Source organism: Condylostylus longicornis, unplaced genomic scaffold, assembly GCF_029603195.1.
Source record: "Condylostylus longicornis isolate FDR11 unplaced genomic scaffold, ASM2960319v2 ptg000022l, whole genome shotgun sequence".
NCBI classification, from domain to species: Eukaryota; Metazoa; Arthropoda; class Insecta; order Diptera; family Dolichopodidae; genus Condylostylus; species Condylostylus longicornis.
Window position 1 is genome coordinate 3,521,688 of NW_026577991.1, and position 139,206 is coordinate 3,660,893.

The following is a 139,206-nucleotide window of genomic DNA, read 5'->3' on the forward strand; positions in this document are numbered from 1 at the left end:
TGGTTTTCATAAGAATTTAATATTTATTTTTAAATGTGTTATTTAACAAGAACCATTATTTCGTTCCATAAAGAATTGATTGAAATTTTTAGAAATTTGTCTTTTGTGACTCTCATTAACCTTAATTACTACTATACATTCATACTCCTATGAAATTTAATTTTAATTTTTGCAAAATGTTATTTTCCCATTTTTCATATTAATTTTTAGTGAATTTTTTGAATTTGTGTTAATGAAATATTTTGCTCCGCCTTTTTACCATATTACAAATATTGTGGTGATTGTTCCTTATTAGAAAATTAATTGTGTTATAATATATGAGTAGTACAAAATTGATTGTAATTTGAACTTATTATTTGTAATTAATTAGAAATCTAATAAGAATAATTGTAATTTTTACTTAAACATAGTTAATTATCAGATAGTTTTGCTTTAATATGAAATTGGATGAAATTGGAGTTACTGTAATAATTTATTTAAAGAGCAATATTATAAGGTTGGCCTAGGTCCGAGAGATAAAGATTACCATAGGTAATTCGTTGGAGCTTTTTAGAAAAGTATTGTATATGGGAAAGAGGGGGGGGGGGCTCGGATATCTAGGACTAGTTTTGGAGTGTTAAAGAAATCGAATTGAAAAAATTCTGTCCTTTATTTTGTGAATATCTATTATAGCTTCGAAGCTGTTAAAACTAAAAGTAAAGTTTTGTTATGAAGAAGTTTTGTTTTACTGTTATGCAGAACAGTATGGCTGATAATTGGCAATAACAACTCTGCTACTTTTTTTCTCGATGCGCTACATTATCCTGTACAACTTTGATATACACAATTATAATGGTACTCGTGCCATCTTGAATATGTTGTACTCTATTAAATATTATTGTACTCCATCCTTATATTCGATTCCTTTTTATTCCATCATTCCATCATTCGATTCATTTGAGCATAGACAAAAAAAATTTATTATCTAATGTGAACAACCTTTAAACTATATAATTTTTGTTTTAAAATAAATTAAAAGTTTTAAAGAATATTTTATAATAATTTTAATTGAATTTTAATTATTTTCTTCTTTATTGTAGACAATATTTCAATTTGGTGAATTAATTTCTCTTACTCTCCTAAAAATTGTAGTTCAAAGTGTTCTTAAATGATACAATTATAAAATTTTATGCATAATATAGCGTGAATGTGTGTGTATCGTTAAAATAATATAAAAATAAATTTATATAATCTATTGTTTGTTGTAATTAATATTTTAATTATATAAAAATTGTAATAATTGAGAATTTTTTATTAAACATAATTTTGTAATGGAAATTTCTTATAAACATACTTAAAAAGAAAATATCGGATCAAAGATGAGAATTTTATTTTAATTTTCTTAATTTAATAATTGTTTAATATTTAATAAAACTTATAATAAAAGAATTTTATAACTTTTAGAATAATGTGAGGATATTTTTTAATTTATTTTATAATTAGTTTTGTCTAAACTTAATTGGCAAAGTAAATATTTTTTAAAATCCATATATGTCCACGCAGATTAGTCCGCCCAGATATGTAAAATGGAAATTTAATTAAAATCTTTTAGCAATTATATAAAAGGGTAGTATAACTTTATCTTACCGTTTGTAATGCTAATAAATAATGGTATGTTTTTCATCAGTATCGAATTCTGAGTTGATTTAATCATCTTTGCTCATTCGTCCCAAAGACAACTGAAAAACTAATGGAGTTTAGATGACTAAATTTTCAGAAATGATTTATAATAGTAAATACCACAACCGGAGCCCTATTTAAATTGAAATACAATGGAGGTAATGGTTCGGGTAGATGCTCTACAACTTCAAAAGTTATTTGGCTATATTTAAGAAATTATTGACGTTATAATATCAAAATATTATAGTTTTGCAAAACCAATTGAAATTTCTTGACTTGCGGTGATAGTTGCCATACAACTTTCTTTGAATTGAGAAAATATTTGCAAATTATAAAAATATTAAAGATTTCAAATAAATTTATTTAAGCAATTTAATCGTTCTTATACAGGCCGTAGAATTTAGACAAAATTCGTTCCATATTTCTTACTATTAAAATAATTTTAAGAGAAAATTTCATTGTTAACTTTCAGTTTCACTATAAATTATATTGTTCTTGACATTAATTTTATAGCTGATATTAAAAAATAAAGGAATAAATATCTAAAAAATTTTTAATAGAGAATGACTTGTTATAAAAAAAAAAAATATATTTATTACAGCTTATATTACCGCAATGGTCTTACTTTTCAGTTTAACAACTTTCATAATGGTTCCCTTTAAAAATTTGCTTTTAAAAAAATTTTTGTTTTATATTTTTACATTTTCTCGTAAAAATTTTTTTTTAATACTCGTATGTAGGACGATAACATATTATATCTTTCCATATTAATGTTATATATACGTATGTATACTATTATATGAGTTTATTACAGTAATATAACAGAAAATTGTACATACTTTTTCATTAGTATTAAACATATATATTCGAATAAAATGGTTTCTCTCAGTAGTCTCAGTACATGTATCACACATTTATGGCATTTAATTGTAAATGTTTCTAAAAATATTTCATATAACTTTTAGATTTATTTTTTTTCAAATTTTTTAATATTTTATATAAAAAATATATAAATATAAAAAACAAATAAAATGTTTTTATTAGTAAATATTTAAGGGTTTTGCATAGAATAAAGAAGGGGTAACGCGAACGCTTCAAATTTCGGACGTAAAAGCACTTCTCCATGGTACGGAAGCATAAATAAACAATTTTTAAAGAGTTGTTACTGACAGGCATTCTACTGACAATCTGACCATTGGTGCAGTGGTTATGGCACCGGTCCTTTAACCGAAGGGTCTCGGGTTCAAACCCCGGTCAGGTCACTATAAAAATTATATTCAATATTATTATAACTTAATATACAATACTAATAAAAAATATTATACAAGTAATTTTCAAATATTCCTAATATTCGATATTAAAAAAAAAAAAAACTAAGAAAAATAAATAGTAAATATTAATAACCTCAAATAATTAATATATAAATAAAAACTACGGCAGGCTAGTCACCTACCTAGTTAAACCCAATGACGCTATGCTCCTTCTAGGAGTGAACAAAGGAAAAAAAAATTCTACTGACAAGCTTATATTTCCTATAATTAATTCTAGAAAAAGGGACAACAGAATAATCAGCAGAATGAGACCTAACACTAGAGTTAACGGATTATTCTATTAAAAATGTCGGCAAAGACTATGTCAGCTTTCATAAGTTAAAAGATGAACATCACATTTGCAACATCAAATCTATTGCTTAACATCATTGAGTTAATTAGTTTTGAGCTTATTTTCATATAGTGCAAGAATAATGGTGGCCCCCAAGGAAGCCCTAAAAGCCAATACCAAAAAAAAACTTAAGAAAATTTTTTGAATTGACTCAATTTTATTAATATGAATATTAAAATGAGGTGATCAAATATTGAACGTCATTCCATATGTGAACGGACAGTGAATGAATACAGGGGCTACAAAATGTAAAAATCATATGCAGTTGTATAGTGATTAATGAATATCGACTTATAATCAAAGCCAAGCCAAGGTTTTTATGTGAATCAACTCTTGTAAAAGATCCTGGTCATTTAGTGTATTATCTGACACAATCGTTTGTCTCAGTCTAAAATAACACTTCATTATACACTTACTAACATTAATTTTTAAGTTGTTCTTATAGTATACAACCCGTAAATGTTATTTATTATTTTTAAGAGAAATTATAGAACGCTCACAGAGCGGATTTTCCAGAAAATTTTCATATCATCATCATAAATTAACACTTTCCTGTAATTCAAAACAAATACAAAATTTTTATAAAAAAAAAAATTGTTATAGCTATGTATACATACAATAATTATTTTCAATAATTAAAATTTTTCCATTAGTTTAATTAAAATAATAGTTTTCGCCTAAATGTATGCAAAATTTTATGATTTGTTCTAATAATTTTCATGATATTTTGTACTTTAAAGGTACATGAAAGGAAAATTAAAATGTTTATTTTTTAATGTTATGATTTTTCCAACTTGAAAATTAGTATACATATTATATACATATATATGTATATGTATTTGTGTATATATTGTAAAGGTCAAAACAAAAACTTAACAATTAATATTTTTCATTCGTAAGGTTATTCATCTGTACCATGTTGTATATTTTTTTTTTAATTTCAAAAGGATTTTACTATGAAAATGAATGCATTTTTTAACCTTTTACAATTATTGTATTTTTTTTTACTATTGTTTTTCATTTATATTTACAAATTTTATCAACTATGCTATGTTGAAGGATATTTTTGTTAAAGAAGTCCATAAAATGACCTTGTAAGTATATGATGTGGAAAAATGCATTTTATTTTTTTAACATAATGAAGAAGGATTTTTGTTTTTGTCGCCCCTTTATAACCTGCTGCCTACTTTTCTTAAATTTAAATTGTACAAATTGTAAATTTGAAAGTGTTTGTTCTTGAAAAATTTTAAGTTTTTTTTTCAGTAATTTTAATTTTTAAATTGTTTCTATGAAAAATCTAGACTTAAAATTTTATAATTTTCGTAAAATATTTGATTCTAGTTTGGTTTAAGAAATTTCTAATCTTAAAAAAATTTCCTGACCTTACAAATTTGTTTGTTAAGAAAATTTTAATTTAAATTAAGTATTTTTTCAGTTCCTTAAATTTTAGAATATTAATTTTTTTTTAAAAAGGATTTAAGTATTTCTTACATTCTAAATTACAATATGAAAAAATTTACTCATAATGATTAATTAAAATGTTGAAAATTATGTGTAGGCGTAGATTTTAACGATCTTAAAATACACATTTTATTTACAGTATTTAAAATTTCCATTATTTACAAGATTGTGATAAAAAAAAAAAATCTTGAACAAAATTCCAATTTATTTTTTTAACGCTCATTTTAATTTAAGAAATATAGATTTTATTGCTCACTGAAATCAAAATTGAAAATTTCTGTACAGCAAAAAAATTTAACTCGGAAAATGAAATTTTACAAATTCTAATACTTTGGATATAGTCAACATAATAGATTATTACATATTATTAATAATTATTTTCTAAGTTAGACATTGGAAACTATATAAGAAATATGTTTTCGTGACATTATAAATTCATGATTCTGTTTGTAGGGCTAAGCATGGAATATCAAAAAAATACGCATTTGAATTGGAAATATTCGTGTTCAGTTCTTTCAATTGGAGTTCATTTGATTTAATATGTCTTTAGTCCGGCTGTAGTATTCATAATTCAAAAGTACTCGTATACTGCAAGCATCTTTCAAATTTTCAAATTATTTCCATGCAATTGAAGGAGTTGTTGAATAAGTGACGTTCTACTTATTAAATATTACAAACTGTGCTATCATTTACATAAATTGGACGGGCCGTTTTCGTATTCAATTTTTTTTTTTTTTTGCGAAGTACTGAACTGAAAGTGCCTTGTAACCAAGTGTGTGTATTTCTCTTTAGTAAAAAGCAACACTTCGGATAGATTTACAGTTTTCGAAAATTCTCTTAGTGGAATACACTTAGCGAAATACATTTCGCGAACTACATTTCATAGTAGTCGATAAGACGTCACAACACATTCCTCTATGAACTTAGTAGCTTAGTCTATCATCGCCTCCTTAGCAATTCTTTAAATCTAACCTATTTTGTATAATAATTTAATTATTAACGGTAAGTTTAATATTTTTCCGTTTTAATTTTCTTGTTTTATGAAACAACGGCAACACTACCAAAATATATTTAAATTTTTCTACCAAAAATTATTTTAATATTTTTGAATTTTAAAAACTATAAGTATATGATCTGATTTTACCTTTATCTATATACTTAACAATAAATAAGAAATTTAAGGATAGCGTTAAATAGTGAATTTTTGGTACAATGAAAGGATGCAAAAAATTTTATTAACTTGAGATAAAATTTGGTTTTTGTTTTTATAGCAATAAAATATTAAACAAGGTATTAAAAATATGGCAGTGTAACGTATATGGTTGTGTTCTTTTTTCTGCTTACTCATATTTTGGTATTACACGCTGTTACGGATGGTTAATCAATAAATTTACTTAAATTTATTTTATCTTTCCGTTTTATTTTAACGGTTTTGGGTTTTTTTTTCGCTGAAATTTTTTTTTTATCCCGAAATTTTTTTATTAATTTTTGCTTGGATTTTTTTTTTAATAAAGTAATTACTCAAAGGCTTTAATTGAATTTTTTGTAAATTTTTTTTTGTTGTTTTTTTAAAGGAAAGTTTTTATTATATTTTTTTTTGCTCTCTCAATAATTAATGAATGAATATTTATAACAAAGATTATAAGGTAGGTTAAAAAAAATTGTTTTTGAATTTAATTAAAATTATGAAATTTATTTTTGAATTAAGGTAATTTTTGTACGAAACGAAAATTGTAGTGTTCGCTTTTATATCAAGTGTGTCATAATATAAGAGAGTTAAACAGTCCGAGTCTTGTATTGATCAAATTTTTGCTTCAGAATATTTCTCTTCCTTAAGAGTAAGTTTCCAAAAGCTCAAATAATGGTTGAAATTCTTACGGGGAATTCGAATTTTCAACATAGTGTCAATTCTAAAAAAAATCTAGAAGAAAATTAAATTTTTTCCAAAATTAGAGTAGAGTCTCTCAAGCGTAAGCTCTAGTAGCGTATAGGCTTTAATTTATATTTAAATTTAAAATTATTTAAAAATTTTTAGTATATTTTAAAATAATCTTCGAATACGTTCGTTAATTTTCTTATCATTTGAATTCCATTCAAAATACAATTAAAATAGTCATTAATTCCTGTGAGAACTGTAATTGAATCTCGCCTGTTAATAACTTTTGGAGTGAATTACAAAATTTGAAGTTTGGCAAGGTGTTGAATGTATAAGTACGAATTTGAGTTTTGATAAATGGGAAATAAAATGATGGATGTGAACAAATTTTATACATACAAGAAATTTTGTATGTAAATTAAAAATTAAAAAAAAAAATTAATTAATGTTAAACATATGGGGACTCTAAACCTTTTTTTCTTAACAATATCGATTACATACGATACAATTACATTATATTACTTAAAATTGCATATAGCACGGGGTCCGGGGTGATTCTGGAAGGTATTCAAAAATATATTTATACTATAGGTTAGAGAATCGAAAGTGAGTAAAATCTTTATTACCGAGTGAGTATTAAATCTCAACAACTTCTGAGATACAGCTAGATTTAAAGAATATTTTAAAATCGAAAATATTTACTTAGTTAATATTTGCTTAAGAGTTCCATTTGAAAAACGGATAAAATATTCTAAAAATTCTAATAGTTTTTAAAGAGCTACTATACGCGGCATGAAAACAAGATATTAATTTTTTTTATTATTCTCATACTTTTGGAACTACAAGCATTCGTTCTTTAAAAAAATTTTAATTTTTCCATTTAAAATACCTGGGCAGAATAGTGGCAGACGATGTAGGAACGAAATAAGATATATACCAAAGATTGTCGAAAGCAAGGATGGCCTTCGGCCGCCTTTGATATATATGGCGCATGACTGGATATATCATTAAGGTGGAATATTCTAGCCCCGAACAATAACAAACAATGATCTATGGTCAATTACAGACCAGAAGTCTATAAACGTGGTATAACGTCGCGGCGGAATAATATACGATAGCCAGGCAGGTATTAGATTCGAACCCACTGGAAAAAGAAAAGTATGTAAAACCCGTAACCCGTAAGAGGCCGAATCAAATGGAAAATGCTGGTCCAAAGAATTATTTTTAAAAACAAATTAAGTTTTACATTACAAATTAAATTCTCATTATTCAAATATCTTAATAGTTTTTGAAATTTGTTAAAAGTGTGTACGGCATTTTATATTCTTATATTTCACATTCTAAGCTTTTTGAATTTCAAATTCAAAATAACATAAGGTCTAAATAAAATAACATTATAATAAATAATCAATAATTAAATACCATAAAAAGAGCACACAAATAAAGAGACCCAAAGGTATAGAAAAGAAAACATAATTGCAATATGAATCCTTCCTTTCTTTTAAGTAGTTAGTAAGGGGATATAGTTAACAAACAAAAAAGGAATGATGAATGGAAAGTGAATAAAAATTTTTATCTTTCTTTCCTTTAATTTTTTCAAAAGGGAAATGACAGAGTACCTGCTCTTCACCATTTTACTTTTTTCTCTCTTACATGTATCCTTCTGTTACGATCTTTTTAGAAATCTTAAATGACGGTAAAATGCTGAATTTAATTTTATCTTTTCACATCTAAAGAATAAACTATGAGTACATGACTGTGAAGAGACCATTCAGTGTGTTTGAAATTTTAAGGAATAAAAATTTTTCTTTTTCATTTTAAGAAACTTTTATAATAAAAACTGAGACCTAAGACCTTATTGCATGTATTCATATAGTATGTGTGTAAGCTAGTGAAGGTGTGTGTAATATAAGTTATTTATATACTAATGAATACAACTATGTAATGTAATTAAAATGTAAAAGTGAACTTTTTGATATTTTCTTACCTTTCGGTGTACAGTCTGATTTAAATATAGGTTATTTTTTGAAAATTTATTCAAAACGTGTTTAGAGTAGGTCCTTTTTTTCATTCAAAATTTCCTTTAATATACTGCAGAGTATAACAGGGGGTATCTATGTGATATATACATTCTAGGTGGTTTGAATCCCAAGTCCTTTAAGTTATCAATCCGTTTATTATTTGTCACCTTATACATACTTGCAATTTTTTCGTCATGTTCTCATTATTTCCTATATGTACATTGTAATTTATTTAAAATAAGGACTATTTCCAAGGAAAGAAAAAGCGATGATAGCATTCTTCAATTTTCTTCTTAGGTCTTGGAAAGGAATTCGCAAACGCAAATTAGTGAGTACGTGGCAGCCGACAATCAAAACACGTCTACCCTACTCTAAGTTTCAACGATATCTCCATGAATATTGATGGAAACTTAGTGGCTAAAATGGTTTTTTGGATTTTTCTAAGACTTTCAATTACGGTTCTCTGGATAGGCAATCGTGCTGTTCTATGATTACTTGTGGAAAAGACAATGGGCATTTTTTGCTGGTGGTAGGTATTTTTAGCCGATGGTAGGCATTTTTTGCTGGTGGTATGCATTTTTTGCTGGTGTGCAACAGGCATTTTTCCATGAACCCGAGGAGTTGCGGAAAGTTCAATTTTGGGGTCTTAATTATTTACCAATAAAGTATTTGTCAAGGTCACTAAGGTTTACAACTATACACTAATGAGGTTCAACTGCAGGTATCCAGACAGTTTGGACTTCTTGAGGATAGTATTTTCTGCTTGAACACAGATGTGCATTGCATAAATCACTGGCCGATTACTGTTAATAATCTAATTTATTAATAAGCTGCTTAAATAATCTAATTTATTAATATTTATTATTAATTCAGTAAGACTATGGAATTCCTTTCCGGCTCCAATCCGGTTCATTGAATATTCCACCTCTGTTAGCGAATTGTCTCCAGTCCAAGTATCGCCAGGCAGCACATAACGTATTCGGTGTGTTTAGTTTTTTTTCTAATCACAAGATTAATGTTTATTAATTGTGATTAATGTTAGTGTGGTAGGTTTGAATGGCTTTAGGCCGATAACAAGTGCTACGTACTGTAAATGAAATTGAGTTGTTACAAATGAATTCAAAATTATTTTAAATATTTTTATTACTGAAAAAATTTTAAATTAAAATTAAATTAGATCTAATTTCAAAAAATCATAAAACTGAATTTAATAAATTTAATAATAAATTTGCCAAAATAACAAAACATAAGTATAAAAGGGGAAAATTTATACAAGTAATTAACAACTCTTTGTCACATATAAGAGGATATTTTTTGAAAATAAGTTTTATGGGATTAATTTTAAAGGTTGGAACCGATTTCAAATTAAAAACATTTTTACTCTTTTCTTGTTTTGTTTTTTTTATTAAACTTTCAATTCGAGAGGGTTAACGTTAAAATGAAAATACAATTATCAGTCATATATAAAAATTTTAAGAAAACTTTTCAAGGATATAGAAAATTTTTTTGGAAATTTTCTAAATTAAATTGTTTCCATTTTATTATGTGGGGGGTTGTTTTGTATTGTTATATTAATAAACAATAGCTGTGTATATACAACGTGTTTCCGGTCTAAGTTGTGCTACTACATACATAAGTATAAAGTTTTACTTATTAAAGAGTTGGGAGTTGATCGATTTTCACGATGGAGTCAGTGTTTAAAGCTCAACGCATTTTCACGTACTTGGTCTTTGAGTCGATTTCGAATGCTTTAATTTTTTAAAATATTTGACCAAGAATTTTTGACTGCGTAAGCTAGACGCATAATTGAATAGGATCTTGAAAAATTATTATGTGAGCTTTCTTATGAACATGTGAGTTCGTTTTTTCCTATCTTTCAAAATTACAAAAAAGAAATTAATTTTTTTACAATTTATTGTTAAACAATTTTAGTTTTTCAAGGGATGCAACCAAAACATCGTATCTTTCCTCAATTTTGTAAGAAATAAGATTTTCTAAACGTGAAGTTTCGTTTTATATTAATGATTACATGACAGATACCTTACATAACGGGGTATCCTTGCATATATTTTGTAAATTTATGCTCAAAATGATTTTTACTTCAAGTTAATATTACAATATTCGAAATTTCTTTATGTTCTTAATGAATTTGTATATATGTATGTATTTGTAATATAAATATAATTTGAGCTTTTCTATATGTACTGAATTACAAAAGAAAATTAAAGTAGATTGAAAATATTTTAGATGTGAAACATTATTTAATTTACTTCTTCTTTATATACTTACATAAGTTAATTGTTAAATCGAAAATGTTTTTGAATTTCAATTTAATTGTTTTATCTATATATATAGAGAACGTAACATTAAAAGCAGTTTAGATATTTTAGAGAATATAAAGCTCTTTACAATTTGCCCTAAAATATTTATCTTATTTTCTGAAATGAAAACAATATCGAATTATATAAACATACTTTATATATTATACTATAAGTAATCTGTAAAGCAATTCCAGGTAAACATATTCCATTGTCAAAAATTCAAATTATTAAGGCTCGAAAGAAAGCTAGCCTTTAACCGGCGAGGCGGTAGTAAATTTCACATGCGCTGCCTTATTTTTTTGTAATTACTGCCTTATATTACTCTCTTATAAATTAATATTCTCTGTATGAGAATACTGTTATATGCTCTCATTCTCAATTTCAATTTTGTATCGTGCATAAAACACTTATGAAAAAATTGGGAGAGGGGCTTAAAAATTACGATTACTTCGACGTTAAGACGTCTTAAGACTACGACATTATTTGTTAAAAATTTTATCTCGTACGTTAAAGACTAGGACGGAGTTGGCTGCCCAGTACTGTTCGACGTCGCAATTGTCTTAGACAGGGTTTTCTAATCGTTCGGTAACTACTGTCCAATCACCTTCGGAATATCTTCAGTTTTATACTGGGAACAAGAATATTATAGGTGGAAGAGTAAGAAGGCACTTATTGTACCCAGAGGGGTCCTCCTGTTCTGCTCGGTTCTCCTTAAATCTACAAATCTGCAATCTATCTTCTCTAAGCGTTATTAAATCGTTTAGTTTCATATTATTCTGCTGTATAATATTCTTTTATATATATATACAATTTTTTGTTATATTAAAATTAAAAATAAAAACGATAAATTTATTCGGTAATTAAAATTACTTTGGAAAATTTTACTTATAGGTATAGAGAGAGGCCTTATTATCCTCAAGTACTCTACATTAAATACAAAATATGTATACCTATATAGAGAACGTCCTTGTGTTTTTTTTTTGTTTTATCTCATACATTTTGATCTTTTGTTATGTTTTTAATATAATTTTGCATAGAAGTATGTATGTACATTATAAATATTATATAATATTTTATATTAAATGTACATACGTGTGTATATATGAATTCAATTAGGAGAACAGAAAATTTTTTAATAAGGATACCATGTCACTCTCAACTAAAAATTTTGTAATGTTTGCCTTTGAAGTATTTTTGTTTTTTATTTACTTTGAAAATACTTTTTTTTTATTTCTTAATTTATTGCGAATATTTAAATATTATTATAGGATAATATGAAGTATATTATGCTTGTATAACGGTAATTTTTTGGTAAGTCTTATCAAATATCAAATATTTAAAGTTAAAAATTTTAAGAATTTAAAATTGCTTAAAAACTGTCGAAATTTATCAAAATGTCGAAATTCTAAAAACACAGGTTTCTCTGTAAGATGAGTTAAATTGTGTATAGCTAAAGATCAATATTGTATTACTTGTTTTATATCAAAAAAAATGAATTAATTTTTGCGTACGAGTATAATAAAATTACCGAAAATATAATAAAAAAATTACAAAATTTCACGTTTCTTTTGAATAGCGTTAGATTACTTAAAAAGAAATTAGTCTCGGTAATTTATTCATGAAGAAAATTATTGTAGTTTGAAAACACAATTAAGATAAATCAATAGTTCGAGCCCAATTTCAATGAATACTTGAAAAGATGTCGGATAGGAAACAAAAGGGGATATTAGCCCAGACATCGGAGTGGTGAAGAATGTGTAATACGTGCTCTTTGAGTGCTACGCTCTGATGCAATTTTTTTGATATAAAGGGGGAGGAAGCTCTTTGTAAAGATATCATTTTGATGGATTGTAAGAGTTCTCGGAGGCTCCGTGAGTGATCTACTGAACTTTATAAAAGGATTTGGATGGATTTAGTAGGGTGAATATCTGCCTTCTATTGGGTAATTATTATTTAATATTTCTTTAGCAACTTTATAAATAAAAATGGGTCTTTTAACAACCTCTTATAGCGTCATAATTAAATTTAAATGAAAAATAAACATTAATTTCAATAAAATTTAAATTAATCTAATAAAATGAACATAAAAACATTCCCAAAATTTTAAAACTTAAAAATAAACTTTAATTTGTTCAATCCTTTTTCTTATACATTTGTAATTAAATTTAAACAAAGAGTTTTTCATAATTTGAAAAATTTTCTCTTTTAAAACAACAAAAAGAGCAAAAAATTATTTTTAATATATTGAGGGATGCTTATAAAAAAAAAATAACACCATATTTTAAAAAAAAAACTTTTTTATTGCATTTCCTCAAAGTTTATTTTTTTAAAATTAATTTTTTTTTCTTTTTATTTTTCGTGTATTTTTCGCGGTTTCTCCTTCAGTTGCTTCTTAAAATTTATTGAAGTAAAAATTTTCTTTCCTTGTTATCTTAAAACTTTCGCCTCATTTAAGATTTAAAATGCAAACATTTTTATTTCACCTAATTAATTACAAAAAAAAAAAAAAAACAATTTCTTTTAAGAAAATGAAAAGTTTGGCACTTTTTTCTTTGTTTTTTCCCCTTTTCAAAAATCATTTTGTTGTTATAAAACTGTTATAAAAGGAATATTAAAATATTTTGGTCTTACCAGACAATTTTAATTTTATAATTGTTATTGTTGATGCTAGTAATGAAGCTACACTGTGTTACTGCCATAATTAATATTATCAACAGGTCGGACAGATTGTCATTACTGTATTCAACATGGATTTTAAGCTTTCATATATAATTTTTAATAAAAAAATTTATAAATGGAATTTTAAAAGTTCTTGGAGATTTAAATAGAATATTAAAATGAAAATCATGCCAATTGTGAATAAATATATTTGTGAACTTTAATTTTAAGGTACAAATGAGTCCTTGTATATATTTAGTAAAAAAATTTAGTATTAACTGTTTTAGAGCTAAGATGACGTCAGTAAAGATTATTAGTTGATAAACGAAAAAAGAAATATGAGAAATGAATTATATTTGATAAATGAGAAAAGAAAAGAGCATATAGAGTGAATAGTCACGAAGTGTAATAATAAAAATATAAGCGAACTGATTTCATATAAAAAAAAATGAGTGGAAGAGATCACTGTTGGGACTTTTGGTTTTTGAAGGAAAAAATGCTTCTTTAGGAAAAATATTTCTTCCGTTTCTCTTCTTTCCCAAAAACCGTAACATTTTGCTCTTTCGAACTGAGTTTTCTGAAATTTCTATTTGTATTTCAAATGTTTTTAATTGTAGTTTTGATTCGGTGCTCTTTCGGTCATAATTTTGCCCCTAACTAAATGGATTTCCGTTAGCTTACTCTCTTAAATAATAAGTTGCAAAACTAATCGATATTAGATAATTTTTCTCTCATTTAAAATAAATTTATTTTCCCCAAAATGTTTGAAAGTATGAGTAATTTATTAGTTATTGTGCATTATAACATTTTAATTTTTAAAATAAATAAAAAAAAAACATTGAGAATACTCCAGCAATAGAGGCGATAAAAAACAACGTTCCAAATACCGAACTCCTGAATAACATAAATCACGCTTATGTAAGCTACATAAATTTATAGCACATAACGTATAAGCATATATTTAATTAATTATATAAATGCCCCCGTTATAATTTTATTAATATTGTTAAGTAAAAAAGAAATATTGTTTTCCTTTGTAATTTTTAATAACCATTATGGCATAATTATAAATTGTTTATTTATGTTTTGTTTTATTCGCTATTATGGTAAATAATACGATAATTAATGATTGTTTTTTTTTAATAATACCGTAATAAATAATAATTATAAATTATATAATTAAATATTAATTTATAATAAGTAACATTTTTTTCAAAAATATAAATAACAAAATTAAAATTTAAACAATTGCTAATAATTGGCAACTTTTTTTTTTTTTTGAGTACTTTTGTATTCAAAAACATATTATATTTTACGTTATCATAAACAATATTGTTATATAAAATAGTCAGCCAAAACTAATGGTCTTATAAAGAAGCAAATTTCATCTTTGATAATTTGAGTTAAAAATTGAGGATTTTATAGAAAAATTGAGGATTAAATTTTTGGGTGTAGAGATGAGATACGATATAGAAATAAACTCTATATCGTATTTGAATTTTTGAGGGGAGAGATGAGGTAATAATCGAAAATTTTGTTTCAGGAAATTAATACTCGCAAGCATACCGAATGGACGCATACCGCACAAACAAACGACGTACGCATATTGACGAAGGACGAACGTAGACCTCCAGGAGGAACAGACGGTCAGAATAAAACTGATAAATAGTTTTTTTTTTTTAATTTTTTTTTGGAAAAGATCCTAAAAATGAAAGGGAACACAAAATTAATTTTTTTATTTACAAATTTTTTTTTTTTTTTTTTTTTTTTGAATTTTTTATATGCCTTTTGTGGTGGGTCGTATGGGATCACAAAATATCGTAATTTTAAATTAATTCAATTGAATTGTGTGTTTTTGTTTTTTTTTTTGTTATTTTACATTATAAGTATTTTTGTTTCCTTTGTGTTCTTTTGGTAATAAATTGAAAAATAACAAAATATTTTTTTTTATTTTTTAAGAACAAAAAAAAAAAAAGAGAAATGAAACAAAAATATTGCATAAAACTTTGTAGGTAGTTATGTAAAATTAAAAAAAAAGAGAAAAAAAAAATACTTTTATTTTTTATTTTTCATGTTTCGGCAAAAGTTTTTTTTTTTTTATAAAAACCAAATCTTTTAGGAATACTACAAAAATCAATTATAGGGAAAATTTTTATGCATATTGAGATTTTTCTCTTTTTTTTGTGTTGGCCTTATACGGTTATTGTTTTGTTATTGTGAATGGAAATTGTTATATAAATCATGTAGGTTTGAATGTTGTATTAATTGTGATGTAAATATGTATGTTAAAGTATACATAGATTGTTTAATGAATTTTATCCTTAATGTTAATTTGCTGTTAATTAAAAATTAAAAGAAAAAAAATGACAAAATTGGTATGCATGCATGTGATTGTGTGGTTGAATAGCAATTAAAAATTATTTACTTTATTTTAAAAAAAATGTGGTAATGAACACAAAAACCCTAAGAATAAAAATTTTCTAAAATAAAAGAAATTTTATTTTAGCTTAGAATGTGAAATTAGAACTTATTTAAAAAATATACATACAGGGTTAAGAATCACCTTAAGAGGCGGTGGCTGGATCTAGAAAGTTGGAGCACTTGCAAATTTTGTAGGGAGGATGAGGTTCACCTTCTGGGAGGTCGACTCCGGTTGGAAATTCACACGCAAGTGAACGAAAATATTGGGAAACTACGTACTAGGGCTTATCCAGTTTATGACTTGCTGGAGGTATAAAGAATGAATTTTTACTTTCTGTAATTTAATCAACTTTAATTATAGAAGTTACATAGAGACTGTTCAATTATTTTATTATATAATTTGAATTTTATATATAAAATACGGTACTGAGTTAGTTGTTTACCAAAGCCTGTGTTAATTTTCAGTTGTTGTTTACTTTCAATCTGATTTCAATTGCAAAAATCAGTAAATTCTTCTACTGCGTAATCAGTAAACTTACTGCGTATTTTAATGAAATGATAAAAATAAAAATTTCTTAAAAACAGATTACTTCTCATTTAAAGATTTTTATTAAAAATGGTTTTTTACTCTAACTAAGCAAAGAATAGAATGAAAGCTTGACCCTTCCTTCCCTAGGCTTTTTAAAATATTAAAAAACCTACTGGGGAAGAAAATTTTGTTTGAGTTTTTTTTCAAGAATTTTAAATTCTTTAAATAAAATTTGTTGACTTCGAGTAGAAGAGCATTTATAATTATGTTTACATGTACTTATATAAAGCCTTTATATTATTTACCTCTTATTTAAATATTTAATTAGAATTTCAATTCAACCATTTATAAATTATGAACAAATAACTTAGAAAAACCGCAGAACAAAACGGAATTGAGTAAAAAAAATGAAGGAAAATTAAAAAATTAAAAAAAATATTCTCAAAAGGTTTTCCTAGGTGAGTCTGGGAATGTCGTCTTGTATAACATAAAATATTAAAATTTTTAAGAAAAATTTCAAACAAAAAAAAAATAAATAAAATAAATAAAAAAGCCAAAAGCAATCATTATCATATTTGTGAATTATACGCTAACAAAGAAGTTCTGGTTTTGTGTTTGTAATTTCATCTCAGGCTTGTTATAAGAAAAAGATATTCAGGATAGGTTTCTGTGTTTATCACATGATTTATTTACCTGTAAATGGTTTATTTATAAATTTGGTGCTACATACTTTCTTCTTATTTAATTAAAAATGGTGTCAAAGTATAGGTATTTCTAGAACAAAGAGCTTTTTAATTTATCATTGACGGGTAATTGAAATAGGGATTTATCAATGCTTTCCAATAAACATTTGTAGTGGCAATACAAGTCGGCTTATTGTTTCAATTAAGATGTATTTGATAGAAAAAGCTCGAAAAACTGATAATGAACACAGGAAATTCACCTTTCCCGGTACAATTGAGTTGACTACTGTAATAGGTATAGGGATTGTTAGGGGGTATTGTCGAATTGGAGAACATTGTACAATAGGGATAAAGAGGAACAGAAGGAAGGGAAAAAAAAAGAGAAAGGGAGAGAGGTGGAAGAGGAAGAAGAGGCAGAGAAGAAACATGAAGAAGAGGAAGAGGAGACGGAAGAAGAAAAGGTGGAGGAAGAGGAGAAGGAGGAAGAGGAGAAAGAGGATGAGGAAGAAGAGAAGAGAACGAGCGGGAAGAGGATGAGGAAGGGGAAGAAGAGCAAGAAAAGGGGGAAAAAGAAGAGGAGGAGAAACGGAGAAGGATAAGAGGAAGAAGAGAAAGAGGAAGAGAAAGAAGAGACAAAGAAAGAGAGAAAGCAGAAAAAGAAAGAGAAGAGGAAGGTGAGGGTGAGGAAGAGGGGAGAGACGAAGAAGAGAAAGAAGAGGGGGAAGAGGAAAAGGAGGGAAAAAGGGAGCACTTTTCATGATATTGCCATTTTCGGTGAGGAACGAACTTAATGAATGTAAATTTTAGGCATTATTGTTAGAATAACTAATGAAAATTTCTTCATACAATTGCCGACAGACGGATGACAGTGAGGCGCTTTCTAAACGAACTTTATTTGATTCTAATAATGACTGTATAGATTAAAATAATTATTTCTAATTCACACTATTCAATTGTTTGTTAAACTTTGATACACTTCAATCCTTGACTTTTATACGAGTAATAAAATTAGTTCAAGAAAATTCAAGGTTCAAATGTTCAATAAATATCTCTTTAAAAATAAAATAAAAATAAATTTTTTAAATGCAACAATTTACAAAATTTTTATAAAGGATCGACATACACGCATATGTATATATATGTTTATTTATATTTTGTTCATATACCTACACACAAGCTTCATGATCATGTGCGTATATTCGATATTCTCATTTAATACAAATTTTCTTGTTAAGTAAACAAAATCTGGAAAAAAATAAAGAAAATTGAAAAAGAGAAAATAAGAAAATTTCCCTTAAGGATTACAATTTCTATTAAATATACAAGCATACGTACAAATAATACGTACAAATAAATTTTCATTCCCGTATATTTCTAATAATGTGCATGTTTTGTCATAATATTATTTAGTTGTATAGGAAATAACGTAGCCATAAATATTAAAAAAAAAAATATATCCTTGAGATAAGACGAATACAAAATAATCTTAAAAATCATCAAATAAAAATGAAAAATAATACACACAGCACAAAGTTAAAGACATTGATTAGGATTACAAATTATATTTTCGAAATGGTATATAATGGTATAATAAGATATATGAAATAATTTTATAATGCGGCTCTCCCCTTAAAACATTCATTATTATCAATGTTGAATGTAATTTGAAAAATTTATTAAGGCATTAAAATAATATCAAAGAAAATAAAATCATAATATAGAATTTATTTTCTATTTAAAATAAATATGAATAAATTCTTATGGCATATTTTAGATCTTCTGATATTTCGTTTAAATCTACATAATTGAGTTGGATTTCCTAGTGAAATGATAAAAATTTCCACAATTGATGAAAGTTAATTTAAAGTAGCTGCTATATTGCAAATTTTGTTAATGGTTGGTACCTGATTTTCAATGCCTACACGGTTAGTCTGATACATTGGCAATATAGGAACATGAGCTGCACTGAAAAATACAACAGAGAATACAATAGAAAAAATGCAACTAGTACAGTACTATAAGATTAACTGGCAAACAGCAATCTCAGTTAAAAAGTCCCTAATCTAGAAAATCGAACAAAGAACTCTGTAAATCATCGAGTATGGTCAGATTCGAAAAATTCCTAATCAGGCAAGCAGAAAAGTTTATCATAACATTTCCATTATATTCAAGTTATATGTTTGCCATCCTTGTTGTCTCTGTAAATCGACATACGTGGCAATGTTTTCTAAAGGGTATGATTGACGATATGTGAAATGTTTCGTATAAACTTCGGCCTTATTCATGAGCAAAAATATACTTTTTCTTTCCGTTGCCAAATTATATCAAAATTTTAAATTTAATTTTCTTAAAAGGTGATTTTACAACTTAGTAGGTATTTTTCTAAAACAATATTTTACGCATTTATGTATGTTTATAACTACTATTATACAGACATTCTCTAACACCAACTGTCTTTGCTGCTACCCTCGAAGATCTATAATGATGAATCAATTTAATTTCTTTCGTTTATCTTTTTAAATTTTTCTGTTTTTATAATAATCTTTGAAATTTTAGCAAGTCCTTAAGTGTACAATAAAACTTATTTGTACGCATATGGAAGCGATTTCCGGGGTGTTATATACAATATAAATATAGTAAATAATAGACGTGTATAATGAAAAACAGCTTTTAAGGACATTAATCCGGAAATAATTGGTTTTATAATTGACAAATTTAAGTTTTAAATTAACAAAAGACAAGAAAAATAGCCGTCCGCAAATTCTTAAAGATTTTATCAAATCTGTGATAATATTAATTTCTTTAATCATAAAATAAATTAAAAAAATTTCATTAAGTTGAAAAATAGATTTTTATTTAAGTTCAGTAAAGCGTTTATAAATTTTAAAATTAATTTTTTAAAATAGGTTTGAAAATTTCTTTTGTATTTCTAATCAAATGCTTTCTGATCTTTTCCTTATTTGAAATTTTCTTATAATTTTGATGATTTTAAGCTGAATTATTTAAGAAAAGAAAAAAATAAGGTTCGCCTGGGGGGGGGGGGGGGCGGGGAGACTTGATAATAAATTGCGCACATCAGTAGAATTTGCACTTATTTTAGGGTTGAGATTCCATGTAACACAGGTACTTTGCCTTTCAACTCCCGAAACAATCCGAAAGAATTGCCAAATATGAAAAACCAATATTAAAAATTTTCTTGTTTATCTGAAAACAAATAAATAAGAACATTTTTAACCAAAAAAGTTTTTTTGGTGAAAATTTGGTATTTCAATTAAGAAACCAATTTAAATTAAAACCTACATAACAATTAAATTTCTGTATTTACCAGAGAAATAAAGATTTTAATTAATTTTTATCTATAAAATCTTCAATTATTATTAAAATAAAATTTATTTTGTTTTTATTTTAGTTGTTAAAACGTTGTTACACGTATATCTGTATCAATACTGTATACAGGGTTTTCCGAAACTATTAAATGATAAAGCTTCAACACCTTCGAGGCAACAAGCTATTATGGATATTTGTTCAGACAAAATTTTTTCAATCTGAATTTATTTAGCTCTCTGAAACTACCTCTAGAAGTTCGATCTCAACCTCCCACACGGACAATTTTCTACCTAAAAAAACTCTAAGGAAACAAGCCGGGGAGTTTAAACACTGGTTTCAGACTATTATGTGTAAAGTACAAACAGAATATCAGGGACTCAATGATACACGTTAGACGTTTTTCTACCCTCCTTTTTAAGTTATAAAACCAAAAATTTGGTCTTTCAACAAACAGCTGTTATTGCCAGCGCCATCACCTTGATTCTCCACCGTAGTTCCTTAAGAAAAGTAATTATGAGTCTTCCTTTTATTCAAGTATATTTCTTAAGGTACTTGTAAATTGCACATTTTCCAGACTTTTAAGGTCCTATAATTTGAAAAAGAGGAAAATATTGCCAAATATTTCTCTTTCGTCTCGGTAAAGTCTATTATACAATTTCGGCAGTACCAAGATGTCTCAAACACCCGGTTCTTTAAAGATATTTATTTAGATTTTCAATTAATGAACAAAATATAAGTAGCTGTTTGTATGTATAAGAAAATTAATTTTTAGTTTTGTTTATTTTAAAATGTCGTTCTACAAATTGAAAATATTAATAAGAGTAAGAAATAACAGTTTGAGAAATTGATAAGAAAATTTATTGCTGTGCGTATACTTTACAATATCCTCATAAATATCCTGTTTATGGAAGTACATATAATGAGTAATACAAGCTTTCAAAAGTTTTTTTTATTGCTTATCTTAAAGTTATATGTATATTCTATAAAATCACAAGAGACTTGTATATTTAAAGAAATTGTACAAAGATGTAATTTTTGATAATTTATAAATCCTGAACCCGATTAACAATTTAAATGTTTTTTAATCTTCTTGTATATAATTAGTTACTGTTTTGTTATTTATTATACGAGTGTATAATAACCGTAATTAATCTAAACTGTCATAAAAAGTTCTAGAATAAAATTCTAAATTTTGTTTTATGAAATGTACTGTGTCGATGCTTTGGAATGTTTTTATTGAATTTATCGCGAGAGTAAGAAACCACTAATAATAATTATTAATTAATTATATGTAATTATAATTAAATTTTTATTTACCTTAGGCCCAAATGGTCTGGTTGCCCTGCGTATCGTTGCATTTTCCCACCTGTGTTGGTTTGCTCTTGCATTGCGTAGCAAAATCTTGCACGTACTCAGAAGAATCTTCAAGTCCTTTTTTCAGTTAGGACACGCAAAAGTCATTCAATGCCTCGCGAGCTCATCCGCCCTGCGGTTTCTATGAATTCCACAATGAAACGGAACTCAAATAAGGTCAGTTTCGAACGATTGTGCCATATCGTTGGAAATGCTCTACAATCACGGGCCGTTAAAATGCTGATATATCTACAAAATACAATCAATATTGCCGGCCAGCCATTTTAAAACCTCGGTTATTGCGGCGGCCTCCGTCTAAAAGACATTGCAGTGACCCGAAAAAAAAATAACTCCACATCAAGTTTTTTGGAGTAGATTCCTCTTCCTCTAGCCCAATAATTCAGTTTGGATCCATATGTGTAGAAGTGAATAGAACCGTCCCATATATTGGCTTCATTCTCCCAAGTTTGCTTTGATGGGAGCGAATTGCCAAAGTCTTTTGCGAATGAAAGCACAGAAAAGATATAGAAAACCCTATACGCCATATATTCATTAGTTTGAAGTATGGCCGCGTACCTCAAAGAGTCGCCGAATCGCCAATCCTATCGCAATCGGTCTCCCCATAATATCAATTGGAAGAAGGTGAAAAAGCATTTCAAGTTCCTGTGTAGGAATTGAACACAACGCACCCCCCATGCATATCAATGTCATCCTTTGGTCTTTGCTCGCTAGGTTCAGATAGATGGACTTTATTAGCGCGGGTGTAAAGCCAAGAACCGTGTGTGGCTCCAGACCTCATACCTTCACGATGGCAAATACAGCGCAATGGTTGCTTTCCTCACTCGCTCCATGGTGTAGAACCCGCAGTTTAGCTGAGATTACAAGATTAATTCCAAAAATCTAGTTTCAAAGGAGAAAGAAAGCCTTGTTACCTTTAGTTTAAATTTAAAAGCATTTGTTCGATGAACATTTTTAAAAATTTATTTTAATTTTCTGTCAATTATTTTATTGTCAAAGTTGTTTATAAAAAAGGGTGAACATATCATTCTGTCAATGTTTAAAATGTTTATATTATAAAACAAGAAAAAATAAAATTGTTTGCTAGGAAATTTCAAAAGAAAAAATTGCAAATTGTGTATTTTACCTTAGCAACAGACTGTAGGACATGGGGAAGTTTATAGTCTTAATTTTTTGATTTTTATAAAGAAAGTAGGGGAAGGCAAACCAGAAACAGAAATTTCTTTAATAAAATGTTTTTATTTTCCAGTTTTCTTTTTGTTTCTTGTTTTTTTTTCTTGTTTACAAACATAAACAAAAGAGGCAAAAGTAAAAAAATCAACTTTAAGTTTTCATTAGAAATTTTTTTTTATTTTTGAAAAAAAAAAATGTTCAACTTTTACAATAAAGTTTTTTCTGTTTACACGGGAGAAATAACTATAAAGAAAAGAAATAATAATTGTTAAGTAAAAAGAGATAAAAATATTTTATTAAAATTGTTATTTTAATTTCGGAGTTTATTTTAAAAGAAAAACTATAAACACTTTTTTAAAAACATTTGAAATATTTTAACTTATAAAAAAATATTAATAAAGAGGGGATGTGTAAACTACTTTCTACTTAATTTTAAATTGTTTTTGAATAACTGTGAGTCGTAGAAGTATTCGTAGTAATTTTGTAATTAAAGCATTAAAATTTATATGGCGTGAGTGTATCTGTTAAATAATTAATTGAAACTAATATTCGGGCTTGTTAAAATCAACAATTTTAAGTAATCCGAACGGTTTCAATAATTAACCGGCTCGTCAGTAAATAAATTATAGGAAAACTAAGATTTAACATAGTGATCCAACGAAATGCTTAATGTTTTTTGGGAATTTTACTAAATTTCAAATAAAATATAATTTTACTGTGCATATGATTCTGTTGCTATTGTAATGTGTTGCTTTTTTGTCATTAACACTAATAACAATGATATAAAAATTATTTACAATAGAACCTAGTTTATATCACATCAAAAATGCACAGAATTTAGTGACGTTAACCAAGTTGTGAAAATAAACAAGATCAATAATATTCTTTGTGAAAATACACGAGGTTTTTCTGAATTGCAAATATTTTTTCTACATTTTTTGAGTGACGTTGTTTTAAATAAAAAAAAAAACCAAACGCTCACTAGCGCTACTCAAAATTTGTAGTTCTATTGTGTTATTATAAAAATTATTTACTGTATAGCACTATAAACTGTGCATATAATGGTATATAACCAACATGAATTTAGTTAATATACGTAGATGACATTAAATTTGACATTTTACATGAAAAAAGTACGCATCGATTTTTAGTGTTTCGATTACATGCATTATTCATTATTATTTTATAAAATTTCTAATAAATGTGATTTTAAATAACCTTCTTTATATTGAAGTTGATTTTAAGTGAATTGTGATATTAAAAGAGTTGCCCTTATCCGATTACAAATACTTGTAACATTACAACCTTTATTTCAAAATAGGCGGCGGTTTGTGATCCTATCCTATGCGATTTTAAACGAATTCCACAGTAGAATAATATCAGAATCATATTCGCATTGTAATAAACATAAAAATATGTCTACTATTGTTATATCATAAATTTTACTAAGTTAATTAACAAAATTTTTAATATTATTGAAAAATTAAAAAAAATAAATTAAATCTTTGTAGATGTACAATACACATAACATATTATAGAAGATCTACATATTTGTACATATGTATGTATATTGATTGTGTTATACAGTATTAAACAATTAAAATTGTGAAAATCTTTAATGAAAAATTATATTTCATTACAAAATTAAAAAGTGTGTTTAGGTAGAATATTAAAAATTAATATGAAATTTCATTAATATTTTCATAGAAGTTTGCCAAAATGTCGAATTTTATTGCATGTTCAATATTAATATATAAAATTTAATGTAAGTTTTTATTAACATATTGTTTGTATTTTAAAATTACAAATATTTATAAGAATTGTTTTATTATATTATGTATTATGTGAATGTAATTGATCTAAATTTACGATAAACATAGTTAATAAATGTGTAATTCTGTAGAGGATCGCTGGCCCATAGGCTTTTGTCACGTCGACCAATAGGATATTTTGTGATTGCCATCCTCATCTATATTAAAGCAATATCTAAATACTTGACAAATTGCAGTACACAAGCCATATCAAGCCGCGAAACTTCTATCGGGGTCAAAAAAAAATTTAAATGAATTATTAGTTTCAGAGTTAAATTATAAAATAACTTGCTTGCTACACTTGCTATACTATCGTACATTTATTTTATAAATGTCTTGGTTTTTGCTCGGACGCCAGTCAATAAATTTTGATCAGTGCGTTTTTACTCATTTCTCTAGACTTACACTCGGCACTAATTTGTAAAACATTTCCGACAAAGTAGACATAGAGAAAGTGTTAACATAAAATATTGCGTAAATTTTATATTACTTAATTTTATAGTAAACAAAGTATTTTCATTTTATTTTTGTAAATTGGATTTTAGCCAAAATAATGTTGGTCAATATTGTGTAATCGAAAAATATTAAAAAGTATTAAAATATCTTAAAAAATGTCAAATGTGAATTACAATAATATTGTGCAGTTTTTATTATAACATGAAAAATGCTTATATAAGCATAAATTGTGTTCAATAGTAGGTGTTTTATGTAAAAGTATAATGTAAAGTTAAATTTCATATTTTTATATACATCTATATAAGAAGAGTAAATTTATTTTTTTGTTAATTACTACAAATGTGTTGCTCTGCTAATTCTTGTGTGCAAAAATATTTTAAAATATGGTTGTATTTTTAATTAAATAAGAAAAACTCTAGGGCAATAAAGTAATTAGTAAATATCATATTAATATACTCGTATATATATAGGTATACACAACATGTGTGAATGTATGTGTGTATATGTGATTAATAATATAATTAAAACAAAAATCAAAGTTTTTATAATTACAAAATTTGAAAGCAATCTTTAATCATGAACAAATTACTTTTGGAATATGAAATAATAAAAGGAAAAATATTTTATTTTAATTTTATTGGAATTTTCCATTTAAATAAGATTTGCAAATCTTATGTGGTATACATTGAAATATCTGCCCCAGTTTTGATATAGTAATTGCATGGTATTGCAGTCGGAGATAAATGATGAGGTGTGGCTGAGAGAAATCATACGAAGGAACTGTAGGAACTGTAAGATATAAATTCTTTCGAATATAGTACAGTGGTTTTATACCCTTTTCGGGTATTAACCACAAAGTAAATTTTTTAGGGGTAAGCGCAGAGCTCGTAAAATCAAGACTTACTTCTTTTTCTTAGACAGCTTATTCTTTTCCTCTTATACTTGGTTTCTGTTTTCATATAATACTTTTTATTCGATTATTACTTATATGAGTGTATGATTATATTTCAGTCTTCATCATATTTTCTTTATTTATTAATTTTTAAATTGAATAAATTTTAAAAATTTAATATGAAAATAGAAAATTTTTTTATTAATGAAATAAGAAATTTGTAGAAAAATTTTAGAACACGTAGAGTATACAAACAACTGACACATATAAATAAATTTATTCTTGAAATTTTATCTCTTGAGAAAGAAATTAAATAAAAATTTAATAAAAAAAGGAGACTCTGATTCTTTAATGATATTTTTATTTCATTTGCACACATACACAGTCTCAAAGATAAGAAAAGGACAATTTTCTTTAGAAATTTATGATATAAATATAAAATTCTCTTTTATACTCCAGGACCTATCTATCACATATTTTTCTAATAAATTAATTTGATTTTAACTCGAAAAAATTCAATTTTAATAGGATAATTGAATAGGTAAAGGTTACTTTTAAATTGAAAATAATTTTTTTTTTCTTGAAAAGGCAAATCTTATTATGTAAATGTGAATGTAGATCTTTATATTAGGTGCTTAATAAAATTATTGTTATTTTTATAAGATTTTTATTTAAATTTTGTCCTTAATAATTTTTTTAATTCCTTTAATATACAAATATCACTTAAAAACTATAATGTTTAGCTATACGAGTACGTTATACAGGGTGGTTCAATTCTAGTGTATTTTAGAAAAAAAATCGTAGGTGGATGGTGGAGACACTCGGACGTTTATTTAAATAATTTTATTTTTATATAAAATTTATTTTATAATATATAAAATTCTACATAGGCAAAAGCAGTTGAGTCTGAAATTCAGAATTTTTCTTCTCGAAAAGGAAATTTGTTATATTTTTGATTTAACGGCAACACTTATATTGGATATTTAAAAATTTTTTATTTTAAACAAATTTAAAATAAAGAAAATATGTTTTTGGTATGTGTGTTGTGTAGGTGTGTGCAGGTGTACTGTGGATCGTTCTGTTATTTGAGTTTTTTGTTTTTTAAAAAGATTCGAACAAGCAGCCTACTGCTTTTTCAAGTTATTTAATTCCATTAACTTAGTTCAGCTTATTGTTGTGACGAGGAGGAGAAGAATACGGGGCAATCTAATTTGCTCATGTCCGGTCCTGGAAATCTACAGATAGTGATGCCTTGGGTAATTTTTTCATTTGGAACCGGCCGAATATAAATGCCAAGGATCTTGCTCTATTTTTAAAAATCTCGGGCTGGTTCTTATGAGGGCGGGGAATTTTTTGAATCCAGCGATATCACAACGAGAGCATCTGGCCTACATGTATATTACGGTAGCCGCGTCAATCAATCCTAAACAAGTTCAGTTTGATTTTTTTCCGAATTATGGATTATTTATAATTGATTGATTGCCTATATACTCGTATATGCATTTTCTTAAACATTATAAGGTAACTGTCACAAATAAGTGTGTACGAGTTGACAACCTCTAAAAACCGTCTACCGGAATCCATGAATCGTAAGGGAAGGATTACAGGTTATCGTAAGGGAAGGCTCTCAGGAAGCGATTCTTCTTCCACATCAGAAACGGACAGGCTTACAAGATGTTTGCCGTTATGTATAAGTATATTATACATGTGTTTTATATTATACATAACTAACATATTATGAGAGTGTGTACAATGCATATATGTATGTAGTATGCAGTATATATCCAAAAATTTTTGTAATATTTGTATTTTTAGTTAAAAATATTGTAATGAAGAATTTAATATGATTTAACTGAAATGTTTGTTATACTTACGGCATCAGAAGAAAAAAAGGGACCATAATCTTAATTTATTATTAAATGGAAAAAGGAAATTTTTCTCTTGAAAATGAAAAAGAACAAAAACAAAAAAAGGATACCTAATGGATTGTTGCATTTATTAATTTATTATTTAACGTATAATATTTTACATACATACATACATACATACATTTGTTATATATGTTCTATATTTGCTTAAAAGTCTTGTATAGTTTTGTATTTGTAGTCTTGTATATTCACATTATCTATATTCAAATACGGATATAATATACGAATTCTAAGTGAATGTGTGTGTGTGTGTATTAAGGATACAAAATTTTGTAATTTTTTACTCTACAATATTATTTTATCCTTATCTTTTATATGATTAATCCTGATTTACTGTCATCATCATATATTTTTGATTTTGATTCATTCTAATGTAAAAAAACATTTATTTTCAGGTTAAAGTAAAAAATATTTTTTAAAAATTCTTTAACACATAAATGTACATTCAAATGTTGTATGTTGTCATGTGGTACATCAACATGTGTGCATACCTATATTCTAATCTTATAATACTACATTAATTTCTGAATGCTGTTCTTCATTTACTTCCTTGTATGTTTTTTAGTTTTCATATACACAAAATGTTGGTAATTAACTTGATTTCTAAGTGAAAGAATAATTTATTCTATGTGTGTTGTGTATGTGTGATAGAATCTTACAGAAAATATTATGTTATTATATTTTTGTAAATAAAGAAAGCAAGAGTGAGTTTAGCTTTGAAAACTTAATTATCTATAGAAATTGGGTAAAAGTAAAGTTAATTTGAATTAATTGATTTATAGAAAATCGTGTATATGAGAGCTTTTTATTTAAACGTTGTTCAAGTGTGCGCTTTAGTTTGAGATGTTTTTCATAATTTATAAAAAAATTTTTGATGACTTAAGTTGAAAATTGGAAAAAGTGAGTACAAATATCAGAAGTTTGGATAGAAACATAAAATTTCCGTGTCGGAATATTTTAGAATAGAAGAACATGATACTTGCAGTATGAAGCGAAGACTTCTGTCGACTTTCTGGGAGATTATGATGCTCTAGCTTATAGAAGAAGGGAAATACTGAGGGGCTTTGGTTTCATGACGGCGGAGTTGCGGTCATTCGGGTCTTACAAAGTGCTCGATTTTAACAGTTGGAGGGGGAGATGGAGGGGGGGGGGGAGTCTCGAGCGACTGTTTTTGAGCTTGCTCTGAAATCACAATGCAGCACAGTAGATTTTTATGTGCGGTTCTAAATTCACAAATCTAAAGAACAACATAATTTCTAAAAAAGTTTCTATTTTTAAGTTGACTAATTATAAGAGATTTTTACTTCGAATTTTGTTAAAAGCTCATATCGATAAAAAATTAATAAAGCTCTTATTGTATTTTGAATTCACGAGAACTTCTGTTTCAGGGATAATATTGTAAAATTTTGCATACACGAAGATTAAAAATTTCTCTAAAAATAAATTTTTAGTCTTACTTCATATAGTCGGTTTTAGTTTTAAGTATTCGAATTTCTGTTTTAAGTAAAATCTCTGTCAAAAATGATAGTCTTTAAGTCAAAAATTTTGTATAATCGACGAAAAGTTTAAATTTGTACTTATCTTAGGTTATGTACACACATACATTTATTTATTTATTTATATACTTACATATATACAAAAATAATTTATGAAAACGAAAACTTTTACTTTTAGCATTTGAAATCGGATCTTTGACCTTTTTTTTTAAAAAAAAGAAGCATCCCAAATTCATTCAATCCAAGTACATATTTTTAAAAGAACAAAATCTAAAAACGAAGAAGAAATGATAAAGTTAACAAGTTGAAGATAATTTTGTAAAAAAAAAAATCCTAAAACTGAAAAATATAAGAAAAGTTTTTCTTTCAAATATTGCAAAATGATGTGAGGTGAGTTTTGAATTACACAATATTCATACACACAAACAAAATTTTGAATTTATGAACACAAAGGTGTTAATTTTAGAAGAAATTGTTCTTGCTTATTTGCTTTTTCTTTGGATTTAACTTAAAATATTTAAAAATCTTTTTTAATATTTTATATATACACTAATAAATTATGAATAGAAAAATGAAAATTATAAAAACGTAAAAGAAGACTCAAGGTCATTGAATGATTTTTACTACACAGTGAAGTTTTACAAGCGTCATTAGATTATAACCAAAAATAAAGATATTTAAAATCAGCAGGTAACCTTTATATATTGAATTATTGAGCAAGACGAAAATATTGTTAACATCAAAATTAGTTCTAATGAAATCTAAAAATTTTCCCTTAGTTATTTTTAAGAAAAATTCCACTAGCATTAGTTTATTTTGCTTGGTTTGTACAATTTTGGTATGCGTACTTTTTACTATCTGCCACTCACGAGCGGTTATTATAAATAAAAACACTTCATATACACCTAGAGAAAATAAGTTACAAGTGTCAAATCGTATTTTCTTGGCAAACAATTAACAGATTGTTGAAAACGCGAAATTACTTGTAATTGCTCACTGAACTCTAATATTTGTTGAATTAAATTAATTTGTATTAACCAATATTTTTATTTCTGCACACGTTTTTCCAGCTGTTGCTAATTTTTTGGCGATTGTTTGCCTCTATATAAGTCGTGGTCCATGTAAGTGGACTTTACTGATTCCTGATCCGTAATCTGCGTTAGTTGTGTGTTTGTTATTCGTCTGGGCCAGTGTATGTTGCAAATAACTCGCAGGCACTTGTTTAGCATTGTTTGCAGTTTCTCCTTCTTATAATTGCCATAAAATTTCTCTGAGTCTCGTTTATTTTAATCTTCTTTCAAAGAGTTTAACTTAATTGTTCTGCTATTGCATATACTTGAACAAAGTAAGAAGAGAGAATTTTAAGTTCATTCTCACAAAGTAAGAAGAGAGAATTTTTAAGCTCATTTTAAAAAACAAGGCAGCAAAATTATTTTTTTATTTAAAAATGCTAATGTAAATAAAGAACTGAAGAAACAAAAAAATAAGAACAAAAAATTTTTTTAAAATATTGAGGAATTGGAAAAAATAATTCCAACTGACAGGAGAGTACCACTTTTTTTTTTTGGTTTTCCTCCTGTCTATTTTAAAATTTTACGAACATATTCCAATAATGCACGAAAAAAAAATGAAAATTTTCAAATCATTTGAGAATTTTTTTTTAAATTTCTGTAAAGGTTTTTTTATTTTATTTTTTTTTTTTATATTTAAAATTTAATAAAGAGAACTATAGAATGATTATGACTTTTGTTTCTCCCGCACCTAAGGCGCTGCTGTTTGAAACTCGTATTCAATTTTAAATGATGATGCGATTTACAAATTCGTAACTTTAAGGTCGGTGCGGTATTTTTCAAAAAAAAAATTTTGTAAAAAAAAGGAAATTTCATAAAACTTCATATCAAGTTTCCTTTTTTACAGGAATTTATAATGAAAACAACAATAATATTTATGTATGTATGTGTTGAATTTTTTTAAAAAAATTCAAATTTTGTTGATTTCTTTTGATGAAAATTTTTTAAAATTTTTTTGTATTTTTCATTTTGGTTTAGATTAATAGACTTCAAGTACAGTGATTTGATGTTCTGGAAGATTTCACCTTTTATTTTACCGTTTTACAAAAGAGAAGAACGGATCCTTGTTATTATCCTGAATAAACAACCAAGAAAATTATTTTATAATGCAAAACCGTATACATGAATATGTTCTGAATGTATGATATTTTATGTAGTCTATATGAATTTAAGACGTAGAATGTTTGTACATATTTTAAATCTAATTATATATGAATGATGTTATACATGTTTAAAGTGATTTAAACCACCATGAACGTGCCATTTGGATAGAGAGATTTTTTCTTTGTTTTTTTCTCATGTTTTTTAAAAGTTTTTTTTTTCAGTGTTCTTATGTGTGTATTGGTAAATATTATTGTAAGGATTAACGTTATTTTACTAACAAAAAAAAAAGTAGAAAACCTCAGGAACAGAGAAAATCGTATACGTTAATAAAATATATTACTTTCACCTGCTCTTGTTACCTTAAATATACATGCAATATGTGTTACATGAAAATGTTAAATAAAAAGGAAAAACATGAAATGAGAACTTGACTTATTTTGTATGCCACTGTACAAGATAAAATAAATTTTCAAAGCACTATCATATTCTTTTCATGTATTAATGTTAATATATTTGATTTGGTACTAGGTTTGTAATCGCTTATTGAAAAAACTTGTGGTCGATTAGGTTAAAAGTGTTATTATATTTTGCTCAGTGTTTAGTAACAATTTATTTAAGCTCAGTGTTTGGTAATAGTTTAAATTAAAGTTGGTTTGGATCCCCGGATACAGTCGAACTGTAAGGTGGACGAGTTTGCGAGACATGTAAAAACACTTGAAATTTTCCCTAATAAAAAGGAGTTGGATATGCCTTTAGGCGTCCATAGGCTACCGCTACGTAACACAGGAGTATAGCAGACTAACCTCATCTGAAAAAGTGCAACGCTACGAGATGTAGTCTTGTTCGGAGCTAGCGAACTCCGGACGGTGGTTTCATGGGTCTCACTTCTTTCATTTTGAAGGTGCCATAGGTAACTAAAGACATGGCACGTTAGTGTGGTGAACGGTTAATTTACTGAATAATTTTAAACTTATATAGAATAGTTCTAACCTATTCCCTTCTCTTAAGAAATTGTTGAACAAGTAAAATACTGAAGGTTAAATAAGGCTGCGTATAGAATAATGAAAATGTTTCAAACTTAAGCAAAATAGCGGAATTCTTGTTTTCGGCTTGTATAGAACAAAATGTTCGTGGTGCTAAATATAATGTTGATTATTTTCTCCGCGAACACCATATAATGATAACTCTGACTTAAACAGAAGACTATTCTTACTTCAATCACGAGTTAGGAGTGGGGGCGGGGGCAAAAAAAATTTAATTTAATTTTGTATTATTCCAAATTAATAATCTAAATAAATAATTTCAATTAAAATTATTAAAATTAATTGAAAGCCTTATATTTCAAGTGTAAATAATGGTAAATGTTTCATTGTAACCATTAAACAGAAGTACTTTCCATTAATATTTAATTATAATAAATCGCTGTTCTATAAGGCGATTATTTACAAAAAAAAAATTAAGTTGAATTGTTATAAAAATAATTTATTTTTTTTTTTAAATTCTATTTAAATTATTAAATTTTTCCATCCGGCATTGAAATATTTATTATATAAATGGGTGTTTATTGTAATTATTATAGCAATTGTTAATTCTACTTATTTGTTTAATATATTTTAATACATAAAATATCCTTGCGGTGTGGTATATTGGGTTTGAAATAGAAAATGACAATAAATACTGTTAATAATATTAAATACTACATAACATGTACATGTGTATGTATACTAAAATAATTATACAGGGTAATTCACCAATAAGTTAGAAGCCGTATACCACCGGGTTAAGGGTGGAAAATGAGTAAAATTTTTATTTGGAACATAGTTTTTTGCTATATCTCCTGTACTGCAAAAGATTTTTTAATGCTTAGCGACTAAAATTAAAGCTTAAGCAGCTGGGAAGTTTCAAAAAATTTATAAGAAATTATCAGCACAAAAAAAGTAGAAAAATAAAAAATGAGGAAAATTGGAATTTTCCTAAGGTTTTAATGCTTGTATTTCCGAAAAGCATTTAAAATCAAGTGACTTGCTGTTCTTCATTTAAAGCTCTCTTAAAGCTCTTTTAAAAACTATTTGTTTGAAACTTCTATCTTTTTGGGAACGGAAGTTATGTGCAAATACACTTAAGTATGTTAAAATATCGCCAAATTTTTGTGAAATTTCTGTAGCTCGAAAACGGTTCCGATTTACACTATGTTCCGAAAAAAAATTTTATATATTTTCGACCCTCTACCCGATGGTATATGGTTCCTATACTTGTTGATGAACCACTCTGTATATGGGAAAAAATGAAAAAACTTTGCATTATTAAAAATAATTAGCACTGATCAAGTACAAAAAAAAAAAACAAAACAAATCTAGAATAATAAAGTTCGATTTCCGGATTCGAATAATAATAATCAATTTTACATTTCAACTTAATCATATTCACTTATTATATAACAACACAATTATAACATTGGTGTACTATTTACATATTATCAGGATATTGAATTACAAATATCATCACATACTCACACATATTTACTTTATATTGTAAAATTATGCAGAACTAAAATAAATTAATATGAATTAATAATATTTTGAAAATAAAGTTCAGAATTAAAATTATTTTGCTTATTCTCAATGTATTATTCTCTATTTATATAGGTTCTTTTATTCAATGATTGATAATTAGGTTCTGTTTCTATAATTAAATTCTGTTTCTATACTGAATACGATTCCAGTTGAATTCCAATAAATATTATTTAAATATTTCATAATTTTCAATTAGAAATCTAGAAATTTACCAAATAAAGATTTAATTCAGGCAAGTATAGAAGATTAAAAAAAATTTAAAGAGGAACAAGCTGGTTTCTTTGAAAAACATTAAGAATCATTGCAAAGCTTATCCCACTTAAGTAAATTTTATCATCTCGCAAATTTCGTACGGTTGTTTATTGCAATGAAGCGCGAAAGCATATGGGAAGCATTAATGAAGAAAAGAATTTTTAGAAAAATTCATTGGCATGACAAAAACACTGAAACAAGAGTTACTAATCTTGCTATAGTGGAAAATTGAAAGAAACGAGTCAGTTGTCATAATCAAAGTAGACAAGCATGGCCACTCTCTTTCAAGTACTTTCCAAATATTGTTCGATTTAAATAGGTAAATAATTAGGAATATTATACAACACTTTTATAAAACTGATATTGTTAGGAAAAAGTAAATCTAGTTCACGAAATCACGCCAGTATAAAAAATGTACTGATGTTACAAAAATAAATGTCTTAGGCAGTAAGCAGATTTCATATATAGAAGTAGGAGAAACTAATATAGAAATTTGAAAGAGATAATAAATGAAGTGTCGCTATAAATAATAAGAAGATAATGATGTCGATTGATTAGAATGGAATTCTTGATTTTGGGTACTTATAAAACAATTACAAAGTAATTGAGTGAAATAAAGAGCCTATTTGGAGGTCCAACAAAAAAGAAATAGCTTGAGTTTGTGCTACCACTTCATAAAGTAATTAGAAAATTTTAATACATGCGATTTTACAAGACGTCGTCCTATTCCGTCTCATAAAAAATTTTTCATTATTCGCACAAAATATGTATAGTAAATTCGTACCACAGTTGAATAACGATACCGGACCTAATTACTGGACTAAGTTTTAGTTTATTTTATGCTGACAAATAATTGAGTTTTATGTGTATTTTATAATTATAATTATAATGTTATAATTTTAACACATATTATTTCAATATAGGGTTTGAACCCCTTCCTCTTTTTTTTTATATATGTGCTACTTATATTGAATTTATACAAATCTCATATTATTATGTACGGATTAATGTACTTACATTACAAATTATACACATAAAAAAAAAATCATTAATATTTTATTTCATGAAAAATAAATTCTCAAATTCTAATGAAATTCTAATGAAAAAAAAAATCCAATATATTTTTTTTTCTCAGCAAGTATTCCATGTACGAGTACGTTAAGGATTTTTATATCATTATTATTGAAATATAATTACAAAAAAAAAATTATTATAATAAAATAGGAAATTTTAGCAGGAAACAGGATTTTACGTAAATACAGTAAAATTAATGATAACGAAGAATGTGTAAAATTAGATTAGGAAGTAATTTTCAAAGTAATTTACAAAATATAAATTATTATACATATCAACTTATATAACACATACACATATGTGTGTAAGCAGTATATAATGCTACATATACGTTCAACAAACGTAAGAGTAAACTTATACGTACTTATGTATAAGATATTTAATTTTTATTTCAAATTAAATTATAAAGTATTTTTTCATTAAATTCCAACTTCTTGGAAGAAAAAAAAAGAAATTAACTCAAGTTTGTAGGATTAATCACTAATCGCATATATGTACGTGATAAGTAAAAATGAATGAGTTCTTTTCATCAAAAAAATATCATATGAAGTATTTCTGTGCAAAAAAAGGATTAACTGCAACCATTGTCGACTAAATACAAAATTAAGTTGATATTATTCCATACCCAGCAAGACTGGTTTCATTAAAAATTGATTATTCTAGTTCTGATTTTACAGATCTTCGCCAAGTGCGTCCGGTTCTTCTTGAACCTTGTGGGTTCTACTCTAGCCTCATTCTAGTGATATTAGTGGGCTTTCTAAAAATGTGTCCAATCCGCCTCCAGATTCTTCTTAATATTTGTCTATCGATAGGTTCCTCGCCTACATTATCCTATCGAATATGTTAATCGGAATGTTCGGATTTTAATATTAAGCCAAGTTTCGCTACCGTACAAGAGAATCGATTTTACACCAAATTTTATTCTAAACTTGGTCGTTCTGAATATCTAGGTACTTCTCCATAAGGATTAACGATTCTCGTCTGCCAAACGCTGCTCTCACTTTTTTCAGTTTGTTGCCTATATTTAGCCGAAATTTAGCCGAAACCAGGAGCTGCTGATGAACTCTGTTTGTTGGTTGTTGAGATCCAGATTTTTTGTATTAGTGAAGTTTATTTTCATCGCCTTAATTTTGGGTATGTTTATTTTTACACCAATATGCCAGGTAAGTTATTCAAGTTGTTTTAGTTTGCTCTGTATATCACTGATCTTGTGGGAAAGAAGGCAGATGTCATTTACGTAATCTAAATGTTTCAGGTGTTGGGCGAGATTCAAAATTATGCAGCTTCTCTGTGAGCAGGCGACTTTTAGTATGTTACCTAGCACGATTGCTATGCGATGTCAAAAAGAAATGAAAATGTCACAGAGAATGGTAACCCTGTTTGACACCTGATTGGATAGCGAATAGCACGTTTTTCCTTTATGTATTACCGCGGGCTCGAGTTCTTCATACAACGCTCGAATCATGCGGATTGTTTTTGTCTTCTTGAAGTCGATGAAGAGCGTACGTGTGTGGTGTTTAGTACTCTATTGACTGTAGGTTAAGTTTGCCTGTCTTCTGATTAGGTACTACCATGTATTTCCTCGTTGGACGTATACGTTATGATTCTGATTGCTTCAAGGTATTGCTTTCATATTTCCAGCTGGGTCTTCTCATTTTTCAGTTGGTTGCCATTTCAATTTCTGGCCCGGTTAGATGGCCCGGTTAGATATATTATTTGCGGTACTTTACGCCAACAATTATAATATTAAATGTTAAAATAAAATAGTTTGCTATGTTCTTTATAGGTTGAAGTCAGTTTTTTTCATTTCTCTAAAATTATATTAAATTTAATTTTAACGTCTATAAACTTTTATCTTTTAACTCTTGAAATTGAATTTGATTTTTATTTTGATTGATCGCAACGAATAAATTATTTTACCATTTTTTTTTGCTCTCTCTTCGTGGAGAAATGAATATTATAATAATTTAATTTATTAGTAACATTCTATTTGATAAGTTTATTATAATTAAATTAAATTTATAATAAAAAAATTTTTTTTAATAAATTTAAAAAAAAAGTTCGTATATTTGTTCCAGCATGGGTTTTTTTCTGATTTCCCGGAAAAAAATGTGGGGAAAAATCAAATAAAAATTATTATGAATGTGAGTATGAGATTTTGCTTTTTAGTACCTATACATAATATGATTTTTATAACATTTTCCCTATGTTCCTGTACATTTATTCCATCTGTTTTATAAACAAATTCATCTACACGCCATATAAAATATCCTTAGTTTGCATTTTGATTTATGATTTGGGTTAGTTGAGGGTTAAGCTATTATACTTCATTAATTTATAAATAAAAGTTTTTCGTTTTATTTTTGTATGTATATTGAAGAAAAATATAATCCTCGATAATATTATATATTTAACATATGTGTACGTTTATGCACACACAGATGTTTAAGTATATTATGAATGTTATAGATATTATCGAATATACAAGAAGGAATAAGTAATTTCACATGAGAATATTAAAAATATTCTAAAATAAAAAGCTTAATTCTCCTTATTATATGCAATGTGTGTGTATGGTTAATAAAATATGAATTCTAATAAATGATTCTAAATATAAGTGATGAAAACCGCTATCATCATAAAATTTATTATTTTCTAAAAAAATTTGCAGTTATATAGAGGAATTTCGAAATAGAAAGTGTTTTCCTATAACTTTGATTACTTTTAATTGAATATTAAAATTTTTTCAATTCATAATAAAATTTATGTAGTTTAATTGAATTTAAAAATTTTAATGTAAAAGTGTTAATTTTTTTCATTAAAGATGATAATATTAAAGTGAATTTTTTTTTAGCAGAAATCGTTGATTTTATACAAGAAATACAAATTATGTAGTGAAAAATTAAATTTAAAATATTTTTGCATATTTTTAGGGGTACGATTGCACGATAATTTTAAGTGCAATTTAATTGTTTTAACATTGACTAACATTGAGCAAATTCATGAAGCCATGCATAGGATGTTCTCGAATATTTGAGCGTACATTGGCAGTTCTTGGGTTTAAACCAAATATCTTCAACAGTGGCCATTCAAAGAAAGCTCAATTGTTATAACACTTTGCGTCTGTTAACATTGTGAGGTAGCTTGAAAAATAAAACTGTCATTTCGACTGGATTTCAAATATGTAGTTCTAAGATTGAGGTCTTGAGGAAGTGGCTTTTCCAAAACGCAGCCATTCTTGTGATTTATTGTAGCCATCCCACGCTCTTGCCTATATTATCCCAGTCCCAAGTATAAAACTGCAGTTATTTCAAAAGGAATTTAATAACATTTCCTAAGTGCTTAGGAAACTCATTTCAAAACAGTTGTGGCATTTGAGAGCCAACTGAGCCGTCGTATCGAAATGGATGTTTGCGGTGGTTTCATCACTGTCTCCACAAAATCTAGACAAGGCGGAATCCGATTTTCCCAGCTTATACAGGTGATATTTTGTAATGGCACTAACTCGGTTTCTATCCCTTCCCAACGACTTCGCAGTTAAGTTTCTTGAGCGTGATTGAAAAAACACCTTTGCATGTCTGAATTACACTCACTTCTTTTTGATATCGCATAGCAATTTCTTTTTTGTTTCCTTGAAAACAATGAACGTCATTTTTAAAAATTCGGAAACAAATATGAGCCTCTCATAAGTTGTCTGAATTTTTTTGCATTTCGATTTATTTTCCAAATTTTTATGAAGTCATTTTGAGTAAATCAACTTTAATAAATATTATACTTAGAAAACAGGACTTGAACTAAAGTACTGTCTTAATTAGTTAAAGGAAGTGATAAAAATCAATTAGTTTAAATTTTGTTTTTCTTGCGTTTTCCTTTAAATCAAGTCTATTAGTAAGATTTTTATGTCATTTTGTTTTATCTTCTTTCCTTAAAAAACTTTTATTTTAAAAGGACACAATCTATAAAATGTTTTCAATTATCTTACATTATCATTCTAGTCATATAATTTTTAACTTTTTATAAGTTTTGATAACATGCGGTTTTTATTACTTTTGAAATTTTCTTAAGTTTTTATTTAAAATTTTTGTTTTTTCTTATAAGAGGACCCAATAAAATAATATTAGAGAACTGAAAGATAAAAGAAATTTTTTTAATTTTAGTTAGACATGTGTGTGTGCACTTGCATACTCGTATTTTGAGTGTGTAGTCCGGAAACTTTTTGTAATAAACTTTTGAAAAAGTTGCACATTTCTATGAGAATGTGCACTATATTCGTAGTTTTATGTTTAGAGTTTAACATTTGGAATACGAGTATCGATGAGAATATTTTTATGACCCAGATAGACAAAAAATCAATTTTTAATTAAAGTTTATCTTATTTTAATTTAATCATATTTGTTTGCAATACTTTATTTACTTTTTAACTTTTAATACTTTCCTTAATTTTGTTTGTTTAGTAGCAACTAAATAAAGATTTAAGTCGCAACTAGAGTGTGGTTGATTTTAAATAACTTTCAAAATTTTCAAGTAGACTGCGTCACATAAGGAATCCGATTTCTCTCTAACGGGAGAATATCAGTGCTGTAATAGGGGGTCTGACGGGACATTGTCTGATTGACGAACATTCAAGAAGGATGGGCTGAAGCGAAAAGAAAGAGGAAATGGTGACCCGCTTCCCATGTTAATGTTCGGCGCTGGCGAACTCCAAGTAGAGATTTTTTGGGTCTTAGTCGGTCAGAAATGTTAGGGATTTCAGCCGATTTTTGAGGAGTTTGGACTAATTCGAATTATGGGAGGAAAAGGAGAGATCCGGCGGTGCTACAACGAGCTAAAGTGGCCTTGATGAATCGTTCGGTGGCCGCTATAATAGTTCAAAGCAATCATAATTCACACTGTTTTGGAAGGCACAAATATTTGCTTTTCCCCAAAAAATTTACAAAATAATCAAATCATCTTAGCTTCCTCAACTTTTTATCTCACTTCTCTGATTATAATAAATTTAATCCGCTTGAATAAGTAATATCATCTCATATTAATTAAAAAGTTTAAAGTTTAAATAACTTGAGCGTTAAAATAAATTTTATTTTGTCAAATATTCTATAAAAAAGAAAAACAAATTATAAACGCATTATGTATGTGAATAACTTATTTATAACGAAATCATAAAGTGAAGCTCACATTCATAAAGTAGTAGTCATAAAGTGACTAGTATCGTAAATAGTTTTCTTAAAATTTTTTGATCTTTTTGAAAATTCTTTACATTTAACAAGTTTAAACAAAACTTTTTTACATTTGCCTTGTGTTAAATAAAATAAAGCTAAAAAATAATTACACTTTTAGAACACACTTGTGGAAATAAGTAAGAGTGACAAGACTAACAAGGGCACAAAGATCATAAATATAATATGGTGTTGTTGTTGTGTTCCTTTTTATTTTTTTTGTGCTTTACCTCAAAGGATATTAACCATATATGTAAAGTTTTTGTTATATTGTGTATATGTGTGTGTTAATTAGTAAAAAGATAATGTATATAACAGTTTATAAAGAGAGAAAAAAAAATTTCGTTTTTTATATACTCGTATTTTTAATGAGATAAAAGAGTACTTCTCTTATTTTTTTTTTTATTCAACAAAAAAAAAATGTTATGTTTATATAGAAATAAAGAGAGCAACTTAATTGTATAATTTTCTCGATCCGTTGTTGGCAGGACTTTAATTTTTCTACTGTAGTTTAAGGTGGTTACAATTTAATTAAGTAAAAATAAATAAATTATTAATAATCTTAATTATAAAAGTTAAGTTATACGAATTCATTTATGTGATGGATTTCGTCGGGAGTAGTACTGAAGATGCCTATATCATTTAGGCTGGATACCCGTATTTGTTACCCCAAATCGTGCAGTCTGCAATTAACAATTCGGTTTCAAACCTACAAAATTGACAAAAAAAAATTACAGTCGAATTTAGTACGCCTTCTGGAAGAGTGTGATGCTCTCACTAGTATATGAGAAGAAAAATACTATAGGGTGCTTCACTTTCACGTCGGCGGACTTGCGGTTTTTCGGGTTTCATGCTCGAGCTCATCCCCGCACACATAGCTGTGGGCACTCCGATTGTACTTATTCCGATAATTTATTCGGATTTAATTTTCACTGAACAATATGTTGGTTTCATATTTTTGAAATTCTTTCCACAAGGACACTAAAAAAAAATAATAAAAAATTGTGTAACTTTTCTGCCCCATATACTTAAATAATTTTACCTCAATTTTCTATATGGAACGGGACTGGACGGTTACAAGTAAAGAAAGATAAGTGCTTCCTCATTTTTTTATTCTTTTTTTCTTTACTGTTCTCTCTAAATAATTAACGTCAACGTTATAACATTAATTACACTTTATAGTAAGTAGAGTGTAAATGCAACCTGTTAATACTCGTACTTACCTGTAAAATAACTTAATTGACGTGAGAATTTTTTTTTTACTTTCCCGTTTCTGTTTTACTTAATATTAATGCATGTACGTCATATTCATATATAAATTTATTATTGTTTTGGTTATTTATCAGGTTGTTAGATATTCGTGTAGGTTATATAGGTATATATAAAATGGTTACAAAAATATGATAAGCATAGTTTGCAATGCATTAAAAAATTAAAAATTATTTAAATTTTTAAATGGCTTTTTTATATAACTAATTTATAGTGAAATATCCTTGGGGTTTTGCATACGTCATTTATATAATGAAGTTATTTGAAATATAAAGTTAACATATGAACTTGAAATGTTGTGCCAAAAAAATTATTTAATTTATAACTACTAATTAAAAAAATATACTTGAATTTCACTGTAAAACTTTGTCTCAAGGCTTTATTAATAGGTTTTCGCCTCTCAAGGAAGTTGATTTGTTCCGGTAGATAGTTTTCGGGATTTATATTGCATGCGGGGTGTTGTCGAATGTTAATCTAGTGGTTAACGATGGGCCTTCTTGATGGCCGAGTGCATGGGCTTCGCGTTAATAAACGGGCGGGGACTAAGAACTAAGATCCACATCATAGTTGATGTGATTTCAATATAATTCCCTCCGGTGCTCAATAACATTTTTTTTAATGAATTCAATTTTAAATTCAATTATTACATTGGTTGCTCATAAATTATAATAAAATTGAATACATAATCGGTTTTACATGTTAACAATAAAATTATAACGAAATATATTTAATTTTCTTTATTAATTATGTAACATGCTCTCGTATAAATGCTATAATAACATCAAAGCGATGATTTATATTGGTCTAAATTATGTTCAATATTAGTATTGAATATTATAATTATCCTTTAAATAATAAACCTATATAAAATATTTTATGCGTTTACCTTTGCTATGATCTCATTTATTTCGCGGGCAAATTTTATTTATGTTAATAGCTAAAACCATTTACATAGTTAAAATTGCACTAATTATTATGCAAATAAAAATCAGAATATTCAATGCTTGTGTAAAATTGGCACTACTGTATGGCTTTGAAATAAATAACAAACAATGAATTATGCTCTATTAAGCACCAAAAACATATAAACGAAAACTATAAAAGAAATGATTGGAACACACGTCCGAATAATACAATGGTCAGGCAGGTATTAAATCGGAACCCATAGGGAAAAACGAGATTTGGTAGACCCCGTAACACTTAACTACAAAACACACTTAAGTAGACTGAATCAAATTGAAAATGTTTTCCAAAAATAAAGTACTTAGCCTAAAACAGAGTGCAATTCAAAGAATTTGTTAAAGCCCTACGGTACCACTGGCAATGAACAATGGAGATAAAATGTAATATACAAAAAAATTCGAGATAAAGCCAGAAAAAATAAGAAATTGAGTCAGAAAACACATTCAGAAATTATTCAAAAATTTTTCATATTATGCAATGCATTTTCACATTCGGAGTACCATGGCTATACTTTTCAAAAATTTTGACAAAAATCCCATATTTTTCATATATGTAACGTATGTATTCCTATTGAGTCACCACATACATGTTTGTTAAAAAACCTTCAGTATGCCTAAAAGCGGATACAAAGTCAAAATATTATAAATAATTTTATTTTATCTTCTATTTAAAACATCACGTAATTTTTAATCGAATGTTACCTTCATCTTAACAAGTAATCGAATGGCAATGAATGAAAAATTTTCAATGACTCAATGACAAAACAAGCATATAACCATTCTAACACTGTCTAGAATCTATACAATCTAGAATCTAGATAGTGTTTTCATTAAGAGCTTGCTAACGAATCCTATGTTTGTTATTACTTTAAATTTTTATTCAGTAAATTTAACATCATTCTTTTTATATTTTTTGATGTGTTTATAATGAAAAGAGAAAGGATATTTCAAAAAAAAAAAGTTAACAAAAATATTATCATATAGGAATGACATATGTATCCTGTATGTTGTATCCTGTGTGAATATTATAATCTTTTCCAATGATATTGATGAATGGGTTGTTTGCAAAAATAAAAATACGCTTATGTTACTATTTTATTTTTTTCTCTCTTCAAATATATATGGGTCACAACCACAACTATTATAATTTTTTTCTCTATATGCAAGTTCATTATGAATAGTAGGGTACAATGGTAGTAGTATTTGGTATATTTACTCTGTATATAATAAAGATATTAAAAGAGAAAACTAAAATAATAAGAAAAAAAAAAAAAACAAATAATTTTCTTGATATATGATTATTGATTTTCTTATTTCCTTGCAATTTGTATATCTTTAGACTTTAAGGTCTAAAACTATGTATGGTAAACAGAAAATTTTTGATCTGAAAATAGAATAATTAAGTCAAAAGAAAAAGAAATGCTCTATCTAAAATCTAATATACTTTTTTTTCTTATTTTAAATTTTCGAATGAAAAACTAATATTTTTCTAGACTTTGTAATAAAAGTGGAAAAAAAAAGAAAAAAATCACTCGTACTCACATAAAATTCTTTGAAATCATTTACATTTGCTTATAGTTAAAGGCTCTTTCTTCAATTAATAGAATGTAGCAGTATTGAAGAACTTATAAGGAAAATTGTACTGGAAAAAGAGTTACTTCAAAAAAAAAATCCTTGATACTGTGCTAGTGTGCGCCAATGTATCTGATCTGAATCCTTTGCATAGTGGAATGTATATGAAAACATCAAAAGAATTAATTTGTGCATTTGCATATTGTAAGGATGATTATAATTAGATTATTTTTCGTTTTCTTCGAATAATAGTGAAGTTGAAATTAAAATGAAGTTAAAATAGGAATTTCTTTTGTATACGTGTACATAAATAGTTTGAATAATAAGTTTAGAACTCTTTTGAGCTGTGTAATTTACATTTGCTCGTTTTAGAATGTTCTTTGAGTTGAAATTTCCGGTACAGCTTATATAACAGCTTGTTATATAAATCTCAGATTATTATTTAAATAATATTGGAATTAATCATTTAATATTACAGAATATGTGCTCATGGCGTATACCTATAGAAAAATATTTAACGAAGAACTAAACCGCTGACAATCTGAATATAAAAATTTGATCCTGATAAAATCGAACCTGCGGAGCCATTCCGGAGTAAATTGTTATTGGATACATGTTTAAAAAATCTCTTGTAAATTATCTTTATTAGTTTTTAAAATATTTATTTAAAATAATCTCTTTAAATGGTATATGGCAGTAATCCGAACCCGTTACCCGAGATGATCTAATTATAATAATATTCGCTTTCTAATTACAATAACCTTCAGCAGAAAAGAAATAATTTGTGGAAATTTGGTATGGTGTTTACTTTATTAGTTTTATTGAGTTACCGCATGGGATCCAGGTGGTCAGGCAGGTGGATGAACATGTCTAAATCAACACAGATTTGTACACTGAGCAAGAATATATATGTCAAAACCGCAGAAGACTCTTTGCAGTTATTACGAATTCCTTTTAAAAGTTAATATACCCTTAACGTAGGGTACAGGGTATAAAAATTATTCACTATTTTAGCAACACAATAAATTTATTTTGTAAAGTAATAAAATAAAAACAATAGTTTCCAATTAAATTGATAAAATCAAGTCATATTTTTTGATTCTGATGGTTTTTTCCAATCACTATTAAAAATCATAAATTTTTTTAAAAATGGTGAATGAATCAAATTTTATGTTGCTGGTTACATGCTGATTGTTTCAAAAAATAGCTGAGAAAAGCTAAACAAAAACGATATAATTCACACATATACATGCACATATAAATTATACACTTTTTATTAAACACATGTATAGAAAAGAGAAAGAGTATATAAAAATATAAAAAATAAATGGTATATAAAATTAAAAATAATGTTGATTCAGTAAAATTTTCTTTTTTATCTTTCATCAAAAACAATAGGGTTCATTCTATATAATTTGTTATACAATATAATTAAAATAATCGAATAAAATATTTTTTATTATCGATTTATTATTTTTCATTTCTCATTCATAAATTGTGTTATAATATAGAGAATGACGGTAAAGATTTTTAATATGAAGTATAAAAGTTTAGAGTAATAATGTAAAGGCTTAAGAGAAATATTTAATTGTGTTTGTAAAAATGTAAGAAATTTACATAGTAAAGGAGACCTTACTACTTGAATTTATTTAAAATAATAAGATTTTCTTATTACCACTGAGTAGAATACATAATATACATTCAATTACCAGGAGTTAACTAAATAAATTTTGTACGGAAAATGCTTTAAAATGGAAAATGCTTCTTACTTAGTTTTGTAAAAATTTTGACGAAATTGCTCCTATTTATTATAAAACCGGGGGCCCAAAACCGCACTGTCACCTCCTAGTGGCGGGCCCCGGTAATGGCGGAGGATAAAGGGGTGATTGAAACGATCAAAGTTACGTTCGTGTCGTGGTCATGTCTCACGGCGAGCCTCTTACTTTGTGAGTTTCAGCCCTATATCTATAGATCAGCTGACGACAGGCGTCCCAAGTCAAGGTGAAACAGCATATGCCGATGACTGCGTGGCTAAGGGGGAGCTAAGTCGTTAGTATGCGGACTCTGGATACCAGGCGCACTCCAGTTTAATCGAGCCTTGCCATGGTATGCCGGGCTCTGCCATGGGTGACTTTACTTTCCCCCGCTATTCGTGGGACCAAAAATGGAAAACATAAACAATAACAGCAAAAACAGCAACAACAAGAACGAAAACTGTGACAAACACAACAACTGCAACAACAACAATAACAACAGTGACAATTACAACAACAACAACAATACTAAGGACAACATAAACCCAGTTAGTTCTCAAGGGTCTTCGGAACCAGAGCTTCTCTCGACTGACGCAGAGGAGGAACTCCTTCTCACGCCAGTAGAGGAAAAGGCGGCGCTTCCGATGGAGACGGATAATCAGGATCCTCTTGGACCTATTATCCAACAAACTGAGGAGGACCTGAAAAGGTTGGACATCAGGGGAAAAAAACAATATTTCTCTGGTGCATCCAAGCGGCGTATCGCGGCTTCTATCAGGGATGGCATGTCCCCAGAGAAAGCTCGCAGATATGGGAAGGAAAGGCTGGAAAAGCTGAAGGCCTGCGGATCGGGTCTTGTGGCCGACCGTCCCCAGAAGAGGGAAAGGTCGGAAAGCAACACCCCTGATGCAGGGCCCTCAAAAAAGAGGTCGATGAAGGGCAATGTTGAGGAAAAGTTCCCTGGGAACATTCCTCAACAAAACCCGAAAATGACTTCTTATCGGGATGCAGTAGCACAGGCCAAGGTGGCCATCACTCATAGATTGCATTCAGAGGAAAGGCTATCCGAAGTTCAGATGGGGAAAATCAAGGTAGCCATCATGGATGAAATGGATAAAGTTGTGGACTCTCATCCACAATTCACTGCAGCGTTGCAAAGGGACGGATGGATATCCGTAACATGCAACAATCAAAACACCAGGGAGTGGATAACCAGTGTCTGCAGGAAGATAAAGCCTTGGGACGGTTGCGACGTCGTGGTACTGGATGGCGACGACATGCCCAAACAGCATGTCTGCGTCACCTACGTACCGAAGGACGAAACAACCGTCAGTCTCTCCATTGACAAATTTCTAAGCAGGATAGGGAAGCAAAATCCCGCCTCAAGATAGGTTCCTGGAGGGTGCTGAGGATGGATAAGGAAAAGGACGGGGGCTGCTCCATCACCTTTTCCGTGCATGATTCCGGATTGGAAGATCTACGGAAAGCGGAGTTCCGACTTTTCCTGGATTTCTTCCGTGTTACCGTTCGGGTTAAAGGAAGAAAATCCTCTCAAGGTACTGGCGGCAGGACAGGACAAAATAAAAAACCAATGCCCACCGTGACAACGACGAGCACTTCAGGCCAACCAAAAAAGCCAAAACTCATTGGAAAGTCTGAAGTCGCTCCGAAAATAGCGGCAAGGGAAACGGAAGGACCATCGACCAGCACGCCAAATACAAGCGTCCCGGGTAACCAAAAGGGCTCAAGCCCATTGGGAAGCCCGGAACTGCTTCGGTATTTGCTGTTGGAGGGGCTAGCGTGGCACCTACCACGGGAGCTGCCGCGCTAAGCCGAGGCGGAGCAATAGGAAGTGCCCGTGGTGGAATCAAGAGCTTTCAAGGCTTAGACTAAAGACCAGAAAGCTATTCAATAAGGCCAAGGCGTCGGGTTCGTGGGAAGAGTATAAAGACTCACTCACAAAATACAATAAAGAAATTAGGAAAGCGAAGAGAATCTCGTGGAGGACGTTCTGCAAGGGCATTGATGAACTCTCCAGCAGTGCGCGCGCGTCTTCACAGGGTGCTTTCCAAACGTCCTGATGGCTCCATGACTGAGAACGGAAAGCAGACTTTGGAGCTTATGGTGTCAACGCACTTTCCTGACTCGGAGATTCTTCGGAATCACTTAAATGCGGTCATTGAACCGAGGGCATCCTGCCCAGGAGGAATGACTGGAGGATTAGATGGGCTGTTTTCTCTTTCAGGCCCTTCAAATCTCCAGGTGATGACGGGATATATCCTGCATTTTTGCAGAGGGGTTTCCAACATATCGCCAGAGCACTGTTGGAAATTTTTCGTGCCAGCTATGCGTGGGGTTACATCCCTCAGGCATGGAGGGTGGCTAAAATGACGTATATTCCGAAGGTGGATAAGCGACCAAGCAACCACCCAAGGTCTTTCCGTCCAATCAGCCTTACTTCTTTTCTATTGAAAGCAATAGAAAAAGTGATTGATAGATTTATACGGGACGATGCACTGGGAAGCAATCCCTTGCATGAATCTCAGTACGCCTATTAGTCGGGAAGGTCTACTGTACTCGCTCTGCAGAGTCTGGTGGGGGTCCTCGAAAACTCACTGGAGGTGCGGGAGGTAGCAGTTGGCTGTTTCCTTGATATAGAGGGAGCTTTTGACAGCACCCCATATCATGTCATCTGTGAGTCGTTGCACAAACGAGGGATTGATGCTACGACTAGCAGATGGGTTAATCGGATGCTACAGGATAGGATTATTAAGTCCACCATAGCTGACGATATACTCTTCATCTCCGCTGCAAAAGGATGTCCGTAGGGCGGGGTTCTTTCGCCCCTCCTGTGGTGCATTGTATTGGATGATCTAATCGCATCTCTCAGGGGCTCCGGGGCGCGTGTCTGGGGATACGCCGACGATGTGGCCTTCGTTGTGCGGGGAAAATTTGAGAGCACTATTTCTGATCTTCTACAGCAAAATTTACGTGTTGTGGAAAGGTGGCGTTGAGTTAAATTTAAATCCAAGCAAGAGCACTTTAGTCGCCTTCACCAGACGCAGAAGCAGGAATAGATTAACGAGCCCAATTCTGTTTGGTGAACGTATTAGTTACTCTAGGGAGGTGAAGTATCTGGGGGTAACCCTGGATGATCGTCTCTCTTGGAATACCCATATAGATAGAGTTATCGGGAGAGCTACGGCGGCCTTGTGGACGTGTAGGAGCTTCATCGGAGGGACCTGGGGAATTAGTTCCAGAATAGCACTGTGGCTATATACTCGTACGGCCCTTGCTAGGCCCATCGTCACCTATGCGTCGATTTTACGGTGCCGTAAGGCTCAGTAGGCGGGTGTGCCTGCCTGGGAATGACCGGGGCAATGCGGACGGCTCCCACCGCTGCATTGGAGGTGATGATCGGATTGCCGCCACTACACCTCCATATATTGAAGGAAGCTCGGCTAGTGACTTACCGACTTCTCTCTGGCGAGGACGGGGCAGGGCTAAAGTTGGCCCACAGAACTTACAGAGACTTCATTGAGAGCGATCCGATTCTAAAAATAACCATGTCGGATACCTGTCTGCCGCGGTACAACTTCGACCACAGGTACAGGGTTCTGTTTCCTGATCGATGGACGTGGGATCGGGGTGGTCCGGTACTTAGATCGGGTTCGAGCGTGTAGTATGCGGACGGGTCCAAAACGGAGTCGATTGTGGGTTCGGGCGTATACGGTGTCCGCCCGGACACGCGTTATATGCAACCCTTGACCCGTATTGCACAGTGTTCCAGGCCGAAATACATGCAATAGAGATCTGTCTGAGAATCAATTTGGAAAGGGGGTATAGAAACCGCACCATCTATGTGCCCAGTGAAGTACCACCTGCCTAGGCTGGGGAAGTCGGGCTGCCCTCTGTGCAGATTTTGTGGGGGTGGCGATGAGACCGCTGTGCACATTCTCTGCGACTGTCCGGCACTGGCTGTTCGGCACCGCAATTGTCTTGGACATGGGTCCCTAAGTGTTCGAGAACTGTTGTCCAACTCCCTTAGGGATATCTTCGGCTCTGTGATTGGGACCGGGATATTATAGACGGGAGAGTGGGGGGGCTACAATAAGTCAAAAATGGCTGCGGTAGCTTGGGAGGCTACTCCTGTCCCACTCGGTGCCCTTAGAATCTACAATCTACAATCCTGTTTATTATTCCCAATTTTGGGACTTTTTTAAAAATTATCGATTCTATTCATATTTGAATATTTTCAATCATATTGTTCCAATCATTTTTTATTTTGTGTTCAAATTCTACGAAATCTTCCATATTTCTTTCATAAACTGGTTGTTATTAAGTTCATTTACTTTAAATTCCTCACATAATCCAAATAATTTTCATCCATTTTGTTATTTATTTTCTAATTTTAATTTAATTCTAATTCTTTCAATTTTTTTTCTATTCAAAATTTTGCTCTGATTGAATTTAAAAAATTTTTGACACATAATATTTTGATTTTGAATTGACAGCAATTTATACGTAGTTTACATTTTTAATAAGAAAAAAAAATTTATCCTCCTAAACACGAGTACATATTAAAATTTATAATTTAATCCTCGTATACTAAAATTTTGTGGTTTATATTCGAAGTTTGTTCATACTATATTTGGAGTGTATGTAGTAAAAAGGTTTGTATGAAGTTTACTTTAGTTATTAGGTTAAGGTTTTAAAAACGTTTTTCCGATTTTGACTTTTTGAACAAGCCAATTGCTTATTTCCTATATATGTAGTTAAATTCTATACATGTGAAATTTTATTATTGATAAAATTCTAAGAAACAAAATTTCCAAAAATTTAATAAAGCGAAATTATACCTACAAAATTTTACCGAAAATGAACTTTAACTGTACGCCTGTTTTCCATATATAATAACCATAACCACTACGTTTCATTAAAACAGTTTTGATGATCCTTAAACTATTAACCTTCTTTTTTATTTATTTTATCCGAAAAACAAACAGAAAACGAGGAAAAAACTCATAACCACATTAACTTAAACATACTTGTAATAAAAATGATCTGAAATGACCAAAAATCGTACATCTCTTGATATTTGGAAGTTATTCATGAAAAGTATGATTGTGAATGAAATGGAAAGTAATGTGAAAATTTCTTTTTTAAGGTCTTCTATCAATTAAGTTTTGTACACAAAAAAATAGGTTTAATATTTTCGTAGCCAATTATTAGTTTAACAAAAAGTCTACATTACAAGCATAACATTAAATGGTTCATCTTTTGAATTTTTTATAACCGTAGCAAAAGGAAAATATACCATGTAAAGAAAATCTTTTATTGTGCACCATCTGTGAATTGTGGATTAAGTAGACGAAAAATATTAAAAGAATTGAAGAAAAACAGAATTTTATTTACAAAACACAAGAAACCAAAATAACACAATTTGTATGGATGTAAGTATGCTTTGTGTCAAAATGTTAAATGTAAAGTTATTAAGGTAAAGTCGTTGGATTTGAATTCGTAAAAGATCTTAGTTTTGGTCGGTAAAATTTTCACAAGATCTTAATGGTATAAATAAGAAATAATTGGGTGCTTACGAAGAAAGTGAATAAGAGTGCTGAAGAGATCACTTAAAATTGATAGCATCTTCGTTAGAGTTACCTCTTACGTACAAATCAAAATTTACTGAGGCTCATTCGCTTCCCTAAATTCATATACCATTGTTTTTATTTGATTTTGCCGAAAAATAGGTAGAATAATACGCTTGTGGTCGCTTTCGCCACTATCTCTACAACGAGTTGCAGTAAGGTTAGTCCCAAAATCAACTCCATTTTCGTTTTCAGTTGAACACATCTTCATAACTTCAGTAATGTAAACGCATACAAGTCTTTGTAAACGTTCCAGGTCTATACTTGTTTGTATGTCAAGAGGGGCAGCACCATGATACATGAAGAGCATCCGCACACCTTACCTGAGATTGCCCTGAACATCACGATAGTCCGAATGCCTTTTGCAAATATTATCCTTTCTGGTATGCGAAATTGAAATATACAATACCTTCACAAATACATCCATCTGTCTAAGCTTAACAGTATCCTGAAAATAATCCAGTTAGTTGTGTTTTTCATGATTTCATTTTAGTATAGCTTGGTAATATAATAAGGTTTATGTACGGGCATTGACTTTTTTGATCCTTTTTATCTTCATCGTGTTGGAAAGTTGATAATAATAACGTTTAGGGATTTTATGGTTGCTTTTTTCTTCATCTTTGAATTTGTTTATTAGTTTTGGTTTTGTTTTCTTTTATTTTTTCATTGGGTATACACCCAAATAATTTTTAATTCTGAGAATTCCCTTAAAAAATTATCATTTTAGTTGTCATAATATTAAAATAAAATTTAAAATAAAATTGTGAAACACAATAAATTTATCGTCATATACACATAATATTACTGTTATAACAACTATACATACATACAAATTTTAAATATGCTTGCATGATGGTATAAGTATGTGCTAATATAAATTAATTCAGTTGGATATTAAATGTCATTTTATATACGATCCAAATTAAGAATAAATTCCGAGAAAACAAAAACAAAAAAAAAATAAGGGGAAAAAGGTAAAATGAGTGTTTTCCATTTTATTATTATACACTTTCTTTTCAAGAGAGAATGGAAATTGTTTTTAGATTAAAAATCAAAAACATACACAGCAGCCAGTAGCAGTGAATTGAATCGAAATGGGAGACATAAATGGGAAAAATGAGGGAAAAAAAGGATTTTAATAATTTTAGGAAATTATTAAACCCAAAAAAAAAGAGAAAAAAAATACAAAATGTTTCGGGAAAAATAAACAGAATTCTATTGTAATTACGGACTATGAATGTGCAGCCTTGTACGCTACAGGCTGAGTTCTGTAGAATTAAAATTAAGATCAATTATAATTCGATTGCCATTGTTTTCAAAATTAAGACTACTCTTTTTTTTAGGCATAATTTGAATTTCATCTGTCTGGCTCAAATTGCAGTTCTCGATCAAATTGCAGATTTCAATTCTCTATAATTAAATTTCGATTTAGCCAAATCGATTTTAAAGTAATGGCTATAAGCACTTTGTCTTAAAATTTTGGATTTAAACTTCAAACTTAATTACAAATCAGAGCTTAAACAATGTCAAATTTTGGAATATTAATTTATAAATTTAGATTTTTCGAGTTTTAATAAGGTCCTCGAACATTTTGCTCTAAAATCTCAAATTTTGAACTTAATTTGTTCAAAATACAATATTATTCGTGACAAATCAAAATAATTTTAGTAAATTTCAGCTTCATTAGTAAGAAACACCTTGTATCTTCATTCTATGCATATTCACATGTAGGATACAAGAGTATTTAAAGATTGTGTCATATGATATTTAATATATTGTTGCGATCCCACACAAAAAAAAATAAAAGGTCCCCAATCAGTTTTTCTCATTTCATTTCTAAAAATTATTCAAATTAATGATAACTGTATCATTCAGGAATAATTTATACATAAATTGTTTGTATAATTAAATAAAATTTTATTAACTTGAAAATAAAATTAATTTTTGTTTTTTTTTTTAAATTTAAGGGTGTCAAATTATTCAAAATGTTGCTTAATTCCATAAATTTTTATTTCATCTACATTTACACAAATAATATTTTTGAATTATTGTATTAGGGTAGATTTGTTTTTAGGGTAATTTTGAAACTCATAAAGAGACGGTAGACCGGGATGAAATTGGTATGAGTATGAATTCTATATTCATAGAATTCTAGCACTGATATGTGTTTTATTTAAAAACTTTTATATTAATTATGATTAATCATGCATTTTGTTGGAATTATGGAGTTAGAGTTGGTACAGGTGTTTTGTATTTGTTAATTTTGTAGTGGGAGAATTGTTATTCTAGTTTGATGAATAGCTATGAGAATTGAATTGAAAATTAGAGCTTAAAACGTGTCTATTATGATTTAGTTTGCATTAAATGAGGTTGTCAGATTTAAAACTTCAAAATTCTAAGTATTTTTAAAATTTCTTATAGAAGTTTGAGAATAGGGTGTGCCGAATTTTCACAAAAATTGCCATGGAGTTCAGAAGCACATTTATTTACAAAACAAAAACTTGTTTGACATAGTAAAGTTTGGGACCCGAATGTTAATATACACACTAATTTTTAGTTTCAATTACGTATAATTTGCGATTCCCAATGGATATCCAAAATTTAGAATTCCCTAAGCAATAATTACACTGTTTTTTGTTTATTTATAATTTAAAACAATTAATAATTGCTATAAAAATTATTATTATATCAAATTAAATTTAATTAAATTTAATGATTTCAATTAAAAAATTAAAAATTACAGTTTAAATATTCCACATTTTTTAATCTGTTATATGCTTTTCCTATTTGCCTGATTACAGAATGTTGTTGTAGATCTCAAAAATTTTCATTTTAATAATTAGTATTCTAAATAAACTACTTTAAATATACGATAAGAATAACCCACAATAGGCCACAATAACCGCATATAGTGGTTTTTCAACTCATTCCATTTAAATCGTATTAAATTGATTTTTTTTTAATTAAAATGTTTTGAATTTGATAAAAAAATTTTTTTTTAATGGTCAAATAAACATTAACTAATTATAAAGCAAACAAATAATTAAAAAAAAGTTTAATCGATATTTTTCACTATTAATTAAGTAATTGGTGCGTGATGTGTGATTACAGAAAAAAAATCGATTTTCAAATTGAAAATTTACAAAATACAATCAAAGTTATTTTGGTATTTAAAATTATTTTATAATTTTTTTTGGAAATTTCTGAATTATTGTTTAAAAACTAGTAGTTTTGAGGTTCTATTTGGGAGGTTACTAATGTAGAGTCTAATGTTTTTTTTGGCACAATCCCGTAGAATCGAATTCAAACAGAAACAATCGATTTTAGTTTTCTTTCACACCCTTAGCGTCCCTTTTCTTAGCCTGATTTCTTAAAGAAAGCTGCTAGTATAACGGTTTACATCCCTGTGTTTAACATTATCTTCTATATTTCCATGAGATCTTTACATATTTCATTTATTTATAATTTACGTATAGTAAATCCATAAATATATCAGCTGTTTGCATATAATTTCCGATCGAATTGATCCCATTTTATAATCAATATTATTGTTATACATTTCTCTAATATGTTCAAATATATTCATAAACATTTAATGCTTTATTCATAATATTGACCTTCATCTTTATCACTGTCAAATTTCTAAAATAATATTTATGTAAAATATAAAACATTTATACCGTATAACGGAATTATTTTCGTTAAGAAATTTTATTTATTATATTTTTATTCTGAAATTTATTAAGATATTCTGGCGAAAATTAGTTTTTCTTTGAAAGCAAAATTGACAACAAAACAAGATAATATGGGAGAATGTTACTTTTATACCAGTGTATAACAAGAATTGTCAAATTATAGTTTTCGAAATGTAAATGAAACTTGTAAGTGGTATGAGTTTTTATTGGTGAAAATTAATGTTGACTTATAAATAACAGAAAATATGTTGCAAAAAAAAAGGTGTAAAAATTTCACTTGCTATTATTATAACAGAAATACTAACAAATGACATTTAAATTAACAAACAAAGGAAAATTTATAAAAAAATATGAAGCATTAGCTGTCAAATTAGTTGTCAATTTTTGCATCTGTAAAATTAGTGTTTTTATTCAATCTGTTGCCACTATAGTTGCCATTACAAAGCAAAATTCTAATTCAAAATTGTATAAAAACTGTTTATTGTGCCATATGAACAATGGCATGTAACTACTCTTTCACGTCACCTTCTTTTGAAATTTTCGAATATTTCATTAATTGACATTAATAATTTTTAATATTCCTTGTCTCTTTTCAGTTTTTAATAAATACTTTTCTTACATATTTGCCATATTATTAATATAACCACATTTTACAAAAATGACTATTCTGTTATAATCATATAACACTATTATAACAGTATATTACACAGTCAATCATATAGACGTTGATATTTTGAAGTACAAAAGTGTGCTTAACAGAAATATGTCAGAATTTTATGTTGTTTATATTAACTTAATTAACAGAAGGTCCTTGTAAAATGTACCCTGTTTATGTAGGGCTTTTAAATAATGGTAATGATATAACAATATTTATTATAATATTATAAGGCACACATATACTTATAAAAATCTGTACATAAGCATAATGTAAACCAAAGAAAACTTAAGAAAACTGAAAAAAAAACTTCCTTGTAAATTATTCACTCGGAAATTTGAAAATCTCAGAAGAATTTTATCAAATTAAGATGGCTGTTCTCTTGTTATTTCTCTTCTTTTTTCTTATTTTGAATGAAAGCAAATGTGTTGCTGCGAGTTCTACTCTCAATGTAATTTAAATTTGTAACAATGGATTCATCAATCTTCATTAAAATGAAAAATTTTATGATTTTTTTATTATAATTTTTTACTTCTTTTCCAAGTGTAAAAGGACAATATTTTTTTATACGTATTTGAGAAAAGACAAAGAGAAATTTTTTAAATTAAAATGGGAATTTTTCATTTTTTGATCCAATAATCATAATCAATGACTTCTCCCATGTTTGACGTGTATATTTATTAAATTTCTTACTGATTCAATTGAAATTTATAAAAAAGTGATCGTGGGGAATTTTGTATGAATTTATTAATTAGAACTGAAAAGCCGTTCTTATTTTATTATTAAATATTTAAGTACATATTAAATTTCATTGAAAAACAGCTACGTGTACTCATGAAAATGCAAGTATAACATTCATTCCAATTCCTAAAACACAGGAAGAATTTCAAAAATTTTTCAATTTTACATAAGAAATTTTAAAAATGAAATTTACTTTAGAATGCACCCTATTATTATTGCTTTCAAACGGCAATATGAAATTTAGTTTTGCGATTGAAAGTAACAAGTCTATAATAGTATTGACTCTATGGTACTCGTACTCTAATTGAATATGCAGCAAAATTGTATGTGAAAAGTTGCTTAGTTATTAAGGTATGCACATTTTTTTACCATTATTGAATTAAATAAAAAATTCTGTTTTCTTTATAAAATCTCCTTGAATATTGAGAGAAATTCAAAATGTAAAAGGATAATTAAATTTTCGGCTATAATATAAGCAAAATGAATGTTAGGATTTTTGTTGATTTAAAATGAGTTCATTCGTTCGTTTTATTTGTGTGTCTATGTATAGCTATATTTCATATTTTAAAGGTATGTAATTTAAAATTTTAATTTTTAAAAATGTTGATTTAAATTTACTTCGTTTTTATATTCATGGGTACTGTGTTTTGTTTTCTCTATAAAATGGTTGAATAATTTTTTTCCTATATTTTATGAGTTAGTTGAGGTTCGATTTGCATATTATTAAAAAATGTCCTTGAGAATATTGAAATTTTTTACTCATGTAACTACAATGATTCCGAAGAAGGGAAATACTTTAAAAATTTTTAAAAATTTCGCCTCATATTTTGAAAAATTTGTTAATTTACATAACTTTAGTTGTAAGTTCCTTCGCCGAGGATAGCGAAATATGTATTTGAATTTTTCTTTTGAATTGAATATTCTAAATTCTGCTGTATGATACCATGCTGTATGACACCACAGAATTCAGAAGCAGTTATGTTCCTATTTCAGCCCGACTAATCCTTTTTTACATTAAGTGTTGCGTTTTGGCGGAGCTTTATTAATATAAATTCTCCAGGATGCGTAGTAAAAAGCGCTCAAAACTCAATAATTTTTAAGAATTTCCATTCCTAAAATTAAAATATTATTGAAATTTTTTTAATATGCTTTCATGGATCACAAGATTTTCGGGTTATTTAGCAAAGTAACGATAGTATAAATGCTTTTTTTTAAATTTAATAAATAAAGGATAATGGTTAAATTCAGGACTCTTGCTTTAAAATATTTTCTTTTCACCCATGATCTGCAAAAAATAAATTTCTATTGTTTCATAAAAATCAACAAGTTTTCATTTCATAATTATGGAAAAGTTAAATTTAATGATTTTCTTTTAATATATTTTTTTTTATTATTATTTTAAATTAAATACAAATTCATTGACCGCCATAAATAGTCATTTATCATATAAAACAGTCCCTTTTTTTTTTGTTAAGTCTATACTTTGTCCATAATTAACAAAGAAAAGAAAAATATTTTTTCAACCCCATATTAATTTTTTTTTTATATAATTTAAGAGCATCTTTTTGTTAGCTTTGTTTGACCTTCATTCTATCATTTTCCTTTTATGTATTTAGAAAAAAAGAAAAGGTGAAAATGTTGAATTAAGTTGAATATTAAGGTCCGATCCCGATCATGTTTTTAGAAATTATTTTTAAAATTTAACACGAAAATAATTTTTCATTCTAATTTTCATTTCACCTTTTTCTTTTTTTACACTTATCACTTGGTAAAATTTAGAGTGAAAAACCAATGCAATGAGAAAATATTTTAAAAATTTTACTATGTGTTTTAGGGAAATTATTCTAGGGTGTTATAATTTGAGTTTGCTCTAACAGCTTTCAAATTTATGTAAGGTGTGTATTAGTTTTGGAGTTTTTATTCTATTGAAATATGTTCAACCTGCGTATCATGATAAATATTGTAGTTGTAGAGTAGGTCAGCTTTGATTATTATAATATTTTTCTATTTTATAGACCGTATTCCTTGGAAGTTGTTGCGTCGTAAGATCGTGTGGTTTAACTGAATTTTTGTGTAATAACTGCATGATTTTAACTTAGATTAAACATATGGTGACAATGCACTGCGATCTAGAAGTATCAGAAGACTCAGATATATTGCGCACTCTTATCACAAGTACTTTCGCTCTCCAGACTCAACTTCCTCATATCACTCTTGAATCGTCAATGTCCCGTCAGGGGACCCATGAGCATTCTCGCCTATGGTTCCTAACCATTTGTCTATTGCCAAGAAGCTCCTTCACTGCCTAATCCCAGAGCGAACTCTTACTGATAGAATAGAACTTACTGATAATGTAAAACTTTGTGAGGTTTTATTTAATTAGACATATTTTCTCGAAAAATTTTGTAATTCGGATAAGAATTTTTAGTTGCCTTTCGTCAGTTTTTTCTTAAGATTTTACATAGCTTTGGGCAAAATAAGCTTTTGAAACAAAAATTTTAAAAGTGTAATCAATTTTAATTTGAATCAGGTTTGTGCTCTTAAATCATTTAATATATATGGGTTGGTAGATATCCTAATATTTGTTTGGTCAACTATAAGCACACCTCTGAAATATGAAAAGAAATACCCTTTTTCCTTTCTGACTATTATTATTGTATTTTATTTATTTTTTATGAAAGACACTGAAAATTATTCCAGAAAATTGGTCATATAATCAAATTAATTATTAATTGTGTTTCGACTTAAGACCATTTTATCCTTTTTAGAGCCCATATTTATTTATTATTCTAGTCATTTCTTTTTTTTACATTATTTTTGTTTCTTTATAATTTTTTGCTCTCTGTTTTGTAAAATTTTCACATTTTTGATTTTTCGTTTTGCTTTTAAAAATAATTTTCTAATTTTATTTTTTTTCGTAAAAAATTTCTTTTATATACCAAAAATTATGCTTTATTCCCCCTGTTTTTCTTATATTACAAAGCGTTTTATATTGAAATTTAATATAAATGTATATAAGATGGTCCAAAGCAATGGTTTGTAAAATAGCATTTTTCACTTCCTTCAGCAACTGCTGTTAAAAAATCTATTAGATTATTTAAATTACTTTCATTCATATAATTAAATATTAAAAAAAGATTGCATATATTTAGGATGAAACAAAAACAAATTGAACAAGACTCTTCACGTTATGGTTAAATTCAGGGGTTAATTGTGTGTGTTAAGGAAAATATTTTTCAATGGCTTGGCATTTACCATAAGCTTCCTGCATTTATAGAATTTTGGAGAAGCTTGCAGTTTCGGTAATATATGATGCAGAAAATTCAAATTTTAGAAATATCCGGAGGTGATTACTTGAGAACGAATCGAGGTGCAAAAACAAATTTCGTTCAAACGGAACGTATTATTTATTAATATTAAAAAACTGCCAAATTTCAGATTCTACATATTGCCATCTAAAAGAAAAACGATATAAAAAATTTGAAAAAAAATAACGGTTAATTAACAAGATAGCAGTTAATTATAACGGCTATTTTCTAATTACTATGATAGACTATGCTGTGACATGAACGAAAAACCCCGCAGTTACTTTTCTACGTTTGCAGAATTTCCAAAATGTTTGTAAATAGTCGAAAAATGGCATTTTTAGAACTTCGAAGACTATAACTGTTAGAGAGGTATAGATAGATAAAAATCTTCTTCTACGGAAAGAAGTTTCTAGCAAAGACCAATGTATACGAGTATGTAAAATTTGAGCCATCTGTCATAAAGGGTGTGTAGAAGTTTTATAAACGAGTCCACTGGCGGACGGATAAAGCAAAACTAATAAGTACTTTTTATCAAAATTTTTTTGGGAAACTGTTACAAAGAGTGGAAAAAAAAGGAATGATATTAAAGGATAAGATTACAAAAATTGAATGAAGTAGAAAATATTTTTTTCTTACGTTTTTTTTTTTTATATTAAAAGCGTAAGATTACAAGTAAAAATACTTTCTTGTCTTGTTTTCTTTTCTTAAATAGAAGACAAACCATAGAGCATTATAAATTAAATTTTATGTAAAACTGTCATGTATATATGTATAACAGAATTCATTGCTTACCTTAAGAATCAGAGAGAGAAAAAAAAATTTTTGTCTTGATATTGTTGGTGTTTTCTAAATTTACTTGTTTTATGCAAAAAAAATGCTGTTGTGTTATACAAAAAAGAAAATCGTCCTGTTCGCGTGTCTATGTATTTATGTAACGTACTCGTATATATATGCAAATCTCTTTAAATGGAGAAGATTGGGTCACAAAATTTTGTATTATAGTAAAAATTTAGAAGGATATTGGAACAAAGAAAGTGTAATAATGGCGAACAAAGACATTTTTTTTTAAAGAATATTTTTAAAAATCTACTTACTATAAACAATTATTTTAAAGAACTTTTTTTAAATACCGCCAAGATTATATGCGGATACAAAGGATAAAGAAGAATATAGAAATTAGTATAAATTTAAAGTTGTCTTTGTAAAACACTGGAATAATTGTAAAATTAAAATATCCTTATTTCTTTTAGTAAATATTTAAATGAGAAACTAAAGCAGAAAAAATTGAAAAACTTAATTACTTAATTTTTAACTTTCGTTTACTTTTACTTATCTTTGTCGCATCGTTGTTTTAACAATGAATTTAAATTGTAATTAAGTTATACTTGACTTTATAATTATTTAGATATTTAAAATTGTATAAATAGAAAGTTTTCTTGTAGTTTGTTTTATGTAAAAATATTTTAAAAGAAGATTTAGTGAATCGAATTTTAATGAACTTTATCTCAATTAATTTTATTTAAGATACGAACAGTTTGAAAACAGTTCTTACTACTAGGAATAAATTACGTAGATGCTATAACTAATATGAAAGCAGAAATATTTAAACAATTTTTCACCTCGAACTGGTGGCCAACTATATGTAGTACTAGAATTTTCTCTCAAAGATTTTCGAATCGAAATTTTTGACACTACGTAAATCGAATATCGCAAATTGGCATATGCCAAAGGCGCAAAAGTGGTACTACAGAATGCTACTTTGGTACTATTGGTTGATAATTTTCATTATAATTCTAGGTCAAAACAAAATCATTCAAATGTTTACTTTAAAAAAACTGTCAGAAATGTGAAAAACAAAAAATTGCAGAAAATGTTGCCAGTTTAAAATTTTTTGCGAACAGAAGAATAAAGGCTTATATTACGAACAGAAGAATAAAGAAATTATCGGTTGTGTTATTAATGTTGTATAATTAATTTTTCGATATTTGTTCGTAATATTCACCATTCTTCTCTCATGATTGAATTATGTACGTCTCTCATTCCAATGTAAACTTTATTAGTAGAGTAATTCAAGCTCTAGAATTTCTCTTGTATTAATTGCTCATTAGAGAATTTAATAAATTCCCGTATATCTTATCATATTTAATTCTATGTGAATTTTATTATGCATGTGCAACTAATTTTACTTTTGAGAATTTTTTACTTGCGGTATCCGTTCTCTTGTATAATATATTTTCTTTTTGTGGAAATAAAAAAAAAAATAAATTTCAAGAGTAATTTTCAACAAGTTTCTCTTTTTGTTCATAATACTTTGATGTTATTTTTCTCCAATTTCTCGCAATAGTAAAGCAAAGGTAATTAAATTTAAATTAAGTCAATTTTTTTTTTTTCAACTTTTAGTTTTAGTTTTAAAAGTAGTTTATCAATTTTTTATATCCGTACGATCGTATTTTCGAAGGGTATAATAAATTTAACACTCTATTTGTAATTTTAAAAAATAATGGTCAGTGATATATGAGCATAAGAATATATTTTTGATCGGCGTCGAATTTTGAATTGAAATTGTTAGTCATGTCTCCTCGCCTGTGCGTCCGTCTCAATGATAACCCAAAAACTAATTGAGGTAAGCTCACCAAAGTTTAACAAATGGTTTATAATAATAAACGCTGGAATCCTATATTTAATTGGATGTTATCGAGACAGTGATTCATGTAACTGACCTATAACTTCTAAATTATTTGAAGATTCGTTGCGATAGCTGCCGTACAACTTCAATAGTTGTTTAGACAATTGAAACTATTGAAATTTACAGTTCTAAAAAAATTTATATGGTAATACAACAACTTCAAATCATAGTCTAGTCACATTGTCAGCTATGGCATATTTATTTGGCGATAGCATAACAATCTCGTACGACTATCATAGAGTTGACATGATTAACTCTATATTTTCCCGTTTTTTTACAAAAATTAAAAAACAATTAGATGAATTTTTTATTCTATTTAAAATATAGAATGAAAACTTATCTCTTTTAAACAATTTTTTTTTTTTTGCAACTCTTTAATAATGCAACCATTTATTTTATCTGTTCACCATCACCGTAGCATCCTTTTATATTTAAATTTTAATAGTTTTTAATGTAATTTTTAAAGTGTTGCTTTAAAATGTGTTGTATATGTGTATATACATTGTGCTATGTTCATTTTATTTCTCTATTCAACTTCATTATTCTCTGCTGAACTATGAAATTGTAATTATTGCTATGAGGATATAGAGAGATTATGAAGTATTCAAAATCAAGTACACCAATATTTAGAGTGAGAAAAAAAATGCTGTTTTTTTGTTATAAAAAAAAGGATTATGAAAATTAAAGTAGAAGCTAGAATAGAAGAGAATGGAAAAAAGGATGTTAAAAAACAGAACAATTTTTTGATTACAATAGGAAAATTTAAAATTTTTCATATTATTGTTTTTTTAATAATTTTTCATGTTGTTTATAAAATTTTAAAATTTTTCTCTAAATTTGTGAGTGCAATCTGTTAACAAATATTTGCAGTTATGAAGCGCGAAAGCATTTGACAAATTTTTCATCCTGCTTTAATAGAAATACTAACTTAATTTTTATTTATTTTAATATTTTCAATTAAAAGTTCATTTTTTGCCCTTGTGTTAACAAAATTTTTTAATGTTTTAATGAGTTTTTGAATAAAATGCGTTCCAGACAGACGTTTTTCCATTTTCTAGTGATTTTTTGAATAAAACGCGTTCCAGACAGACGTCTTTATATATTTTAATGACTTATTGAATAAAATGCGTTCCAGACAGACGTCTTTATATATTTTAATGACTTATTGAATAAAATGCGTTCCAGACAGACGTTTTTCCATTTTCTAGTGATTTTTTGAATAAAACGCGTTCCAGACAGACGTCTTTATATATTTTAATGACTTATAAAATAAAATGCGTTCCAGACAGACGTCTTTATATATTTTAATGACTTATTGAATAAAACGCGTTCCAGGCAGACGTCTTTATATATTTTAATGACTTATAAAATAAAATGCGTTCCAGACAGACGTTTTCGTATATTTTAATGGGTTTTTGAATAAATTGCGTTCCTTATATATATATGTAATTGCTTTCATATTAAAATGTGCTTCTTTAGAACCCTCATAGTTCGTTGCCTTAATTTGAACACCAAATATTTATGCCCATACACTTTATACAGAAATATTATAGTACTCGTACATATTTCATATATTGCCAAAAATTTTTCTGAAAAAAACAATTGGAAAAAAAAAATTTCTGCAAAATATTGAAAATTTTTTGTTTTTGATGCTTTTTTGAAGTTGTTTTAAAAGTTTTTTTTTTATTTTTTGTTGACGTTAGAAGATTGAGTGGTTTTCTTGTCTTGTCGATTGAAATCTGTTTGGGATATTGAAAATATTTTTAAAAATTTTGTTTCAAAAAAGAAAACAACTGAGAATATGAACAAAAAAATGTTTACTTATAAAATAATTACAAAATTTCGTTTTAAACAAAAATTTAAAATGAAAATGAAATTTAAACGCGAAATTTATCAAAAATCTTAAAAAATATTACGAAATTTTGGAACCAATAGTTAAAATACTAGATTTGAAGATAAAAATTGAGTTATGTAAGGCACGTAATTTATACACGAATACTTAGTTGCTAAAATCAAGTTTGCTAGAAAAATATTCACTTATTTTACCATTTCAGCCCCTGTTGCGATACTCGCATTGCAAATGCTTTCCAAAAAAATTTCTATTCTTTAAGAATTTCTCAGATTTCAAGATTTATTCTAAGAATGCAAAATGAAACTTAAAATTATGAATAAAATTTATTAAAAGTTTCACGAGTTTTTATGTGAGACGAAAATTAAATTTATTTTCGTGGTTCTTTTCAACATTGTAAAGGTATAAAATGTGAATTATTAAGATTATTATGTAAATTAAAAAAAAAAAACAAAAAATTAACTTATTCCCATGAGATTTTCCACCTAAAAAAATTTTATGTAATTGAATTGTGTAAGAAAGTTTTTTGAGTATCGTTATAATATAGGAATGAATAATATGAATAAAGTTTTAAATTTTATTTAATTTTCTGAATTGGTGTAAGAGTTCTCGTATTATGCAGAATATACCAGAGCACCTATCGTACGGTGAATCATGATATAGATAATTCGTTGGAATTGTAATGTATATGAGAAATTTTAATTCTTATTCCATTTGATGGTAAAAGGATCAAGAATTAAATAAATTTATTTCGATATTTTGACCTTAAGAGCCCCAAATTACTCCTCCGAGTATTTGAGAAACAAATTAATCTGATGTTTTTGAATAATATTAACTTTTGTCTTATACCTGCAAAACACGATATCTTCTTTGAAATTTTCTTAGCAATTTAATCATAATGATTATTAAAATTTAGCTTATTGTCTATTCGTTCAATTTCTTCATTTTAAATTCTAATTAATTAAGTTTGTTCAGCGCTTCAACTTCAGATTGCATAATTTCAGGCAGATCTTGTAAAACCATAAAGCTTAACACCTTTTTAAGATGAGAAGCTCCTCTGCATAACACGTTCGTGAAAATATTACCCACTAACTGACTAAAGTAACATAACCAAACACTATGGAATACGAAAAATCAAATAGGTAAAATAATAGACAAATTATGAGTTTATAGTGAGTAGATAAAAATTTCGGTGTTTAACATTTATTAAACAAAATTATCAAATAATTCAAGAACTATAATTAATTCTTTTTAAACCAAAATTCAAAGAATTCTTTTTCCTTTGAGATCACATTGTCAAAGTTCATAATAATTGCATTATCTGGAATAGATAAGCAGAATTAACATAAATTTTAAATTCCTTTTTAATTGACTTCATATCCTTTTTTATGTATAACTATATCCTTACACAAAACCATTATTATTCCCTCTTTTATATATGAAATTAGTATTACGTTTATCCGATCTAGCCTGCCAGGATATTTAATTGTAATCAATAATAAAAGGCGCATTAATAATAAAAATGCCACTAAAATATTTTTTTTTTCTTCTTTATGATGTCACATCCTATTATTCCCCGCCTTAAGGATATTTTTAATTCTTATAATATTGTTAAAGGTGTCAAAAAAAATCAAGAGAATATGGAAAACTTCATTTTAATTTATAAATATTATGAAATAAATTTAATGATTACTGATTGCCTTTAGAGTTGATTACATTATAAAATTAAAAAAAAAGCAATTTAAAGAGGAGATCGCAATAAAAGAGAAATTGCTTTCTTCAGAAAGTAGTGAGTAGGAAGAAATATGCAGAATAATTTGGGTAAACAAAGTCTTGGTTTAGTGTTCTTGATTCTTGAAAATTTTTAGAGTACAATTGGGTTTTAGTGAATTTTTGTGTATTTATAGAAAAATTTTCTGTTTGTATTTACTTCCTCATATTTCTCTCTCACATTTTCATATTCTCTGTATCTTTATCATACTCTTATATGTTTTATTGTCTCTTAATCATTGTGAAGTTTGTAATCGTGCGTAAAACACTCAAGGAGAAGCTGCGAGAGAGGTGTAATATTTAATATGAACTCAACGATTTTTGTTAAAAATTTCACTCATTCTTGCATGTGATAAACTGGTTCACAGTATTAGTCGAATTTAAATTTCGAATTCATTCAATATTGAGATTTCACTGTAAAATATTTTAAAATTCAAAATTATTTTTACCTTTTTGTCTTACCCTTACCAATATCTCAATATTGGCAAAATTAATTTAATTTAAATTTTTAACAAAGTAACATTGTCATCCTGTTGTCATAAGACCCTCTTTAAATCTATATTTTCAAAGAATTTGCTCCAAATTTACTCTCATACTTAAGAAAAATTTGGGATCAGATATATGTACCTGCATTTACCTGTATTATTTTTAAATTGCAAAACAATTTTTATTGTATCTGAAATAGGAAAAGTAATTTTCTTTTTCCATTAAAATACAATTGAAATAAAGAAAATTTCGCAAATTCGTCCGATATATAAAAAGTACTTGAAATTCTAAAGAAGTTTTTAAGAGAAAAATACAATATTAAAGATTCATAGAAATCACCTTTCAAGTGAATATTGGTAAAAAATAGGTGAAAAAATGTCTTCAGGTTCAAATGTCTAGGTACAGGCCTAGAAAATCAATAAATTTCATTTAAAATAATGAAACTACAATTGATTTATGTGTACCTCAAGTTTTCACGAAGTTGACAATACGATAAAACTTTAATGGGATAACGGATACGCCCAAGAAAGTCTTACAATGTTCAATAATTATTGTAATATATAAAAAAATTTCAATAATTAGAAATTTTTATATTTTTTGAAATTTTTCTTAAAGAATTTTTTAATTTGTCATTCAATTTCAAAAATTTTAGAGAAAATTTGTGAAAAATTTTTGTTCTTTTATTGAAATCTATAAAAATCTACAAGGATATTAAAGAATTTGCCGAAAAATATCTAAAATAATAAAATTAAACAATAAATTAATAATAAATTGCTTGAAATATCAAGAAAGATTGATGCCACGAATAGAATAGAAGTTCTAGCAGATATTGATTTTTGCTAGTTTGGTAGGAGTTCGGAAAAATTTGTTAATACTTCCAAAATTATTTGATTTTAAATTTTGGAAACAGGAAAAATTAAAATTCATAAGAAATTCTCTAAGTACAAGGCGACAAAATCGATCACACAAATAAAGGTCAGGAAATTTACATTATTGCTATATAAAAAATTAAATTTATTTTGATGGAAAGAAATTAAAATAATCCTTTGTTGGAAATACTCTGCTGAATGATTATCTGAACACAACAACATTCAGAAAGAAGATGAAATTTAAATATTCTCTTTGTTGAATTCCAAAAATTCAATTTAATTCGCTATTCTCTTGTTGTTTGAAAAATTTCAAGTGTAATTTTTAATACTCTTTAGGATCGATAATATAATCTAAGGTGATCAGAATTGTTTTAAAATTAAAAGAATTCTTAATTGGAATTTTCTGTTCAATTCGATATTATGCTACATTAAACTTGCTGAAATTAAAAGTTCTTGTTATTTCAAATCGCATTCAAAGAAAATTAAACACATTTATTCAAATAAGTCTCTTACTATAACATTGTAATTCAAGCAATTCAGTAAGACTTATTATATAGAGTGAATTGCAATTGTACCATAAAATTTCCTTTAAAATTTTTGTATTACGTTTAAAAATTTTTTTTCATTTTTCCAAAAGTGTTGTAATATTTGGGGTAGAATTTTTTTGTTATAAAAATGATCCTTCTCTCTTAACGTTTCCCATTAAAGAATTTAATGAGTATTGCTTTCAATTTTGTAGCATTATACTTTATATTTGCTGTTATATTACTGTCGTAATAATATTTGTGTAATAGTAAAATTGCTTTAAGTGATAATGGATAAATTTTACTTTTATAGTCTTATTTACAATATTATTGGAAAAAAGAGCTGTTTCTCGCTATAGGGTAGAAAATGTTTGTTTTTTGTTTTCAATTATTACATTTTGATTTTATATATGCAATTTATGTATGGAGTGGTAATATAAATAATTTTTCACTAATAATAAATTAAATATTGCTATTACTATACTATTATATGATTGTTATTATTATTAAAGTGCTTAAGGATATTAAAAAGAAAATTCAAAAAGTAGTTTCCTTTCGGAAATCAAAAAAAAAATTATGCAAAAGGAGTGAAATAGCATAGTGGTAAATAGTGTTAACAAAATCTTGGTAAGATCAGCATAGGCTATCGAAATGCTGGTATTTGGTTGTGTTCAATGAAATTCAATGTAAAAATAATGCTGCTTTATTCTTCATATTTTCAATTACGGAGCAGTATGTCTTGTAGAACAGAGGTATAGTAGTTTTACGTTAATCGAATGGAGAGCATTTTGAACTTCAAATTTTCATTTCAATTCCAAGAATTCTATTTTAATTTTGAATTTCATTTGCTATTTATTTATAAAAGCAAAATATATTTTTAAATTTAATTTTTTATATTTAATTACTCAATTGCAGCAGAAAATTTTAGCATTCTTAAATATTGAAATTAAATTCAGGTGCTGTTGGAAAATCTTCTTAAAATAAAATAAGAAATTAATTTATTATAATTTCTAAAAATATCAACACTGCTGTATAATAAGTTGGTTCTATTCTTATATTAGTATCATTAATTAATTATCCACTCACTCATTCATTCATTTTCGGTAACCTTATTCAATATATTTGGCGTTAAATAAGTGTTGAATGAGAATAAAGAACATTTGTGTTCAAGGCCAGATGAGATGGTATTGAAAAATTTTCGTTTTAATGATTTTATTGCAAATTTAATAAAATTTACACATAAAACAGAATAGAAAGACTAAATTGAATCTTTACTCAATTGTAATTATATTTCGCAGAATATAAATCTAGAAAACTATTTTATAAACTACTGTACAGAAATCTAATCTACAGGATTAGCTATAATTTAAAATTTCTTAATATTCATTAAAAAATACTAGAACAAGAATTCAGATAAATTTATAAAATTTTCAAATCAATAAAAATATAAATTTTATTGCATACTTTTAGGATTACATGAATTTTTATTAAACGTTCAAATCTATAACACTAACATTTTGTTTGATTTATTATTAGGTGGTGAGCATTAATTTTCATAAAATATTCTCTCATAAATTTCAATTGAGAAGAAATATATTTTTAATATTTATAGCACTGTCGCACTGTCATGGTAAGTACATAACGTAATAAGTAACTATACAGGTACTAACAAGGGCAGTGTTTATAGTAGTAGTAGTTCAATTATGTAGTACATATAATTTTTTGGAAAATGATGACTCTTATTTTTGGTTTATTTAAATTTTAATTTTTGTGTTATGACAGTTTGTATGTTCACAATACATTTATAAATTTAGTTGATTTTAATTTTAAGATAATAGAAATTGTCACAATTTAATACTGTCGCAACATTGTTGTGATTTATTTTCTGTGATAATGCAATGTACAATAAATTATACCTGGTTATTTGATAAAATTTTAATTAGTATGATTGATAATTCTCTATATAAAGCCACTCCTTTAATTAACAGCCCATAAATTATAGAGGATTAAGCAATAATGATTAAAATTTTTTATTTTCCCATTTCGAATTAAAATGTATTAATAATCATGGGTTGATTATATTAAATTATATATTATTAAAAAATAATATTTTTGAATGTCAACCATTTTGAGAATTTAAATTTAATTTAATATTAAATATTTGATTTAATTAATTTTTTAGTTTGACAAGAGAGAAAATCATAGGGCAGCAATATCATAGAATTCTATTAATATATAAAGTCAACTCATCTTATTCAACAATAAAATTTTAATTGATAAATGAACTAGATTAGAAATTAGTTTGCATTTGAGTGGAAACTCAGGAATTATAAGGAATAGTGAAATAGGAGAATAATTTTGCATATTTTTGTATTCCACTATTTAATTCTTATACTTATTGTCTTGAAATCTATAATTCGATTTGATATTAAATTAATAAAAATATTCCCTTGTATTATTATAGAACTTATGAGTTCCAACGATATTGATTAAATAAAATTATAGGAAAAATAAAACAAACAATAAAATTACAAAATTTAATTATGTTTTCTTTTGTGTAAAATTCAAAATTATAAAGAAAATTAAAAATATCCTTTTTATTTTTAAAATTTCAAGAATATTTTGGAAAAGGATTTTGTAAAAGAAATTTTGTTAAGAAATTTTTAAAATTTTTTTTAATAAGATTTTCTAAGAAAATATTATTTATTTTGCAAAATTTATAATTTAAATTTATTTTTCTGTGTTTTATAATTAAATTTTATGAAAATTGTATTTGTAGGCTTATAGGATATTGAGTGAATCATAACGTTATAGAATTGGTTACAATTTAATTTAAAAGAATCTTATATTGTTGCTCAAAATAGTAGTTCTAACAATTAACAAAATTTAACCTGTAGTTGTTATGTTTATATAGGCGCTTTTTTAAAATGTCCGTCCTTTGTTATTGTAAAATCTACATTTGCTTTATTTTTATTCCCGAGATGTAAAATTCTGTTTACGGGCTCCTGTATACCATAATTATTCCTATATGAATAAGTACTTCAAAATGATTCGGCGAGCGAGACCTCATATTAGTGTTAATGATATAAATTTTTTTCCAGAATGTAATTCGATATGAGCTTCGATTTCAAGGTGGTCATGTCAATGAACTTTAGTCTATATTTAAAAGGCGGAAAATTATAGGATCTTATCAGAGAAATAACGTACTACGAACAGAGAAAAAAAAATTTTTTAAATATCCTCAATTCTGTTCCCGTGAGCGTCGTACATTGCGAACCAAACCTGGGATGTGTATTCAAAATGTAGGCGAACAAGACAAGAGTAAAGAAATTCCAATGTATAAAAATCATTGAACTTGTTTGATCATTGTTTAATGAAATCCAACAAGGACCTTGTTTACAATATAGTTGAAATAGCCTGAAAACGATAATTTAAAGTCGAAATAAATTCCCAGGTCGCTATTTGTGCAGACCTTTTTCAGACTAATACCATAAAAAGAATAATCGGTCATAAACGATTGCGTCCGGTACCAGTACACTTAATAAGCTTCAAGTTTGTATACCTGCAAAATTGGTGTTTTCTAAGTAGTTAGCCTCTAAAATAATAAGAATTTTTATTTCTAATAATTTTTTGCTAAAATATCAGGTTTTATTTATTCAGATTTAATTTTTTCACTTGAAATCCTCAAAAGCAATCTGCTCTATTTTAAAATTGTGTAGAGCAACCGGTTGTAAATAAAATCTTGTATAGCTATAGATATGGAAAATTAAATTTAAAATCAAAATTAATTAAATTCTCATAATACCCTTGAGTGGTTTCAATTTTTTTTTATTTTAAATTTTCAATTTCTTTCTCGTTTAAATTTTTTCTCTTATTACCATTTCTTTTCTGTAAATTTTTTGCATTTTATTTTAATTTTAGAGAAAATATATACAATATGTTGCTATTTATATATAAAACGTACAGGTATTTATGTATATACCCACAATTTAACCGATATGTTTTGCACAAGTTTTAAATTCACATTTTTGTTTTTATTTTTTTATGGGAAACCAAACGACGTGTTAATAGAAAACTGAAATTGAAAACTCCCTGCCAATGATTAGAATATATATTGTGAATATATATATATATATATACATATCTACAGTATATAACTACACCAGACCCGGTTCTGACTTATTTGGTGCCCTAGGCGGTTTCCAAAAATTTCTCCCCAATCAAGAAAAAACCCTTTCAAAGTAATGAGCAAAATGTAATAAATTAATGATTATAATAATAATTATTTTCTTCTTACTTTATCGTGCTAAAAGTAAGATTAGGCGCGTTTTCGTTTTGCAATGTTTGTAAAATTTTTTGGAAAAGACATAATGGAAAAAATTGGACAAATTTTTTAAAATTTGGTATTTTTTCAAGTGTTCAATGGCGGCCCTGCTTTCTGGCACTAATTACAAATATTTATTTTGCATGTATAATAGATCCGACTCTGACTATAATTAATTATATATGTATAGATAAATGTATGTGTAGAATTCTATGTCCATAATAACATTCGAAATGAAAAATCCTGTATTTTATGAGAAAAACAATTGTTTACTATTTTCAGTTGTTCTACAACAGTATATGATGTTTGTAAACTGCAATATTATAAAAAATGCTGGGGAAAAATAATGGAACATACTCGAAATAAGCGTTATGCGAGTTTTTCCAAATACAATTTTTCTTAATATTTGTCCATTTCAGGTCCCATTTGAGTAATATGGAAAATTGAACTGAAATTCATGTAAAAAATACTTAAATATTGGAAGAAATAGAAAATTTCAAAGATAGAGTTGCAATTTCTTTGAATTTATTTATCTATATTCTACTTAGAATTTTGTATAATTCATACACAAATTGGCAAAATTAGAACTGGTAGCCTAATCGATTTCAAATTTCAGTTTAATTTATTCCTTGTTTCTATTTTGTTTTCTATAAATTTTCTTTTCAAAATTCATGAAAAATTGTACACTACAGAATCTTACATTGAGTTAAAAAAAGAATCAAAATGAATATAAAAGCAAACATCATGATCAGAATTTTAAGCATTGTAGGCTTTTCCTCTAATGATTTTCTTTTTTTTTTTTGTTGAAAATTCTAAATTCTCTATTCTTATATTGTAATTGTAATCACAAACAAGAAATTTTTCAATTCAGCATTCAGTACCTATAAATTTCTTATACACATCCGTTCATAAGGATATAAATACGTATGTTGTGTGATGTAAGGAAAATTCGGGAGGGGGGGGGGGGGGTCCAAACTAAAGTATTATCATTATCTAGGTGCCAGTGTATCATTAGATTTTATTTGAGAGAACGTGGGAATTTTAGGCGAAATACAAAATATTATGAATGAATTATAAATTAAAATAAAGTCGAATCAAATTTATGGTTTAAGATAATAGCACATTTCCCTTCAGTATTTTATTAACAGTAAATAGTAATTTCTTTTTTAATATTATAAGATCACTCATTGCATACTTTTAGGAGGAGGAGCCTAAACTAAACCAAAACGATAACTTGTGGTCGAATTAGAAGCCGATAAGGCAGTCATAACGAGACATTCTAAATTTTTGAGGTCAGAAAGTAACAAGTAGTTTTATGCTATAAAAAAGTAAATTTCTCATTAATTTATTTTTTTGCATTCAATATTGCTTGAATTTTTGCAAAATAGATGCAGATACGAACGGACAGAAACTAATTTAATTATTTTTTAAATTCTGTTAATATTATGTTGGTTTTACAATTATGTTCTGTTAGTATTACGAAAATTATCCCAGAAAATATTTGTACAAAACAGACTAACCACAGTTTTAAAATGTTTTTGAGGTTTCATCAGAATGAGAATTTTAAAGGTGGTTTACATATAATTACAGAGCAATATGAGTTTTTTCTTGATTGTCTAAAAAACATATTTTATTGGATTTTCTATTTTTTTTTTCTAAACTTGCATTTTAAAGTTGAGAATTGCTTGTCTGATTCGGAATATGAAATATCCTTATTAAATAAGTTTAAAATTTTAATTATTTTTATTTGTTATACAAGTTCATTTTCAGTTGTCACTTCCAAAAATTAGAATTGTTCTAAGAAATTTCAATAGCTTACAAAAAAAAAAGAAATATTTTTACGAGTATTTTAGAAACATAGCTCCAATTACTTTATCGCTTTAAAGTATAACAGTTTCAAAATTCAAAATATGCATATAAATTTAAAGGGAATTTAGTTACGAAATTTTTTTTATGAAAACCAATTTTATTCATTTTCTCGTGGGAAGTTTTAAATAAATATTCTCCTTAAGGCAATGGCATGGCATTTCTAAATCTCGTAAATATCGTTTGTATATATCATGGCAAAATATGTGAAAGTGTCTATCCTAAATATTTTATACACTCATTTATAAATTTAATATCCAAATGATCATAAAATTGGAATGTTATTACGCCCTTCTTAAAATATTCTAAACCTGATATAAATACCAAATTAATATTATATAAAAAAGGATTTTGTGGTTTAAATTTTCAAAAATTACAGGAGAGAGAATGAGAAAGAAAATAATCCGGAAAACAAGAAAAATAAGAAAAAAATGAAAGAAAATATAGGCTATAAATTTTATGAAGTGCAAATTGTAAAAAAAAAAAGATTTAACAAATCTATTAAAAAGGTTGAAGACTAAGGTAAATCAGGACGAATACTAAAAATCTCTCAGCGTGAAAATGATTTTATAAAAAATTGTCAAATAATTTGCAACGTCCTTTTTGAGATTTTCAAATTTTTTTTTCCAAGTTTATTTCAATAAATTCCTTAAAATTTCGAGAGTAGCCTTTTTAAATTAAAAAATGCTTATTGAGTCATTCTGTCCTTAATTTTAATGAAAAATAGAAATTGTTTGTATTTTGGGTGGGATTACAACCAAAAAATTGACATAATTTAGACTGATTTCTTGAACGGGTCCCATACAATTTTATAGGAGAACCCTATACAATTTTCCAATAGTTTTTCCGGAGATATTTGTGTTTTTCTTATAAATACGTCGCATATTTTTAAATGGCAGCAGCAAAATTGAAAAAATTTTTCTTAAGATATGCCGGAACTCTAATTCCCATTATAAAATATTTAAATCATGGCTAAAGAATTAATGGAATCTGGCATAATGAACTACTTTATCGTGTAGTATTAAATTTCTCGCCTGGTTAAGTTTAAGTCAGAAAACTTACCAAAAAATCGATCAGGAAAATTTTAAAATGACTGAACGTTCACTTCATTTATGATAAATTTTATTTTATCTATTATGTTTGTTCAACGAATTTAAATATTACTTTTCTTTTGTTCTCAAATTTTGATCTTACTTTTCAAATTTTGTAAACAATTGACATTTTATTGCATAATATTTTCGTATCATATAGAAGTCACATACATTCGAATCAGACTACAATAAGTTAAATGAAAAACTACTACAATGCTTTTTTTTATATTGAATTGAAATTTATGAAAATCATACTTTATATAACATTATTTTATCAATAAATGTATGTATACAGGGGTGGCTTTGAAGTGTTTGATGCCTTATGTGATTTCCTAAAGGGCGGTCCTTTGCTGTAAATAGAAAGAAAAAATTTTTTTTTAAAAACACGGAATGGAAAAAGTTGGAAAAAATTTTCATTTTTTAAAATTTAATTTTTTTTTTAAGTTTTGTAAATGGCGCCACTATTTTCCGGTGCCCATTAGAAATGCTTACATTGCATATATATAATAGATCCGGCACTGTATATATATAAAATATAAAATTTTGCTTAATATCCGACACTAAAAGATTTCATGGGATTTGTTTGAGTGCACCTAGAGGATGATACTCCTCTTTCCTGACGCAGTATTTTGTATGTGGCGGATACATGAACTATCACTCTAAACTGAGCGACTTGGTTAAACAAGTAAGCAAAAAGATGAATGCATGGAACTGGCCGCAAAATGTATGGTCGCGGTTAGAAATAATTCGGCATTTTTTAATGAAATGGCCAACAATTACGAAGCCCTCAACTGTACTTTAAGCAGGCTATCCAGAAACGAGCAGTTATCATCTCATTATTTTCTAAACATAAGTTTAAGCTTTCATAGGAATTTATTCTTTCTGAATAGAAAACACCATGTACATTGTTTGGTGCATATAGAAAATATTTCATATAGAATTTTTAAAAAATGGAATATTATTATGGAGATAACAATATTCGCAATTGTTACCACACATATACAACAAAACAGAAAGAATATTACAATACAAAATATTATTATTCTGCATTTGATATTGTGAAGTAAAAATAAAAAGTTAAGATAAATTTTAAATAATTCTCATGCCATACAATGCACATACATTGCTATTATACTGCAAATTGTGGATATAATATAAGAAAGTTAGTATAATTTAATATAAATGATTTTGAAACGTATTGTTTAATGTTTATTATAAGGGTGCTCTGCTCCTATGATCTAATATGATATTCTTATACTGTACACATTTAATATGGTATACGAATGTTTTCAATATGGATTTTTTTTTTTTACATTCCTGTTAACGTATACGTAATATATTATATAGAAAAGTGTATAACGCTTTAATATTGTGTGAAAAAAATAGGGTTCCAACATTATAATTTTATGTGTGTGTATATGTACATTGTCTGTTTTTGAATTTTAAAATATTGAAACGTTGCAAACATTTTATAGTACAAAAGAGTAAGGAGAATTCAAGCATACTAAATGTATAACAGTATAATATAATATAGTATAACATATACATATATTATGTATAATAGCAGTATTATAATAGTTTAGTTTAATAAAAGAGAGAAAAGAGAGAGAACTAAGGATTGCTAAGTGAAAGAGATTATTCTCTCCCAACTTTTAATGTAAGTGGTTTTTTCTGCTCTCTAAGCAATTTTTTCTTCTAACTCCGAATTTTTTGTTCTAATTTTCTTCTCTAGTTCCGTTCATTTTTACCTACATATGAGGAGTATTTTTCAAAATTCTCTCTTTAAATGAAAGAAATCTTTTTGCTAACTAAATATATCTTCTCTTACGGTCCTGTAAAACCAAAGTATTTTTGGCACTGAAGCTGAGTTAGAAAGATGTTTAATTGGAATGAAAACCTATGCCCCTTGGCAGTCATTCCCAACATCAACTTAAGTTCTATTATAAGAAATTTTCAAAATTATTCATAAAGCAATAAAACATGGTGTTGAACCTAGATTGACTTGGAGATCTATATACGAGTATCGTGGACACCCACCCTTGAACAGTTTTAAATGTACTTTCGATAATAATGAGAAGCATATGCGAATTATGGTAATGTATTTAACATTTTGAGAGTAGATATGATCCAATATGATTATAATGGCATTCATTGTTTATTTTATCTACGACTGTACAATTACACACATTTTTACATACACATTATCCCAATTTTTTTTTTATTTAATGAAAATTTTAACAATAAACACGTAACGAAACACGTAAATAAAATGAAAAATTTTTTGTTTTTTATTTTTTTATTTATTGACTATGCATCACACCATATAACATGGTTAGTAATAAGAATAATCCTTTCATAAAAATAACTTCCATATTCTTTGTTTTATTTTACAAAAACATATTTTAATTTTTATTTTTTCAAAGGTATTAAAGAGTAAAAACTGTTGAATTAAATTATAAATTTATTTTTAAAGTTATTGGGGAAATTTTTTTGTTGTTATTCAATTATTTTTCCCGCTATTAAATGAGAAATTTTAATATATAAAATTTTAAAAGAGAAAAGGGAATTTTCAATGAATTGAGCGCAAAAGAAAAGGAGAATTAATAATTATTAAAACAAAATTATTAATCGATTTTATGCTCATATAGGTTCAGATGAATTTATGAGAACTGTGTGTATTTTTGTATACGATAAATAATTAATAATGAAATATGAAATTTCAAATAATAAAAATTCAATATTTATTACAAAAAATAATGTGAAAATTTTAAAAATTTTAATAATATTATTAAATAATAATGACATAATACTTAAGTATCATTGAGAGAGAAGAAGCATTATGAAAGTTCTTATCGTAATAATTATTAAATAATTTTCAATATAAAAAAAAATGTTGCATAGTTTCAGGCGATTCAGTTTTGTATTATTTATTATGCAATAAATAAAAATTATTTTCATATTTAATTATTTGAAGTTTAACAGAGTTAATGTACATCGCAGCCTTGAATTTTCGAACTTAAACATTTCTTTGCGAAAAATAATAGCAACTAAAGCTGCGTATTGAGAAAATGGCAATATTTATGATAACATTTATATAAGTAGAAGAATAAAAAATTTATAATAAGAAAAATATTTTTTGACCGTTTTGTATTCTATATTGGAATGGGCGCTCAAGTCTTAGTTTGATTATGCTAAAACCAGTACTATAGATGCTAAAATGAAACATACTAATTTACTTTGGGATCTATTTGCTTTTATATTTTCATTGAGTTAACCGCATAATTGATATAACATTGGTACAATCGCAATTTTGAAAATTTTACCTTCCTATATCAGGATTATTGTATTACAAATCTAAATTTTCGATAACAATACTCCGGTATTCTGCAGCTGTACGGCTTTAAATAAAAATCTGTTATGAGTTGAAAACAAATTCGGGTTGGATTTCTAAGAGAATACCATTTACGTTATCTCTAAAGAATCGTAAGCAACCCCCTTTCACAGTATTCGAACATAATATTATGTTCTTCTTGCTCCAATAATCCTTCAATAACCAAGAATACACTCTTATTATAAAAATTTCCCATATTAAAATGTTGCTTTTCTTAGAGAATGAATTGGATGAAACCCCCATATTATTTAAAGAGAAAACAATTAAATAATATAAAAAAATATGATAATTTTTATGGAAAATAACGAAATAACCCTGTTAATGTTTTAAGATAAACGTAAAAAAAATTGATTTTATGGGTTTGTTTTTCTCTTCAAACGACTTTTATTTTCTGTTTTTTTGTCATTATATGGAAATTTTAATTTTGTTTTGCGAATAATGGAAAACACATAAAAAAATTTCATTTTAACTTTCAAATTATTTGGATTTTTTTTTTTATTTTATATGCGATATTAAAAACATTTTCCTAGTTATAAAGAAAATAATTTTTTTGTTTATACTTTTAAGACTTAATTATTATAATAATTGTCACAATAGATTATTATTAAATTTCCTGCAATATGAAAGGGGAAAAAAATTGAAATATTTTTGGAATGGAAAATTTCAAAAGAAATTAAAGATAAATGGAATTGAATATGGTTGGCAAATAAAAATGATGGTATAATTATTGGTTGGTTGAAGTTTATTGTAGAACAGCTGCAAATTCTACTTTTAAAAAATAAATATTTTGAAAAAATGTAATAAGTATCCGAAATTTAGAATAATTATTTGGATAATTGGAGCTCAATTATGACGTAATTTAATTGGATATTATGAGAATTTTCCTTCTCATCTCTTATGTTTTTAATAATAATAATTTCGAAAATTCATTTTCACTGATACGTGCTTTAAATTCAGATAGTAGTGAGTGAAATGATTATTGTCAAATCCAGTTTATTTTGAAGAATAAAAAAAATCCAAATTATTCTGAAGAATAAAAAAATTACTAGTGTATCAAGGAAAAAGTATGCCAAAAGCATTAGTTGAATAGAAGCCCAAGTAGGCTTCGAACCCTTCGGGAGGTCTCTGAGTTAAAGATTGCAAAAGCAATACAACAGCAAACAGACAATCTATCAATTAAGTCTGTTCTTGTCATCAAGTCAAGGAACATATAGGAAAATTACATGGTACACATAAGAAAATTGCTTGGTACATATTTCGTGGTATTGGAAAATTAATTCATATACTTTATTCTAATACGAAAAATTCTAATTCCAATTTCTTTCTTTTTTCATTTTTCCATATCTTCGCGTTTTTCATAAATGATAATTAATTCCAGCACACATTTTTCATATTATTTTAGCACCAACCCATTTCTATTTTACAGAATGAAAAATTTTGCAATTTGCAACCACATAATTTCACAAATATAAAAAAAAAGCATAAGCTTTACACCTTCACATTTTTTTTTTTTTACTTCCAGTGTGTTAATCCCAGCAATATTGCATTAAATTCATTTTGAAGACATGAGGAAGACGTGATGGTATTCTGAGATTTTTTTCTTATGAAATTAAAGCTGTGAATTCCGGTTGTAGTCGTACATAAAATTTTAATCTTGAAATTATCATTTTTCGCTTTTGATTGTTGAAATTCTCTTCTGTTTTCTAAATTTTTCATTTCTGTTCTGCTCTTAACAATTTTCCACTGAATTTTAATTTTAAAATTTTAGAATAATTTTTCCCTTTTTCTTTTTATTTTCCTGAATCTTATGGTATAAAATTCTGTTTATTTGAATTTGGGAATTTATTTTTTTAGAAATGGAATTAATACAAATGAAACCATTAGCAAATTTAATTAGCAAAGAAAATTGTTAACGAGGCGCACATATTTCTTTGCAAATTTTTCTTTAACTCGTAAGGATGTTAAGAAAATTTTTCTCATATAAGGTTTGAATTTTCATATGATTTTCTTGATATTTGTGACATTAGTATAACAGCAATTAACATTCTGAAATTTATATGGGTAAAATTTTTATAATTAAGGGTAGAAACGTCTCAATCTGATAGTGTACATGTTATAATCTAATTAAAATGTCCTGAAATATTTCGTTATTTATATTTTAGTAGGAATTTTTCCGGCTTATTATTCAAGATATTTGAAATACGTTTTTAAAACTTAAATTACTTTGCGTAACTTCAGGTGAGTAATTACCCACATATATTCATTCGGTATATAAGGACAGAAATCGCAAAAAATTCGTCTTGCGTCGACGCAAAAAGAGTTATCCGAGCCTGGCTTATTCTTCCTTTAAATAAAATTTTGAAAGACCAAAGTATAAAGAATGTAAGGGTAAGAGTTAACTATATAAGATATAAGAGTAGAGTTGACTTAAAAACTGAATTAACTTCAATATTACTTACAATTTTCTCTTAAAGACCAATTTAAATTTAAGATTTCTTTAATAGAAACCCTAATGTTAACTCTTTTCTCTTATCATATATCTAATTTGTGAGCATTTGTGTACATTTCAATTAAATAAATTGTTGAAGTTACTACAAAAAAATTTTATTAAATTCTAAATTTTATTTATATAATGCTCATGTTCAGAAGAAAGGTGTTCATATGGATAATTTCCATTCTTTTGTATGTACGTGAAATAATTTGTAATCGTTATACATGTACACACAATTTATACGTGAACAAATAGAAATGTTATTTTGCTTATGGCACACGATTTAGAAATTTTTTAATCAAATTCATTTTCTATTTTTAATTTTGATTGACTTTGTGATTATCAAGAACAATATGAGCTTATTATATATGAAAGATGAGTTTAGAAGTGATTGTAAGACACAAGAATATATTTGAGATGAAATGAAAGAACAATCATGGTTAAATCTACTCCGATTCTGACACCCAGTGTTGTGACACCATACATTTGATTTTGTTATTTTAAATTACCTTATTCCTTAGTAGTAAATTTAGTATGCCTACTCCGAATATAGTTTGTATGCGGATACAGTAGCTTCGATTTCAATAACTTTATCAAGTTAAAAAAAATTTTGCGAGAATTTCATGGTAATTGGGAAATTTTCAATTTCATTTCGACTTTATTATCAACTAGATCTTATAATTAATTGAAGACCTAATTTCCAAAAATTCTTTCTTCACCATGTGAAGATATAAGAAATTTCCATTCGAATGACCACTTCAAAATTTGTTACAAATGCCCCCATTATTTTTTTGTACAAAAATTAAATTTAAAAGAAATATTTTAAAAAATTTAAAATAAGCAAAAAATTTTCATTTCACTTTTTCTATTATTTTCTATTTAAATTTAAGAATTTATAGAAAATGTGTGTATACCTTGTGTGACTACCTTTTGTTTTATACATGTACGAACGCATGTTTGAATTGTATTATGAATTTGCGTTACCGTTTGTAACGCTAAGAAATAATAGTCTGAGATATAGACATAAGTGTATGTTTTTGATCAGATTCGAATTCTGAACCGATTTATCCGGACGGGCTGACATGTCCGTCCCTTTCAACGATAACTCAAAACTAATTGAGCTAAGCTCACCAAATTTCTAGAAATGATTTATAACAGTAATAGCCGAAACCCTATTTAATTCTGATGTGATCGAAGCAGTGTTTGGGTAACTCACATACAACTTCAATAATTATTTGATCAAGAAGCTATTAAAATTACAGTACTCAAATTTTGCATAAATTAAAATTATAATACGGCAACGATTATTTTAGTGACAACGTATGTTCGAAAGATATTGTAAATTCGCCAACAGGATAACAACTTCGTGCGGGTATCATAGAGTTGACATGATTAACTCTATTTTTTTCTCGTTTTTTTGGTATATTTTATTTAAATATTTTAATATGATTTGATCTTTATACATAATATAGTCAACAATATTATCCTTGATGTCAAAGTAGATAAAGAAAAAGATAAATTATATTGAAATTCAGTGATTTTCTCTTAACACTCAATATACGACGGTATGGTATACGTTCGTATATGATAATGTCCTGAAATTTTCCTCTTGCTTCTTCTTCTTATATAAGAATTTTTTGATTACGTTGAGATTTCTTATCTCTATAAATACATGCATGTCAGTTAAACATATGTACAGGGTTTTGCCGGTCCAAGTAATAAAGCTCTCGGATGGTGATTCGTTAGAGTTTTTAATGAAAAAAATCGTACAAGTTTGTATTAAAAAATTTCGTCCGCTCAATATTCATTATGCTTTTTAATGAATATTGAGCAAACAGAAACAAGAACAATTTTGTGTCCACGGAAACTTTTCTGTCAATTGATAAATCTGTATAACAGTATGCTGATGACTGTTGTCAGACTTACTGTTTTCAAGTAATAGCTACTCCAAAATACAAAATTTTGAATTGAAAAGCTGACAATTTTTCCAAAATCGCTAATTATCCCCAAAATGTCCTCCATTTTTCTTTCTTGATGTGCTACGTCATTTCAGTACAAATAACTTCAATGATACGATAAACTTTTTTCGATAACAAATCACTTCTCGAAATCTGTAATATTTCGGCCAGAACACCCTATAGATGGCAACAAAACAAGGTTATATGAAAAAATAAGAAAGTGAAAGAAATAAAATAATAAAAAAAATTTTTAATGACATGCAAAATTTTCCATAATTTTCATAATGATTTGGAAGGATCAGAGCCATATTATATAGCCAATCTATATTATGAGATGCGAATGAAATATTTTATTAAAGTGATGAAAATAAAGAAAAAACAAGAAATTTATTCATTAGTTGCATAATTCTGTTATACACGTACATATTTACTTAATTTTTAACTATATACATAAATATTTTTTGTTTTCCTCATATATAGCCTTGCCCCAGCATTTTTTTTTTTTTAAGAAAAATTATTTATATTATTACTATAATTATTTGTTTCCTTCTATATACAACTTTTGAATAGCTTAAATTCTTGATTGTAACTGTGATGATTTATTGTCATGATATTAATATAATTTTGTAATAAGAGAAATAAGTGTAATAGAGATAGAAATAGTGAAAAAGGACGGAGAACAAGGAGATGAATGTATTGTAATAACAAAGTATAGAGAAAAGGTCAAAAAGAAAAATGAATTCAAATAATTTTTTTTATCAAAATTTTATTCCGAGTTTTTGGTTATTTTATAGGCTCTTACTTAGTCTTAGGTTATGCCTGAATATAAAAAATAATATTAATTAAATCAAATTATTGCCTTTTTATATCAAATTTATTTTTTCTTTCTTTCTAGATTTAGATGATGAGTACAGGCTTTATAAGTAACACCATAAATTTGTAGGGGTACCCTCTATTTTTCTATATAGTCCTTGAATATTTTGTTTAAAATAAATTTTTCTTTGGTTATTTAAAAATTTTATAAAGATTTTTTTTATTGTAGATTGACTCAGTTTTCTAAGAAAATTCAACCAAATTAAATTACAATAAAATTTAAAATATTTAATAAATTTTTTGGTACTTAACAACACCAATAAATTAAAACAGTGTTAATTAAAATTGATTTAGTAAATTTTCAGTTCAAACACAAGTTTAAAATTATTCCCTTATATTTCACAAATTTCATCTCTCTGGCTTCTCGTTGTTTAGCTACTGGTGAGTGCTGTAACACTAGTTGAGCTACTGCTGAGTGAATAATAACACTCTTTGAATCATTTTTTTCCCACTCTCATTTCCAATTTCTTTTTTTTCTCTTCTCTTTTTTAAGTTTTTGAATAATAATTGAATATTTAATTTGTCTCATTAGTTTTTGTAATTATTGAGTACGAATTACTGTTATAACATAAAAATATTTTTTGGCTGCCTTCCGGATTAACGCAGAGAATTTAAATATGAAATTCAAGGTAACCTTATACATTCTATTTATAATCATTATTAATTTTATTAGTTAGATTGCCTTCAGAAAATGATCAAGACTGTCGTCACTGTATTCATTATGAGAAAGAGCCATATTAACAACAAATTAAGAGTATGCGTGCCACTTAATCTAATGAATTAAATTTTAATATCAGTAATTTTTAATACCCTGTAAGAAACTTTATTGTCTCTAACTATTTACTATCTAAGAAACATGAGGAATTTTTTTGTTTGTTCACTATATCCGTTCACTATATCCGTTTTTTTTGTTTGTTCTATATCGTTTTTCTTTTAAATATTAAAGTATAAGTTAAGAAGAACCCACAATGGATTTATATTGCTTTAAGAATAACAATAATTATTGAAACTCCCACCTGAGTATTTATTGAGGAAATCTTCCCAAAAATCTTATCAGAATAAAGAAACTATTCTTGTTTTTTACTTATCTACATGTACGAGTTTTTAAATACAGAGCAAGCATTCAAATGTGTTTTGTATTTTGGGGTTTCAAATTTTTTACAATTCTCAAGAAAAATTAAACAAAAAATTTAAATTCATGTGAAATGTAAAAAAATGTGCTTTGAACAAAATAAAGAATAAAAAATTCTAAAATTTATTTTCTTTATTTCTAAGAATTTAATGAAAAAAGAATTGAATTGATCGTTTCAACTCTGTCATATTCGTACGAAAGTTTTCTACAGGCCCGACTGAAATTTTTGGGATTTTCGGCTGTGTTATTAGACTTAAGCATCGTACAAAAATTTGAGCACCGTATATTTGAATTGAAATATTATTTTTGCTCAGAATAAAATATTTTTGAATACGGTTTTACTGAGCTCGAATTAAATGGTACCACTGCCTTAAGAAATTGACGGAGATATAGAAATTTGGTCTATCTAACATCCTAGCTTATATCTAATCCAAAATGTAATTAATTATGAATCACTCAGAACTCGAGAATTGTAGAATCAGACCATTATTTTTCAGCGTTACAAACGGATAAGAAAATTCTTATACTTCAGACTAAAGTGTTGTTTAAATACAAATGAGAATTTTAATTTAGTGAATCCTTTTTTGAAACTGCTCCTTCTCTAATGAGAAGTTCCAATTTCACAGTTTCTTAGTTCGCAGTTAAAATGCTTATAGTTTACAACATGTTTTATTAAAATTAAAGAAGTTCGAACTTAAATATTATTCATTTCCCCCAAAATATTTCAGTTGCTTTGTCAAAATCAAATTTATAGGCTCAAAACTTTTATTGTAGAAGCAACAATTGAACAATTTAAAAACAAAAATGTATTCTTCAATATTTTTTACTCTTGACGAAGGTTATCAAATCAAAATGAATGAGTCAGTAAATCAATATGATTTTTCTAGACCTATGTACAGTTTAACACTTAAAAATTTGCTTTAATCAAAATCTAAACTAATATTGAATTTAAAATATCCTTTTGTATGATTTCCTTGTATAATGCAGAAAATTTAAAGTTGAAATCAACTGGAATTTTGAATTTTCTTCATATTTTAAACCTTAACCATTCTGTTATTATTATTCTTTTTACTATCCTTTAATACGAAAGGCAAAAAAGGATATTTTCATTTTCGTTTTCATTCTTCTTTTATTCTTAATCAGTTTTCTATCTTAACTTACAGAACCTATTTTATTTTGCTAAATCAACTCTCAATACATTAACATTTTTGTACAATAATGCAAAGAAACTTTAGTCCTGTTTAATTTAGAATTGCTATAAGAGTTCTATGTCCTAGTATACAAATTTAATGTAGAGAACAATGGGGCAGGAGGAGAGCGGGTATAATTCAACTGATTATATAAATAAAGTAAGTTAATTTTATACACTAACACATACAAGAATTTATAGTGATTGTGTTCTCTTTCCTTTCCTGTACACATTATTAATATAGATAGAAAAGGATAACAATTTGATTTAAAGGAGAGTTGTCTTATTTTGAGGGTATTTTACAATTTTTCATTATTTTATTTTTATATAAAAAAAAATTTTTTGTTGTTTTTGATTTAACAAAAAATTCTGTTGCAAAAAAATTTTTTTTTTATTATTAAACTTTAATCTTAAAGGCTTAATATTTTATCCATATATTTCGTCCATACATAATATTAAGGATTATTGTTGGGTTTTATGATAAGGTTAATTTTGACCTTGAATAATTTTGTAAATGTCGATCATATTTTATGGTTATATAAAAATTATTAGAATGGTTATATCTTTGTGTGTATAGAATTTTTTGAACTTCATTATAGTCAAACAATATTGAAAATGGCTTTAAATTTTTGGATAAAATATTTATTTTAATGATAGAAATATGGTAAAGTAGGGAAAAGGAACTGAATAGGTGAGATTCTCCTTGTTATTTAATCGAATATTGAATGAACCATTTATGTTTCAAATTAATTTCAGATCAAAATCTCAATTAGTATATTTGATCTGACAAGAATTTTGAAATTCTGAATTAAACCTAAAAAAAAAGTCTAATTATCTGGAAAAAAACACTTTAATACCCGAGAAATTTTTCACCCATTTCACAAATCTAATAGAATTTTCCGTATGTAATTGAGAATTTCTGTGAGCATCACAATAAAAGTTCGTATTTTCCCAATTTAGTTGTAGATTTTCTTACAATTTGTATTAATTTTCTAAATTTATTTGTGAAATTTATAACAGATTTGAGAAATTAAGAGAAATTACTTAATTTTCTACTATAGTTTACTTGTCCGTATATGTTTATGTATTTTTTTGTTATATTTTGTAATTTGTTATACACACAAATGTTATTTATTTTAATTAAAAATTATTTGTGTACTTTCTTTTCCATATTAAATGTAATGAAACAATAGAATGCAATCCCAAGATAATTTTATAAAATTTTTGCTTCATTTTACAAATAAAGTGAGTTTGTAATGATCTTAAAATTAAAAATTATTGTATATAAGAATGTACAAATGTACACATAATGTGTTAGAAAAATATCTGTTATAACTAATTTTTAGTATTACAATATTCTTATTTTATTTGAATAATAATTTATAATTATATGTTGGACACTCTTGTACAATTTAAAATAAAATTTTATTTTAATAATACTCGTATAGATAAATTTTATTAGTTTTTAATTTAAATGTTATATTTAAATGGATTTATTTTTAGATTAAAACGAATTTAGATTACAACGATTAAACCTCCCTTTTCCACAAATCTTTGGCTGAGTATCAACATATTAATAGGGCCAGAATTTGTAGTCAATTCCGAATAATTAATATTTTCTTACATTTTCCACTTGAAGATTCTTTAATTTTGAACTAATTTGATAATGATCAGAAAGCAAAGTTAATTAACAAAAATGTTAAACTTAGATTTGTACTATGAGTGTATAACAGAAATGAAAATGAATTTTAATCCTTTATAGGCTTCATATTTCCAAGATTCTTATACCTATTTCCGAATCCTTTATTAGTTTCTGCATAATTAAATTGAAATGCATTCATTTTTATTGTTATTTTTCTAAAAGAGAATAAGTATAAGAGAGTTCTTTTTTATATAGATAGTATAAGAGTATAAAATCCTTGATTGGAAATTGAAGATTTTCATTTAGCTCATTAGGAATTCAAGTAAATGATAATCAATACAATGAAAATTTTTTTAGCTACTGTTAACATTATGTAAAAATGTGTGTTTAACTTGATATTTTGTTAGTAAATTTATGTACAAAAGAAAGTTTTTGCAAAATTTTCAATTAATTATTTTTGTTTAGGTTATAGGTATTGAATGGAATTTGAAAACTTCATAATCGCAATTATTTCCAAAATCATAATTTATTGATTTAAAATCAAACATTGTGTGTTTTTAAACTCACAAAATAAAAACCCAAAATTAATTAAATATTCTCTTTCATTAAAATTGAAAAATTTCATTATGATTTTCATTCAAATCATACAATTCTTGTATGACACATAAATAGAGTCAACTCGAGTTTATTGTGTCATAAGTCATGGTTTAAATGAGTAAAAATTTCTGGTATCTGTCAGAGTGTTTAACAAGTATAGTATTAAACTGGTATAATGCCAAATATTCACACAACTCTTAAGATGCGCACTGAATTAAGGTCACTTATTGTCTAAGAATATACAAAAACTAATAGCCAATATACTGACCACCAAATAGAAAGTACTAATGAAATATTTTATGAGATTTTAAAAATTTCATTGATAGAAATTTTTTACTTCTTTTCGTTTTCATTTCAAAATTTTCCAAATGATTTTGCACAAATGAATATTGAATAATTAAGAATTAAATCAAGGGAATGAAGCAAAATAATGCAAATTTAAATTTCATAATCTCACATAATCTCTCCATATTTATTTATAAATCAAGAAATTTTTAATTTTAATTTATGAGAATTTAATAATTTCTTTTGAATTTTTTCTGAATATTTCAAATGAAATTTTTAATATTATCTACTCATTATTTCAAGTATTTGCATAGTATTTTAAGAGAAATTGGTGAACAGAGCTTAATTGCCATTTTAATAATTGCGAAAAATTCAAATAAATTAAATTTGAAAATTTAATTATAATTACGATTAAATTTTTTAATAAAATATTGCTTGATATAAAGCACAAATACCCGGAAAAATTGTCACTCTAGGTCTAGAGTAATTCAAGCGTCATGCTAGAAGTATGCAATATTTTTTTAATACAAGAGAAAGTTGATCTGTGCACTGAATTCAAATTACTATTGTAGTTGCAGCAATTTTCTCTTAATCATAATTACAATACGAACTTCTCTATTAGACAACAGTACATTTTAGTTTATTATTGTTCTAATATTCTCTTATTTTAATTGTTTACAAATAAATTTTACAAACTCTATTTCTTGCATAAAAGAGCACAATACTTATTGTTCCAGCTTTTAAATTCAAATACTCTATTCCTAGTTAAAAGAAGTAGTAAATAAATTTGAAATATTTTTTAATAAAAATATGAACTAAATATGAATTAAAAAGAATGTAGAACAATCTTACGTATAAGAATTTCCTCCACTTTTCATTTAGTATTTACTTTCATGCAATTCCCAAAAAACAAAAAAAAAAACTGAGAGAATAAACAAAGAAAAAAAAAACAAACAATTTATATGATAAAATTTTCAAATTTACATTTCTCATTTTTCACGTACACAATACACAACATAACCTTATAAAATAGGTTAAGTGAAGGAATGAAAAAGATAGCTATACATTTTGTATAATATTTTCTTATCAAAAAGAAGAAATAAATTCTATTTTGTTATTATTATTATTATTTTCTCTATTTTAAATAAGAGTAGGTAAGAGTATATCATTTCTGTAGTATGGTCCATTAGAGACGAGCACAATAGTAGCATATAAGTACTATGAAAATAATAAAAGACAATTTATAGCTTAAGACTATTTTGTATATAAAATTTAAGGAGGACTTATTTTGTGTATAATAGATAACAATTTTACTTTTGAGTTAAAAGAATAATATTTCAATATATATAACAAAAAGGAACTAAAAAAGATTATTTTATATTATGCTTGAATAATCGCAGTTTATACAATTCGTATATTGAATTTAAATACACATTCATAACACTGTCATAGCAAGTTAAAGAGCGCATGGTGAAAATTTATAGGAGTTTAATTGTTGAATTGGAATTGATATAACTGAAAATTGGAGAAATTTAATTGAAATAGAGCTTATAAGTATTTAAGAATTTTGAATATAACAGTTATTGGTATAACATTTATTGTTATATAACAGTTATTGTTATTGTTGTGAATTCGATTATGAGTTTGGAAATTTGAATTATTTTGTGTTCAATACGATTTTCGTCCCCTTGACATATGGTTTTTAGGAAACCATATGTCAGATTTATTCACAACTATAATTAACCGTTAACATCACGTTTAATAATATAAACTTACATTAATTCTGACACAACATTAAAAATTTAAGAAAATTTCAAACAAAATGCTATTAGTAAAATTCAATGAAGCAAATCTCATTAATTTTGCAAAAGTCAAATTATTAAAGCAATATACTCGTATATATAGCATCATTTACCGGTCTGGTTATTTTTAGAAAATGTTATACACAATTCATTCACTTGGCTTATAAAAATCAATGATTTATTAGACAAATATTTTAACCAGATTTTTGAATATCCTAAAATTGCTTAGTCTCAATATTGCTTACTGAATGGTATGGTGTATTTTTAAATAAATGAAATGAGATGAAAATAGAAATTTGGAGACACATAAAATATTTATATCGTCTGTATAAGGATAATATAAATTTTATTTTTAAGAATTTAAAAAATTGTCATGTCCTTATTTTAATAATATAGATTATAAATAAAATTGAACATATTTTGTAGTCAAATTTTAAAAAAAATTAAGAAATTTTAAGTGATTTATTGAAATTTCATTTTGTTAACAGTTTTAAAGGCAATATTTAAGTTATAAATAATGAAAATTGGAGGCTGCTATATGACCAATTAATTTTGAAAATAGAAATGATCTATTCAATAAACATCGATTACTGAGTAATTACTAAAGGTGATTATTTACTGAGTAACAACTAAGGGGATCTAGTTCTGTTAAGATTACCTTTGTTTGTAGTTATGTAACATGTGCTTTATTCCTCTAGAAATAATTATGAAATTTTCAGTTTCCTTTTTAAGGAATTTTATAAAATTTTTTCTAAATTTTAATGAAACAAGGGCTTAAATTTTTCCACAAAACTTTTTGAATTTGAAATATGCATTATTCTATTAAGAATCACAAAATTTATCTGAAAGGCCATTATAATTTTTAAGGATTTTACACCAAAAAAAAATTTGTTTTAGTTTAGAAAACAAAATGAAAGTTTTTTATTTTAATTCTCTTAAGAATTTTCTATTCTAAATTTTTAAAAACTTTAAAAATTTTCATTACGTCTAGAAAAATATTTTCCGCAACAAAACAAGATTGCACAAGGGTTAAAGCTTTTAGTATATAAATACAATTTTATTTTTGGAACTATAATGGGATTGGACAATTTTTTAACCGTTATTTATCTACTTTAAGTTAACATTTCACATTTATACTTATAAGCATAAATTTTAGTTAAAATTTTGAGAAAACAATATAAAATTTTAGTTTTCATACACACACACACATAAAATTGAAAAATTTATCTAGGAAGACATTTTGTTAGAAAAATCGTGACAATAAAGAAATTCTTTTAAAATTTTAGAAGATTAAAAAGTTTACTTGCTTATAATAAAATTATATTTTTATTATAATATTATACTAGTTTAGAATTTAAAATACTTTAAGCAGAATTTTCTAGTATTTCGCTGGAAATTGCAAAAAATAGCAGATATTTAATAAGATCACACTATTTAGACCCAAAAAATGCGAGAAATACTACAAATTGCGGAAAAATTATCATTTTAATATGCTAGAAATTTAGAATTCTTATTCTTATACTGAAATTATTGCTACTTATCCTAGACTTTAAACATCTCCGACACTTGAAATTTAATATTGAACAGAAATTTGATTTTAAATTTGAAATTACTCTAGAAGTTTTCAAAAATTTGTGTTCATATTTTACAAGTATTTTGTGAATATCAAATATATTCTAGATTCAAATTTTAAAAGTAACTTGAATAAATAATAAAATTTTACATTAGTATAATTGAAAATACAATTTGTTAATTTAAAAATTGAAAATATTCAGCCAAATAAGAGTAGAAATGTAGACGGTAAGATATTTTTGAAAAACCAAAAAAATTATAATTTAAAGAGAGGAAATATTGTTGGCCATAAATTCATTCTTAAAATGTAAAATATAAAAGGGTTTTGAATCGAAATACATAAGTTATTTTAAAAAAATTTATTTGTTAAAATAAATTACAAGTGTTTTTGGGAACAGCACAAAAAAAAAATCATTTTAACATATATAAAGTAAAAATATCTCATTCAATATTGGAAAAATTGAGGACTTCTACAATAAATTTCATAAATATTTTGCCTTGAAATGCAAGTAGACTCAAATTTTTGCTATTAAAATGTAAGTGAAAGCAATTGTATATAAGAAATTTATGTGACAGTAGATGAAATTTATTGCATTTGTTATTATTTATGTTGTTTGCAAATATTTGGGTAAGCCGGTAAGAAATAGGAGATTTTTAAGCAAAATTGTGAAGAGTTAATTAAAGTAGCTAAATAAGTAAGCTATTTTACTCAGTCAAATTCATTTCGATGAAAATTTTCATTGTAATTCAACAAGAAATTAATATTCTGAATTTAGTTTTCAATTCAATTGAAGAGATCGTGAATAAAATATGGGGAATAAATTGAAATTAAATTCTTATATTAATATTTAAAATTCACTTTAACAAAATTTTATTCAAATTTAATTCAACATTGAAATATTCAAAGATCAATTGAAAATGTGCAATAAAATGAAGCAAAAAGTAAACAACTTCCTACAATATAGTAAAATTGATAGTAAAGCTATAAAATTTACATAAAAATTAAATTTATTTCAAACCTTCTCTATATCTTCTATACCTTTTTCTAAAGTAGAGAAGATTAAAATTTGAATAAAATCAGAAAAGAATCACTTAAGAATTAATTATTCTAAATTTATTCAAGATTCTTTTTACGCTCCGGTTTTTTTGTTGTTTTCGGCAAATGAGCACTTCAGTTATAAAAGAAATCTTACTGTAAATGGGATCCTTAAATTAGTTCCTTCTATTTTCCACTTGATTTTGAATTAATTAACAGAAAATAAAATTTATTATTCTTCATATATTTTCTTTTTTATACCCTGCACTTCGTGAAGGGTATATTAACTTTGGTATGGAGTTTGTAACTACTTGAAGGAGTCATCTGCGGTATGGACATATATATATATTCTTGCTCAGCGTAAAATTCTGCGTCGATTTAGACATGTCCGTCCGTCCGTCCGTCCGTCCATCCGTTTGTCCGATCGCACGATAACTCAAAAACGAATAATGCAATCGACACCAAACTTTCACAAGTTTTTTCTTTTGTGCCAAGGACGAACCCTATTGTTATTGGACTAAGTCGGACAACGAGTTCGGGTAGCTGCCATACAACTCCAAGAGTTTATTTTAAATATTTCAAAAACTAATAAAGCTATAAATATCAAATTTTGTATGCGTGTGTCCAATTATATTCTACACATGCTTTAAAAATTATAATGGGATAGCTGCACCGGTTCGGGTGGCTGCCATACAACTCCAACGGCAAATTTTTTATATTCGGCAAAATAATAAAGTCAGATTCATGAAACTTGGCAGTCATGTGTCCAATTACGGGTCAAATATATTTCTGAAGTTTTCGTGGAATTGCTTGACAGGTTCGAGTAGCTCCCATACAAGTCTAAAAGCTTATTCTTAATATTTGGAAAAATAATAAAGTCAGATTCATGAAACTTGGCAGTTGTGTGTCCGATTATAAATCAGATATATTTGTGAAGTTTTGATGGAATTGCTTGACAGGTTCGAGTAGCCCCCATACAAGTCTAAAAGCTTACTTTAAATATTTGGAAAAATAATAAAGTCAGATTCATGAAACTTGGCAGTCGGATGTCCAATTATAGGTCGTACATGTCCGTGTAGTTTCTATAGAATGATTTCACAGGTTCGAGTAATTGCTATACAATAACGAAAGGTGCAGGGTATAATTCAATCGGTTTATACCGATTGAAACGTTTTTACTTGTTTAATTTTAATTTTGTTTTCTTTTCTTTGCCCCCTATATTTTTGATATACAAATGGAAAATATTAAAGAAAATTATTTTTAATAATTGTAATGATTATTTAGTCAAATTAATAATTTTTTTTTCCTATTTTTACTTATTTGTATTTATGTATACAATGTGTTGTTATTAGAAATTATTTTCACGTTTACTAAAATTACAGAAATCATTAATATTAAGAGACAATCACAGTATATTATTGTGAGAGGTGAGAGGATTAAATTTACTGTCCAAGATTAACAAAAATATTTACCATATAACATGTTATTATAAACAGTAAGCTGTCGTTCATACTATTAGCAACATTAATAATATTTGGAGAAATACAATCAGGAATTTATGGTAATAAATTCTTATACTCCCATATGCATGTTACTCAAATATTAGAACTTAATTTTCTCATATTACGGCTTGGCACTCTGTGTTACTTTACTTTGTTACAAAGTTTTACTTCTACTCTACTTTCTGCTCAAAATTATAAAGTTATTTCTCATTTATCATATTAATTACAATTTTTCATTTCGTATTGTTCTCAGAGAACAAACAAGATTTTTTATACTTTTTCGTGTGTAATTTTTTGGGGAAGGGAGGAGAAAAATAAATATTATGAAAAATTGTTTATAATTTTCTATTCTTCGGTAAAACTCTTATATTTTCCAAAATTGTTACATACATATACATATACAAATCTATTGCAAATACATAATTCTCGAAATAGAAATAGAAATGGACAAAAAAAGTAATTTATTTCCCAAAAAAAAAAAATAAGAAAATAAGAGAATAAAAAATAAAATTAAAAATATTAATTTCTTTTTTTTGACATTTTATTCAAAATAGTTTTATATTTCATTACAAGATAACCTCCTCTATATTATGTGTTTCCATTTTCAATTATAAATTTTTCTATTTATTTGTTTTTAATAAACTCTAGACTACTCTAGATATAAAAAAATTGGAGCCAAAAAGAACGAAAGCAGTTTTTGTTATCCCAATTGCCTTTAATAATTTTTCAGAAATGTTCGGTAGTAATATAAAATTTACTACAGCAGAAAATTATGCTGTTCACATTTTGAAATTGCTATTAAACTATTTACTTAACTCGGGGTGATATTATGCAATATTTGATTTAAATTATGAGCAGTAACTCACGATTACATGTTTTCGCAATTAAAAATTAGTGTATATGATATGTATATCTTTAAGCATATATGTATAACACAATCATTCAAAAATTTAATTTAGTAATACGTAACAGGAGAATGCCTTATCCCTCACTTAGTACATATTTTGGTTGGCAAGCTATTGAATAAGGAATGGTAAAATAAGAATTAAGCGACATTTCTGTGGCTCGGTTTATACATGAACATGTTCTATGTTATCCCCAAAATATTGGATAATAACTGAAATAAATCGACTAGAATTCAAATTTCATTCAAAGAGTCTTGCAATTCCATTTCAATTACTAATTCCAAGAATGGGAATATAAAAATCCTTTAAAATTTATAAGATTATATAAAAGTAATGTATGAGACAAATTTTTGTATAAAAATACTGAATCAATTTAATTTAATTTATTACCTTATGTTTTTATTGCAACCATTTTGAATAATATAATTAATTTTATATACAAAAATATTGCTTTATAAATTTAAATTTCATTTTACTCTTCTGACAAATTTTTAACAAATTTCTTTAATATTCCAATATATGTATTTTTTTCCATTTTCAGATAGAAAGCTTTGCAAAGGAATACTTGAAGTAATTTTTATGGCAACATCAGTTGATTATATGACAAAAACAAAAAATATAATTTTGCATAAATATAAAAAATTTTTTAATTTTGCATTTTTATCTACAATAAAAATTTTTTAAAAACTGCTGTAATTAAAACAGGAAAAAAAATATACGGAGATAGAAAGCAACCTGTACACAAATATTAAAGAGAAATGTAAACAAAAGAACAAAAAATATTAGAGATAAAAGTCAAAAACAAGTGACAGAAAAAAATACAAACAGAAAGAGAGAGAGCAAGAGGGGTGAGCGAAGAAAATAAAACATGAGCAAATGGAAATTACCTCTTTAAATTTCATATCAGTTCTACTTTAATCTCCAAAAAAAAAAAGCAAACTTTATAAAGTGAAAAATAACATAATTAATCAGAATAAAAAATAAACAATAACAAAAATACAGAGAATGACAAAAATATTAAAGTTGGAATAAAAGAGAATGAGATAGAAAAAGATTAATTTGTTACCACTATTATTTACATTCTATTTTTGTTTTAAAATAAAACAAAAATCTACTGTTACGATAGTAAAATTCTTACTAAATCCCATTAAATGAGTTGAGCATATTATAAATACACGTGTATTTTTGGTATTTATATACATACACCGCACACAAACATCTATGCATAATAACAAATAATAACAAGTTATATAAAAAAATATTTCTATACCATTATGCGTATATAAGAGTAAAAGAGACATAATATTTTCTATATCATAAATATTATATTATATTAATATAAAAGGAAAATTAAAGAAAAAAAAAAAGAAAAGAGAAGACGAAATATATTTATACACCGAGTAAATGCCAGCACGAAAATCAAAAAAATGGCAATCAAGAAGAAAACCATCATTAGGGCAATTACGTCGAGCTCATCCAGCATCAGGTGCTACATGGAATGTACAAGTTGTACGTGGCAAAATGACATCAAAATGTTTATGGCATGCTTGTCGTGCTCTAATTTTAGGTATACTATTATTGCTTATGGGTGCCAGTATGGCGACAATTGGTAAGTTTTTTTTTTTATGGTTTTTCGTTTTTTTTTTATTGTGTTCTTTTGTCTAGTTTTTGTTTTTTTTTTTTTAATATATTTTATTTGGTTTTTTTGTTTTTTTTTTTGAATTTTATTATATTTAATATATATTATATGAGTTTTAATGAAATTAGGGTAGTCAAATTAAGAGTAAATAATTTTTTTTTGAAAATTTTCATTGTCATTGATTAATTAGTGTCGTAATATTAAATTTATAACAATTTTAATGTAATTATTGAAATTTGACAAAGTTTTGAAATGACTAGTTCAGGCCAATTACAATACCCAATTTTAAGTGAATAACAAAATATTGCATACTTTTTGGGGCAATAATTTTTAGTTAATTCTTATAATGGAACAATTCTTTCCAAGAAATTATTCAAATATTTTAAAATTATATTGTATACCAAACTATTTAATCTTAAATACAGACTAAGAGAATAATTTAAATTAAAATACACACAAATTTTCCAGACAGTCTGGTAATCTTAATTATTTAATATTATATATTATTAAAATATACTTAAAGTTTTTCTACCCATAGCTTTCTTGTTTATGATCATGCTTATATCCTTGTTAGAGAGAACATATTTTCTTGCTTATTTTGGGTTTATTTCCTAGGAAATTTTGTTATTGCTTGTTGTTATTAAACAACTTAACAAAATATATAAAATAGCTTCATGAAATATTACCATACTACTTCAAGTTAATAATAATTTTAATGGATGACGAAAAATTGCTTCCTTTTTTTTGGGAGTTTTTATATGATTTCATGGTGAGCAAGAAAAAAAAAACAAGTGAAAAATTTTATTCTTAATACACTTTAAGATACCTCTGGTCAAAAAGAAAAAAAAAATAAGCTTTAAGATTAAGATTTATTACAAATTTACGTGTAAAATATTAAATTTTCTATTGAAATTTAGAAAAAAAATGAAAAATATTTACAAGTGAATAATTTTGAGAGATGAGAATGAATTTTAAAATACAATTTTTTTCTTTTTGTGGGTCATAACAATAATAATGATGTATAATGGGATTTCTGTTCTGACTACATAGAGGAATTGGTTATTTGTACACCAACTTCTTGATTGTTAACTTAAAAGCGATAATTTTTGAAATATTCAAATAAAGGTTGGATAAAATGAAAAATTAGAAAATTTATTGTCAAGTTGTGTTTTAACTTTAATTTTGAAATAAACTCATTAATTATTAATGTTAATGGAAGAACTGAGATTAGTGAAAGTTTATGAAACTTTATTTAGTGTTACTTTATTTATTGGTATGTATATGAATCTAATTGTGACTCGTTGTTAGAAAATTTATTATATTTGTTAAGGACTTGAAATATTGAGCGGGTCCTTAAAATTAATTATTTGATTAATCACAATTATCTAATTTATAATAAAAATAATAAATCATTTTTTTTTAATTAAATTTTCATTATCGGTGTGAAATTTCTGTCTTTTTCCATAAAATCCTATACTATGGTCTTAGAATATATTGTTGCTGATTGATATTCTATTAATCAACTTTGAAATTTACCATACAAATTTTAGAAGTTCCCAACTATTTTTCTCTGAAATATTTGATAAACTTCTAGGTAAATGTAGTGTGTACTATTCTAAGAGCACACCGAAAAATTAAAAATAATTTCATTTTGGACAATTAAATAAATTTTTAATATGAAATAAAAATAAACTAATTTAGTATGTTGAAAACTGTAACATTTTTTTTTGAAACATGAAAAAACAAGGAACCTGGAAGCGATTTTTTCGCGGAATTCAATTTAAAACCCTATTAATTTGGTTAATTTAAAACACTTTTTAAATTTCTTAAACAAGATTTAATTTTCTTATTCCGTTTAAGATTCCAAATTTGACAAATATTTCCAACTAATTAAAATTTGTGTGATTCCGTCATTTTGAAAATGCTTGTATAAAAAGACACGTGTTTTTGTCATTTATGAAAACTTTTTTATTATGAAATCTGTACCTTAAAGTCATCTCCTCCTCATCCGGATTATTAAAGTTTTCAAATAATATTAAAAATTTTCAGAATTTGCCATACAGACAATCTGAAAACAAAATATTTATTGTAATTCTTTTAAGTATAATAAGCAGAAAACAAAGAAAAATTTTTGTAAAATGAGGACATAAGTAAAAAACTGAAAGAAAATTTTTAAAGTTTCTTGAACTTGTGTAGCAAAATAACATTTCATTTGAAAATTAGGTTCCAGGGTAATTTTGAACGTAATTTAGTTAATAAGAATCAAAAAATCATTTTGAAATAAAAAAAGACTACATGACAATTCACAAACAAGAGTACGGAATACAATGAAAGCCCCGATACTCAACTATTAAATACTCAACGACTAAAGAACATAAAACTGGAAATATTGAAATTTTAAATGGCGACTCGCATTAACTTTTTTTTACACCTAAAAAATCATACCAAAAAACTATAAAGTTGCTCTTTTCTAATAAAAATTTTAAATAGAAAGAATTTAATTCTCACCGATTGCAATAAATTGCTGTTTATAACACTTATACCTATTTTACATTTTAACCTTCTCTTCTTCTATTTTTTGTTTTTACGAATATTTTGAATCCTTTATTATGTACATATTTTTATATATCATAAAATTCTCTTTTATATACACGCATTCCTGTATTTTTATACACAGGCATTCAATGTTTTATTAGGGTATTTTTGCAATTCTAAAATAAAAAAAAAATCTATTCATAAATTTTTATCACAATTTATACTTCATGGACAATTTGATTTTCATGGTCTATTGCTTTTCCAAAGTAATATTTTTAAAATTCTATACTTTTTTTATTCTCATAGTTGAGATTCTATATCCTATTTTGTAATAAAAACTTGTTTATAGCTTTTAATAAAATTGTTTAGTACAAAAAAAAAAAAAATCTTTCAAAAAGGATTTGTAAGAAAAATATCAGTGTTTATTTTATATTGCATAAAACTAGGATGAATATTTTTTTTATTCAGATAATAATTTGTTTACCATATTCCAAAATAAAAGGTATTTTTCAAAATATGATTTAGGATACAAGGAAAAAGTAGTTGTATATCATAAATTATGTTATCCCAAGCATAATTTATGGGATGATTTTGAGTGGATTTTGATGATGATCAGGTAATGCAATAAAATAGCAAACAGTAAAGGTTTGATACAAGGTTTGACACATAAAGATGACACAAAATAAGACACTTAATATTGAAATTAAGTTAAGTGTAAAGAAAAAAGTATAGAGTTTTGGGAAATTTAAGCTAAAATCTGTAATTTGTGCTACAATCTTGTAGCCTGTAGAATTGTAATTGATTCCATTTAAAAAATAAATTACATTTTTTACTTTTTTGTACTTTGATATGAGAGTTTTCCATGACTACATGAAAATCTTTGTTAGAAACCGATTTCTTTAGAACACATATTTTCCACCTTCCATATCCTGCCACTTTATAGCTGTTAGCGATTATAATATCATAACCTATAAAAACTTTGGCAACCTAGAAAGACAAGCACTTACTTCTACTAACAAACTCAGATTAACCATTACCATTAACATGTTTTTTTGTACCTTCAGTGTGTACCGCTGATTGATTTCGCCCACGTTTATAAAAAACCACCAAATTGTCTAAACAATTACTACTCCTTTTTCCGTAAGTTATACAAGTTTTTACGACACATTATGTTAAATGAAATCAAATCTTACAATCAATTAAAGTACAAAATTTTCCAAAATATTTGCATCCGAATCTTGAATTTTAACAATAAATCTTTTAAACCACAATAACATAACCTCATTTTGACTTGAACATTCAATCAACATGTAAAATATGTGTAACAAATAATTTGTTTTAACATAATTCGACTCGTTCTTATATATTACAAGTATATGTGTGTTTGTACTACAGAATATTTTAATAAGAAAATTGTTATCGCTAGTAAAAATCAAATATAAACCAGAAAATCCTTAAAGATTTACCACACTTATATCCTTAAAAATTTATCAAATACACAACATTTTAATGCATAGAATTTGTTATACAGAATTTGTTATACATATATATTATATAGAAACAATAGATAACTAAAATAAAAAATAAAAAATTTTTTTATTCGACATTTTGAAATTTGTTGTCTTTATTATATAAAATTGTATGTATTTTGTTACATACACCACGTGTGCCTATATATTATTACAATCATATTACATACATTCATACATGTACAATTTTTGTCTCAATTGAATGAACGGAAGGCGTCATGAAATGTGATTGATGTTGAAGTCAATATTTTTTTTTTTGTTATTTCAATATCAAATTGTTCGAATTTTACTTTGAATACTAAAAGTAATTCTACAATGTTGATTTGAGTTGAGTTATAAGACCATATTATTAAAGTTGAAATGGCAGTATGGGAAAATTTAAATTTGACACATTTTTTGTGTATACAAACGTCTGTTAAAGAATGTATAAATGAAGAAATCTTCGTAGAATTTAAATACTGGGAAAATTGAATTTTTCTTTTTCAGAATACAATTGATTTGAGAAAATAATGCAAAAAAAAATCAGTCTCAAAGTAAAGATAAGATTGTTGCCATTCAAAACATGAATTATTCAATCAACTTGCTATTGACAGAAAGCCTAAAGCCATTTTCAGTAAATTTAAAAAATTGTAAGTTTTCATTAGACTGGGTTATTTTCAAAATGAGAAGGAATTTCTGTATTTTAAGACAATTCATAATTTTGTGGCTGGTTGTGGTAGCAAGTGCTTTCAAGACTGAGTGATACTTTCAATCAATGATACTTTCCCTTATGCAGCCTGGAAAGGTCTTTTTTCAACGCCTGACAAATTTGCCATTTCTATGTCTTAAATGTAGTACAATATTTGCTTTGCTTAAGATAATTTAAACCCTTGATTTAACTTTAATTTTGCCTTTGGAACTGAAGATCAATTTCAAATTTTCTATTCGTTGTAATTAATACCATCATTATAGCTCGAACCTCCATTTAATTTAAATTTCCACCAAAAGTGTTGAATTTAGTAGTCCCCATATTTAAAATAAAATATTTCCTCATTGTTATTTTGAATATATTTCCATATGACGAACTTAATTTTTTTCATATGTATGGTCTTATGGGAAAAGACATCATAGAAAATCCTAAAAAAAAAAAAAGTAGATTTATTATGCAAAACATGTAGGTGATTTACTGTTATCAAGGCTTATTATTAAAATATAAAAGCTTTAAAAAAGATTTTATTAAAACTATTAAGTTAATGCCAAAAAGCATTAAAACTGATTGCTTTAATTTTACATCTCCTAGATTTAAATCGCATATTTATAAAATAAAATGGTGTTTTCGGGAGAAAAAACCTTATACAAACGTTATTGTCTTATTTCAATTGAATTTCTTGTGATTTGTAAGAAAATTATTGAAGAAACTTCTAGATAAAATTAAAACACTTACCATGAAAACTCCTATTACTAACTGGGCCCAAGAGAAGTCTGATAAACAGTTTTTACTTTTTCGAAATAGTTCACTATTAAAAAATTATTTTTTTTTTAACTTATTTCTAAATTTTAACTGGAGAATGAAAATTTCAATAAAAACCAACTACAAATTGAAATTCTAGATGAGAACAGCCAAAATGTTAAATTTTAAAAGCATTCACAATGAACTTTTTAAAATTTAAAAGCATTTTTAGCAACATTGTATACAAACATATTAATATGTATATAAGTAAAATATGCGTTTATTTAAAACTATTTTCAATTCAAATGAATAGAACGAGAAACAAATAAATCTGCGTTACTTTAAATAAATCAAGGATATTTTCTATAATAAAAAGAAAAAAATATGTATAAAAAATATGAATATCCTTCAAAATATTTACTTACAAACCTACATTGTGTGAAGTGAAAAAAATGTATTTTTATATAAGAGGGGAAGAAATTAGAAAATCGGAAGTGCTGTGTTCGATAAGTGTTTTTCATATGCTGTATACAATTCGTATTAAGCGCACTGAACATCGAATTGTAATTGTGACATTGGTTTCCCCATTTTAATGGTGTTGCACTAAAGGTTTCACTATGTTGTAAACAATAGTTTTAATCATTGCTTGTTCAAACGTAATTGATATTGAAAATACAACACAGAATTGTATGATAAGTATAAGTACAAAGGTTAGTTATGAGTTGCTACGAAAAATTTAATGAAATCTGAAAAAATTTTTAATGTATTTTTTATTAAATTGCAACAAATATTTATTTACTAAGAAAGAGTTAAAAATTTATTAATTATGTAGCAAAATATTTAAAAAAAGAAATTGAAAGACGATCTGTCATTTGTTCTGTTCAAGAAATTTGTTCAGATAGGATTGATAGTATCATACTTATAATATTCAATAAAACCTATTCTGAAATTTACACTATCAATTTACAATTTTTACAACATAAATTTAGTGCTAACATGCCTAAACTTATCGAAGACGGTCATTAAATCGAGCCCGATATCAAACATGCCTTATGAAACTTATTCATTCAAACATGCTGCAATACTTGTAATGATGTTCTATCGAACTTTTATGGTTTTTTGGAGAGAAAATTGCTCAATTTTTTTTTGTAATTTTAATCTCGAAAAAAAAGTTGACATTCTTTAATGTCAAAAAAACATACGATAGAAAATCTAGTACAATTTTGCGTTATAATAAAACGAGCAAAGAATTTGATTTTTAAAAAAATTACCGAATTACAATAAAAAATTCAAATATTTTTTTTTACTTTGTATACAAGATTAAAAAAAATTGTCCCGCATTTTACTGGCATTACTTTTGTTTTATTTGAAACACAAAAATTTATACCAACTTTACATACATACATAAGCAAGTACTCATTTTTAATTTAATAAATTTTTTAATTTTTTTTTCGAATGGTGGTGAATTTTTTTTCATGTTTCTAAAATTTATTTCTTCTATTTTGAAAACGCCATATAGGATATTATGCAGATCATCTATCAATGGGACATGAAATACGTGGTAATGCAACGGTTCGTGTTAAAAATGAATCAAGAGGTTTCCATTTAAATAATTTATCATATGTTGGTCCAATTGTTATGGGTTTTGGTGGTTTTATTATTGTTGCTGCATGTGTTATGACATTTGAGGCACGTGATTCAGCTGCAAAAGTAGTACCAGCACGTTTTAAAATTTCAACAAGCAGTCGATCAAATATACGTAGTAATTCAAGTAGTGGTGCATCAAATCGACGTGCCAATGGTAAGTTTTTCATATTTTATAAATAGAACGAACACAAATGTTTCATGTTACAAGTATGAAATTATGAGTTTTTGGCGTAAATTTCTTTAATTCATATAAGTATGTATGTTTGTTTATTAGATTAATAATACACTTGCATAAATGTCTAAAATACATAGAAAATTAATTATTTTATTGCAAAGATGTGACTTTAAAATGAAATTTTGTACCTTAAACACAAGGTTTATATTAAAAAATTGCAGAGCTTATTACTTAAATACAAAAATTCTTTACAATATTAAATTATTATTTCGTTGTGCAAGGAATATGTAAAATTTTTCTAAATTTAAAATGTAGAAAATTCTTTTGGTATTTTGATTTTATTTTTTTTTTTCAACATTTCAGTAAAAAATTTGTACATGCACATAGAAAGAATTTTCAAAATCAAGATTTTCTTGCATACACATATACACTATGGTTTGATACAATGAACTTGATCGATAGAATTGCATGGTTTTACAAAATGGGTCCATAAATCTGGTGAATCAGCTCTAAATTTAAACTAGTAATTTTGTTATGTGATCTCACTGAATCCCAAAAAGATTCATTTCAATTTTTTTTACACTATTTTATTAACGTTATTACACTATTTTTGTTGGAGCAAGCCACTTCTCAGAAAAGCTCGAGTAACTTGAGTTAAATTAAAGTTGAATATATTTAATATTGTCAACAAGTAGAATGTTTCCAGCTGTTTATTTAAATTGTAACTGTTTTGAACTTAATGTAAACGGCCTGCTTTCTTCTCCTAAGATTAGGTTTCTTAATACTAACACTATCTGTTTGACAATTGCAGCATAGTATTCAATAATACTTATCAATTCTTTTCAATAATATTAAATATTTTTCGATCTCTATTCTACAAAAGAAAAAAAAAGAGAACATAAATTGGACAATTTTTCTATTTGCATTTTTCTATTTTTTTCCTTCTACTGTCACAAAAGACATAAAACGTAAAACAGAAAAAAGAATGAAGTGTTATGGATGGATGACTGTCAATTTTTTCAATATTCTTTCTGTCATGCTTTTGTTGTTCCCTATTTTACTTCTTATGTCCTGTTTCACATAATTTAAAATCTAAACGATGAACAAAGCTTTCATTCCTTTGTTATTAAGTTTTGGAACATTTTTTTTCCAATAATTTTCTACAAAAAAAAAAGGGTAAAAATAGAAAACTTTTTTTTTTTAGTTTTCTGGAGAAAATTGGATTATAAACATGAAAATTGATGCTATCAATAGCGTTAAGAGAATGTAAAAATTTTTTGTAAAAGTGTGTGTATGTGTTTTTATAAAACTTTGAAATCTGTGCAATATTGAAAATAAAAATATGGAATAAAGCATTTTTTATTGGCTTTAAAAAATCAGAAAATTATTTGAATGTTAGTGGTCATTACAAAACTTACCTGATAAAATAAGGTCCAGATAAGTTTCTTCTGGTTAGCAGAATTCATTTCATAGCTTTAAAATTTAAAGTTTAAATTAATAAGTTTCGAATTGGTTTCCATATGATTACATTACTAAAAAAAAATTTTTAAGAATGTTGCTCCATTAGAAAAAATTTTGGTTTTTTGTGGTAGAAAAATGTTCTAAAAAAGAAATTGTCATATATTTTGAAATGTCAGTTGAAACTTTTCTCTTTATAATTTTAATCTTTGTGGCTTTGTAAACTTAATTTTTGTGTATTATATCCGCATTTTTACACAAATTTAATGACATTCTTAAAGTAAAAATAAAGCAACAGCTATTTGCCGCGCCGAGAGGTCAAAATTCATATAGAATATACATATGTATGTATATAAATGGGACTGACGGCGGTAAAATAGCCTAAAATTTTATTTTACCGGCCATAATTTTTTTAAACGTCATATTAAATATGTAGTTAATTTTGCTGTTCCGCTGTTTTATGTTAACACGGAAACCGTTCGCCGGTTCATTCTCTGCTTTTGTTGTGTTTTTTCCGCTTTACCTGTCATCATTATTGTTTGTTTTGGACACACAAAATTGTAATGAAAATTTTACAAGATTTTATTGGAAAAAAAAAATACAATCAATCAATTCAAATTCTTTGACAAAACTTCAATTCCAAATGTTTTATAAAATAAATTTTCAATTTTATTAAATTTTTAAAGCTAAAATTCTATTTATAATTTTTTTTCATACTGCACGCAATTTTCGTTTGCAAATGGCTTAAAATTTAATTTTACCATATACACAAAACAAATGTGCACATACATATACATATATGTGCATATTATGTGTAGGTATTATGCACCAAGCAACTAGATGGGATCATCATTTAGGTGTATTTAGAACATCACCAGCTGAACCACCAGCACCAGCACAACCATTAGATAGACAAGCTTTAACGGCTGCTTTAATACATTTTTCAAAAACACTAGGGTAAGTAAAAAAAATTGTTTTGTTTTCAGTATTTTAAATTTTAAATTTCAAATTTCAATGAATAATAAAACACAAAAAAAATGATTTTCCTTTGTAAAATATTTTCATTGAAAATATTCCAACTTTAAATTTAATTTAAAATCACGTCTAAGAAATGAATTTCAATTTTCAATTGTAGGAAAAATGGAAGAGTGGAGAATTCCAAATACCTGATTTTGAGAAATTTACATTTGATTTTTTTTTATTTTTTTTTAAATTTATGAGATTTATAAGAATACATAAGAGATGAGTTGCAAAAGTACGAATGAGATTCAATATATTTTGAAATTTGTTGAAAAACGCCTAAGAATTTTATAAAATTTAAGAGTAAATTTTGAACAGAATCCAACTTAGATTACAAAATTGGATTATAGTACTTTCTTGAACAGAAATTTGAAGAACTAACAATTCTTGATTTAGAGAAGTGCCGATGCTGACAGTTGAGTATGTACAAACATTTTTTTAAAATTTTCGCAATCCCTCCGTATTTTTACATAATTTATGTATAAATACAATAACAACAATCCATATGTGTTAAATATTAACAAGAGGGTTCCTTATTAAAATTTCATTGATTTCTTGTAGGTCAAAATATTTTTTGCCATTATTTATTTAGTGTTTTATTACATTATATAAATATACAAATAAATGAATAGAAGACGACCTTATAAATTATTATAAGGCATTCAGCAAATAATTCTAAATATATAAATCTGGAAATACACGTACATACTCGTAATATATTTACGTATATATAAATATTCGCATCCTGTTCCTCTCATATTTCTTTTATTAACGTTTGTTGCCTTGTTGTCTAACAATTGTTCAACATTTTATTTATTGATCCCATAAGGATATTAAAGGGAAAATTATTTTCATTTTCCTTTTTTTTTTTTCATGGAAAAATATAAAAAATATTGTGTAGGTACATATGTAGGTATAAAAAAAATTCGAAAAGGTATTGAGAGAAAATTTCAAATTTCATTTTATTATAAGGGAAAAAAAAACAAAATAGCAGGAAAGGTGAAAATAATAATAGCGATTTGAAAAAGAGAGGAAAAACTCAACAAGTTGCAAATTTATAACGTTGAACATATGTTAAAATTTCAAGTTTATCTTTGTATATACCTGTGTGTATTTATAAGTTATTTTCATATAGATATAGAACATATGATTTAGTAGTTTCAATTACATAATGATAAGAGGAAATCGATTAACCAATTTGAAATGAAATAGTGATGATATTGAAAGTGTTGCTGTGAGGGAGTGAAGAGAATACCTCATGAGCCCACTCACATTTTTATAAAATTTTAATTAAAATCCTTTGTGTAGGTGTAAATCTTTGAATACACTTTCTCGTTAAACGAGAAGAGATAGAGGTTTTTTAAATTTCGAAAATTTAACTAAGAGGGACATAACTTTTTGTAATATGAAAAATTCATGACAATTGTTTGCGAAGTTTTATTAAATTACATCTAGCGATTTCAAATTGAAATCAGAGCTTTTATATTTTAGGATATCTTAAGGCAATATTTTAGATTTTCGATTCAAATATGCTTAGATGCTTTTATTTTTTAAAATGTTCGCTGCCACACAGAATTGATTATTCAATTTTTCCTCATATACTGATAACAAAAATAATTTAAATTTTCATGAAAACCCAAAATAAAGTTTTACTATTCTGAAAAATTAAATTTTATTTATTATACATCAACATCCTTCCTCAAGTTTACCTTTTTTTTATGATTTTAATTTAAAATTTTTATGTTTTAAAATGAATAACATGCTCAAAATTAAAACTTTTTTTTAAAATATTTTATGACCAAGTTGCGAATTTTGGAAATTAAGTAATTTTCTTTTTTACGATCAATTTTTCTAAATTAATTTAAAGCGGATTACATTTATGGCCTGAAACAGTTCATCAAAATTTTGTTATAGCTATGAATTTGTTTTACAATTCCGTTTTGTTTTAATAAAATAATCGAAGAAAATTTTTAGTGCAAATGAGATCACCATAAATAAATATAGAAAAAGAATAATATTTTTGTTAAAAATCAGATTTTTGCGTCACCATTTACCACTCTTAATATTAAAACTTTTACCAGCTTTTCGATATTCATCTTATAAGACTTTTCTAATAAATTATAACAATTTTAAATTTATTAATTTCTCTTTCTAGGAATTCTCCCCGTCAATCACCAAAAACACGACGTTTTTCACTTAGTGGTTCCGTGCCAAATTTATCCTCAGCATTAACAAGTAATCGATCGAGTATTAATTCAGCTCAATTATCGCCATTATATCGTAGACAAATAATAAATAATACAAATTCGAATAGTTTAACAACAAAACAAATATTATATCAGCAATATCAACAACAATTATTACAACAATATCAACAACAATTACAAAACCATCAACATCATCATCATCATCATAAATCTAAACATCATAATCATCATCATAAACAACAACATCATTATAATGATGAAATCATTAATGATGATTATGGTAATAGGGAAGCTGGCAGGATTGGTAATGCTATTGGTGATAGCAATATTATTTGTTCAGATATAAATAAAACAAATGATAATGATAAATCTTCAAATAAAGTTGCTGGTAATGGTAATAGTTGTAGTAACAATAAAAAAAATCGATCAAATAGCTCTTTAGTAAATAATAGTGAACGCCCTTTTTCAAAAACACGTTCACAACGTACCAGTACAAGTTTAATAAATCGTTCATCAAGAAATACTGACTTTACTAGTGGTTCACTGTTACATCCGGGGAAATTACATCAAATGCATCGTCATGCAATGTCAGTTGATGAATCTGGACCATATTGTAATACATCCGATATTGATGATTCATCTTTAATGTCAATAATAATGTTAGATAGTGGTCATGAAAAACGTATAAAAGATCGTTATCGTAGATCGGATACATCAAAACGTCATATACTATCAAGACAGAAACCAATTGAAAAAGAAGAACAACATCAGCAACATTTACAACAGCATAATATGATAGTTGCATCTAGATATGAAGAGAGACGGTAAAACCAATAATTTTTTCATTCGGAAAGTTTTTATTTAAAATTTTTTATATATTTTTATTTTTAATAGACGAAGTTCTACAACATCAGATGCATCGAATGCATCACGTTATTATCGTGCATCATCAGCAACCAGTCGTACAAATAGTATAGATTCACGAAGTATACAAGTTGAATTACATAGCCCAGAAAAACATTATCAACAACAACAATATTATAATCAAAATAGTAGAGCAAGTCCACGTTCACCACGTCGACAATCCTCTGGATCATCAATAGAACGGGAAATTAGGTATTATTTTATAGACTAATATGCATTATTCTATATTATAGACCATAAAATTTCAAATTCAAAAAATTTTAAACTGAATATGGAAACTAGTTGAAGGAAATTGGTAGTTAAGAATTAGTGGTTAGGATAATATTAATGTTCTTCTTATTTTCACTTTTGTTAATTTAAAAACACCTAACTCAAATGAATTAATACTGTTTTTAAAAACCTTATGGTGAACGCAATTAAAATATTTTTTATTGAATTTATGCACATTGCATTTAATTTGGAACTCATATTGTTTCATAATAAATTATTAAAGAAACTGAGAAGCGGATGGTAAATTTCGTGTTTCCGCCTGTATTTAATACCATCCAATAATTTTATTGCTGATAAATACACAACTTAAACAAATAGTGGTATAAAGTGGTATTGGAAAAATATTAAATTTCCTCAATATACTTGAATTTATTGAAAATTTATTGGGGATTAGAATTTTCAATATTTAATGAATTTTTAATACTTTTCAAATAATCGCTATCTCATTCATTTTGAATTTCAATGCGTGAAAATTAAATAAAATATTCGGAAATATTGTTTAAGTCCATATACAATTAAAACATTTATGGAATATCCAATTTGTGAAATGTAAATAATATACTTGCAAATATTCTCACTATTTTATTTGTAAATAAAAATTTTAATTACATTTTATCATTTACCATTGGAATATTATCCTACGCTTAATTAGTGTATTTAATGATTTTATGGAGATAAATGGAAGTACGAGTTATTAGGTTATTAAAAAACGTGTCATTACCACTATGGAAATCATTATGGAACAATATTATTTATTACCAACATGCAATAGGGTCTTTGAAAGCAGAGAAATGCGTTGTAGTGTAAGATCTAATTTAATTATTTCTTGCATAATAATCGAAAACTTTGATTGAAAAGAAAAACTAACTACCTTTCTTCAAATTTTGCAAAAATAAATTATTGCAAAACTTAGAATCAATTCATTTTTATGTTATAGACCTACACTAAATTTATATGCTCTTAACTCTTGAGCTCAATTTAATTTAACTTTTCTTTATAATAAAATATAAAAAATTAATGAAATTATTCTAAAAGTTTTAGAAAAATAAAAAGTCTTCTTTATTAAAGAAAAATCTGCAACATTTCTCGAATAAATAATTATAAATACGCATACATACATACATATTTGTATAACAAAATTTTTCGAATATTTGTATATGTTTATATAGAAAAATGTACATCGGTTCCAAAAGAGATAAAGTAAAAGGGTATTCTTCTATTAAAAGGATCAAAACAAGTAAACCGAAAAGAAAATTCTTTTAAAAGTATTCAAGTAAATTAGAACGTATGTTTGTATAGGTGTATATATAGGTGTATAAAATGTTCTAGTAAAAAAAAAGAAAATGTACAACTTATTTTATTGGTTTTTGTACAAAATCCTTTATATAAAATCCTTTTGAAAACAATATCAATAATACAAGAACCAAAGTAGGCAAGTAAAAGTTATTAAAAGTTTAAATAAAAGAAATGTTTTCTATTTTAAAGTCAAAGAAACGGTGTGTGTGAATTAAAGATTAATTTGATTCTATTACTCAATTATTCATATTTGTTACAGGTGCTGTGTAGTCTATCACAATATTTTGTTTAAATATTGCCAAGAAAGTTTTCAGTTGTACTTTTTCAAAGGTCGAAACTGTAGCCTGCAATCTATGTATATAAAAAATTTGTTGTTAAATATACAAGATTCAGATTTAGATTACAGCAATCAGAAACCTACAAATTATGACATCAATTCTTTGACTTGAACATCCTAATTTCGATCAACTTGTTGGCTCTAAATCCGCAGACCTCTGTTAGAGCACAATTTCATTTTGAATTAAAATTAAAATAAATTTAAATATTTTAAGAATTAGGCAACATTTTCAAAATTCATTCAACACTAGCCGAATATTTTTCGCTCTGATTGAAATATAATACGAAGCGACGGAATTTCTTTGATGTCATCGAATTCAAATTAAGTAAATTCTATTTTTTCACCGTGATACAAGAAGTGCTATCGTAGAAGAAAATGATTTACTTTTAATTGACTCATTCATTTTTTTGAATCAGAAATATTTTTTTAATATAAATTTTCATGAATTTAAATTTTATTTTCATTTAAAAACAAAATTCGAAGAGCTACAACTAAAAAAAAAAATACCAATCTCGTATTATTTGAAATCTTTATTATTTTATTTATTTTTTTAAAAATGATTTTAGCAAAAGTTTTATTCCATTAATTGGATTTTATTTCGATATATTGTGTAAAATAATATTAATTAAAATAGTATAGTCTGATAAAAACATGAAAAATCACCTACACCATACATGTACGTGGGGTGTAGACTACCATTAATGGTAAATATTCACAGTTAGTGTAATGAAAAGAATGTGAACGTGAATAATAAATGAAATATCATAAATATATCAGATTGAGTTCGCACCAAATTTATAATATTTAAAATATTTTCCATATAGTTTTCATTATTTTTCATATGGCTGCGGCAGTTTTGGGATAGTAAACTGAAAATAAACGATATGAAAAACAAAAATAAATCAATTAATTTGTTTTTTTCCGATAATCGAACTCAATTGAATTGAATTTCGAATTTTTATAATTCCTTTTTTTTTCATAAAGAAATACTCGTATATGTGTTTATTGAGTGTCTATTCTTTATACAATATAAACTAATGTATGTATACTAACGCATATAATATAAAGAATAGACTTTTAAAGTAGAAAAATAAATGAATGACTTTTTTTACCTTTGATATGAGTGATACAAGAAATTTTTTTTTTGCAAAGTAAACCCTACAGTTTTGTAAATTTATAAAAACCAATTTACAAAATTGGAAATTGTATTTTCCATCCTCTTTTTTATAGTTGAATTTGCTGATATTCCATTGAAACTTTCATTTTGCTTTGTAAGTTTTTTACTGAGAAACGACAAAATAATTAAAAGTAAGAAGAAATTTAAAAAATCGGTTTCTTTAATGTAAAAGAATAGCTTAGTTACACGTGTAACATACAATAAATTTTGTAATATAAGAACTTTTCATGTATGAATTTCATATTCTACAATATCATTTGAAAAATTCATTGAAAATTCAAAGAAAATTTATTTTAAATTAATTACTATGTATGTACTTATATGAAATAATTTTGAAATTATGATTTTCTGCTAAAATTGCATTTATAATTAGGACTGCAGAATTCGGAATCAAGCAGTAATCAAAGTAAAGCAATCAAAATCAAATATTTATGATAGAAGAGAAGCTACTTCGAAGCTTTTCAGTTATTCGATTTGAAGTCTTAGTCAAAAATTTTAAATATTTCTCTTTCATAATTTGGTTGAGGTCAGAATAGAATTTAAAATTTAAAGAAAAAAGACAAAATTCGGGACCGGCAACTCTGCAACTTTATTTATAATAAAAAGCTAATTTTGTTAACATTTTATTTTTGGCAGCAAAATTTTTTTTATATTTAATTTTCAATTATGATCTAGATCTAAATTAAAATTGAAAGGAAGAAGAAGAAGAAAACAAAATTCTCTTAAGAAAACTGAATATGAACAAAGCCATTCAACACTTAAAATAATTTTTTTAAAGTTAAATTAGAATTTCGTCTCATATACTTCATGCCTAATTTTGTCGTTTTAATTTTGGCATTTTGTTAAATGCATTATAAGAGATTTGTAAAATAAAAAAAATTATTACGGAATAAGATTGCTAGATATCAGAAACCCTACATTTTATTCAACATTTTTTCTGCTTCCTTCTTCCTTATTTTCATTGTTCTTTTAAAAATAATTTTTATTCTGTTACTTAGGAATAATTTTCGTCTAACAAAATAAACTTTTTTTTTTTCAATACGTATGGCCGGTGGGGAAGGGAACCCTGCTACGTGTGTATATTCAAAATTGCAATAATTTTCTTTTCTTAAGATTCTTGTAAAATTTTATTGTCATTTTATTTGAGAGAAAAATGAAAAACTTTTCCTCTTTCTTTTGTTGCTGCAACTTTCCTTTTTTAAAAGTTTTATATTTTTTTTTTTTTGTAAAATATAGAGGAATATGCGACCTAAATAAATTTATGAGTTTGTTTCTTATCATATTATGTAATTATGACATGAAGTGTAAATTGTACGAAGAAAATTGCTTTCTACTCTCTTTGAAAAAAAAAATAAAAATATGACAATTTTAAATGTTTTTTTCAATTTGCTCTTATTTTTTTTAAGATGAGTTCATTCACTCTCCTCTCTTTATATTAAAATAATAATACGAGCTCATTTTTATATTAAATTGCTGTTATTTATATAAAACATGTATGGCAATACTATGGCTACAAAATATTTAAGGCAATTGACAGTCATCAAATAATTTTCAATTATAATAAAAATCGCAATAATTTACGTTTAAATTTAACTCAATAAAACTTTTTAAGGCTGTTAACAATTTTCTAAAAATTCAAATACAAAAAATGTTTTGTTAAATATAAGAACCCGGGTAAAACAGCTGAACATCTACAATAAAGTAAATAGATTGAGTTTCGAACAATTAAAAAAAAAAAATTAATAAAAAAATTTTTAGACGATTTTTCGAAAAATCAGTTCAGAAATTGTTTTATACAATTTCTTATAAGAAAACTCCTTTTGTAGCGAACAAGCATAAATTTAAATTTCAACAAGCATAATTTTTTTTTCAACTTTTATTAAATTTTCATTTCTTATTTCAAAACTCAGTCTTATTCTTAACTTTTCCAAAAAAAAATTTAAAGTTTTACATAAAGAGAAAACTTCTAAATTTCGAGATCGACAGCACATACAGCACTCATTATAAGAGAAAGGGAGAAAGAGAAATGTTAAAATATTTTAAAGATATCATAAAAATGAATAAGATTTTCATTACGAAATTTCGTTTGACAAGTGACAACTCTAAAAAGACATTAAACTTTTACACAACTTTTTATAGGAGTCATTAAAAATAAAATTTAGCTTTCAAACAAATTAATTTTCAATTAAAATAAAAGTTTTGTAATAAAAAGTTAAAATTTTTTTATAAAAATTACAAATTATTTATATGACCCCATTTACAATTGTTATTGCAATTTGAAGATTCTTCTCATTGATATCCATTTCACTAAAGTTTATTTGTTTTGTAGAACTTTACCTATAATATCTAACTAATTGGAGCGTTTGGTTAAAAAAAAATCAATAATACTTAATTAGGAATGGAATTTTCGATTTGATTACCCAACTTTTATTAATTACTGTTCTATTACGTGGTATATTTTTTCTTGATTACAGCAAAATAAGGATATTTTTTTTAATAATTTAATAAAATACTTATTTAATATTCTATTTTAATTATTTTACAGAAGTCAAATATCAATATGCTCAGAACCATCAATTGCAATGCGTCAACTATCTGGTCAATCAAGTTTGGAACCATGTGTTTTAGAAGAAAGCCCTGAATCAGAAGATAGAGATAAAAATAATATAGAAAATAATGATAAAAATTTGAATAAATCATCAATAAAAAATAGTAAAAATAATAATATTGAATTAAATTCAATTGTAAATACCATATCAGCAAATATACAAGATGAATTACATACTCCAACACATAATAGAAGAACGACAAATAATCATAATAATAACAATAGTACCAGTAATAGCCCCATCTATTGCAATATTAAAAAACAACGTCCACAATCATTAAAAATTAAACCAAATCAAGTTCCAATTATGAAATTTAATAGCAATAATAAAAATTCTATAAAAAATAGTACAAAAACGACCACAACCACCAGAACAACAACAACAACCACAACAATTGATGAAAAACCAATAAAAAATTTAAATCCATTACAACGTAGTAATTCATCAAGGACATTTCGTTCAAAACCAAAATTGGGCAACGAATACGATACAATTAATCGTTCAGCTGAAGACAGTTCATCATTTTCTAGTTATTTCAATTATTATAATAGCACAACCAATAGAACAGGTACCGATGATGATTTTTATGATTCATTGCGTGTAATTAGTGAAAGACGAAGTAAAATTTTAAAGACTGAAAGTGAATCGAATTCACAATATAAATCAATTGAGAATAAAGAAATTAAGAATAATGAAAATAAAATGAACATAGAAAATAATAAGATCTTAATTAAGAGTGAAGAATTTAATTTAGACAAAAAACCCAATACCATTAATAATTTAGTTAGTTCTATAGAGAAAGAAAATCTGAATGCCAAAGAGACTGATGATGAAAATTTAAAAGAAAATTTTATTTTAAAGACAATAAATTTTTCAATAAATCAGCCTCAATCACAGGAAATAACAACAGATACAATGGATAAAGCAATTATAGAAATAACAACAGCAACAACACAAAAAACAATAACATTAGAAACAGAAAATTCACTTACACAACAAGAGCAATCATCATCACAATTAACAAGTGATAATTTAACAACATGTGATACAAATACAATTGAATTGTCATCAAAAAATTCAATTAAATTAAAGGATCAAAATGAATTTCAAAAAATAAGTAATAATAATAGAAATTTAAATAATTGTAAATGTAATAGTAGTAATAAATGTAATAATGGCAATAGTAATAATAATTGTAATTGTGATACTAATAATTCAAAAGATCCTTTTTTAAATAATATAAAAAATGCATCTGATATTTCAATAGAAAACGAATCGAAAGTAGAATCTAAAAATGATTTTTCAAATAAAATTAAAATTGAATGTATGCCATCAATAAATATTGTAGTACCTTTGCAACACCATAAATTAAAAGATGATAATGATGATGATGGTAATAATGATGGTATAGTAAATAATATTAAAAGTATTAAAGTTAATGATAATAATTTTATTAAAGATGCTGATGTTAATATTGATGATAATGAAAAATTAAATAAAATATGTGTGATACCATTTGATGATAACGAATGCAACATAGAAAATGATGGGAACTTATTAAAGAATGGTAATAATATTGATGATAAGGTTATATTACATGACATTAAACGTGATGATAATGATAATAATAGCGTTAGTAAAATTCAAAATGACAAAGACAGTAAAGACAGTAGAATAACGATTGAAGAAAATGTTAATTAATATAAGGATGAAAATGGAAAATTTTTTAGAAATGGATATGTGCTTAAAGCGCCAATATTTTAATTTTCTTAAGGTTTAATTCTCTCTATGGTTTTAGATTTCTTTTGAGTTATTTTGCGTTCATAGATGTGCAAGAATAAGATATTTCATTCTTGAACAAATTTTAATATGAATTATAATCTTCCGATTCAGGAATAACTCTATATAAAATATTTTAATTAAAATATTATGTATATTTTGAAGTACATTTGGAATTTTGAGTTAACTATATATTTGTAATTGACACTAAACATATTATCTACACATAAGTTTGTTTTTATAATACACACAATTTTAGTCAACATACGAGTATTCAATACAATGTTTGATTCGATTTTATATTTGAATGAGTTGTTTCATTCTTTTTTTCATAATTAAATATTTCTTATAATTTCAATTTATTGTGTTAAAAATTAATAGAAGCAAATTGTTTAATTGTTAAAATTATTACTATCAATATTATTATTAATTATGAAAAATTATTTTATTGCTGATTTCAATATTATTACAAAAATACACAATACTAACAACTATATATGTATTTCATACATTATATTAAAAACTAAATAAATCGCGTCCCATTAAAATAAAAAATTAAATTAATATTTGAAAAACAAAATGGTTAAACGTTTAAAAAAAAACAGGTATGAATTAATTTAATATAAATAATTAGGTTCTCATTATACAGTAAGGCTATTGTAGTTAGTATATTTAAGATTTTGTGAATGTATAAAATATTTTGTTAGATAACAAAACGGATTCAACCGTATGATAGATATTGTAGGAATGTATAGGGTAAATATAGGAATTGTTTCAAAGAATACAAGTTAAATGTTAGTTTGTTTTATAAAGAAAATAGCTATATACCTATTGAAAATACACAATTTAAAAAACTTGAAACACAAATATAGAAAATTAAAATAAAAAAAAATATTTTTAAATGTTTGTAAATGTCTTTGTTATGTAAAATAAAAAAAAATTATGATTTAGATGAAAAAAATTCTGTAGTAAAAATAAGAAATAATCGAAAAAAAAAATAATAAAATTATAAAAAAAAACAAGATTTATGTGCAAAAACAAATTAGGAAAAGAAATTGAAAAATTCCAAAACAAAAGTAAGAACAATGCAAGTTAACTTGTAATACTAATTATGAAAATTGATTAAACAAGAAAAAAAAATTACGAAAAAAATGAAATAAAAAATAATTGAATAAAAGAAAAATTTTAAATGTTGAATTGCCTTCGTTTCAGTACATACTACTAATTGCATATTAATCGCACACAAATTTAATTTCAAACATGTTCGATGTGAGTTAAAATCGAACATGTTCGAAATTAAATTTTATGAAATCGATTTAAATCATAATTTTCTGACTATGGACTGGTATAAAGAATCGATAACAGTTAAATACAAGTTGTCGTTTAAGATTTAAACGCAAGTCTTTAATTTGATAATGAAAACGGGAAATTAAATGAATGAATATTATAAAGTTCGCCTGGAATTCGCATAATATATGACTTAAAAATGTATGTAAACCGCTTTAGAATTATTAATTTCAAATTATTTTCTATTCCTCGTAGATGGCGTATTATGTGATTTTTAAAATACAAAAGCAAGTTATTTCTCGTAGTCTACTTCCTAACAACGCACGAGAACTTATTTATTTTCAATTTTCTAATATTTTAAAAATTTTATAATAAAATTTTTATTATGTATTTACAAAATTTTATTAAAACACAATATCAAACGAAAAGGACTAAAATTCCAAAGAAAAATTGAATATTTTTGTAAAATGATAAAAAACAAAAAAAAAAAAGCAAGAAAAGAAGAAAAATTTAAACCTTTAATCTTAAAATGACATAAAATTTGAATAAACATCATTTTACACAATTCCTCTTAAATAAAAATTGAACCAAGAAGACGAAACAAAATGGAAGTACTTATACAAATAAATAGAAACGAAAAGTTAAGAATAAAAAACAAGACAAAATGAAAAATATTTACATTTTATTTTTAGAGATATTTTATTTTTTTTATAGAAGACTTTCTTCTACCAGGCTTGTTACTCTAAATTCAGAGACGGAGGAATTAAAAAAAAAAAACAAATTTAATAATTATTGTACAAAACAAATATGGGATACATATCCTGTAGTGGGTACGAGACACCTCAAAGAGAACTTGAATGAAGAATGTGGTATTCAAACATAATTGGAGGTCAACTCCTATTTACTTTATAGGGAACTCCTGTATTCTGTGAAATCGGGTCTAGCAGTATTCGGAAAGTATTAAAAAATAAAGTGGAAGAAAAAAGGTTGGAGCTATGTAGAATGCAGCACTCAAATCTTTGGTAAGAAAAGCAGTTTTTGTGAAATTACAGCAGAAATAGTTTTGAAACAGTTGTAAGAATATCAAGAAATCATGCAAAGAATGCTGTTCAAGAATAGCATCAGTCTTTGAAAACTAAGTTTTGCGAATTACAGATTTTGTAGGTTCCGTAAGGATAAAGATAGGACTCTGACACACCTCAGTTAATTTGGAATATTGATAGATACGAGAAGAAACTGTATTCTCGATGAATATTCTACTAAACTATACTACACTTAAAATTTTATCAACAGTTTTACTGTATATAGAACCGAACCAAAGTATTGGTAATGTAAGTGAAAATTTTTAAATAAAAAATAAAATTTATTTTAGATTCAAAGACAAAGGCTACCCATAAACGGGCCTATGTTATTTTTTATTTGAACATTTCACCCGCCAACAACTCATACATTTTCTAACAATTTTCATTCATACTTTTAAGTCTTTAATATTATAAAAATATGCATATAAAAATAAAAATGATTTTTATTTCGAAATTCCTTCTGGGTATTTTTCTAGACTTGTTTTTTTTATTTGATCCTTTTTTTAATATTTTCATAGTATCTTACTAATTTTTTTTATTTTTATAGATGTAACAATTTTTTTTCTATTGTTTGTACAATACATGGGAATTAAAAAAAAAAAAAAATAGAATAAGACTTTGAATCTCTCTGCAATGAAGGACGTATTTTAGAAATAAAATGTTTATTTTTGTTATTGTTACGAATCTACGAGTTCCATATAAAAATTATCATTTTATACTTTATAACACACATAATAAGGACTTTTACTTTGTATTTAGTTGGACAGGACAACGATAATATTATTTTGTTTTTACATTATACACTTTAAAATTGTCTTCTATAAAAATTTCTTTTCGTATTTTTGCTTATTTTTCGTGGAAATTATCAAAGGAGAGGCATAACACTCTTAGAATTTTTTAAGAATATAAAAAATTCAATTTAAACTGGATTTAAAAAAAAAATATTTGTTTAAAATAAAAATTAAAATTGTTAAAATTATTTGTACATATTTAAAATGAAATTGTGGTAGCAATAAATTATTTATAATAGCAATAACTTAAATAAAATTATTTGAAATTTATTTAGAAAATATTTTAAAATAATTTAAAGAATTTAAAATCCAATTACAAAGTTTCAATTTTAATCGCAAGTAATTTAGACTTAAAAATTATCAATTAAAAATTCAATAGATAAGAAAAATTGATTCTTAGGGTAAATAGGTCAACTTACTGTTCTTATATTGAATTCTTCATGTTCAATGGTATAATTCAATAAAATTTGATTTAATTTGGAAAAACTGTAAACTGGTACTCATCTGGTATTTCCTTTTTTCTCTGTACCACATATATGCTTCTTCCTATCCCTGAATGAAGAACTCTTACCATTAATAAAATTGTTTTGGTATATAATAAGCACAGTAGCCAGGCAGACCCCATAGGGTAGCCCCCCATAGTATACAATAATGTGGGTCAAATTTAATATTACCACATTTTAGCAGTTGAAATCAAATTAATAACTTATAAAATATTTGTTTATTCAGTAATATTAAAAAAAAACCTAATAAATGAAAATATTTAACCACTTTTTTTTCGAATAACTCCGGAAAATGCAGATGAGAGGAATAAGAATTTTTAATGCAATTATGTATATACAAATATATTTATACATAATTATGTCTGCAATTATTTATTTATAAAATTTAAAATTATTAAGAAATTATAAGGGATTTTAATATAATTTAATGTAATATGAAATTAATATCCGGTTTGAGAAAAAAAAAGCGGAAACTGTTCAGAAATTCATTGAACCATATATACGATATATGTATGTATGGATGCACATACGATCAGAATTTTAAATGAAATGGGAAAATTATACAAAAAATTAAAATTAAACTATAAAAATAATTTTTATTAATTCAATAAATTTTGAAAAAATTCTTAAACTTCATTAATTTTAATTCACAAATAAAAATTTAATTCGGATGAATTAAATACATACAATTTCTAATATAAAATTTATTCACAAAATAAAAAATATTTTTCTTAGAAATCAAATACATACATATACATTTATACACATATTACGTAATCCCTATAAAAATTAATTCAAATAAAAACTATTTTTTATTTTTAAATGTTTATAAAGCACTACATTAAACCATTTAAACTACCATGTAAAATGAGATCCGATTCACTTGTGATATTCTAAAATTCTAATGAAAAAGATAAAGGAGGAATACAGAAAACATAATTTCTAATTTCTTTATGGCATTAAATTTTAAATGAACCATTGAATAAAAATAAAATTATTGTCATCGTTTTATATACCAAAATTTATTTGATAGCTCGACCTTTGTCTCAATCAAATTTAGTGTAAATGATGTATGTATGTATTAATGAAGAATAAAAAACATTAAATAAAAAATAATTGCAATATTATTATACACATTTCATAAAATATGAAATGAAATTGAAAGTAAAATACGGTATTAAAAAATTGTACAATAGATTTTTGTTACCGAATAGATGAGACGATTCTCCACTAAACAAAACTATTTATTTCAAATCCGAAGGCAATTGGATGATGAATTGCTTAGCCGAATTTAAATTAAATCATTAATTTTTAATCTAAGTTCAAGGAGTTCTTAATGTGATAACAGTTTGTAATAATTTATGGACTCCATAGGAATTCCTGTATCGATTCATTTAAGGAGAAGATTAACTATATGTTTCCACTTTCCTTTGACGGATCTTAGGAAGTATGTTAAGTAAATTTTAGTTAGTTCCGTCCGAATAGACTTCAAATACTATTATGCATTTTTACCAAATAAAATAAGTGTTAGAAAAAAAATATTAAAATTATTCCATTTTATTTTATCGACCATGATGTCATCATTAAATCAATTTCACATTATTAAATCAATTTCACCTTGCACATTCCAATATACATATGTATATGCAACAGAAATGTTTGCAAAACATTATAAATTTTATAAACTGTCATACGTTTAATTTTATATTTTCCATTTCTTTGTTTTTTCTTAATAATAATTGCGTGTACGCGATACTTTAATAAATCAGTATTTTGACAATTTTATCGCAGTATGTACATTCAACATGTGTTCCATAAAACAAATCTCCGTTTTTTAAAAGCATTTTTTTAATAATTTATGGGCTAAAAATAAAATTACTTATTGTAGTATATTTAAAATTGATTTTTGCAAAAAAAAAAATATTGATATTTAAATAAAATGGTAAAAAAAATTGAAATGAATTGTAAAATGAATCGTTTAAAAATGAACGCAATAACAAAAAAATCAATTGAAAATTATAGAAAATTTCTCGAAAATACTACGACATTGTGAATGATATTCGCCTTAGAACAAATAATCACTTGAAAACCAAGGTATTTAAAGGAAATTATTTAGTGGAATGCATACAATCTCGAATTGAATTCTTTAAACACAAAATTCTCTTAATAATTAACAAAAATCAATAATTTTTTCTATCTGGGATTCAACCATTAAGTTATTCGTTCATGTACAATATTTTAATTAATTCAAATTTATTGTGAATTAATATCGAAAAAAAAAAATGCAAATTTAATTAATTTAAACTTGAATACTTATTCAACAATTAATTTTTAATATATTTTTTTTTAATCAATATTAAAATATTTAAGAAATCAAAGCATTTATTCATAAAATAATCTTAAACTAGTTTCTAACCTTATATAATAACTTTGACTTTTTAATAACTTTAATTAATTACATATATTAGAGGATTACAAATTTTATTTTAATTTATTTTTTGTAGTAATCATGAAAGGATTGACCTTTAAACAGAAAAAGTTGGTCACGATTTGATTTGCATTAAATTTTGTTTATAACAAAACGCAATATTAAAAATTATGGTATGCAAAACAATCCTAACAACACCGTCTTAAAAATTCCTTGAGGACAAAAACAAATACAAAATTATATGTACTTATGTATAATAAATGTGCGGTATATGAAAAGTTCATAAGTTTGAAGAAAAATACAAACGTGGAAAAATGGAAAAATTTTTTTTTTTTGCAAAAATATTTTTAAAGCTTGAGGGATAGAAAAGAAAAAAAAATTTAATAAAAATATTTTAAAATAAAAACTATGTTTGAAATTTTGATATATGTAAAAAAAAATTCGCACATATGGAAAACTAATTTTAAAATTTAAAATAAAATCCTTGAACTTTAGGAAAAAAAAATTCTAACAATTTTTTTGCTGACGTGAAAAAATTAATGAAATCGTCTGTAAGATTTTGTAAAAGTAAAAATTTTAAATTCGAAAATTGTGTGTGTGTATAGTTTCGTGCTTGCCATTTTCCGCCAATTCTTTGTTGTTAAAAAATTATTTTATATACTTATATATTTTATACACAGTTCCCTTATTAAACACAATAAGAAAGTATTAATGAGTACCCTTTATAATAAAATCATGCAATCAAATGAAAAATGATTTTAAAGAGTTAAGCATTTAATCTTTTATTTTAACCCTACAGTTTATGTTGAAAAGTTATTTGCAACTGTTTACTAAACTAAATTCAATGAAAAAAATTTGATTGAACATTTTTTTGGAATAGGTACATACTTTTTGAAATCTCGGTGCATAAAACGTTAAGGTTCCCTGTAATTATTATTAAATTGGCGAAAATCTCTCGAACTTGCCATATCATTTAATTTATAACAAAAAATTTCGTTAAGATGTGACAATGTATGTATTAAGAAATACGACATAGTACAAATATTTGGGCAATTGTCACACTATACCATTAAAAACACTTGAAGACCACCCTTAACAACGGTAATAAAAAAAATTAAGACTCAATTAATTTCTCGCGTTATTAAATCAAAAAATACTACATTTGGATATTTGAATACACAAAATTATACAAAAAAATTATTATACTATACAGATTCTGTGTACAATACAATCTATAATATTATAAATCATCCAACAAGTTTGAAAGGGTTAAAATTTTATTCTAAAATATTTCTTTTATGAATGCGTTTATGCATACAATACTAAAAGTTTTTGTCATGAAAAATCTTAAAATCCAATTTTCCTATTATTATTATAGAATCATAAAGAATATAAAGGATTCATATAGAAATAAGAAGATTAAAGATGAATTCAGGAAATGTTTAAATGTGTGTGTATATATGCATTTATGCATATAATTATATTATTTACGATTGTCCTAAAAAGTATTGTATATAGATCATTTCTCTTAATTTAAAAAAAAATATACAACAATATTTAGACTTGGTCTTAAAAGCATAAATTTTTAAAACACATATTTTTCTATTACATACATATATAAATATGGGAAATATTAATAATTTGTTTGTTTGAATGTATGTTGGATTGTGATGTTGAATCTTCTCTTAAAGGAATTTGTTTCTATTTTGAAAAAATTTTTTCTTCTTGTATGAAACTACAAATAAAATATTTTTAAATATTTTTGTCTATATAGAACATGAATATTGTAGTAATATCATACATACAGATTGTTTCGCATAAGGATGATGTAAATAATTTCTGGGATGATTCTTTGATCAGCTTCCAGCAAAAAATTGTATTTATTGCGTAAAGCGCAAATATAATTGCTTTTGAGCTAAATTCTGTTAAAAAATAGGTTCCAGATATTTCCTTCAAATGAATATATACTAATAAATTCGGATTCGTGGAAGAATTACCGTTAGACACTTGTCTTAAAGATAATTGATAGATCTTTATTTCTGTTTCTACAATAATCGGAGATTCAAAATCGTGGATTTTTGATATTATTTTTCCGTCGCAAAACACCTTATCCAAAAATATATTTTACATACAGCACACATTAGATAATAGTAATATTGTGTACAAGTACATGTGCTGTGCAATTTGCATTTTATACACAGTATTATAGAGAGTGTTAGCTACTTGATTCTAAATTCAATACAAAAAGGAAAAACTTAAAAGAGAAATTTTACTGTTGTTGACATTTTCTATGTTATTAACTTATATAAAGGAAATATTTTTATTTTTTAAATTTTATTGAAAAAGACAAAATATTTGCAATATTTTTCCTCATTTAACAATAAATATTTGTAAATATGTACATATACATTTACGTATGTATGCATAAACACTCAACATTTATATTGAGAATGCATAGAAAATTTTACAGTTTAATAAAGAAATTTACTAAATTGTCATTTATTTTTATTATTAAAAAATAATTTTATGTACTTAATGCAACAATTTTTCATTATAAATTGAAGAATTTTTAATAATTTTTTGGATTTTGTAATAACAGAAAAGTTTTCTACATTTCTTGTAAAGAAAAATGTGAACACTAGATAAAAATCATAAATTCTTTATATAAATTTGAAATTTATTTCAAAATTAGTAAAGTTTCAAAACTTGAAGCTTTTAGAATTGGATATAGGTGTATCCAGTTCCGAATTCGGTTGGGAGTTCGTAATATGGATAATAGTAGAGCTCGAATACTAGAACTGCTACGAGCCCAATATCCAGTTTTCGTTCAGTTTGCGATATTTTAAGAAAAATTAGATCGAAACTAATTCGGAGCGCTGATTCCATTCGGGTTTTGCTTTTGAAATAAATAAACAACATAAATTTTTCTATTAAACAAAAAAATTGCATATTTCTATAAGGCGTAACCAGAAATATTTTACAATTTACCAGTAAAATTCTTAATTCTTTTAATATATTTCTAAACTATTAACTTTTATTTAACCTATAAGCATGATAATCTTTATTATGTACCTAACCAGAAAGATCTTGACTCCTATTATTTATTTTCTCACATTTGATACACTAAAAATTTTTTTATTCACCTTTAAAGTTCACCATACAATTTTTAAATTAATTTAATTTTCACACACTATAACCATTTTTTTTTTTTAAATGTGGTAAACCTTCTTATCTTTTCGCTTGACCTCATTTAATTTTTTTTTTTATAATTTTCTAATTCATTAATTTTTAATTCTTTAATTTTATCCTCATTCAAACCATTTAGAAATTTTTTAGTATATTTGAATGTTAACTAGTAACATAAAACTTTCGTTGAATTAAAGTGAAAAGAAATAAGAAAATTTTATATTTCATGTTGTTATCAAATACCTACATACGTACATATAAATACAAAAATTTTATAAATGAAATCCTACCAGACTTTAATTGTCACAAAAATAAAATCCTTTTACTGTACATAAAACTTTTATTTTTTATCTAACAACAAGAATAAAGAAAACAAAAATATTTAGAAATTTATTTGAAAATATCAACAAAACTTTAACATTATCTTAATAGTTTTAACATTTTAAACAATACTAAGTATTATTGCTGTTACCAAGCAGCAACATCCACTTCTCAACACTAATCATGATAGTGCTAAGAAGATATGACAATATAGGAAATGAAGCTTTAAATCCTGATAAATCAATTCAACTTCTCTACACGATTAGAATTGCAAAACAAAGTAAAAAATATTATAATCGGTCAAATTGCTTACCAACATTATATGTATTGAGATATGGGAAATGTATTTAAAAAATAATAGCTTCCATCTTAAACCAAGTATATTTAAGAAAATTTTACTACATAATTATAGAATTATTTGAATTTCATCTAAAAATGTGTGACAGAATACCAAGGCTTACGCAATTATTATCTACTATGGAATTCGAACAATTGCTTGGTCAAAACCATATTCTAATTAAAACTCAAACATCTGACTACAGATTACTTGATTAAAATTTTATGTGTTACAAATTGTATATGATCCATTACACAGCATGTATGGTATTCATTAATAAATTGGTGTTGGATAATATTTAAGAAAACTCTAAGAATACAAAACAGAATGCAAATTTTTCATGATTTCTCATTCTGAAATACAAAAGACTAAAAATTCCTGAAACATGAATTGACCATATTTTAATAAAATTTTATACTATATCCCTAAATTTTTATTTCTTGACCAAAAGTTCACCTAAAAATTCTCGCAGATTGTTCATTCAGTAAACTATACTTTCTTTATTCTATATACCAATGTGATAATCGATAGGAGCAAAATGGAACTGTATATTAAAGTAAAATAAAGATAAAGGAAAAAATAAATTGATTTTTTGTTTTTACTATAGGGGAATGTACAAGGATGTAGAAGAAGAATACATAAAATCGAATTGTCATTTTGTCTAGATTGTTAACAAAATTTTACATTCTGTTTTTATTTTACACTTTTACGTTTACTAACATTTTTCAACAGAACTTTATAAGCATATCATCTGTATAATTCTTACATTTCAATAAACATTAATACAAAAATAATTTTTTTACTGAACTTTTTAATGGAAACTGATATCTGACAATGACAGAATTTATGTACAAGATATTTTCAATTTTATGATTTCATTTTAATATTCCAAGGATAATAAACATTAAATGAATGAATATGTATATTAAAAATTAGTGAAATGGAATAATTTCCTTTAAAAAAAAACCACATTTTTAATTATTAAAGTTTTATAAAATTTGAATTACAGAATCCAAAAGAAATATGAAATATGTTCAATCATATTAAATATGTGCATGGTATGCAATGGGTTTATCAACCGGAAATTCAATTAAAGAGAATTATTTCAACAGGAGGAGTTTTGCTTGTTTTAAAGATTCGAATAATTACAATTTATGTTATAAATCTTACTCCTAGATCTCAATTACTAATTCTATAATAATGAAATTACTCTTCTCTCTATTTTAAAATTTCAGTACAATTGTACTTAGAACGATCATAAATTTACCAGACTAATTTTACTAATGTTTAATTCTATTAGACTCAACAGTGATTACAATTTATTTAAAATAATTTCAAAAATTTTGTTTTTTAATATCAAAAGCCAACTTTAAAATGGAATTGAAATCCTTACAATGGAGTTGAATTTCAAGTTACTTAATTTAATAAATTGTTAAAAATATTGTAATTCTAACTTAAAACAAATAAATTATTTAATAATTTTGCTTCTTAAAATCATAATTACAAAATTTAAATCGGCTTTTTATGCTCATTTAAAAAATTCTTTCATATTACACTTATATTCCAAACCCAAAAAATTTATTTTTAATTCAAATGAGCTAAGAAAATAGCTTTTAAAAGAGCTCACATCACAAAATATTTATAATTTTTTTTTTAAATTTCAATAAAGCGAGAAAATTCAATTAAAATTAATGTCGTGTAAAATTATATTTTAACAGTATAGAAGGATCAATAAGGATATTGCAAAATTTTGTTTTTACATATATTTTTCCTTATATTTATATTTTATATATTTTTATCTGTAATCTTAATTTTGTATCTTAGAAATACCTAAATTATGTTTGTATAGAAAACAATATTATAATTTACGAATTTTCTTCTAAATTAGCTACTATTTAATTATAATATTATAAATAATTGTTATGTTTTAATTATAGGCAATATTAAAATTTTCAAAACAAAAAATATTGTCCCAAAAATAACAACTTGATATTAAATAACAATAAATACTAAAAAATGGCATTATCCTTGAAATGTCTCTTGAATTATACCTATATTTTCTAAAATATGTGTAACAATATTATTTAATCTAACTCATTCATTCTATTTATTAGAATTTTAATAAAATTTGCTATATTTTATCGACTTAAAAAAGGATATTATTAAAATATTATAATATTCAATGACAACAAAATTATAAATGAAAAAAAGGAAATTCTGAATAATTTTTAGATTATAGTTATTAAAAATTATTTTTAACTAAATTATTATTAATTTATTTAAGCGGAATATTATATTTTTATATTATAAATTTCTGTAATCTATCATTACAGCCATTCCTAATTTTATTAATTTTGTAAATTTTTAAGTACATGCTATAAAATTTAGGCAAAAAGCAAACTATTAAAATATTCATGTTTGCATTCATTGTGATATAGTTTGAATATTTTATTATATTTAAATAATTTAATAAAATAATAGATTTACATGATACAAATTGAAAGGGAAGCTTTTCAAAATGAAATTATCCAATATCTGTACAATATAAACTAAAATTTTCATAATTGCTACTTTGCTAAACAACTGTTCTAAAAAATCAAAACTCAAATATTTTACTGGAAATTCTCAACAATTTAAAAATGAATTTAAAAACAAAAAAAAATCTCTAATTAACTTAACTTGGTTTAAGAAATTTAGCATTCAATAATGTGATAATTAATACAAATATGAAAAATGTGTGTGTCTCGCTCAAATTTTAGACCTTTTTCTTAAACAAAATATTCAATATTAATTTCTGATACAAATCTATCAAAACAAAATTTTTCTTTTTTCAAATTTATAACATTCAAAAGTGTAGTATCAAAATAACTAAAGTTTTGAAACCCATTTCAAAAGTCATCTTTGGGGAATTTAGAAAATTTTCTTAAAAATTTTAACGTAACAAACTAACAATACCAAAGAGTACACAAGTATAGAATATAAGTACATAATTTATTGTATATAATTTATAACACATTGAATAATATAATAACCTTTAAAAAATTATATGATTAGCTTTTAAATATCCTTGAACTTTTCTGAACTCATTCTCGAGCACATAATAATAAGTCATAAAAAAAATCTAAAGGATTATGAACTTGATGAACTTGGAATGGAACAAAAAACATTCGCTAAAATTGTAAGAGAAAAAAAAGTATAAAAATTGTGAATATGAAAATTCTTTTCTATACTTTTTATAGAAGATCAAATACACATATACTTTGAATTTTAACATAAATATAATTATCTTATAATATACACACACATATTGTATACAAAATATAAGTTTAAAGATATTTTAATTATAAAATTATTGTGAATCCTTTTTACATTTTATGTTTTCATCCTAGACAATGAAAATAAATCAGACGAGAAAAAAAATAGAGTTGACCTTGTCAACTCTGTGATACCCGTACGAATTTGTTATCCTATGTGCGAATAACTAATGTGCCATAACTAACTATGGTGCAGACTATGACTTTAAGTTGCCGTATTACCATATTAATTTATGCAAAGTTTCAGTACTATGTGTTTTTCAAAATACTGGTTGTGCCAAACTACTATTGATGTTGTATGGTAGCTACCAGAAAGAGCCAAGAAATTTTAGCGAATTTTATCAAGCACATCGGCCCTACTAATATATTCACTTGTGTGAAATCTCAATATCACAGCTTTTATAGTTTTTGAGATATAGTCAAATAACTTTTGAAGTTGTATGGCAGGTACCAGAAGGAGCCAAGTAATTTCAACGACTTTTATGAGACACATTGGCCCTACTAATATATTCGTTTGTGTGAAATTTCAATACCATAGCTTTAATAGTTTCTGAAATATAGTCAAATAACTTTTGAAGTTGTATGGCAGGTACCAGAAGGAGCCAAGTAATTTCAACTACTTTTATGTGACACATTGGCCCTACTAATATATTCATTTGTGTGAAATCTCAATATCACAGCTTTTATAGTTTCTGAGATATAGCCAAATAACTTTTGAAGTTGTATGGCAGGTACCAGAAGGAGCTAAGTAATTTCAACGACTTTTATGTGACACATTGGCCCTACTAATATATTCGTTTGTGTGAAATTTCAATACCATAACTTTTATAGTTTCTGAGATATAGCCAAATAAATTTTGAAGTTGTATGGCAGCTACCCGAACCGGTACCCCGATCATGTCCAATTTAAATAGGGTTCTGGCACTTACTATAATAAATCATTTGTGAAAATTTGGTGAACTTAGCTCAATTAGTTTTTGAGTTATCGTTCGGACGGACGGACGGACGGACGGACAGACGGACGGACGGACGGACGGACGGACGGACGGACGGACGGACGGACGGACGGACGGACGGACGGACGGACGGACGGACGGACGGACGGAGGGACGGAGGGACGGACGGACGGACAGACAAAGCTAAATCAACTCAGAATTTGACGCTGATCAAAAACATACACTTGAGTCTATATCTAACACCGTTATTTCTTAGCGTTACAAACGGTAAGGCAAATTTAGTATACCCTTCGAACATACGTTCGTACGGGTATAAAAAAGAGAAAAATAAAAAAAAAATTAATGGTATTTGTAAAAATTTTATGGTCTCGGTTTTTGTTTTATTCTATAATTCCGCAGACATTTCATCATTATCTATATTATAGATGGTTATAGATATTAATTTGAAGGAAAATTCATTTTCTAAATATAAATTTTTTGAAATTTTACATTCCAATTATACATTAAATATTTAATAATAATAATGATAATAGCAAAAACAAGGGTAATTATAGAAAATTTTTGTTCTATTATGGATCACATATAGTGTAATTCATATTGATACATTTTTGAGACTCAAACATTATTTTATGGAATTGTTAAATATAAAATTGAATTATTAAAGAATGCTTTGATAAAAATTTAATCTAAAACTACTTAAAGAATATTTTAACATAATTATTCAAGAAAAATTCAAAATCGAAATTCTATTTGAATGTTATTTGTACATATCAAACACCGAGTATCTGATACTCAATGGTATTTTCTAAACTTAAATCAGAAAGGATGAAATCAAAATAAATATATTTCATTTTTTTCCTTCTTACAATCTATTCGGTTTGCAAGTTTGTCTTCCTAAAAGAATATGAAAATTATTAAAATGAAAATGATTTTTTTTTTATACTTACTCAAAGTTCTATGTATTTTATATATTATACGTTTATTGTTTCAAATATAAAAGCTGCTAATTCAGTCTTCATTTCAATATCAAATGTTGAGTCTTTTGAAACAGCATTCCTCTGTAACGAAAATATAAGAGCAAATCAATAACAGAATAAATGCATAATTTTTGTATAATGACTTTAAGGTTTACATGCGCCTATTCTAAATTAAAGGCAGCAAATCTAAAATCATTAAATAATTTAGTTGAAAATTTTTAAAATATTCTTGGTTTTTAACTTAAAAACTTAAATTTTAAAAACGTTGACTTGAAATTCAAGATACCCAAGTAAAAATTTTTATTCTTTTTGAATGTGTGACCTTAGAAAGTTTCATTATTTTTTTTTTATTATTAAAAAAACATTTAAAAAAAAGTTTCTAAGTTGTACGTTCATAGGTATTTGAATTTACATAAATGTCCTTTACGTGTTCTTCTTTAATAACAAGAGCTGCGTCATTTTCTAATATCAATAATTTTCCTACTTCCTGAATTTGATATAGCATGGCTATATTTAGTTTCACAAAAAAGAAACTAAAAAAATTTTAATACGAAAAAATCTTATGATAATATTGTTTGATATGTAGTTGGTCTTAAATACTCAGGGATAAAGCTTAGATATAAAATTATAAAATTAGCTTATAATGAAAGTTAGAAACAAATATTTAGAATTAAGAAATCATCATTAATTAAGTATTTTTATGTGTTTTAGGCTAAACTCTGAAAATGCACTATATTTTCAAGAAAAAATTTAATGTAGAGCCTTCTTTAAATTATAGAAAATCAGAGTTGAAAATCTTTAAAAACATTTTCTAATTAAACTGTTCAAGATTGAGACTTTATAATGATATGACTATAATAAACGAAAAAAATGATTTATAACATTTTCATTATTTAATTCATAAGGAAATGAAAATGTCCTTGAACATATAATAGTATCAAATTTATTTCATTTTTTATTTATAAAATTTTATTTTATTCTTAACAGCTACACAAACATTTCTACAACCATTAATACTTAAATTTGTACGTGTATATATGTGTAAATCACTTGAAATTATATTTACGATTGTGTCCTTCTGGGATTGTACATTTCAAATATACAGAAATTAGAGTGTAATGATATCAAAAGTTGTCTGGACACAATATTTTAATGTTTCTTTTATACTTTATACATTCTTTTGTGTAATTTGACATTGATTTTTTATTATTTGAGTTTTTTTTTTTTGGAATTATTATTCCATTTTCTTAAATTATACTATCAAATAGCACTATATAAGTTAAATATAGAATAATTCTATGTTTAAGAACATAATTCTATTGTATATAATAAAACGTTGTATATAGTATAGAAGGACATCGCATATATAATTTTGCTAAAATCGAAGACATAAAAACATATTTCTTATTAAAATAATAATTTTTAGCCTTGTTTATGATTTCTTTACAATTTTTCTTTTACATTTTAAATGGTAGTGTTTCTTTGGTTCCCATTCAATTCCCATATTTTTTTTTTTGACATTGATATATTAGTTATTTGATAAATCATTAAATTTAATGGCTTATTGGCCAAACAAAAAATCAAGAAAAAAAGAAAGAAATTTCTTTTAGAAGAGAATTTAAAAAGGCGAAAATTTGGAACATTAAAAATATCCTTTAAAAATATTATATAATTAATTCAAATCTCCAATATTGTGAAGTTAAGTGTATTCAAAAAGGAAAATTGTGAAGAAAATTAATGTTTTTTTTTTTTTGAACCGTTCATACACGGTCATCTTGGTCACCTGCGTGCAAATTTAAAAATATTCTTTTGAAAAATAAAATTAATCTTGTAATTTTTGTGATGGCCATAAATCAATAATTACTGGTTTCAATAACTAGTAGAGCCGTAAATCTTATGTATATAGAAAGCAAAAAATTTTTTTTGGAATTTTAATTAGTATGACTTATTAAAATTTTTATTTTGATTCATCAAAAATTTCCAAATAAATTTAATATTCTAAAAAAATAATTTATTTTTAGCTCGCTTTGTATTTTATGAATAATTAAGATGGAAATCAAAAAAAATTTTTAAAATAATCGATCAAAATGAATAAATAATTTTGTATTTTAAAGAAAGATTAAAAGTCCAGTGCCTCTACTGTTATTTGAAATAGAACTTTGTTCATAATTTTTTACAATTTTTAAAGAACTTTCTAGAACAGATATTTTTTTTAAATAAAAAAATGCATATGCAACGATTCACTTATAAACAAACATGAATTTCTTATGCGAGTTTCACCTTTTCTAACTGAAGAGTCCGAGAAATAACAAAAATTTGGCGTTTTTAATAATAAAAATGATTCTTTCAACTTGAAGGTATTTCAACTTAGTTACTTCGCACAATCTTCATTTCTTGCAGTTTCATAACTTTCATATTTTCCAGCCAATAATCCTAAAATTAAATACAAATTTTAAGTACAATTTTGTCATTTTTTCGATTCTAGAAATACAATTGATGGAAGTGATCTTTCTAAATCAAAATTTTGAAAAATACATTCTTTTTGGAAATTTCAAATATCACAATCTATTTTTTTTTTTTTCAGTTTTCTTCCTCTAACTATTTGCGTATAGAACATTCCACATAATCTTTTGAATTTTATCTATTGGTACAAAAGTTGAGTTATTTATAAAAATATTTTGTCAGCACACTCAAATTTCGCTTTTACGCTTCTTCTTTTTAATATTAATTTTGAAAATTGTTTACGTAAAATATTTCGAAAACTGGTCAAAATGGGCCTTAATGTAAATCTTCAGATTAGGTAGCTGTTAATGGAAACTTTTATTCTGTATTGAGCCGTACCTAAAATGGAAAAAAAATCCGTGGTTAGCATTTTTGTTTTTCAGATTCTTTAAGTAAAATTATATTTAAGAATTCATTTAAAATTTAATTAAAACTATCTACTTGAAACTTTTTACTAAACTTTGCAATTGCTTCAGCTCTTGAAAATTTCAATTCACATTAAATTACTCTTACAGATTTTTGGAGTAATTAAAAAACAAAATGAAAATCTTTTAACACAATCTAAAGTGTCGGGAATTTTAAGATACTCTGAAAGAGTTCTGATACTATTTTTGCACCAACTTATTACATTAATCTTTAATTTAAGTCTAAATTTAAAACAAATTTATTATACTTAATCTTCTTTTAAAAAATAACAAAATAATCTAGTGCTATTATTTTTAATCCTTATTTTGAATTCTTGTACAACATCCTTTTTATATGACCTTAAAAAAAAAACTATTAAAAAAAATTTAAAAATTTCGAAAAGTTTATTGTTTTTGTACCCATTTTAATTTTAAATACTTTAATCCACCACTTGTTGCTTTCTGTAGTTCCTAACTATATACGAATAATTTTATAAAAACAATTTTCTTTTACATATAAAATAATATCCTGACAAAGAATAAAGAAAATTCTTAAAATACAAAAACAAAAAATAAAAGACACCATAAAAAACATGTTCATATGTTAAAAGAAATTCAATGTAATTATTTTGAGTTCGGAATTCATTGACATAAAACCCAATAACAAACTATTTTTTTTTTCTTTTCATATTCATGTAATTAATTAATCACACCATCCGTTTTGGTATAAAAATATATTTTCTCTTACTGCCACAACAAAGTCTCATTATCCATCTTTAATAAAATGTCCGATAATATGAACATTAATTTGATATAAAGTGCAGAGTACCTACTTGTTTGTGAAAAATAAGTTGTCAACATCGATTCAGAAAAAAAAAAAGGTAAAGTAATTTTGAGTTAAAGAAATTGTTAGCACATTTCCTTGAAATTGGTAAAAATTATTTATGAAATCATTTTTGTAAAATAATTTTTGTAAAACCACATTGAAAGAACAATTGACTTAACGGGTTCGATGGTTAATTTGGTCAATTAAAATAATTGCAATCACATTTTTTTGTGAACAAGAAACTTGCTTTTACTTTCTTGCTTTCAGGGAAATTTGAAAAAATTTTATAGCCTTGAAAAAATTGCTAGAGTAAAGTTTTTGAATTTTTTAGAAAGGCTGTACGAAAGGGGAAGGAAGTACACGAGAAAGTGGGGGAAAAAAGCACAGAATTGAAGAAAGAATGCAAGTGCAAAGAACAATCCCGAGATGAGAAAGAAGTAAAAAATGAAAACGTTTTACGCGGAAATGGGGACAGATAAACATTTTTTTTTTCTAAAAAAAATATTTCTCACAAAAATATATTGAGTACTATTTCTACCTAAGTAAATTAAATCCTAAGGAATATTAAAATTTTATAAACACACATAATATTCGAACAGACGGATCAATTTTTTTTTAATTTTTGTCGTAATTTTGCTATAAGTCGAAAACGGAGAATACAAAATAATTACAGGAGTTTACTATTTAATTATAGACATGTCCTTTTTTTCTTTTTATAACCCACGTAATAAATTTAATGATTAAACAAAGAAAATTCGAAATAAAACCGACCACTTTCATGAATAAAAATTTTCTTTTTTATGAGTTAATCGTAAAACCATCGTCTTAATCTATAGTCAATGGTTGTTGTACTTTTCGTACAATGGACAAATGTGTAAAATAAAATTTTATCTGATGGAACAATTCGTATTTCGTATTTATACTTAATCAACGACTGAGATTAAATTCATTTATCATAAAAATTAAATTTTTCATTTAAATTTTCTGGATAATTTATTTAATCCAATATTCATACATAATTATATATATATTCTATTGTGACATGTAAAGTGGTTGATTTTAAGTATCATTACACAAGTTTACAAATTTATTTATAAATAGAAAAATAAAATTCAGGATTTATTTCTTAAAAATTAGCAAAAAAACCACCAGTATTATAAAATAGAAGTTTTAAAAAAATCTAGTCTGCACTTTACGCTATTCTCCATAATTTTCATATTTTTATACATTGGATACCGAATTTTTGCTACTTCTACAGTTGAATGAAACTTTGTATATGAAAATTTTTCCAATCAATAATTTAAATTTGCTTTTGTTTTCAAATCTTACAGTTAAGAGTATTGTCACAAACTATTGTTTTTACATACAAGTTAAAATATTACAGAATTGAAGTACGTTTCTTAATTTTTGGTAAAATGGTAAACGCTTGTAGTATAACATTATATAAGAAGAATGTTTACAACTTATTCAACTTGCGTGATATCCTAATTCTTATTCATTCCACCTACTTTAATTTGAAAAAACAACAATTGGTTTTTCCCAATTTTCTAATTGAAAATTTATAATCACAATATGAAACGTAAAAGGTAGAATCATTTAAATTATTAATTGTAATTTTAAAGTAATTTAAAAAAAAATTCATAAAACAAAAATTTTCCAATGCCCTTACAAATTCTAACTACATAAACAGAATTATAGACAAAAGAGTTTCGTAAATTTTATTTAAATAAATGTTTGAATATCCTGAAAAATTTACAAGCATTATGAAAAATTTATTTCAATAC

At 25.9% G+C, this 139,206-nt stretch overlaps 1 protein-coding gene across 1 annotated transcript; it reads left to right on the forward strand.

Annotated features, from left to right (window-relative positions):
* Positions 1–30,058: 30,058 nt before the first annotated feature.
* Positions 30,059–118,762, forward strand: LOC129606777 (uncharacterized protein DDB_G0283357). Its single transcript, XM_055517323.1, has 7 exons — positions 30,059–30,135; positions 97,020–98,087; positions 105,130–105,411; positions 107,709–107,847; positions 110,066–110,941; positions 111,012–111,233; positions 116,667–118,762. The coding sequence occupies exons 2-7, from the start codon at positions 97,883–97,885 to the stop codon at positions 118,429–118,431; spliced, it is 3,489 nt and encodes a 1,162-aa protein (XP_055373298.1). The 5' UTR covers positions 30,059–30,135; positions 97,020–97,882; the 3' UTR covers positions 118,432–118,762.
* The last annotated feature ends 20,444 nt before the right edge of the window (positions 118,763–139,206 follow it).

Excerpts from the sequence above, each read along its gene's own strand:
- LOC129606777 (XM_055517323.1), top strand. The coding sequence starts at position 97,883 with ATGCCAGCACGAAAATCAAAAAAATGGCAATCAAGAAGAAAACCATCA. Across the intron at positions 110,942-111,011 it reads TCTAGATATGAAGAGAGACG|ACGAAGTTCTACAACATCAG; the intron begins GTAAAACCAATA and ends TATTTTTAATAG. Across the intron at positions 111,234-116,666 it reads TCAATAGAACGGGAAATTAG|AAGTCAAATATCAATATGCT; the intron begins GTATTATTTTAT and ends ATTATTTTACAG.